Source organism: Agelaius tricolor, unplaced genomic scaffold (assembly GCF_023055355.1).
Source record: "Agelaius tricolor isolate 1412-34295 unplaced genomic scaffold, bAgeTri1.0.p SCAF_9, whole genome shotgun sequence".
Lineage (NCBI taxonomy): Eukaryota > Metazoa > Chordata > Aves > Passeriformes > Icteridae > Agelaius > Agelaius tricolor.
Genome location: NW_027269269.1, coordinates 24,381,204 through 24,507,821, shown reverse-complemented (window position 1 = coordinate 24,507,821; position 126,618 = coordinate 24,381,204). Strand labels below are relative to the sequence as shown.

Below are 126,618 nucleotides of genomic sequence, written 5' to 3'. Positions count from 1 at the left end.
GACACGAACTGTGCTTCTGCGGCTCTGTGGTATTCAGCACTTCTTTACATTGAAAATTAACTGGGGCTCCGCAGGAGTTCTTAGTGATAAGAACTTAAAATGCCTGCTTCGAAAACCTACTTGTTCAGGAATGGGAATGTTGTTCCCCTTCCTTAAGTGAAATCACAACGGGGCTTTTGGTGTCGAGCACTAAGAGTGCAGAAAACCCCTTCAAGTTTGGTGCCCACATGCAGATGGCTGAAGGTGCTGTTGCTGGGAAGTTAATATTTGAAAAAAGCCTAAAAAATCAAAGGTGTTTTTACCTGCAGTACATATTAGATTACTTTACGGATTAACCAAAGTTCATATTGCTGTAACTTAGCATCGCTTGTTTAATCATGCAAACCTTTTCAACCTAACCGCCCCTACCGGCCAAAAAGGCCAATTATTTTAAATTATATGAGCAAACAATAAAGCAGTTTCACTGACCATAGTGAGGAAAGCAAAATGGGAGCAGTGTGGATGACCATGGTGCTGCCCTGCTCTAGAGGCTTGCTGCTTGCTGCTCTACAGGCCTGCATATGTGCCTGCCAGGAGCTGGAATATCCCACCCACACCGCATACAGATGCACCCACGGGGCATCTGCTCTGAAGTACGACAAAAGTCCTTCAAGAATAGAGGAAAATTCATTTCCTTTTGTGGAGAAAAATTACTTCTGTTGAAAGAACCAGAGAGTAGAAAGTTTCTGCTTAAAAGTGTAGGAAATCAAAAAAAGGCAAAACAATAAAATTTTCAAAAATTAGATGTGAGGGAGAATGAAGGATAGTATTACATTCCTTCTGTTTGTAAATAGGAAAGAATGTTGATAATCTAAAATTAAAAGGGTTGTGAGTAGTTGTCCAGTAATAGCTGTATGAGTGACCCCTTTCCTAGTGGCATCAGTCACACCTATTGATAGTTTTAGTCAAGTTTAATGATGTTATGTAATTGTCAGATCCAGATGCTACTTCCTGATTGTAAACAAATCTACCAGGGTGAATTGTTCTCAAATATAGTATGTTTCTGTTAGTGCTGTGTAAGTCAGAACTGTAGGTACAGAAGACACTCTGCTGAGAGAGTGACCCATAGTGTTAGTCATTATTTGACCCATCAAGAGTGCACTGGCATTATCACTTTGTCAGTCCACCCTCATACCACAGATTTAACCAGTGTGTATCTTAAATCAAGTGCATACAGCAAATCACTCATCCTACAGACCAACAAAGAGAAGGAAGCAAATAATGAGACCTGAAATTACGGTGGTGGTGGTCTCATAGGATAGGGAAGGGAGAGATAAAATACAAACGTATGTGTGAAGATGCTAGAAACAAACTTAGTTATGCAGAGGATCTGAAAGCGTTGTGTGGACTTGCAGCCATCAGGAATACTGTGCTGCAGGGGTCTAAAGGATGTATGTAAAGGGAAATTTGGCCTATGGCAGTGATCACAGGGAATGTGGGAAACATTCTGAGAACAGCAAATAACTCTGTTTATGGCCCATTGAACACTGCATTTTTATAAAAGTCTTTCTTTGTGTTTTCCTCCACAAACATTCTTATCATGCAAATTTAACATTTGTCTAACTTTGTTTAACCAGCTTTTTTTTTCTCTGGAATAAATGTTCTGCTTGTTCCAAAAAATAAAACCTTGTGGATCTCATGGGAACAGTCTTGAGAAAGACCCTGAATCTGGGGTCCCCTTCAGTGATCTATCTTTATTCTTTCATTAAGCAAATCTTACCTTTTCCCCTACCTCAAATATTCAGGTTGTCTCAGGTGTGCTCTTTCGCTGCTGATTTTAATCTCACTTGTAGAATATGACAAGGACTGAACTTAACCCAGCCAGAATATCAACCATTGCTGAGCTCCACACCATATGCAAATGTAGTAAAAGATGGGTTTTCCCCAAATTTCCCCATGGCCCAAGGTTTTCAAGGTGTAAAATGAGTTTTTTTAAATGTTTGAAAAGGAACAAAGGTCATTAGTTGTGGAAATAATGCCATCCAATAAATAATTATCTGTAAATTTAGCAGTAGGGATTTCAGTGGAATGCTACATCTCCAACTGGGAGAAGGTCACACAGTACATGGCATGCTGAGCAATATTATTACATTGAGGTGATGAAAAGAATTTTTTTTCCAGTCCGGAAGCAGCAATGATATTAACAGCAAACCTGATACCTCATCAACTTGCCTAGCACAACATAAAAGGTTTCCCTAAGAAATCAAATCCCTCTCAGCAGGTTGTTAATGCTACTAGTTTATCTCAATACTGTGCCATAGAAATGGCTGAATTTCTGAGCAAACAGAATCAGATCATGGGTCATTTGGGTCTGATTATGTTAATGCTGCTATTTGTTGAGCTGCAGTAGATTTTGAAGCCCTGCAGGTTAGTTTCCAACTCACATAGACATCAGTGACTTTAAATAAATTTGTTTATAACTCATACTTTTAGAAGATGCTTAGAAGACCTGTTTCCTTGGACATGAAGTCCACATTGGGTGCTCCCAGGGTAAATTTAAAGGATTGTTCCTGTTCAGGATCACCTGTTTATGTCCCCGAGTTTGTGGAACAATAGCCCTGGAGTGAAAGGATAGAGGAGGTGTTTGATAAAATGAAAAATTGATGAGCCAGTCAGACAGGAAAAGTATTTGAAACAGGAAGGAGAGTGAGCAGTAAAAGGGGTCTATGTTTTCTCAGAGACAGCAGAAAACAGACATGAAACACAGCAGAAGCGAGAAGTAGGTGAAAAGGGCATTAACCTAAATAACAGAAAGGAAATGAGAGTTGGAAGGAACAGATAGGAAAACCAAATAGGCTTACAGTGTAAAAAGTTTTATATTGTTAGTGTTTGCTGGGGGCAAACTGGTGTTGCATAACTCAGTAGGAGTGTTTTATCTAAGATCCTGCAGCAGTTCCACATTTAATCAAAGAAGGGTCTGGGCCTGTGTACTTTGATGGTCTTCTCACACACATATCCCAAAGATTTATGGTAAAGTCGCAAGAAGGATAAGTTAGAAGACTGATAACTAAGGGTGATTTCACAAAACCTAGCAAGGAAGGTCTCACCTTTCCCATTCTGCCTGACCTGATCCTTATTCCTCAGTACTAGTTTCCTTGGCTCAATCTGGATTACAGTTTCCTTGCAAGTATGAGGAAAGCAAGGTCTCAAACATTCATGCAGCTCTCTGATTAATTCAGTGATAAAAATACAACATGCCATGGATTGCTCACAAGGACCCTGGCAGACAAATCCAAGTTATTTCTGAAATATTATATCAAGGGTAGATGGGTATAAATTGTCACACCATGATAGCTCTGGCCACATTAATATTGCCATGTGAAAATGAGAAAGGAAAAGATGAGACACCTAAATCTCCATACCATTTTATTGAATTCTGTAGACTTAACAATTAATACATAATATGCTAGGGAGGAGGGTATGTAAACCTTTAAAGCATCCAACCAAAGCTGTACTCAAGTCATAAGCCTAACTTTTATAAATAGCACAAAGTTACTTCTAGTCAAAATGCACAGCAGCTGTAAAGTTCATCTGCATGTATCTGGGCTTGAACTGCTGTTCAGATTTGTGACTGAGAAGGAATTTCACCCCTGTTGAATTAGCACAGATCTGTCTCCTACTGTACTGTGGTTTGTTGCACAGTTCCATCAGCTAAGATCTCCTGGGCATATTTCACACAAAGATCAGGTTTCTCTTGGAGCAGGCATCTCAGGCCTCAGAGATACCTGGACTGAGGATAAGAACAATTTGTCTTCTTAAATATTTCACTGTTTTGTTTGGATATTTTTTGCAGCTGATCTGGAGCAATGAAATGCTTTGGCAGATTTCCTAGTACAAGGTGTGCATTACAGAGGTTCAGACACAAAACTACAGACAGTCTGTTGGTACAGCTGGGGTGTCACTGGTCATTTCTGTGGCTAAAGGGGAAGGATCAGCAAAGTTGAGGTGTGAGGGCAGTGAGGCAGACACAATCAGTCTGTTCACTGAGCAGCATCTGTGATCCAGTTTGTAGACATGGAAATTATGTGAGGATTCTGCTGAGGCAGAAGCAAGGAAAGTGAATGAATGCATGAGGCATAGACCCTGATCTGCTGGCAGGGAATGAAGAGGGAGAATTCTCTGTCAGAAACAAGCCCAATCACATTGATAAGCCAAAAAGACTTTACCAGAGCCCCTTCCAGACATTTGTTTTAAAAGTAAAACAGAACAGCTGTCCTGGTTTTGGCTGGGATAGAGTCAATTTTCTTCCTAGTAGCTGGTACGGTGCTGTGTTTTGAATTCAGTATGAGAATAATGTTGATTATACAATGATGTTGTCGTTGTTGCTAAGTACTGCTTACCCTAAGTGAAGAATTTTTCAGCTTCCCATGCTCTGCAGGGAGCAGGTGAGCAAGAAATTGGGAGGGAGCATGGCCAGGACAGCTGTCCCAGGCAGGCCAACAGGGTATTCCAAACCATATAATGTCATGCTCAGGATACAAACTGGAAGAAGCTGGCCAGGAGTCACTGCTGGCTTCTAGGGGATAGGCTGGGCATCAATCAGCGGGTGGTGAGCAACTGTATTGTGCATGACTGTTGGCTTGTTGACTTCTCTTATATTGACTTTTATTTCTCTCTCTCTCTCCTTCCGTTATCTCTGTTTTCATTACAATTATTACTAGTTGCATTAGAATTTTACTTTATGTCAGTTATTAAGTTGCTCTTATCCCAACCCACAGATTTGATCTTTTTCCAGTTCTCCTCCCCATCCCTCTGTGGGGTGGGTGGGGCAGTGAGTCCGGGTGGTACTTAGTTGCCAGCTGGTGTTACACTGAGTCAATATCCTTTTTGGCACCCAACATGAAACACTGAGGGTTGAGATAAGGACAGATCTGACCAGAGCATGTTAAAACAAATTTGTTATAAGCATTCACTGCATTGGTTTAACGATCACTGGTCACAACATTGATTTACTTGCTCTCAGAGTCATTGCACTTGTTCTCAGGGCTATATTATCCAGCACTTTGCTTGCAGCACGTGTTCCCTCTCTTGGCTTTATCGCCTTTGAGGTCTGGGCTAAGGTTATCATTTTATTGTACTTTGTAATGCTGGCTTGTGATATGATAGAATTACTGGTTGCAAGACTAATCTGGTGTGTGTATTCAGCATTGCTCACCTCTGTTCTTCGAGAGCCATCTGTTGGGAACTACCAATAATCACACCTTTTTTCTTTCCTCCTCCAAGAGACAACCTATGGAGAAGATATCCTTCCACACTTTCCCCTTTCCTGCCAGGCTAATTACAGTAGTGTTCGAGGATTTTGAAAATTGTGAATGTCCTTGTGATGTTGAAACCAGCACGGTCCTATTTCCAGGAATGTTGAATGTGTTCCAGGTCTTGTTTACGGTTAAAGAACTATTTAAGAATAAGACCAAGAGAATTCCCTGAGTTTGGATAGTTAAAAGTAGCAGGATGTGTGGGATAGCATGTTGCAAGTACCTAGGACAGTGGGCACCTCCAGTGTCTTGAAGCCTCCTCCCTGAACAAGTGCAGAATAAATATTTGGGAAAAGAATTCTGTTACCCTGTCAATTCCAGACAGGCACAAGTCATGGAGATGTGCTGGGGCCTGGCCCACACCTACTGATCCCTGTTCAACACTCTTCAGTACCTCAAGGGGGCGAGATGGTCTGGATCTGATGGCAAAGCATTAGGCACTGCAACTACTCCAACCCCAGTGACAGGGACTGCAGCTGAACCAGAGACCCAACCCATGCCAGTGACAGTCACCCCTATAGACAAGAAGAAATGGACACGAAAGTCTGCTCATTTAGTAAGGGGGACAAAGCAGGGCCACCTCAAGAAAAGGAGGAAGAAGCAGAACAAAAGGTAACCACCACGTGATCCCTATCACTGAGTTATGCATTATGGGAAAAGATTTCATCTATCGTCCAGGTGAACACATTATCACTTGGCTGCTAAAATGCTGGGATAATGGGACTAGCAGCCTGGAATAAGAAAGTAGGGAAGCCAAGCATTTGGGGTTACTCTTGTCATGGTTTGACACTGGCACAATGCCAGTGCCTCCATGAGAATACTCTCTTCCTGGTTTCTGCTGTGAGATGTGACCAGGAATAAGCAAAGCAGGCTCCCACTAAGAAAAAAAAAATATTAACTAAACTACAAGGAAAAAAAACCCACACACACAAGGAAAATGAAAACTTCACAAATACATCTCCTCCTCCTCCCCACCAAATTCCCAATACAATACATCCCCCAAATCATCAACTCTCAGTCCAGCACCACCCTTCAGAATACTCAATCCTCAGTTCATCAAGAGGAGAAGGAGTCCTTCTTGTGCCAATGGTGACCTCTTCCTTTCATGTCCAGCGCTCTCACCACTGAACATGGACCAGAGCTGCTTCTAGGGTCAACTTTTAAGGATGCTTTGTCCCACTCCAAAAAGGCACAGTCTCAACTTTGGGACATCTGTCCCCCCCCATATTTTTCACCCCCTGGGGCCGAGGGGTACCCACACTGAACCTCTTGGTCCTGAGGCATTGCCTCCCCCTAGAATGCAGTCCCTGTATCACAAGGAAACATGGCTCTGTCCATGGCTACACAAAAAGAGTCCAGCATAAGCTACTCCATCATCTCTTCCACCTGAGTTCTTCTCTATTTCTCTCGTGGCCCATTTCCTCTTATCTCATCTCTATCTCTCTTCTCATTCAGCTCCAGGAGGATTAGCATTTGCAAGGTTTCCATCATCCAAGGAAAGGGTTAAAAATCTGAGGCTCTGTCTGTCCAGAACTCCCACGGCTGCCCAGCAGGGCACCTTCTTGCCGCACCCCCCCTTCTCCTTCTCGGCCGGCCACTATTAAATTTCAAGGTGGCACAAGCACAGGCACCAGTTCTGTCTCTCCTGGGGGTGGGGGTGGCTGCCCGATGTCTCTCAGTGCTCCTCCACCCTTCCATCCTGCAGGGGCCTTCACCTCCCTTCTGTCCAGGGCCCCAGCCTACCTCACATGGCTTCCCCTCCCCTGCCCAGCCCGCAGCCAGGCAGGGGAGCTCTGAACCTTTCACTGACCGGAACCCAAGAGAGCCTCCCAGGGGAGAGCCCTGCTTTAACCCTGTGCTCTCAGAGGCGGATCCAATGTCCCAATGGCCACATTAGGTGCCAATATTAAAATCTGAGCACCCATTGGCCTAACCACAGCATCCCAGAAAACATATTTCCTGTCAAACCACCACACTCTCTAGGGAAAGGGGCACTGATAAGCTTATTAGGAAAGGGATACAAGTCCTCAGCCTTTGAAGCTCACTTCTGTCAAAGCATCCCTTCAAGGAAGATGTAATATGTCATCCAGACAAGATGGACATCATTAGATCCCAGTAGGTGTGATCAGCAAAACGACAGCCACATGTCCAGCATCTAGCAAGAAAGAAAGACAAGATTTCTTAGGTGTTATGGGTTTTTGGAGAATGAACATTCCAAATTACAGTCCTCTCTATCAAGTGACCCAGCAGAAGAGTGGTACCAAATGGGACCTGGAGCAGCAAGAAGTCTTTGAACAAATTAAACAGGAGATAGTTCATGCAATAGCCCTTGTGCCAGTCTGGGCAGGGCAAGATGTTAGAAATGCTCTGCTGCAGCCAGGGCAGGGTGAGATGTTAGAAACGAGCTCTCTGCTGCAGCCAGGGAGATTGACCTGACATGGAACCTTTGGCAGAAAGCACCATGGGAGACTCGAGGTCAACCCCATGGCTTTTGGAGACAGAGATACAGAGGATCTAAGGCTTGCTACATTCCAGCTGAAAAAGAGACAATTGCACCTTATGAAGGGGTTTGAGTTGCTTTGGAAGTGACTGGTACTGAAGCAGAGCTGCTCCTGGCACCCTGGTTACCTCTGCTGGACTGGATGCTCAAAGGGAAAGTCTCCTCTGCACTTCAGACAACTGAGGCTACATGGAATAAGTGGGAGACCACTGACCACACAATGAGCTCAAACAGGAAAACCCAGGCACCCAGGAATCTTGAAAGTGATCATGAAGTGGCCAGAAGGTAAAGATTTCAGAATATGGTCATAGGAGAAGGTGACATGTGCCAAAGAGGCTGCACCGTATGACAAATTATCAGAAATTGAGAAGCAATACACCCTGTTTATTGATGGGTCCCGATGTGTTGTAGGAAAGCATTGGAGGTGGAAGGCAGCTGTATGGGGTGCCCTATGACAAGTTGCAGAAACTGCTGAAGGAGAAGGTAAGTCTAGTCAGTTTGCAGAGGTGAAAGCCATGCAGCTGGCTTTAGACATTGTTGAATGGGGAAAATGGCCAATACTTTACCACTCTACTGACTCAGGGATGATGGCAATTGCCCTGTGGAGAGGGTTGCAGTGATGGAAGCAGAGGAACTGGCAGTGCAGAGGTAAACCCACCTGGGCCACTGCACTGTTATTGCTGGATATCCTGGATATTGCAGCACAGGATATTGCTGCCTGCGTGGAGAACCTTGTTGGGAAGGAGCATCACGTAAATGCTCGTGCGCTCGAGTCAGGCCACTGCAGAACATCAAAACAACCAATAGGTGGCTCAGGCGGATCTGGATTGGCAACATAAAGGTGAATAATTTATAGCTCAGTGGGCCCATGACACCTCAGGCCATCAAGAACACGATACAACTATAGACAGATTAGAGAGTGATTGAGGGGTAGATTTGACCATGGACACTGTCACCCAGGCTATCCATGAATGTGCAGCATGCAGCAATTAAGCAAGTCAAGTGGTTAAAGACTCTCTAGTATGAAGAACAGGGGCTGAAATATAAATACAAGGGGGGCTGGCAGAGTGAATGAATTACATTCCCACAGATCATCCATGGGCTTACTGGAGGGCTGGAAACATATTCTGGGCCCCATATCACCACCCAGAAAACTATCCTGGGCCTTGAAAAACAAGTTTTGTGGGGATCTGGTAGGCTATAAACAACTGTCTTACACAATGAGACTCTTCCAAAACAACCTTGTAGACAACTGGGCCAAAAACATAGCATTGAGTGGATATTACACATCCTATTGCACACCAGCCTCCGGGAAAAGTTAAGCAGTGCAATGAACTATTAAAGACTGCACTGAGAGCAATGGGTGGTGGAATCTTCAAACATTTAGCAAAAGCCACCTGGTTAGTCAGCACTAGGGAATCTGTCGGTCAGACTGGCACTGCTCAGTCAAAACTTTTACATACTGGACAATGGGGTAAATATCCAGTAGTGCACATGAAAAATATGCTGGGGGAAAAAGTCTGGGTTATTCCTGCCTCAGGCAAAGCCAAAGCAATCCATGGGATTGCTTTTGTTCAAGGACTTGGGTACTTGATGGGTAATTCAGAAGGATGGGGAAGTCCGGTGTGTGCTGTGTGTGTCAGGAGTATTTGATTATGGGTGGGAATTACAATTTATTAAACTGTTTGATGTAATTGCTATGTAAGACTGTGTGCTATCACATATATGGTAGTGGTACACTCATCAGTGCATTGGGCACTTTACAGCACCTGACTCCACTAACTCTGGATTTGGGGATTTGAACCCAACTCCCTTTTGATTACCACATAATTAGAGAATGAACTTTGATAAATATGGATAAGTGCAATGGTGATGTAATCAGAACTGGCTTCACCATGCAACAGTCCAACAACACACACCGTCTTCTCTGCCCTGGAAGTCTGTAATGGCAAATGGAGCTCAAGGTCATGGACAAAATGAACTCAATTCACATTTTATAGAGACAGGGAATGGTATCTATGTGCATACACCAAAGGACAGGAAGAGTGATGGGATATTTGAAAGCATGGGAGCTGGCATGATGTAAATGATGTAGAATAATGGGTGGATACTGTGCTGGTTTCAAATGGGAACACGAGCCTTCTCCGCCTTGGCTGAGGGTGGCAATGGCAGAAGGGTTTTTCAGCTGCTGATGTTCAGCCATGGGATAAATAGATGTGCTGCCTGTAATGAAGCAGTTAATTATGATGTTATGATTTTGTTTTAAATGGCATCTCATGATGCAAAACATGGCAACACCTTGAGTCCTGTGTCCAGTTCTGGGCCCCCCACTACAAGAAAGGCATTGAGATGCTGGAGTGAGTCCAGAGAAGGGCAATGGAGCTGGTGAAGGGTCTGGAGCACAAGTCCTCTGAGGAGCAGCTGAGGGAGTTGGGGTTTAGCCTGGAGAAGAGAAAGCTTGGGGGGGACCTTATATCACTCTCTTGGTCTCCTCCCAGGCAACAAGCAACAGGATAAAAGGACACAGTCTTAAACTGTGCCAGAGGAGGTTTGGATTGGACTTTAGGAGGAATTTCTTCGACTAAAAGGATGATTAGACATTGGAAGGGGCTGTCGAGGGAGGTGGTGGAGTCACGGATCCTGGAGGTGTTTAAGGGAAAGACTGGATGTGGCTCTCAGTGCCATGGTCTGGTTGTCAAGATGGTGATCAGCCATAGGTTGGTCTCCACGATCTCAGAGGTCTTTTCCGACCTGATTGATTTCGTGGTTCGGTGTGGCTCTGCGGAGCCCCAGCAGCGAGGCCTGGCCGGCGGCAGCACCTGAGCCCTGCCTGCCACCACCAAGATGGCGGCGCGGCGCGGCCGCGGCCCCGCCCTCCCCGCGGCTCCTGCCCTCCCTGGGCCGGCCGCTGCCGCCGCGGGCCGCCGCCGCTGTCGCCGCGTGATGAGAGCATCAGCCCTCACTGCCACGTCTCCCGGGTAGCCGGCGCTGTGCAGGGCCGCGCCGGGGCGCCGAGGCCGGACCCGCCCGCCTGCCTCCTCTTCTCCTCCTATCCCTTCCCCTGCTCCTGCCCCGCCGCGGGGCAGCGGCGAGGTGGGTCTGCCCGGCGGGAGGAGGGACGCTCCGCGGGGCTCCCACCGCCGCCGCCGCAGCCTCGTTCCCCCCGGGCGGGCCGGGGGTTGCCGGGGCCGGGTCTCGCCGCCGGGCCGCTGCCGCCGGAGGGGACCCCGCTGCCGGCTGATGTCCGAGCCGCGCCGCCGCCCGCGCTTGGATGTGTGAGTACGGCCCCGCCGCTCCTGTGGGCAGCGCCGGGAGAGCCACGGCTACCCCGGCGGGCGGCGGGCTGCGACCGCCGGAGCTCCCCTCCGAAACCTGGGGTGTGTGTCTGTGTGTGTGGGAGTGAGTGGTGGGGAGGGTTCCGCCGGGTTTGTTCCGTCCTGCTGGTAAGTTACGGCTTTTGGTCCCGGGCTTCTCCTTCGAGACATTTCCTGCTGTGTTTGGGTTAAAGCAGGAGGTCCGCGCACGCTGCTGGGAGCCGGGTGCTCTGTGGGAGGAGGGTTGAGGATTAAACACGAGGAAGTTGGGCTGGGGTCACGGCAGTGTGCGCTTTGGGCTTTTAAAGCGCTGTCCCTATGTAACCAGTCCTGCAAGGGGACTGTCCTGTGGAAGATGAGGAGTTGAGGCAGTCTTCTCTAAGTCCAGGTAAATCCAACCCGCCATAAGGTACCGTTTCCAGAATGGATGTGGGTGCACATTTCTGTCGCTGTTCTTTTTTGTACCGCAGTGAAAACAGTGTATCAATCATTCTCTCTTATATAGGCTAGCAGTTGGGCACATGATTTTCCCTATTACATGAGACAGCTCCTTCCCTACTCCAGCATCATTTTAACATGTGAACGTACAGCAGAAACAGAGGCAGCTTTGTTTGCAATCTCTGATTGCTCTCATGCATGCTTTCCATTGTGAGTAAGGGGCCCCTCATGTCCCTGTCGTCTGTTATGACTGGAAGTGGAGAAATGAGATGTCTGTGTTACAAAGGGGTGAGTTACAAAATTTTTGGAGACAAGGCATCCCTTCTCTAACCATCCCTTCGTCTGTTAACTCACTGTAACCAGAAGAGATTTCTGGGAGAGGGATACACTAATACAGGGGTGGGACTGGAATGGCTCAGCTCCAGTTTTACAGGATGCTGAAGGCAGAGAACATCAGCCCTTTTTAACCCACATTCTGCTCCATGGCTCACCTCCTGGCACTCCTGCTGTTGGAGTGTTTCTGACGCTCATTCCTCCTTCCAGCTGCAGCTCTTGGAGTGCAGACTCCTTCAGCCAAGGTGCTTGGATTATACTCTGCTGGTAAAATCTGGGCTCACTGGTGTGCTCATTGTGCCAGGCAATGCTGACCCCTCTGGGGTTTGGGCTGAAACTTCATGTGCTCCTTGTTGTCCCTTATCTGACACCCTTATCTTTAGGTGTAGATGCAGCTACTCCTTGTTCCTGTTCTTGAGCTTCTTTGCCTGGGGTTTTGCTGTACAAACCAGCACAGCAGGTGGTAATGTTTTCCAGGTTTGATTTATTTGGAACAACAAGAAGCTCAAGTGATATCAGTGACACAGTGACCCGTGCTCAGTGTGTACTCCCGATCTCAAGACCATAGAACACCTGCGTGCCTCCTGTACAGCTCATTCCTGGCTGTCTCTTGGCAGCATTTGAGACCTGACTTTCAGAAGCTCTGGGTGTCCATGTTCCTGCTAATGGAGGTGTCTATACTGCCTCAACCAGAGCATTCAAAATCATTAATAATTTTGAAAATGCAGGGCTTTTATTTCTTACTCTTCTATTTTGTCTTTCTGATTGTAAAATGGGGATAAAACATTTTGCTTCCTACTTTGCAGTGCATGTTTCTATTCTGCTTGTAAGATGATGAATTCTTATAAAAATTTTTGCATTATGCAGATAAGCACCTTGCTGAAATTACTTGTTTTTCAGAGACACTAATGGCATTTACCACAGTAGATTCAGTGGAAGCTAAGGAAATAAAGCAATTCTCATCTTACTGGCCTGCCTGTGTTAGCAACATTTGTGCTGATGTAACATTGCCAATGTAGATGTACTGTTACTAGAACTCAAAAGCAGACAGGCATAATTACTTTTTTGTCTATTCTTCAGACATTCCTCTTAGTTCTGAAATTTTAGATTAAAAAATTTACTTCTGTATGCAGTGTTTGAAGGGGAAGCCCCACACCTTTCTGCTGGTTTTGAAACTGAGTAGCAGTGGACACAAATCTTTCTCTGAAAGGATATGTAATGCAGATTGACTCAAACCTGGTTTTCATAAAACTTAACAGTTTCTTTCTTTCTATAGGCACACAATCTGGATGTCTGAGAATACAGCCAAGAGCAAATGTGCTAGAAATGTTTGTTAAGGTGGCTTCCAGTTTCCCTGAGCATTCAGGTCAGAAACCAGTTGGGCTACTCAGTACTCCTCAGTAGAGGTACAGTTGCTAAAGATGGATGTGGTGGAAAGCAACAAGATAGTAGCAATTCTGAGACCATTCTGCTCCTTAGTCTCAGTGTTTTCCCTGTGCCACAGGATCATGAAATCCTGGAAGAAGTTTTCTTCTGGCAGTTAAAATTGGAACTTTAGTCCATTTGTTTCTAACCCTACCACAGTTAGGTAAGCTGCAGTTAGATAGGCATAGCTGTTAGCAGGTGGATTTTTAATATCAGAGGTAAATCTGTAGTAGCTGTCTGATTTGGGAAAGTAGCTCATAAGCTTTCACAAACTGTCCTGGAAGATTTCATGCTGTTCTTTGGGGGCTGTTGTCATTGGTGAGTTATTTCCAATGTTTTCTTGATTTTTTTGGGTATTGCAAGCAAAAATGAGACTTCTGGTGAGAAGTGGGTATAATGCAACCTGGTCAGGAGAGCTGTCCTGGGAGACAGGGTGCAGTGGCATCCTTTGGGAGGTTTGGAATTGTTGGTTTAAAGCAAAATTATCAGTAGACATCTGCAGCCCAGAAATACATATAGGGGAGCATGGATGCAGATTCAGACAGCTGGATTAGTCTCAGTATAATTAATTATACAAGGGATTAATGTATCCTATTGCATTTTCTCAATCTGCTGGATTAGTTGCTCTGTAAACAGTCATACAAAGTTCTGAGTCCTGCCTACCAAAGTCATGGAGGTTGAATTGAAGACTTACTGTTTTGTGGGGAATATTTATGTCACCTGAACCTGTTGTTTAAGAGGCAAGTAGAGGAGAATCAGTGCATCCTCATATGTGGTTTATATTTTAATGCAAATTTATGATTTATACAAATTACAATGTGTTTAAAATTCCCTGCAATGTTGTTGCTTTTCTGCAGCGTCAGGGATGTGCAAAGCATTGTCTCACTGATACTTTCTGCTGTGAATCCCAGTGCGATGACTTGGTGAAAGGCTCAAGGAAGTGGTTTTTAACTTGTGTTCTTCTTCATGCGCTCAAGCTCATTGCTACAGATGGCAGATGCCTGCCTTATTTTTAGCTATTTGAGGACAAAATAGAAAAATCCTAGTGACTCCCCATGATTTGTCATCATGGCTGATCTCCATTAAATTAAACATAGGGATTGGCAGAGGAACAATACCAGCAGGAAAGCTGCTTCTGTTTGTTTTAAAAAAAGCTTGTCTAAAGCGCTAAAATAATGCTGTAAAAAATATCCACTACTACATACAGAGACCCTTGGGAGGAGAAGTACTTTAGAAGAGTTTATCATGTTTTGGATAAGGAAACTGAGGTCTGTATTGGTAAAACAAGTTCCCTGGAAGTCAGTTGAAGAGGAAAGATTAAAAAGCAGAAGATATCCTGGCCTGTGCTCAGGCCATTAGACTGTGGGTTTGTGTTCAAGGTTGGGAGGAGAATGCCTATTTTGGTGGCTTGCTTGATGGAAAATTTTAAGATGGGCTCTTAAAGCATGAGCATCTTCTATTTTTTTCCCCTTCTTTTTTCCCTGTCAGTAGTGATCTGTTTTGTTGTGCATTTGGCTTGATATCTTGGAAAAAAAAAAATTCAGTGGCCATACCTAAAATTCCCTGACTTTCCCAGTTACTGCACATGGCATGGTATAATATAGAGTGATCTGTAGCTGTGTTTTAGCAGAGCTGTGGCTGTGCGTAATGCTTACTGAAGAGCTCTGGTGCAAGATATACTTAGGAGTGAGCGCGTGTTGATAAATTGTATTATCAGCCAGCTTTGATAGCTTTGCCTGTGTTGTGGCTGCTGAAACACTGCCCTTGTGTTTCACTTCCCAACCAGTGTCCCCTTCTAAACAGAACTTCAGTTTCTATCAGTAATGTGGAGTTGGAGTTAAAACTTCTGTGTTGTTACACGCTCAGAGAACTGTCTGGCTCAGTAATTCCCTCCAGCTCTTTAGTTTGGGCTTCTCACTCTGGATGAGGCTGGGCTTGATGTCCCTTTTCCCAGACAATTCAGAAGCATGGGAACTCGAGGACCAAAATAGACTGTGACCCAACTGGTCAGGCCTGCATTTCCCTCTGCTGCTGGAAAAGCTCAGCTTTGCAATTCTGTCTTGTTGTCACACAAGAACAAGCCAATGCTTTCTTTATTCCTGGATCCACTATGTGGCTGGGAGTGTTGCTGTATACATCAGAAGAAGCCAAAGAAAATGTTAATGTCTTGCTGCTAGCTGTGTAATTGTTGTTGGCTTGGTGAGGAGTGTTATTGGCCACTTGGAGCTGCTGAGCGTTGAGGGTCTTGCATTGTGGCTTTGGTTTTTTTTTTTTGTTTTTTTTTACTTCCTTTTGGAATATAAATTCTCTTGTCTTCATTCATAAAATTACTACAGTCATTCATTGAAGTTTTCCTAAGCTGTTTGTTTTGACCTGCTGCAGCAGTTAGTTGCACAAGGTAATTATATGGCAATATAAGGTAATACTGTTTTATTACACCAGGAATTGTGGCTTTGTTCTTGTAGTCTCCAGAGGTTTGTTTAGAGTGCTTAGTGTGTGTCTCAACTTTCCTTCGATTCACAAAACCTGAACTCGCCTGTCTTCTGAAGGGGACACTATTGCCTGCATACCTCTGGAGACTTCTTCCTTGCACCCCCTAAAGTAAGGTCTTTGAGGGGATTTTTAGGGAATTTATAGGATTTCTCTGTGTTTAAAAATGGCTTTTTTAGTATCTTAGATAATTTTGTTTATCTGGAGTATTAAGAACTTAAATCTATGTCTTATACTTTAACATGTCTGCAAAATGAGCTGACTGAGCTTACTGCACTTTAACTTTGAGAGGCTTTTCCTGAAAAACTTTTCTTTCCCATTCCCATTTTTGTATGTGGGTATTTGAAATACTGTGGCAGCTGCAAATGGCAGGCACTGCCTTCCCCTTGTCTTAAGCTAAAACTTCTATTTTTCCCACTTACCCTGCTGCTTAGCTCTACTCTTCCTTGCTGAAAACACTAGAAATAAGTCATACAGTACATATGCTGTTTGTCATCGCTTGCCATAATCTTGCTACTTCGACCCTTTGGTTTTGGCATCTGTGTAGAGGACTGATAGATGCAACCTCTTCAGCCAGAGTTGTGCTGTATCAGAAAAGCCTACACTGACGTGGTCTTGATGGGTTGGTTTTGTTTTTACAGAGGAGGTTATTAGTCACCGAGCAAAAATTAGTCTTGCTGGTGCACCACCTGACAGTGGTGATTCCCCACCCAGCTCTCCTGTTTGATGGTGCTTGGGCTGCACTTCAGGGGGGTTTCTGTCTCTCTCTGTGCCAAATCCCCATCTTAATCCATCTCTCTGTATGGCATGAGGGCTTAGAAAATGTGCTGACATGGAGACCTCCCTCCTAACCGGTTTTGCCTCCCAGCTCTGGGCCAGGTGGCGGGTGTGTGCCTTTGGATCCAGCCGGAGTTGAAAGGTTGTGTTGACTTAGCACCGGGGCAGCTCTGTGCAAGCCAAATATTTAGCTTTCCATCTGATAACCTGTTGGTTGTTTCCTCCCTTGCAACAACTAAATGCTTATTTTATTCCCAGACCAGTTGGGGCTTTCACAGAAATTTTGTGTCTTTGTGGCTTCCGTTGTGGCAGATGTGAGGGTGCTGACAAGGTGGCCTTGTGACCAAGGCTTGGGTGAAGCCATCTCTGTTCCTTGGCTCTCTGGTGATTCTTTTTCTTTTTGGTGTTATATTGGGTGAGTCAATTATTAGCTTTGTGTCTGTTTTTCCAGCTGTCAGAATGGGGGTTTGGTTTTGTTTTGGTTGTTTTTTATTTTAATTTAAATAAATAAATAAGATGTTCACACTAAAAGGAAGTAAAAATAACCTATAGTAACTAGGACTCTCAGAAGTTCAAAGTTCAAAGGAAAACTTGTGTGATAATTTGCAAAGATATTAGGATTGCTGGACAACTGCAAGTTTAGGATTAGGCTGACCAGCTGCAGTGAGTTGAGTTAAGGACATTAGCAACCAAGAGAGCATTTTCAGTTTCAGAAACTAATTGTGCTTTGTGTCAGTGCTCTGCAGCCATGTCGTGGGGGTGGCTGGCTGCGCTTCCCTGCTAGGGAGCTCTGCACACGGGGCAGGTGTGTTTCCACAAAGCACAGACACCCTGAATGGAAAGTCTTGCCAGGAGTGTCTGTGTTGCTGTGGGGGCAGAGAGAGTCCCTCACCACAGAGACCATGTGTTGCTTCACCCCCAGCTGTCACATGCTTCCTCAGCAGGAAGAAGGTTGCTTTAATTGAGATGGTGAGTTGCAGTGAGAGACCTGTGGTCTTCTTGAGCCACATTGCACCAAGTGAGGATGGCCATGTTTCTCTTTCTGCTCTTGTGAGTAACTGGTGCTAGGACTTGTGGAGCCAAGGAAAGCCACCTGAATGTCTTCCAGACTCTGGGAGTTCTCATGTCTCAGTGCAGCAAGCTTCCCAACAAGACTGGAGAGGCTTGGAGTTTTCTCCAATTAAAAAATGGTAACACCATCAAAATAACTGACTGAGCTTTGTAGCGTTTCCAGCAAAGAGATGGGAAACAGGCACACTTGCCATTCTGATGAGTCACTGACTCTCTCCTGATTGCCTCTTGAAAGAGCTGTTTGGGCAGCTGCTGATGCAGAAACATGATTCTGAGTGATGGGCCTTGGTGAGCAGGACAGGGCTGCACACTGTTTCACCTCTGAATTGGTGAGTAATTCATCTGCCTAGCTTTTTATCAGTAAACTCGTGCACACAGCTGTGGTTCTTGCCTGCCACGATCCTGCCACGATCCTGCCTCGTCAGGATAGCTGGGGAGCTGATGGGCAGGAAGGGTATTGTGGCACAGAAAAAAAAAATTACCAAGTGCTTTCTGTGGTCCTAAAAGCAGGAACTGGAAATCAGAGCATCTGATGCCTTCTGTTTCTGGATTTTCTTGTAACTGTGTCACAAATGAAAGTGTTGTCTCTGTCCTGAAGCATGGTCTGCCCTTGAACCCAAGAGCTGTCCGTACCCACATCCATTCCCTGTGCATGGGCAGGACCACTGTCTGCTCTTCTGTAGCTGCTCTCCACATTCTGCCTGTGTGTTTTTATGATGCCCACATTTGCCTCAGAGAGGATATCTTGGAGGCTAGGTAATACTGGTTCTGAGGATTTGAGGATGAAGGGACTACAAGCATGTCGCTTATTTTTTGAGGGAAATTGTAAGTGAACTGGAAAAACAGTGTGGAATCACGTTAATGGACTGAAGAGTCTTGTCAGGAAAAGCTTTTATCTTTCATTACTCACTTTTTCTGCATGACTATAAAATATAATCACTGATGGGGTGGGGAATGCAAACAGAGAAGGGAGCAGGGTAGACTCTTCATTAATACTTAATATGACTTGGAATATTATCTCTTGGAGTAAGGAGTTTATGGACACCTTTTTTTCTCGTTTTCAAAGTAGAATCGTGCCTTTCTTTATTAATTGAAAGCTATAAAAATGCTTTTCCCCATGTCTTTCTCCTCAAAAAGGAGGGCTGTTGATTGGTTCAAGGCCAAAAAAAAGCAGACTTAGAGACAATCTGATGTGTAATCTCACTGCTTTGTTTAGCTTTATCTCTGGAGCTTCAGTTTTGTGTGGCTAGTTTTACAAAATAAAAGCAAACAAAAAAAGGGATGGTTCTTAGGCAGATTTTGCTCCAACAAAATGCCTACCTAATTTGATCTGACTCCAGTATTTAAAGTTATTTAAAGCTTGGCTTGAGGAACTGCCCAGTCTATATGTTCATGAATCACTGTGAAAGGGCTTATTCAAGTGCATTTAAAATATATGCACTGACGTTAAGGATGGCTTCTTTCCATGGGCAGTTGTTTTTACTGGTAGAAACCTGCATTTTACTGGTTTGTAAAGCCAGGGGATGGAATTGCGATTACTCTGTGTCCAAGTGTCTGTATTGGCGAGCGTGTGAGGCATACTAATGGGGTGATACTAATGAGACCTGTTAAATTATTTACATGAATTATTGAATGTGCTATAAACTACCTTCCACTGTTAATAGCACTAATTAGACCACCAACATATTGCATCCATTATCATAAATATCCTGTAGGTCGAATCAGACCAATTGTTTCAGCTACCACAGGCCCTGTGGTAGCTAAATTTGGCTTAGAACAAACTTGAAAGCCATTTTTTTGGGGGGTTTTTCCTCATTTTTTTGCTTCACTTTAGCTGTTTATCGAAAGTGTCTGAATGCCCTAAGTGAATTCTGCATTGTTTGTTGCTGCCCCTACTCATCTTACACATGCAGGAGAATTTTCTTGTTTATATTTAATTCCTGAAATAGAAATATTTCCAAGTAAAACTCTAGAACATCGTAGGGAAAATTCTTGCTTGACAAGAAAGGTAAGGAAGGCTTCAATCTCTGTTGTGTTGCTATTGGAGATATAAGAGTATTAAAGTCTGCCAAAACACACTATTTACTCAAAACCAAAATTCTCCAATGTTTGCTTGCCTTTCATGCATTTTCATATCTCCTGTTTATTTTTTTTTCTCTCTCCCTCCTGGATCTCTGGTTTTTGATGTGTTTTTTTGGATTTGGTTTGGTTTGATTTTTCCAACTGACTTTTGTGTGGGTATACAGGAAGCATTCGTCCTTTGAAACATCTTGATTTTTGTTGAAAGTTTGAGAATTGGTATCCTGGTTTCAATAATGACAATTGTTTATTGGAGTAGAGATGAAGGATAGGAAATTTTAATACAAAGGGCAATTCTTTGAGGGAATTTTTTAGAGAAGTACTCCTGCACGCTATGTTCATGGTGACAGTCCTGTGACTCACTGACAAAACTTCTGGCATTTCTGCCAGCTGTGATTTCTTGGGATTTTAAAGGAGGTGATGACTGAATTATAAATAGACCATAGGTTCCATCTGTACATTTCAAAGCTACATCTGGAGTTTCCCAGAAGGTGGATGTGCTTTTTTGGCCCCTGGGTTGGTTCTGGCTATGAGATTTTTCCAAAAGGGCAGCTGATTTGGACTCCAGGCACACAGACACACCAAAGTCCTTGTAGTGAGATGCTCACTTGGTGTCTTGTTCCTGTACAGCACAGGTGCACTCCAGTTCAATCCTTCACTCCCTTATGTCTGCTGTGTTTCCACTGGAAACTTTCCTGACTGCCAAAATCCTTGCAGTGTCATGTGGGAGACCAGTGAAATAGAAGAAAAATATGCCATAAATGACACTATTGTTCTGATATTCTGAGTTGCCCAGCCTCTTTCATAGCAGTTTATTTTAAGGAATTGATAGATTTAAGTGTGTCATTAAAAATAAATAGGTAAATAAATATGTACAAGTTTACTTCTGAATTATTTTTCTTTTCAGGGCTGGGTTATGGGATTGCCCATATGTGCATTTGAAGTACATGCATACATGTGTGTTTTGCTGCACTTTTCTGCTAGCTAAACCCACTTTTAAATGGATGTATTACCTTGGTGTCATTTGGGCATTAGCACAGAAGGGAGCTGGACCATGCAGTTTCCTTCAAGGACACGAGTCTTTCTGTTCAGAGGTCTGCCAGAGGGTGTCTGAATTACCTACCAGCATCAGAGCCTGGCAAGTAATGTGCTGAGTGCCTATAAAGAGCTGTGAAGCTCTAGTAGCTCAACCACAACATGGAGAAGGCTCTTCCCAGGTTTGCTTTTGAAATAAAGCACACATTTGTGTCATCTCCAGCTCTGGAGGTGCTCAGTGGTACTTTCCAGCCAGCAGTAAGTGCTGTCATTTGTTGATGGCTAATGTAAGCAGCCCCTTTTTAGAGACACAGTGTCAGTGGTGTTCCTTCTGGGTGTGCAAGCAGACACTGACCTGCTGCCATTGAAGTGGCACAGTGGTTTAGAGTGCTGGTGGCTGTCCCACAGGGCTCTGAGTGTATGGAGTGACTCCCTTCTGCATGAATTTGCCTGGCTGGAGCGTGAACTGGGTGAGTGTGACCAGAGTTTAAAGCTTAAGTGATGTTTCTGCCTCCTTTGCAGATTTGGGAAGGCTTTTGGATCGTTGTCTGTGTGTCAGGGCACAGCCTGCTGGAGGCACTGGGAGTGGACTGGTTCCTGGTCATGCCCGGTGGAAGGAGGGGACCCAGCCGGCAGCAGCTAAGCCGTTCCGCTTTGCCTTCTCTCCAGACTCTGGTTGGCGGGAGCTGTGGAAACGGTACTGGTCTGAGAAACAGGTGAGGACAGAGGCAGGGCTCTTGAGACATCCGTGGCTGGGACAGCACTGAAAGCAAGGAGCCTTGATCCACCCTGAACCCTGTGTGGGAGCATGGCTTTGTGGTGAAAGTGAGGGGTTGGGAGAGGGGAACCTTGAGCCCTCCACTGTGGTATTATGAGACAACTCATCCAAGAGGGAACAAGTCCTGCATGACAAACCTCTTCCAGCTTCCCTTCTCAGCTCTGCTGTGGTACATGCTTCCCTCTGCAGCCCCTCTTTTGACTTCATGCATTAAAATCAGCCCCATGGAGGGGATTGTGGCAGTGGTCTCAACCCCCCTTCACCACTCTCTTGTGGTCACAACAGTCACAGTAGAAATCACACAGGGGTGGAAATCACACAATGCTTCATTTGCCTTTCCTGCAGCAGTTTCCAGAGCAGTGAGTCCTAGCAAATGATGAGTCCTTGTCTCACTCACCTACCTTCACTGCCCTGGGGAATTAATGTGACACATCAGAGTACAGCTGTGACTCCTCCTCCTACATAATAGAAACACAAGGCAGGAGGATGCCCATATTCTGTTTTATACCTGCAGGTTGATGAAACTAATTCTCATAGTTGGTAGAGATGACCTGCAATTTCTGGGGAAGTTGGGGGCTGAAACAGGAACAGACATGCAGTGACATTGAGATTACCACATTTGGTATAAAAACTGAAAGGGCCCAGCATTACTTCTTTCCATAAAAAGTTGGCAGACCAGAGAAGCTATTTGCTGCATGCTGGGGCCCTGGTATAGGTTCATTCTTACAGAGTAGAGCAATCCAAGCCATTTAGCTTTGGCCTTTACAGACTTCTCTGTCAGGGACAGAGGGACAGATAGCACAGTTTAAAGTTCTTTGGAAGCAAGAAGCAAGTGATGTCGAGACTGTGGTGTCAGGGCCCCAGGGTCCTGGGAGAGCGTTGCTTATCTGGTTTCAGTCAGACATAGCATAGTTCCTCTACCAGTTCAGTATGCCAGAGCTTTGTCCTATGCTCCTCTGAAAGCTAGAAAAGAAGGAAGTATGAGAACACTTGAGAGGTTAGCCTTTAGGAAGTGGCTGAACTACTCCATTCCATTTTTAGTTACTCATCTTTTTAAAAGAGGAACTATGAACAGAAAGACAATGGGCACTTTGCTGTGCTGGAGAAGGAGGCTGGGTGCTACTGTAGTGTCCTGGTGATGGATGGAAAGCCAATATTAACTGTTGGGTGTAGCACAGAGTCCTTAATGATTTTAGCTCTGTGTGTCTGCTCCTCAGTCTGCAAGTTTACTGAAATATTGCTGGGCATGTCACAGCACTTCTGACAGATCAAGCTGTCATTCAGAGAAAATTCTGGATAAGGGTTTTGTCTGAGCTAAGATGATGGAGGTCACCACCAGCCTCATGTCTCATGTCATAAATAGGAATGCAAAACTGCTGTCACCTCTCCCCTGGTAATACCTAGTCTCATATTTACAACCTCAAGCACTCTATCCTGGGAAATGTCAGAGATGATGGAGAATATTTACCAAGTAAGTGATGTCCATCTGCTTCAGGAATGGTAATGCCATCAGCCTGTCAGCACCTCCGATCACAGCACTGATTACTCCAGAGCCTGTGCGTCACTGCCGGATCCCTGACCTGCCATTGGATGGGAGCCTTCTCTTTGAATTCCTGTTCTTCATCTACCTTTTGGTAGCCCTCTTCATTCAGTACATCAACATCTACAAGACTGTCTGGTGGTACCCATACAATCACCCTGCTTCCTGCACCTCACTGGTGAGTTCCCCAGCAAGTGCCATCACTCAGGCTTTTTCATTACACAGCTCCTTTCATGCTTCTTCAATCCAGGAATCACCAAGCATTTGACATTAAGGGAGTAAATGAGAGTTCACATGCACCCCCATCAGTCAGGGCCATGTCATCCCCCATTTTACAGGGGAGAAAATCATGGCAGGAGAGAGAGAGAAGTCAGCAGGACTCCTTCAGGGGATACTTCTTGCACATGTTTGCATGGTCTAGCTAGTCCCTAGGGTTTGACACAGAGTTGAGACTCCAGGAGCTGTCTCCTGCTGTGAGTGCCCCTTGCCGGTTGAAACAACAGAGCCTGAGAGAAGGAAGATGTGCAGATTTTTGTTAGGATCTCAGAGCAAGTGAGCAGCACAGTGGAGGACGGGGTCAGATCCTCAGCTTATGTAAAGCTCTCGACCTCCTCGGTTTCAGTGTTCTTGCTGCCCCAATAAGCTGCCTGTGAGCCAGCAGGCCTCAAGTGAGCAAAGTCGGCCTGTGCAGCTGGAACCGTGTCCTAAAGGCTGCTTGGAAGCACGAGGTGGTCCCTCAGTTACCTGTACCGACAGGTGGTGCTGGTGTTCCAGTCACCAGCCTCCTGCTCAGCCCTGCCGTGCTGGACACAGCTGGCTTAGAAGTAAAAGCACTCTGTCTGGGGCTCCCTACCCACCAGGACTTAACGGTCGTTTGTTTATTCCCATCACAACTCAAGCATTCTTTTTTACCCAAAATGTCCCTGAAGTACCAAAAGCAGCAGTATTCAGAGTCTACTAACTCTTCTGGCCAGAATATATTGGATGGCTTCACTGAAAAGCTGTAAGAGCAGCTAGAGAACTTCTTCATGGCCAATGAAGATGAGGTTTCTCAGATCAGCTTGGTTTCATCAGGAAGCACTGGTTGCTACAGACCATTTTTGAGACCAAAAGGGAAAGTGAGCTGGTGTGCTCACTCTAGACTCCAGTTTGGCTGCCCTTTGTCTGATTGTTCAGGGGCTTTTCTGTTGAGAACCTGCAACCTGTTCTCCATGGTAGGATTCTGGTTCTAGATGTCCCTTTGACCCCAAAAATACCTGCCTGAAGGATTGGTTTGTTTTGTTTTCTGTGGAAACCTCTCCATGGGAAGGAATCTCCCTGTGGAGGAGATCTTGCTTCTGGAGACGTTCCTATATTACTAATGTTTATTGATTTCCCTTCATCCCTAATAGAGAGATCTGGGGAATGCTTATGTGAGGTGCTAATGTACTCTCCACCAGCCAGTTTTCTAGTCCCACCCCATCTGGGTGGTTTCAGAGTCCCTTTTCCTGGTGAAGATCTTTTTTCTTTCCTCCTTCAGAATTTTCACCTCATTGACTACCACCTGGCGGCGTTCATCACAGTGATGCTGGCACGGAGGCTGGTGTGGGCCATTATCTCTGAGGTAACATTCCCACTGTTCCCTCTCCTGCCTGTAGAACTTGCTGCAGAACATGGTCATCCATGGCCTAGGAAAATTCTGCAGGTTGGAAGGTTTCTTCCCTCAGAAGATTCTGGGTGTGAAGGACTAAGATTTTGAGGATGCTTTTCTGCCTTGGAGTTTTCTCCTTGAGACCAGTCATGTCCTGTAGTATTGGGTAGCTTTGTTGGCTCTTCATCTTGGAGGAGATTAAATGGTCCCACTTGCTTATTTATCTCTGCAGGTACAATACTGTACCCCACTATCTCGTGCTAGAGAAGTGGCTGAGAGAATTGCAAGTCAAGTAGCAAAAAGGCAAATAGGGAGGTTGGCCAAGACAAGAAGAATGAACAGGAGCTCAGAGGGGGAAGAGTCAGGTGGAGAATGTCTGACTACACTGAAGTGACATAGGAATACTGGTAGAACTGCTTTTCCAGTCCTGGTTAGTCAGTAACTCAGACTCTGGTCATGTCACCACACATTTTGAGACCTCTGTGTTTGTGGGAGCAGAACCAGGCCAAATTAAGTCTCTGTAAAAGGTCATTTTCAGGAAAATAGAAGTTTTGTCCACTGAAATAACTAATACAACTCTAGGCTAAGCAACTAAGCAGTGTTTAAAAATAAGTAAATTAAATAAAGGAACAGTTATGTCCTGTTGAATAGATAAGTGGACAAGGTGGGAACTCTGAAGGTCTCTTTTCAACTGATTCCTTCCATTTTCATGTAAGTTCACATCCTCTGTAAGACTTGCCATAGGCTGAAATTTCTGCATTGAAATCTTCCACGCAGGTTCTTGTGCATCCCATGTATTGGCTCTAACTCTTAAGAATCTTTTCATAGCTCAGTTCCCTTCTCTCCTCTGGAGATTGGATCAGGCTTTCTTGCTGTGGTGCCTTCTCACTACACTGCAGCCTGCACATCCAATAGAGCTAAATTATGGAAATCTGGGTTTGGAATTGAGAAGGTGCACATCTTCTTTTCCCTCAGCTGCAAATTTTCACAATGCTGAGACCTGATCCTTCTAAAGAAAAGAGAGAGAGGAAATGGGTTTCAGGCTATCCTGGGCTATCATCGGAGCAATAAGGGACTTGAGCAAAAATATTTTTCTGCTTTGCAGCTCTGAATTTTTCTTCAAAGGCCCTATTTTAGTCATACCCCACAACTCATGATTATTTGAATCTTTTGGATCCTGTCAATCATTAATAAAATTGAAGGCATTTATGTTTGTAAGAGAATCAGTTTCCTGCTTCTGAGAGGAAGAGGGCACCTATCCCTCTTCTAGTACCTCCTGGCACCCTCTCCCTGCTCATCCTCCACAGGCATCCCTTGTGCTTATCTTCTAGCACTGGTTGTTATAGGACTGCTGAGTGTTTCCTCTCCATTTGCAGGCCTCTCAGGTGGGTGCAACATCGCTGATGTGCTACATGGTGCGCCTGGTGCTGCTCACCCTCTGTGGATGGGTGCTCTGCTGGACTCTGGTCAACCTCTTCCGCAGCCATTCTGTTCTCAACCTTCTCTTCCTGGGCTACCCGTGAGTGACACCACTTTGAACCTTCTGGGTAGGGTGTTTGGGGGTGCACAGCTGCTTGGGGGTGCCATGAGCCACTGTGGGAAGCAGAGTGTTGGCTGTAATGTCTCCTTGATTTAGGATTAAAAAGGAAGCAGGAGTGGCTGGGGGAAGGTGTGAGGAGGTGGCACAGAGTTGATGAAGTGAATTGCCTCAGCTGCTGTTTGTGTGAGCTGTGTTTGTTTACTGCCACTTGAAAACTGAGCTTTTGGGACTGTTGGTGGTTCTGCAAATGGGATTTAAAAAAACTTCTCTGCACAGGTGTTGAAGCTGCAGCCTCTGGCCTTTTAGTGGGGAGAAGAGTTGGCTGCTAGCTTCTGGAATGGGGGGTTCCTATGTGCTGTCACTCTTGTCAGGGCCAGTACCTGTTGGGGAGGTGCCCCCTATTGGGATGGCTGTTATTTCAGCCATTTTTTTCTTTCCTTCACGGCAGGTTTGGTGTCTACGTCCCTCTGTGCTGCTTCCACCAGGACAGCAGAGCACAGCCTCTACCTGCAGACTGTGGTTACTTGGTACAGGACCAGGTGGCGGATGATGGGGCTTCAGCTGTCAGCAGCCTGGTCAAAGACTTCTTCTCGCTCCTGTGGGAATCCCTGAGAGAACAGTTCAATAATCCTACATCTATCCCCACCCACAGCTGCCCCCTTTCCCCAGATCTCATCCGCAATGAGGTGGAGTGTCTAAAAGCAGACTTCAACCGCAGGATCAAGGAAGTTCTCTTCAACTCTCTCTTCAGTGCCTACTATGTGGCATTCCTGCCACTGTGCTTTGTGAAGGTAGCTGTTGTCCGTCTCTCTCTGTGCCCCTGCCCACTGTCTCCTTCTGAATGTTGTGTGAACTGCTGCCAGGCCAGATTCCTGGTTAATTCCCCTTTTCTCTGTCTCCCCTTTGGCAGCCCGGATAGCGGAGCATGGCTGCATCCGGAGTGCACTAGTACTGCTCCTGGTTGGCAGATAGGTATTGCCATAAATGTGATGCACCTCTAGTCCCATCACCCCACTTACTAACTCCCCTTCTCCCACCCCCTGTCCTAGGCAGATGGATAGCTGTGTTCTTCCTAGAAAAGAGAACCTGTTGTTACCCGTCTCAGATCCAACATCGTGGCTTTTGAGTGCTTGGATCAGAGGCTTTGGTGGTCAGCCTTTTAGAGCCAACTAGGATGCTTGGCAAACTAAATCCAAGAACCTCTTGTCAGTGTGGGGGTTATATTTTTTCATCTGTCATTTCTCTAATTTGAATAAGTTCCAGTTTGTGCAGAGAAATGGGCAGGGCTCCACAATCCATGTAGCAGTCTTGGTGCAATTGGTGCTCCTGGGGCAGTTCTGTGGCAAGCAAGCTGCCTTGTTACCTGCTGCTGGAGGAGGAGATGCACCAGCTGCAGCATCATCCCCTGCCCTTTCTCCTGCAGCTCAAGGAGAAGGGAGCCTTGAGCGCCTCCTAAGCCGTAACCCTCCGAAATCACCGGTCCAAAAGCGCATGCCTGTAACGTGTGGTGTGGGTCTGCTGGATGCACATGCAGTATGTCCCTTGTCATCCTCCTTCTGCTTTGTGACAGTGGTGCCAAGTTCTTGTCTGGTCTCTTTGCAGAGCACCCAGTACTATGACATGCGCTGGTCCTGCGAGCACCTCATCATGGTGTGGATCAATGCCTTTGTCATGCTCACCACGCAGCTGCTGCCTCCCAAGTACTGTGACCTGCTCCACAGGTCTGCCGCCCACCTCGGCAAGTGGCAGAAACTAGAACACGGCTCCTACAGCAATGCTCCACAGCACATGTGAGTGTGGGGATGGGAGGGCTTGGTATGCCTAGCAAGGGGCTGAGACGTTCTAGTGGATGAGCAAATACCAGCAGTGTTTATCTACTGAGGATGTGTTTGCACTCCCCATGCAACTCTACTGGCCTCGTTCACTGAAAACAGATATGGCTGCTCTAGAGAGCTGTCCGAGCTCCTCCAGTCACTGCTGGTTCCCTCACAGAAAGGAATGCTGAGATTCTTCTTGGCCACTGGAGAGCATCTTGAGCAGAGGCAGGGGGTGGCTCCCTCCACTGCAGTGGACAAGGTTCTAGCACTGGGAACCATTTGTTCATACTACTTCAGAGTCCATTGAATGGGCTTGTGATCAACCCTCTGTGCTTTTCCAGTAAGACATGTCCTTGTGGCAGAGGCTTTGGTATTTTTCAAGATGCAGTCCATTCCTGTGAACCCTCGTTCAGGGGGTTGGGAGCACAGATGTTGACACTCTGGCATTGTTTCCCCACAGCTGGTCAGAAAACACAATATGGCCACAGGGAGTTCTGGTGCGACGGAGCCGGTGCCTGTATAAAGCAGTTGGGCCTTACAACGTAGCAGTGCCTTCAGACGTGTCCCATGCCCGCTTTTATGCAAGTATCTCTTCTGTTGCTTGGTGCCTTACCACTGTGGGAGGGAGGAGAGGCTCAAACCCAGCTGCAGCAGAAGAGAGTTCAGTGTTCCATGACAGCCTGGGGCTGTTGATCAAAATACATGTTGGCAGCAGTGGGGCTTACCCATTCTGTCTAACAGTGACCTCTGGGCAAGATGGGAGCCATGGCTGCCTTGTCAGTGCTTTCTCATTGAGGTGACACAGCTCTATCAGGCAGTGGCATTCCCCTGAGAGGGTTCTAGTTAACAACTTTCAGGGAAATGGGAAAGTGTGTCAGCAGGCCAATAGGTTTATTTCACCTACTTCCCCTTCTCAAGCAAAATGCCAGTTCTACATGCCTTGTTTCTTACTCTTTTCCCTAAGTAGCAGCTAGTGGTGGCTGGAGCACAAGCACTGCTTCTGCTCTGCAGTGGTCCCTGACAGCATTATGTCCATAGTCCTCCTCACTTCAACCCAGCAACAAATGACAGAAATCTCTCCTTCTTTACTCTTTCCCTGCAGTTCCTCTTTCACCGTCCCTTACGGCTGCTCAACCTGCTGATCCTCATCGAAGGCAGCGTGGTCTGCTACCAGCTCTACTCCCTGCTGCGCTCAGAGAAGTGGAACCACACGCTCTCCATGGCCCTCATCCTTTTCTGCAATTATTATGTCTTATTTAAGCTCCTCCGGGACCGGATAGTATTAGGCAGGGCATACTCGTACCCACTTAACAACTATGGACTCAAGGCACACTAGGCCGGCCAGATGTGTACCCCTTCTCTTCCTCATCCCACAGGGCAGGAGGGAACCTCAGAAAAAAAAATATTTTCATACAGTTCTATTTTTTTCTTGCAACGTTTATAAATATTTAAAATATTTTATATTTTGTATACTATTGTTTTTGTGGGGCGGGAAGGGAACCAGTGGCAATTAAATGTCGCTTTATAAACAAGGTGTTATTTTATATATATATATATTAAAAAAAAATCCATGTGTATATACAGTATATCTATACCCATACATATATCTATGTGAAGCAACAGGATTGTGTGTGTGGTCACTGTGTCTGCTTTGCTCACACAACTGCTGGTAACTAGGAACTGGTCTGCTGTAGAGTTTGGATAAACAGGCAGGGGAAAAAAGGAAACACAGGGGCCTTTCACCAGGATGAGTAAAGTTTATTTTAGTGACCTCAGTACTAGGAAATTCTTGCACTGGAAATGTGCATTGATGAAATATGTTTAGGCCAAGGGAGGAAGCAGTGTTACTGTCAGCCAGTAAAAACTCAGTTCTTTCTTCTTCCCACTGTTAGGAGGATGCAGGTATTTTTAAAAACTAACTCTTTACTTCAGCCTCTCTCCTCCTCGCAACCTGAGCTCCCTCACCATGCCCACAGAATGAACTAAATATTGAAATTAGAATTTTAGGGTAGTGTGGCATTTAGGAAGGGATTTGAAATAAATAGGTTTATCTAGCAGGATCATAATATTTTAGACACTCATCTCTTAATTCTTGAGTAATACCATTGTATTAGGAAATATTCAGTTATTTCCTTCAAGCAGAAACGTTCCTAGCTGAAACTTATTCTTGTGAAACTCTTACCAACTCCCTTATTGCTAAGTAGTACATTTCAGCAGTGTCATTGTAATTTATGTTGGTAGTGTTAATAACTTATCATTAATAATATAGGAAATACCTTGCTCTGAGACTGTTCTTCCTAAAGCTGAGCTATACTAGACTGCAGTAAAAAACCAGTTGTGGCAGTAACCCATTCAAGATAAAAAGTATTATCAGCCACACAATTAACTGTGCATGCTGGTGATAGCTGATGGTGGGAGTTGATCTTTTAACTCAGGTAATTAAGCAGGGGACAGCAATGCAATGTTCTTGGATTCAGATGCCATCTGACAACTTCAGCCATTAGTAAAGTGCTAGCTCTGGTTAAGGAATATGTAGGTATGGGAAAAAGAAATCCCAAAACAGTACTGAGCTTGGGAGAAACTGCAACTACTTTCTGTTTCTTCTTTCCTTCCAAGCTACATAACAATACAGTGATCTCTGCTGTTAGTAGGACAGCTGCTCCAGCAGCCTGATCACAATCCCAGGATGCCTGATAAAGTAGACAACAGGAGATGCTTCTGAGCATTCACCCCAAAATGAACAAATGCTTAGGTTTAGTTAGTCTCCTAAGCCTCTCTTTTCACATGGCCCTAATGTTGCTGGCAGGACAAAGGTACTAGGAAATTTACAGTTTGGAGCCTTTCAATAAAACAACATGGTGGTTTACAGCCATGTCATACTGTATGTAGTAATCCATGTCTACCTTGATTACTTTAGGAAGTAATTTAAAGATAAGAGAAGATTGGCTTCTTATCTAGAGCAGGCTCTTTGCTGCATATGCTCTTTTGCTCTTTGTGCAACACCTTTCTTGCATCCAGCTTCAATTTTGCAGTAGCTCAGTACTCAGTAGCATTTCCTAGAAATTCCACCGGTTTCTAATAGCTGGCTCAGCACCCCCTGAACAGTATTTCATAGCATTATCCAGTGGTTTCTTCCATTTGATAGTAGGCTTATATATAAGCAACCAGCAGGAGAAAAGAGGCTCTTCAAGGCTTAGCTTGGGAAATGGAGATGTGAAAAAAAAAAGCCAAAACACTGCACCAGGGCTTTGGGATGGAGTCAGGGAGGGTTCATGGTGTGGCTTTTCCTTCCCTTGCATGCCAGGCTTCAAGAGAGGCAGGACTCTGGGGCAGTGAGCACACCCAGACACTGTGCAGCCGTTGGGCTGACCTTGCACTGTTGGCAGCACCTCCTTACCTACAGGCTTTATGGTTTGCTGGGTTTTTGTACCCAGTGCCTGAGTACAGGGCCAAAACAAACACTGCCTAAGTGCAGGTGGGTTAAGATCCTCCTCATTCCAAGGCGCCAGGCAGTGTTTGCTGCCTTTCCCCTTCAGAAACAGTACCTTTGTTCTGTACTGGAAGAGGAGGAGTACCATGAGAAGGTTAAGGTTCTACCTTGCCACGTACAGTAGTATGAACTGCCTGCATGCAGTCCTGCAGATGCAACTGCCTTCCACCCATACACAGGACTCCTGCATGGGAAGAAATTGTAGAAGATAGTTGCAGCCTCCCCTGTTGGCAAAACCCCAACTAGCTAGCACAGTTAGTCTCCCTAGTATAATCTGGACCATCCACCAAGCAGGGAGCAGAAATTATGTCTGCTCAGCCTCAGTGCCTGATTAGATCAGTGGTTTGTCCCCATTCCTCAGATGGGCCTGCTACTATGTCTTATTCTGATGATCACTGAAAACAAGTTCACTCTAATACTTGGTCAGGTCAGACTAGGAAAAAACCAGACTTGCTCCCCATCTTGGTTGCTTCATCACGCCAGGATGTCATAATAAATGGATGGTTTTTTGGTCTGGTCACGGAACTGCTCTAGCTTTAGGCCAATCCTCAGAAGAACAGCTTCATCCCACCATTTTGCCATGACCTGGGAGAAGATGAGAGGCAGAAGGAGAAGGATAAATGAAAAAAAGTAGCATCATACAGATGCTCTTGAAAGCCTTGGAAACAATTTCCCCGCACCTCAACATCCTCAAAAGATGTTTTCTCCTTTTACCCCAGTAAGTATGGCATCACTGTATTTGGGATAAAGGCAGCTGTGTGACTTTCAATTGCAAGACACAGATCTTTCCTTTACATGAGACCTGTTTCAAGGGGAAAGGATTTAAAAGAAGTTACAGAAATGAGACCTAAGAGAGGAAAGGGTAGCGATGAATACTGGGTATTGATGCAAGTAGACAGGGAGACAGAGAAATCTTTCTCAAAGATATCCAGAGACCTCTGCCATTTAGGAGTGAGGCAAATCACCCTCAAATTAAAGCTTTTACTTCCAGTAACTGCTAGCTCCTCAAGTGAGCTGTGTGGAACAGCAGAGACCTGGCTGTGATGCTTCAGGACAAAGCCAGCTGGGAATTTTGTGCCCCATCATTCACAAAGAGCAAATACTCACCTGGAGGCTAATCGGGAGCCCAGCAGTAGAATATCCAATGGGGACCACAAGGCCTGGAATCCCAGTGAAGTTACCAAGCTGCATGAACCTAGAGGGAAAAAGCTGTCATCAATATTCCTGGGGACAGCAGCAAATTCATCCTTTTTTGGTAGAGGCAGCTATGATTAATCTCTCCCACCTTACAGTCTGAGGTTCTTTGCCAGCTGTTCCCAAACATTTGTTTCTGTAGTGCAAGTAGCATTCTCCTTACCTCATGCACCGGACTGTAGAGGTCATATCGCTGCTCCCAGTCAAGAGGTCAGATTCATAAATTCTTGGAGCAGTGCAAGGAACAGCTGTGAAGGAATCACAAAAAGACTGAACTTGAAAGGGACTTCAGGAAGTCATCTTGTCTAACCTTCTGGCTCAGGAATGGTCAGCAAGTGCAGGGTGCCCATGACCATGTCCAAATAGCTTTTGAATATTCCCAGGGATGAAGATCCTGCATGCTCTCTGGGCAACCTGATGCAGTGCCATGGATATAACCACTAAGTCTAGAAATACACAGTGGTCTCTCTAATCAGGCTGCATTATCCTCTAAGGATGCAAGTCACAGCAAAGTGCACAAGTCATACTCTCAAAATTGAGGAGGGGAAGTTAATGAAGTGACTGCTCTTAAAAGGCACCACACAGCTGTTGAGGACTGTCTCTGTAGCCAAGAGTGCCAATACCTGGTGTAAGGATACAGTTCACAGTGCTGAAGATCTCTTGCAAAAATCTCATGCTCCGAGTTCTCTGTCGATTTGCCTGCAAGCAGAGAGAATACTGTCTGATGGGCCCTCTTGGCTCACAAAATTCATGTTTGATGCTAGCAGACTCTGCCCATCAGCATCTCTGCCTTTGCAAAAGAAGACACCATTCCCACAATTTGGAATCAGGGTACAGGACAGGTGGCATTTCCTCTGTGGTGCCCTACTATCCAGCATGCTCTCACAGCAGAGGACAGATAAAGCTGGGTGACATCTTCCCATGCATGTGGGGAGGCTAAGAGAAGCCCCTACCCCACCTTTACAGTTTCACTAAGTGCCTCCCTTCAGCCTTCACCTCAGTATGTTCCTTACCTTAATATAATCCAGAGCTGTGAACTGGCAAGCCAAGGCCAGGCTAGCCCGAGTTTCCAAATTCTGAAATAGAAAAAAAACTGATCAAGGCTCTGCTTGCAGGAAACTGAACTGTGACAGCCCAGGAGTTCTCTTCCCAGTCTGCTCTTCTATACCAGTAGCCATCCAACAGATAGTTTGTCATAGAAGAAGCAGGAGCACATCAGGTTTCTCACTGACATGATATTTGATCTGTATCAGTCAGAACAACTACTGCTCCAAGCTGCTGCTACTTACCATTTCATGGAAATGTTTATTGAAGTCAGGTTGCAGGAAGTCCCTCATCTCACTGAGAATGCAGATCACATGTGCCACTCGGGCTTCCTCCATCTCTGGAAGAGAGACTTCAACCACACTGGCTCCCAAACTCTGCAGGTGCTTCACCGCTGTGTACAGGACGGGAAAAGCACAGACAGCATCCCTGAGTTCTCCAGACTTCACAGAAAGGATGCAAATCCCCAACCCCTGCAGAGTGAGAGACCCCATATGCCATTGCAGGGCAAGCATTTTCAGTGCACTGTGTGGCATGCATAGCTGCAGCTGCTTCCCCCAGGGAAATGCTTTCAACCTAAGTACATCTCAGTATTCCAACAGGGCAGGGGCTGCAGACAGGTTCCTAACTTACCTGCTCTATTTCAGGCAAATTCACCTCACCCCTCTAGCCTCCCAGTTAAGCCAAAGAGTAGAAGGACTGACAATGTTTCCCTGAGCACTTCACATGACCAGTGTTTTATCAGCATGAAGTGATTATTTAGCATTACGAGATCCCATTCAAAGCCTCTTCTGAACCATAATGGTAAAGGAATCAGGGAATACTCAGGAGACCAGGCAAACAATACAGAGCCACTAAATCTCGATGCACTTTAACAAGGCTGAACACCAAGACTTTGGGAAAAGTGAATCTTTTGCAGTCTGAAAAGAATCCTCTCCTTTCTGTGACCCCAGCTTCTTCATAAATACCCAAGCTTGCTTATGGATCCATCTCTCCTAAGAAAACTCTATAAATGTAGGACTGTGTTTGTGGAAATAAGGAGGGTGAAGAAAATCCAGACAAAGCCTGAATACTCAGCTCCAATGCAACTACTATACCAGGCATTGTAGAGGCTTTCTCCTCCACCTCCAAGTACTCACCAGGGTCAATTTTGCTTAGTCTAAACTCTGACAAAGGCACCCTAGAGGCACCACTTGGCAGATTTCAAGGAAATACCAGAGGACTGGATATATCACAAAGACCCAGTACTCTATTACTACTGAGCATTATGTTGTGAAACAAGTCCTTCCCTTAAAAGTCTTTTACCATTAAAGCTGGCAGAGTAAGTATTACCAAGCACAGATCTGTCTTTATACACACAGAGGCTGAGCACACTGGACTGCATTCTTCTATTGTAATCTGACAAGCCTACAACTGCTGAGCTTTTTAACCCTCAGCAGTCAGGGGGGCTTCCCCAATACACAGTTACTGCTGTTCATCCAGCAGACTCCTTTAAGCAACTGCCTTTAAGGACTTCAGGCAAGAGCTATTTAGTGCATACACAAGAGGAGCACAAAGTGACACCATAGGATCTGGCACAATAAAAGACTTACAGACTTTCCCTCTTTACCTTTCTCACAGGCAGACAGGACTTCAGCATCACATGCCTAAAGAATAAGAGGAAAGAACTTTAATAACTGCTCATCTTGGTGAGCACACTCACCAGGACTTCAGTCCTCATGGTGCTTTCCTTGTTCCTGTCCCCAACAGCAGTGAAACACAGTCCTACAGGACTTAGGTCACATGCTGCAAGAGAACAGCTTGCAGGTCACACCCCTAATAAAAAGGAAAGGTCACTTTTTCCAGAGCAGAGAATATTCCTTGTCTGCACTGTGCCAGAGCCAGTAAGAGTCTTTTTTTACCTTCAGGAAGAAATCCTGAGTACATTTGTGGGGCTGTATTACAATTTTCAAGCAGCACTAGCTTGCAAGCCCCATTTCTACATTGGAATAATGAAATAACATTCAGCAGCTATAGCACTGTCACCGAGTGGATACACTCCTTTTCCTCATTTGATTTTAAACTAACTGCCTTTTGTTATCAGTTCAGAAGCATTGCTTCCAATAGAATAAGCAGCAGTCATGACCTTTCCTCATGCCTCCAACAGACTCTTACTCAAAACTCTGCCTTAGGAAAAAATATCTCCATGTTGATGTTTTCACACAGGCTGTATTATCTTCCAGTTACAGGACTAAATATGAGAAGCTTTAATTATGACAGGAAAGAGAACAATGAATGCACTGGGCTCGTTTAAAATCTTATTTTGCAAAGCAGCAGAAAGATAAGAGATAAACCAGGCACCTTAAAAAATGTCCAGTCCACTCCCAGTTTTAAGCCTTTCAGGTCAGGAGCACACATATCAGATAGGGTTGCTTTGGGCTGTTTTAGTCCTGCAGAGAACAAAGAAGAGTTCCTCCTTTTATTCTAAGATGCCTCTAGGAAGAGAGAGCATCTGGGCTCAGGGAGGGAGAGGGCTCACCTACCATATGGATAGAGCAGATCTGGCTCAGCAAGGATACTGTAAACAATGGCTGCATCTGCCACTGATGTACAGATAGGGCCTGTAAAAGAGACCAGTTATAAATTAAAAAAGTGACAAGAGGTAAATAGTACCGTCCTCCCCAAGCCTTTTCTAGGCAGAGATTGCCTCCCCTGTGAGAGAGAGCAGCACACAACAAGGTCCCTGAAGTGGTGCACAAGTTCTCTTACCTACGCTGACTGTGGAGTAGGAGAGTGGCAAGCTGCCATGACAACTGATGCGCCCAAATGTACCTGGAGAACAAGAAATGGGACTTAGCTGGGTATCAGCAGTCACTGGGAAGAGCCACCTACATGGCTCTGGTGCACCCAGAATAAACAGCAAACCCCTGCCAGTCACTTTTATGTCTGCTGTTTCAGAGCCCAGTCTCTCATCCTTCAGTACCCTGTTCTGCTGACCCCAATCTGTCTCATCAGTGAAACATGTGAGTAGTGAAACTGGTTTTCCCCCATAGAAATTATTTAGTTGAGGGGAAATATGTGCAGGGACATTTTGGAATAGTTGTATTTAAATATGCAGAAGCAGCATTTCTGGTGTGGAGGATGGGGAGGCAGGAGCAGGATTATCAACAGCAGAAGACAGCACCCCATGGGAGGTCTCATCCACTTCACTGGTGAGACTTCATGCCTAACACCAGCTGTATTCTGCAAGTACTCATATCACCTTTCTGACCACTTGCATTTTGTTATAATCATCATCTTCCTCAGATGAATCAAGATTCGTCAAGCTGGCCACATGTGAAGGACAGAAAGAGAGTAATGGCTGAGTATCTGGTCTCAGATTAAAGGCAGAAAGAAAAGGGTAGAAAAAGGAAGAGCAGCATGCATATTTTCTTTAGTATTTGATGTAAGTAAGTTAGGTTTTTTGAACACGTGTCCAACAGAGAGTAGAGAATACTTCCATGCTGCCATGCTAACCCTCATGACTCTCAGGGTGTTATATTTCAGAGTTTCTCTGGTCAAATTTTACTCCACAGGAATTAATAAGTGTCTGACTTGTTTGTGGCATTCTATCTGGAACAGAAAACAAGACAAACACACACCCCTCCATGATTAAAGGGCTCTACCTTTCAGCCCCACCACACCACAGAACGAAGCAGGAATCCTCACAGAGCCTCCTCCATCTGTGCCAATAGCCACGGGGCAGAGACCTACAAAAAACCCACATATTGGCCTGTGATCAGAGACACAACATGTTGCCCTGTCCATTCTACCAGCAGCTGTATCCAAGACAGCACACAGAGCTCTCTGTTTAGCTACAAGTTCCCTCCAGCTGCTAAACCCAAACCCCCCATAAAAACTAAATGCCTGAGGTACTCTGGCTCAGGACCTTCCTCCCACCAACTCCACTTAGGACCACCTACCTGCTGCTACAGCTGCTGCTGACCCACTGGAGCTCCCACCTGTGAAGTGGTTAGGATTGTAGGGATTCCTAGGGATCTTGTGGTACCTGAAGCAGACAAAGATTGTTTAACCTTTTCTTAGGAGGACTGTGTGCACTATACGGCAGGAAAAGATCCAGAAACACAGCTCAGGGATTCTGATCTCTCGGTAAAGAGACGCCATTTTATATCAGAAAGTGCCTGTCTCTAGAAAACAGGATGCATAAAAGACTTCTGCCTCAGAGTCCAATCTCCTGTGAGCATAAGCAGCCCACCCAAAAGAGGTCCAAAGCAAGAAAAAAGATGCTACTTCAGCTCTTCTCTTGGCAATGGCACCATGCCATTACTGCCTGCCACAGTGCATGATGCAATTCCAAAAGGTGGAGCAGTTGGTGGTCAGCAACCCTTACAGACAAACAAGTCAGCTCTGCCCTTTATCACCGAGCAGCAGCTCCCCGTGTCTCCAGCCTGACCACAGCCCCAGCCAGCAGAGCCCTGCCAAGCCACTGGGTATCCAGCCGCCCTCCCACGGTGAAGAAATGCTGGAAATGCTGGCACGCTGCTGCAGCCGAGGGGGAGCTCTTGTTCCACCCAGCTGCACATGCACCAAGTGTGCCTCTACACAAGGCTCATCAAGGCTGTGAGCACCACTGCTCTGGAGCTGAGCTCTCAGCTTGGCTATAGCTGGAGAATTCACCACAGTAAAGCAAATTCAGTGAACCCACTTTAGCTAGGAAGTAAAGCCACTATGTTCTCCTGAGATGACTGTACCTTTCTCTCAAAGTTCTAGGCCTTCAGCCATCACTGAGGCTGAGCATTACATGACTATTTATTTGTTTTCTGTCACAGCTTTTGTGTACCACTCATACTATAAACATTCACACCTCCAGGCCTGTAAGGCCTGACAAGTTCCTCACTCAGCAGACAACACTTGGAGCTTCTCCTTCCTTTGGTTTCAGGAGCCTTCAGGCTTCCACAGCTACTCTAACCCTCAAATGTACAGTACTGGGTTTTCATACCCTCAGGGTTCGGTCATGCTTCCCCTTATTTTTGTAGCCTTCCCTGTGAGTTCTGGACAGTCATAGGTATTTCTAGACTGGGAGAAGAGAGAAGATAGGGATTTTTACCTATTAGGGTTGCATCCAGTTGTTCCAGTTCCTAGTTCATGCATGTTTGAGACCCCAATAATGACAGCCCCAGCCTCTCGCAGCTTCTTGGCCACAGTAGCATCTTCTGTTTCTGGCTGTGTCCCAAGATACACTGTTCCCACTCGGTGATGGTAAGGTACCTTAGCAAGAAGACACCTAATTATTCATTCTAAAACCCTGGCAAAGGAGCACATGCACACTTCAACATCACAACAGATCCCAGACATTAGGACAAGGAGGTAAGCAAGGGCTAGGGAGCACTACTCTTCAACTTGTCCCGTGTTGGTGTCTGTCAGGACTTGACCCTTCAATGTTTGGTCTTTCTCCTATGCAGAGGAGTCCTTTTCACACCATGATACATAAGAGCAGAAACAGATGATCAAAGCCTGCCTCCCTGTAGTAATGTAATTGCCATGTCCAGAAGCTGAAGATCACCTTGGCCTCATGGCACACAGCTCTGTGTTCCATCTGTCTATGGACAGAGCTACAACATTTCAGATCTGCACGCTCTGAAGCCTGGCATCAAGATTAGCTGAATTCCAAAATAACAGATGGGCTATTTTCAGGATATGCTAAGTACTCTACTTTGAGGAAGCAACAGAAGAATCTGCACATAAACAGGACTCCCACCACAGGGGTAGGTCTCTGCAGAGCCTACAACAGCCTGATGGCACTGCCACAAGCATTTACTGTTAGCTGTTAGGCCACAGGTAAAAATCTTCATCAGTAGGAATTTTCAAAGGAACTTGTGTATTTCTGGCACATGTATTTTAAGGTGAGAGGGATGTTTTGCCAGTGGAGCAGAATCAGTGCCTGAGAAATACAGACAGTTACACCCACTGTACAGATGCTTTTATACATTCTCATTTCATCATAAGACTGTTTCCCACACCCACCCTCTACTCCCTGTGGATTAAAGAGATCAGTACAAGATATGGAGCACGTCTGCTGTATGCAAGATCTCTCTTCACCTTGCAAAACTTGTTAATCCTACTCACTACAAACCCACATACAACCCCACATTACAAACATATTCTCAGGCTTCTGCTGAGAAGTTGGTCTCAAAACCTTGTCACAGTGAGTTGTCCAGGTTAACCACCTGCAGCAGGAACTGGCAGCTAGACAAGGAAACTCACCACTTTGAACTCTTCTTTCAGGCACACTGGGATGCCATCCAGACAAGACAGGGTACACTTATTCCTGTAACGAGTAGTGGAGGCCTCAGCCATCTGCACAGAGAAAAAGAAAAAGCATAAAGCATATGCTATATATATATTTAGCTGAGCTGAAGGTCATCACCAGTATTGGAATGGATATAAAAAATGGCATTCTTGGCCAGTCTATCAAAGTTTCCTTCTTCCACCATATGCTGGTGAGAAACTACAACTTGGAACCATCTACACTAATGGATGCCACATAAGCACAGAAGTCCTATTATAAACAGTCATCCTGCAGGAAACAGATTGCTTTGATGCTACCTCTCTTCACAGGAAGGAAAACAAACTTGTTTGTAGTCCTCTACACAGAGAGTAAGGAAAAATGTACTTATTTTTCTGTGCATATTGGCCCTTCTAATGGATGTTTGGGGTGGCAGAGGCCCCTTTCCTACCAGAGGCAGTCATTACCAGCATTATTTGCTCCTGGTCCCATTGCACTATGGCTCTGAGCGGTGGCGTGGATTTGTCACAGTCCTCCAACATGGCAATGATGTTCTTGGCTACCTGGGTTGGTGTCAGCTTCCCACTCCTACAGGACAGGAGAATTTGGAAGTTTGTTACAAGACCTCCCCTCATAGGGTTTCTCTCCCATGCAGCAAGATGGCAGCTGTGACAGCTTTAAGCAAGAATCAGGTAAGAATCTCTGTGTGGTGATCATCTGAACGCTGCTGACACAATCAAGACAGGAAATTCTTTTCCTTAAGGGGAGAATTTGCCTACACAGAATGCTCCTTAGAGGAGAAGCAAAAGCTAGGAGAGTTACCCAAATGTTCCTGAACCACCAGACAGATAAACAGAGAAAAACAGCTGAGAGCTATACTGAGAGTTCTCAAGCTCCTGAAAGCTTGGAAGCTATGAAACCCCCAGTATACTGAGCTAAGACCAAGAGGTCATACCCCTTCATGCAGGCCTGTCATTACAGAGAAGGGGCTGCCAGCAGTACTGTCATAATCCACCTTTAATAAACCTTCCCTCCCCTCCTGGCAAGGGAGTTTCACCACAAACACACCATCTCTGGCTCACACAAAAGCCTTGTGGCCAAGATGCACCTGTAACACCAGACTGCAGTGTCAGTCCTTGCTCCAATGACACAGCCTACAAGCAGAGATGGCCCTTGAGGAACCAGTTCTAGGGGTGAAAGAATATTTTTCCAAGGGCTCCACTTCTGGCACATGACCCAGAGGCAACTAGGATTACCAGGCAGCCAACAGCTCATGGAACCCCAGAGTCAGGGGGGCGTTTTCAGCTCTTTCCAAGCTGGACACGTTTACTGGGTGGAAGCAGGTGTCATGCTTAGAGAAGCACAAGGAGCTGGGGAACCAAGGGATTCATCGGAGACCCACAGTATGCACAACTTGCATAATCCAGATCAACTTTCATCTACTTCTCACTCATGTTTGAGAAAACAAGATATGTAGAAATCTCTCTCAGGCAAGACTGACAATAAGCCAAAGAAAATGGCATTTAAATATCCTTGCAGGGCTTGTAAAGTTGTGCCAGCTCTCCCAGCTGACTTTCCTTTGTTATTCTACTAAAGGGAAAGAACATCAGGAAGTGATGATAAACAATGGCACCTCAAGGACAATGCTAACAAAGAGATGCCTGAGAGCCTGTGGAACAGTGGCAGCCCACAGCAGAGGAACATGTGGGACAGGTTGTTTCCAGACCATAATTTCACCTACCGGTAGCATTCCAGATAGTCTTTGATCCCTTTGAAGCTAAACCCATTCCTAGCAGAATCAGACCTGCAAAAGAAAGGATTAAAAGGTGCAACTGTGAGCTACTACAGCCAGATTTGTTCAGACCTGTAGACTTCAGCATCACTGTCCAATGCAGATTTGGGCATCACTCACAGGAAACCATGTGGATTGCCAGGCCCTGCACTGCAGCTCACGCTCTGTCAGACTCCTGGCACACAAGCCAGGCAACAGGCACACTAGGGATGCCACAGAAATAAGGGACCAGTTTTGCCTGGTGAATGTGTAGCTGCAGCTCTCTTATAGAGAGCAAGCAGGCACAACTTCCCAAGGATATTTCCTGGGAATCACAGTGAGGAACCTCAGAGAAAGAAAAAACAATTCTTATCTCTGCTTGCTGTGCCTGGTATTTTGCACATGTGGAATGTGTTGGGAAGGTTGTTTACCTGAAGGAATTTGGTAATTGGATTCTGGTGGAATTGTTTATGTTAATTAGCCTATCAGGTCCAAGCTGTGTGGACTGTTGGTCTGGAGACAGTTATGAGTTTTTCAGTAGTAGTTAGAAATAAATATGATATAGTATAGTATGTGTCTCTTTAATATAGATGTCATGTAATATAATATAGTTTTAATAAAGCGAGTGTTCAGCATTCCGAAGCCTTGGAGTCAGATGCCAATCATTTCCCAGACATTGGGGCTGCTTGCAAATACTATAAGTATGTTCTAGTTTCTTCATATTCCTACTGAATACAGTAGTCATTAAACTGCTCAAAATGTATTCCAGAGTTACATTTGCTACTCACCACTACAACTTTATAGCCTAGCTGGAATATACTTGTGAATCTACTCCCAGGACCTCCGCCAAAAGTTCAATCCAGAGACAGCCAACAGGACATCTGGGTGTGTAGGGCAGGAGTGGGAAAAGGCACCTTGCAGCTCACACAAAATTACACACAAGTGAACTGCTTCAACACCAAATCAATGGCTCTAGCACATAAGCAGCAGGCCATTTCTCATCACTAACAAAGCTAATTTCTTGTGCATCGTTTTCTTTAGAACGTGTGTTCCTCCCCTCCTCCAAGCAAACCTGGTGTTCTCTTTGAGATTCTCTGCAGGCTAGAAACAGCACTCCTGTAAAGTCACTTAAAGGAATCTATTTTTACTGACTAGCCAAACACTAAGTGTACCTGCTCTGATAGTGCAACCAGAGCCCTGGTAAGGGCAGAATTTGGTCTCTCCCCAAAAGGCAGACTTTTCCCTTTCACATTGCTTGTAATTACTGGTGATTTGTAAATTACAAAAGGCAAGATGACTGACAGCACTATTTGCTTTGTCAAGTAGCTGGGCATGGAAACAAGAATTCAATCTAAATTGCTGACAATGACAGCTTCCCACTAACATAACAGTGCCAGCACGTCTATTCTTCCACTTCTCTCTTGCACATCACATACTGACCTTGCATCTGTCAGCTGCCTGATAACATCTGAAGGGCTTTCAGCTTCAGACTTGTCTTCTGTAACCTCCGCAGCAACCTCCGGGATAAACGTGGGATCTTCGTGAATGTCAAGGGAACGCATAAGCGAGAAGTTGTTCATTCTGAATAAGAGAGAGTCGCTGCTGGAGTTTTCAACCTCAACTATGACTAATTTTTCAGACTGTTCAGAAGGAACCTTTACCCAGGAACATTTTGTCTTAGCAGTCTGCTTTCACAGCAGGGAGTTGCAACAGTTACAAGCTAATCTCTCTCACATATTTCCTAAAGGCAGCATCAAATGTATTCTGCCTGTTTAACAAAGCCTCCTACCTCTTGATATAAAGCCAGCCTCTGTAAACTCGAGCTGGGAAAGAAATGGTGGAAGTTCTTGATTCACTTAATTAGACCTCTCATTCACAGACCAAACAAGACAGGAGTGGAGAGGAAAATAAAAGAAGAATGTAGTGTAAGCTGTACATTCAACCACTAATCCTGTTAAAACAAGCACCTCTTCAGACTTTTCCATGACCTACTTGAACATAGTTTGTTTGCAATCAAATACAATGGAGATTGCAGCATAAATCCATAGCTTGGACCACACAAAGCAAGGAGATCAAAACCCTGTCACAGATATCCAGGAATGATCTGCAGTTTAACAGCAGTGACACTTGCCTGAGTTTGATTTGTTCAAAAAGCCCACATCCCAAGTCAAATTCAGGGGGGACACAGTTCTCAGTGTCCTGGGATCTGCACAGATGACCCTTTAAATGATGGGCAAACTACATGAAAAAAGCACTAAGAGGTTCCTGAACCTCTTACCCATGTGCCCTCTTACTCCTCGTGCAATGTATACTTGAAATCAGTTTCTGAACAAAAACACATGTGAGAGAAAGAAGAAAGGCTGACCTAAAATAGAGAACATCATTAAAAAGAACTTACCAAACTCTCTGAACTTTATGTCTGGCCTCCCTTCCCCACTACTACTATTCTTTTAACCCTATCAGTGATAAGAACAGCATATTTGCACAGCCACCAGCTTTGAAAAAAAGATTGTCTTTTAACAAAAGAGCAAAGACAAAGAGACATAAAGGCAAACAAAAGGCAAAAAGAAAAGCTGGTGAATACAATTTCTATGCACCTGCACGAGTGTGAAAAATTATTAATTTCTTCTCGGAGAGACCCACTCAAATGACAGTAGTTAAAAAAATAATCAAGCAAACATCTGTGAAGTAATCTTATTCTCCAATCAAATTATGCAGCTTTCTCTTTATAAATACAATTACAGATAACCTACAAGCAGTGTGCAATGCAAGTACCTTAAACCTAAAACAAGAAATAAAAGAAACCCAGAGCAGGAGAAAAGTCCCCATGCTTACCTCATTAAGAACGGCAGTAAGCAGATCTGCCCAAAAGCCTAGGAAAAAAGCAAGCAAAAATGTTGGTTTGCAGCAACTTTGACCTGAACACCTTCTTTCACTGGACAAGGAATGCTGAATATGCTCACGATTGCTGCAGGCTCGGTGCACCCTAGAGAGCATACAATGCTATACAGTAAAGAAACAGCACAAACACTTGTATTTTACACTACAGAAATGGCCTGAAATGCTTTCCCCCCACGTTTCATATTTATATAATTATAAAAAGAGTATTCTTCTGATTCTTCTGCCTTTGTCTTTCCCCAACTCACACAGAAAGCCTGCATCTGCAGCTACAACACTTTTAAGAAGCTTCTATATAGCTCCCATCCATTATTTCCTTCATGTTCCACAGATTATGCAAACACTGGATAAGGCAGGAGCTTATTATTTTATATACTATTAGGACCTTGCCCATCTCTCAACCAGCTCCCGCAGTAACATGAGTCAACTTGGAAAAGTGTGAGAAATTTAGAGACTCTGTGGTAGCAGACAGCAGAAAATAGTCTTTCAATACCCTGGCTCCCAGAGTAGCAGCATCAACAGCCCCAAAGAGACCAGCCTTGTTCTGTCCTGTCTTAATACCTTAACAATGGACTTCAGAAACACGTTGTGGGATGTACAAATACAGTACAAGTCTGAGGCAAGGCTCACACTGCCAGCCCCACAAAGCAGCATGTTACCTCACACATTGCATAAGAATTACAGCACCTTTTTGAAAACACACGGCTCCTAATCTACATCTAACACAGCACAATCCTGTAGGAGATTGAGAATCTCACATCCCCCTTCCAAGGGAGGTATCGGAAAGGAAAGAAGCCCTTCGCCATGCACCAGAAGCCGCCACAAAGCAAAAGATAACAAAGTACTCTGGTTGTTACATCTTGACAGAAAGCCACTCCTAAGGTATTCTCACAAATAAACACAGCCTATCAAGCTGTTTCACTCCAGGCCCAGCCGGACACCAAGCTTTGTAACAGGCGACACGGCTGAAAAAAAACTTTTGTGCGCTCAAAAGGAAAGGCCAGGCAACAGCAGCAATAAGGCCCAGCTGCTTCCAGCAGAAGCAGGTGCGAGGTGGGCAGTGCAGGGGATGCAGGCTTTTGTCCCCTCTGCACCCCGACACCAAGGGGTCCCAGTCCCGCAGGCTCCCGAACACGCCAGAGCCCAGCCGAGGGGAGCCCCGGCGGCACAGCTGCCTTAGCACCCAGCTGGAACCCCCCTCACAAGGCTGCCGAGCCCTTTAACGTCCAAGGAAAGCTGCTGGCAGCTCTCTTTCGAGTTTGATGTCAGCTCCAAAGGTCTCCACACTCGAAGACACACAGGACCCCCTCAGCCAGAGGCCGGCGCTCTCAGTGCCCGCGGCATCACACCTGTGGGGCCGGGAGAACCCGAGAGCTCGCAGAGAGCCACACCCTCCCCGCCGAGCCCCGCTCCCTCCGGACCCCCCGCCCGGTTTTCCCCGCGCAGCCCCGGGTTTCACTGCCCCGTCTGCCGGCCCGCACTCACCGTGTTAGCCACATGGACGAAGAGGCGCAGCCCGGCGCCGCACAGCCTCGGAGCCCACTGCGGAGAGAAGGCGAGAAGTGAGGTGATCGCCCGCCCCGCCGCCCCGCGCCCCCCGCCCGGCCCTGCCCGGCGCTCACGATGTCCCGGGGCGGGCCCGTTGGCCCGGCCTGGCGCGGCCCCCGGCGGTGCAGCACGGCGGCCGCGCTGCCCGTGTACCGCCGCCCGCAGCACAGGTAGGCAGCGGCGGCCGCGGACAGCAGCGGCAGGAGGAGCAGCAGCAGCAGCGGCGCCATCGCGGTGCTCCCTCCCGGCGAGCCCTCCCGCTGCCGGGGCGGTGCTGGGGCTGGCCCCGCCCGCAGCCGGCCTCTGGCGGCGGGAACCGAGCAGCGACGGGGGTGACTGACGTCCCGCCATGTCCCGCTTCTTCCAAGCGCTCCGCCGCGCCGGCGGCGCCCGAGCCGGGGGTCCGGGCGTGCAGGAGGCGGACGTGCAGCGGTGGGGGCTGTCAGGTCAGCGGGGAGCCCGGGGAAAGGGTCGGCAGGGAGCCTCAGGGCTGTGGGTGCTGTCGGAGATGGCGGGAGGCGGCGGAGGGGCCCCGCGCTGCCTGGCTCTGCCCAGCTCATAGAATGGCTTGCGATGGAAGGGGACCTGAAGATTATCCAGTTCCAACCCCCCTGGCATGGGCAGGCACGCCTCCCTCTAGACCAGCTTGCCCAAAGCCCCATCCGACTTGGCCTTGAACACCTCGAGAGATGGGACATCCACAACTTCCCTGGGCAGCCCGTTCCAGTGGCTCACCATCCTCACAGTAAAGATTTTTTTCCTAATATCTAATCTAAATGTACTCTCTTTTAATTTGAACACATTCCCTCTTGTCCTGTTGCTGCAGGCTCCTTTAAATAGTCTTGCCCCATCTTTCCTGAAAGTTTCCTTCGGGTACTGAAAGGCCTCAGTTAGGTCACCCGGATGCCTTCACTTTTCCAGCCTGGACAACCCGAGTTCTCTCAGCTGTAGTTGTCTGAGCTCTGTACCAACAGGCCTTAGGCCAGAAATAAATAAAAGTGCAAATAAAGTGAAAGTCAAAGTGAGCTGCAGCTGCTGCAGGGATGGTGTTGCTGCGTGCTCTCCACTGTGTGCGAGCCTTCCCTGGATGCCGCAGTCCCCGTCCTTGGCTTTGTGGGTAGGTTTGGGCCAGGGCTGAGCTCGGCTTTAACCCCCCTAGTGCCTCCGCACAGCCTCAGGCAGCTCTGTGCTTCGGGACAACACGAACGAGGGTTGGCCTGTTCAGTGGCCTCGAAATGGGCCTGTGTTAAAGTGCTTTCCGCTGCCTGGAGGGTGATGTTAAAGGGGAATGCCAGGGCAATCCATCCTGCCCGCACGTTTTCCTTAGCTTGCTGGAAATCCTCACCTCAGTCCGTGGGCTGGTTTGGGTTTGTGTATCCTGCGGGCTGGTGAGTTACTTCATGCACCCAGTGTGCACATTTTCCCAGAGAGTAGAGGGCAGCAATGCCACAATACACAGCACTTGAGTCCAAGCACAAGGAAAGGTCTTGCCAACTCCTATGTGACTTGTATTGATTTTGACATATTGTGCCCCATAATAAGGAGTGCAATGGTGGTAGTAGTCACAGTGGCCTATAGTGGAGGCCTGCCTTAGCTTTAAGTACAGAAAATCTAGGAAACATCTTGTTGAGAAATTATTATTATACAATAATTGATTGTAACAAACATTTCTGGTAGCCTAAAGCATGTCCCTGGCTCTAGTACTTACATATTTAAAAAAGTGATTCAGGCTGAAAATCAAGCTATCTTTTAGGAATTCAAAGTACCAGCCTAATTATTAGATCAGGTTCCTTGTACAGTCTGTTGCAATGGCTCGGGGCATTTTTGTGTAAGTTTCTGAATATGCTTTAATTTAATTGCTATAACACTGGGGTCTTTGCTGTCTGGGAGGGTAAACCAGCTTCTGCTGTAGGCTGCTGTGCTTTTCCTGTAAGGCAGATGTTTGGGAAGGCCTGTTCTGGGCAGGACCTGTTTCTAGTGTGTGTATGGAGTGCATTAGGTGACTGTAAGTGTAACAAATAATTTTTATTCCCAGGCATTAAACTTCGTCCCTATCAAATGGAAGGTGTAAACTGGCTCGTGCAATGCTATGAAGTCCAGCATGGCTGTATCCTGGGTGATGAGATGGGCCTTGGGAAGACTTGTCAGGTGTGTCTTCTTCTTCTGGAAAATGATCTTTGCTTAAATTTTTGGGTTTTCAGCCTAGTGTTTCTGCAGAATGAAAAAGTACCCTAATTATTCTCCCCCGCCCCTTCAGAATTCCTTAGTCAAGTGAGAGCTCATTGTCTTTTTTGTCACTCAAGTCCTGAGTTAAGTCCTCTGTAACTCTAAATAGGTTTCAGGATTTTGTAAAAAGATGAGTGGCCATTTTATCCAAACACCTTAATGCATAATTCATAGTGTGCTGAGTTGAAGGCACAATAGACAGCCAGTACAGGGAAAATAACGTCCTTTTGATGCCCTTGCACCCAGGGATTTTTGTGTTTATCCACACATGGATTAAAATTTATACATCTAATTTTTTCAGAGGTTTGTTGGATTTTTTTTTCAAGTATTTCAGTGGGTTTAAGTTTTGATGGAAAATGACTGTTTGTGCTTTGGATCAGCTGATTTTATTCAATAGGTCTTAAATTACAAATAGTTTTAGAAAGTGATGCATGGTAGACCTAGTTTGTGACTGTGCAAGAAAGGGGCTTCATATATTGAGGTCATGTTTTAGGATATAAGCCTTTTTGTCTGTATCCCACTTGATCTTCTGTTAACTCTGATTTGTGATAACCTATGGAAGCTAGCTGCAAAGCTCAACAAGGAGACAGCTTATGTAGGAGCAGGCTATCGGGTTGAACCCTTCCCTTGTTATAAACAAGTATTTTTCTTGCCTTTTAGACCATTTCTCTACTTCTTTATTTGACAAAAAAGTTATCCAACAAAGAGAGATTTCTGATACTTTGTCCTCTGTCAGTTCTGAGCAACTGGAAGGAAGAGCTGGAGAGGTAAGTTTCAACAGTTGTCCGGCTTACTACATTATTGCTCAGACTTGCAGTTGCAAAGTTTGCAAGTTGCAAGATTGCAGAGATTGTTTTCAAATGTGCTCACTCCAACACTTTCTTTTTATCCTTTCAAAGGGATAGAAAGTAAAAAGGGAAGCTGCTACTAAACCAACAAATCAATGCAGACTATGCAGTTAATGCATAGTCTTTACATGCTGTGGTATACACGAATCCATCCATCCTATATTATTGGCTGACTTTCAGTCGAAATGCCTCCACTAGCTCCTTGCTTTTTATTGATTTGTAACCCTCCCCACTCAGCCTCTCTTAGGCAAAATCTGCTGAAGACAGCCAGGAATCTTCATAGTAAAAGGTAAGACCCAAGCTGGAGGCCGTGCTCACATATGCACATAAAATACATCACACCTGTGCATGCAGCCCATCCTCACTGGGGTGACAGTGCTGATGTGTATCAGGGTGACAGGCTGCTGTGCCTGAAATATGTACATCTGTGGTCTCTAGCCCACAGACTCCTTTTAAGAGGAAAGGCTAGAAGTTGAAGGTTAGAACAGAAGTCTGTCTGTGTGGCCGTTGGCTGATGCTGTCTCTCAGCATCTGAAGTCCTTCAGGCTGCATTCTGAAGTGAGCTGGCCTGATTTGGATAGATTTTGGGTTGGAATAGTTGGGGGAAAGTGCGTTCTTTCAGACATCAACAGTGCAGCTTTCCAGAAGGAATATTAGGTAAATAACAGTGGTGGGATTAAATGAGGAGGAATTTTATGGTCCCAACAATTGGAGCTGGTTTTATCTGCTTTTTGACTGAGAGAATATATTTTTGATACCCTGACTTTAACCTCTTTGCTGCAACCTCTTTATTTTAGTATGATTCAGGCCAATTCTTTGGCCTCATCTGGGCCAACTGTATTCATTCACCTGCTTCTTATGAACTTTTTTCAGTTCAGAATAGCAGTTAGGTCATGAGACTGGTTTTCAGTCATCTGCCTTGGACTCTTACATCTAAAGGAATGCTGGTTTATTTAGGACTTGTACAAACCAGAGCCAACAGCTGAGGTGCCAGCCTGATGTGAAAATTATGAAGGAGTGAGATTCAAAAGCTGAGAGCCAGGCACATCTCACAGGAGTGTAGGATGTTTGGATAGGAATTCTCATCATCTGTGCAGTGGCTGTGTTTGGTAATGAGGTCCAGGGTCATAAACACATGAGAAGACTTAGACTGGCTCACTGTTTCTGCTCTTTCTCTTAACAACAGATTTGCTCCAGGTCTTTCTTTCATAACATATGTAGGCAGCAAGGAAGAGCGACCCAAACTGCAGGAGAATCTGAAAGGAGACTCACACTTCCATGCACTCCTGACAACATATGAGGTATGTGATGTCTTTGTCACTTGAAAGGGGGGCACAAGTTTTCCTTGCCTTTTTGATTCCTCTGTACCTCCCAGTTCATGCCTTGTCAGCCCACAAGTGTTCTCACTTTTATCCTTCTAGTTCTCTTCCCCCCTCTCCCTGGGTGGAGTGTGAGTGAGAGCGTGTGTGATGTTAAACCATGACATGCTGAAGGTGTCATGTAGCTGTCATTTTTTTTCCTCAGGTAGCAAGTGCCTTCATTCCACTCTGCTCCATTTCACCATAGTTTGCAAGCAGACAGAAAACTGCTCTGTTTCTTAATTGATGTATTTACTTAAATCATAAATCACAGTTCATTTTCTTTCATTGCAGATTTGCCTGAAAGATGCAGCATTTCTAAAGTCGTGAGTCTGGTTTTAATGTCTTCAAATTTAAGTCTGGATATCTGTCAATGATTTCTTACATAGATATTTGGATGTGCAAGATTCTGTGTTGTTTCACAAGAGACAGGGATGTTCTTGGCTTGTGATTAGAACTTTGCCTTTTCCAACTTTCAGTCTTTAATATCAGCTAAAATATATGTGAACTTCCCCCAAGGACAGTTTTCAAGCCAGTTAACTCAAAGCAATATGACACATAGTGACTTAGAGCAGTACATTAAATATCAGTCCAGCAGAGGACATCCTCAAGAGCTTCAGGTTATAAAGGTATTAGTTGCAAAATTCACTGAAACTGACCTGCATTATATAACAGTGATAGGGTGCTATCATATCCTGAAGTTTATTACCTCCAGTCACAGCTGTGGAGGGCTTATGAAATGTTATGCCTTCTACAAAGACTGATTATTCTGCTCAGATTCAGCCTGTAGGAGGTACTGTCACAGTCATGCAGAATTCCACAGGCATCTGCATTTGAAATGGGGAGGAATTTTCCTTTTTTCTTAGCAGTAGTGCCAGTGCCTTGCAGTGGTTTCATGACAAATGCTGGGGGCAGCTATACATAATGAATGGCTCAGTATCTTTGTAGAAGCACAAATCCAGTGGCCCGTGCTGGCACAGTTTTGTGTCAGCTAGGCCCACAAGGGGCACCCTCCCATCTTTCAGCAAAACAGCTGTCCTTGGCACTGCTGGAAGTAGCAGACTGTGCTGCACATCATGGTAGAAACCAGATCTAATGAAAGGTAGCCATGACTGTATTGTCCTTACAGTTTCATATCATGTTCTGCGTTGCTGCATATTATTCCATTGATTTTGAAGTGTACCCCAGGTATGTAGCACCCAAGGAGATCAAGTAGCCAGCCTTAGTATCACAGAAATGTCAGCTCCAGACTAATTTCCTACTTCTAAAGCTAACAAATAACCTCAAAGCCATGTCACTCAAATTTAGGGTTTTGCCCTTTAGTCTTCCTTCTGAAAAAAAAAAGTGGTTGCTAATCATTTGTACCTTGCTCTGTGTGGGAGCATTTGGAGCACTTTGTAAGGGAGGGTCAGAGTTATCAGATGTCTCCGCACCACTACTCCTTACAAGCAGTGTAACAGCACAAATGAGTTGAGCAAGAGCCATGCTGTAATGAAATAGATGAGGAATCAGGCTGTTCTGCACATGGGCTTCTGCAGTGCTGCACAGTGCAGGGTCCTTTGGCAATTCAGCTCCTGAGCTCATTGAATAAGGTAATGACACTTGATTGTTCTTGCAATGGAGAACCTCTCTGATATGGCAGAGAGGGAAATCAAGGCAAATGAAAAGGCTATTTAGGAAGAATGTAGGTTACTGTGATTTCAAATGTTGTATTCCACTGGGAAGAGAAGTGTGGGGGTGAGAAAAGATGGAGGTTCATGCTTTCCCTCCCCTGGAAATGACTCTGATGTGGAAATTGTTACCCTAGTAATAAGGAGGCACAAACACCGAGGGTTCAGAAGATGTGGAGTTTCAATTAAGCCTAGTGGATCTACTGGATCACCAGTGATTCTGCAGCCTGCTAGAGGACACTCTGCATAGAGCTATATGAACACAGAATAAGTTGAAGCTCCTCTCTTGGGTGATTTGCAAAAGCCTTGGGATCACTCTTACATCACTGCCTCATGATCGTTGCTGGATTTTTGCACAGGTGCTAGGGCTTAGTTTCATGTCTCTTTTTCCAAATCAGAGACCTCCTTGTATGTTCAACAAACTTGTGTTTATGTCATTTTCCTGATAGTAACAGGGGTGGAGAGAGAATCAAGAAATTCAAGTGGATTTTGTTTGTCTTGATTTCAAAAAAAAACTCACCCAGACTTTGGTAAAAACCTCTGTCAGCTCTTCAAAAACACTACCTGTGAATTCCACCCCACTTTTGGTGTTTGCTTGTTGTTCGTGGGGTGGGACCCCACCTCAAGTTGAGCCAAGCAGAGCCACCACTTACTTCAGTCATTTTGTACTTACAAGAATGAATTGTCAGCCCCTAACTGAAGATGCTGTTTTTTGCTTGTTCAGCTTTAACTGGGCTGCCTTGGTTGTAGATGAAGCTCACAGACTGAAAAATCAAAATTCTCTGCTTTACAAGACACTTTCCGAGGTAAAGTAACTCATCTTTCTTCTAGTGTCTTAAGACTTTTCCCTTTTCAGATTCTCTGTGAATCAACGTGAATCATCACTTGTTTCCATCAGAGCTGGTGAAAGGATTCCCATATTTAGTGGCAGAGAGATAAAGGCCTTGTTGGCTTTGCATGGCAGTGGGCAGTATTTGGAGCTTCCCTCTCATTCTGCTTCATGTTTGGGCTTGCCATGTTGGAGCAGTTTGAAAGACTTGGAAAAGTAAAGCAGCCAGACATGGTGCTGAACCACATCTGTGCTGTTGCAGAAGTAGATGTCTGGCTAACCTAAGCAACAAGAGGCCATTTCCAGCTCTGGCAGGGTGAAGGAGCCCTTGCCTAGCTCATGAAACCTCAAGTCTTGAACTACTGACTTCCACTGTCACATTTAATGGAGCCACCCTTGTTTACAGAAATTCAGAGAATTGCTCCAGCTTCCAAAGCACCTGGCCAGAGCAGCCCAAATGCCTGAGTGAAGGCTGCACTTCTTGTCATGGCAGTGAATCATCAGCCTTTGGTGTGTGCTGGGATCAGCAACAGTGTACTACAATACACCTTGGAAAATAGGGGATTTTATTGAATTCCTGAAAGTCTTACATATTCTGAACATATTGTCCATGATGTCTATAATTCAGGAGCTTTGGTTATAATCACAAAAAAATAGATGTGATTCACCTCGTCTCTCCTCCTAACCTATTTTCTATTACCAAACTGGAGAGAAATTTGTATCTTTCCAAAAGTAAACATATTTCTCAAGTCTCTTCATGGGGATTACTGTGAGCAGCATGGACCTGATAATGTTCCTGTGTTTGTCAGAGTTACTCAGCAAACAGAAATTGAACATAGTCTGACGCAGTTTCATTTCACTGTCCTATTCCAACTGCTTTTTCCAGTTATCCCTCCTTATCTAACATCTAGTGTGTGTTATTAGACTGCAGACTGCATGGACCTGAGCATTTTAATGGAATCAGTTTTGTACTTTGTTCTTATTTTGCTTACACTGAATTCCTTGCACTGGTCAGTTTGGAATTCCTTGCCCAGTCAGTTTGGAGCTGTTTGACTGTCACACCATACCTTGTGTTTGGATGGTTTTGGCAAATCTGCAGCATTCTGCGAGCAGTTCTGTGCTGCCACTCATCTTCTAAGTTAAGCCTAGGAGTGGTGTAGGTGGACTTGTATATTAACTAACTTTTCATTACAGATACTTTTTTCTAGTAACTTTGTATTATTGCTGGTTTTTTTCAGTTCTCAGTAGGCTTCAGCCTGCTACTCACAGGCACTCCAATCCAGAACAGCCTCCAGGAACTGTACTCCTTACTCAGCCTTATTGAACCTGACATCTTTCCCCAGGAAAAAGTGAAGGAGTTTGTTGAGTATTACCAAGTTATTGAAAAGGAGAATGAGCCAGGTCAGTAATAAGCAACATTGTGTTTCAGTCAGAACCAGCTTTTATCTTGACTAGGAAACAACCATGTTGTGTCCTCTTTATTTGCTTTCTTTTAATGGTGATAAGCTTTAAAACAAGGCCACAAAAACTAATGACTACTTTTAAGGCAAGAGCTTTCTTAATGTAGCTCCCAAGTGTTACAGGTATGCAGCTATGTTTCGTTTCTCTGTTTGTAAAATGTGGCTTGAATGGTTTCACCAATAGATGTGAGATTCCTTTTATTTTGAAAGTGTACTTCGGAAGGTATTGTATAAACTCCTTACCTTTTAACACAGTATTCTCCTCTGGTTTTGTTGGTTTTGGATGGGGTTTTTTTTGTGGTTTTTTTGATAGTTTTTTGTTTGTTTGTTTTAATTTTTCTCTGCCTCTGCATAGCCAAAGAATTGCACAGTCTTCTGCAGCCATTTCTACTTCGGAGAGTCAAATCTGAGGTGGCTGCAGAGCTGCCAAAGAAGGTGGAAGTGGTTCTGTACCATGGAATGTCAGCTCTGCAGAAGAAGTACTACAAGGCCATTTTGACAAAAGATCTAGGTAACTGGGCATTTTGAAGTCTATTAATTATTTTTAAAAGCAAAACTAATTCCTGTTGTACATGCAAACAAATTCCTATTGTACATGCATGCTCTGTTGTAAACAAGCAGAAGTTACTTTGGTCTGCAGAGTATGTACAGAATAAATATGCCAAATTCGGGTTGCTTAATTTTTGATTTTAGCTTGTGGCAAAATAAGAGACATATGTGTTGATCTATTGCTCAGGTATTGTGAGCTAGGAAGTGTTAGCTTGAGGATCTGCTTTGGGCAGTCTCAAAGTAATTAAAGTAATTAAAGATACTTATCACAAGGTAAGCCTGCTCCTATTTCATGTTTTTGTATTCAAACAAAAGGGTGGTACAAGAAATTTTGGATCTGTGGTTCTCTACAAATTTTCTAATAGTAGCACAGATGCCATAAAGCAAATTTCAACCTACTGGATGCAGATAGGAGTTTTATGGGAAACTGCAGGATTATGTAGATAATGCAACCACTACCATCATGTGGCTTGCGAGTGCTTATTTGTTCTAGGGAAATTAAAACTGGGGAGTTGCAGATGCTTTGTTATTCTAAGGCTTTCTAGCACTTTGCATGAACGTCACCTGGAAATCTGAAACTTCCATCTTCTACTCTAGTCAGCATATGTGCATGCATTTTTTTTTTTTTTTTTTGTTCCTCACAAAAATGGAACAAGGAAATCTCATTGCCCAGGAGATCTTGACTGTGCTGTATATTTTTTTTTCTGAAAATGCAAATGAACTGCACCAAATTTCTTTTGCTTATTTTGTTGATTTTACTCAGAAAAATTACAGTGACCTTTTCCAGGGAGTCCAGAATTTCAGTGAGTCTGACAAGGCAAAGTAGTGCTTACCAGGGTCTTATTTCTAAAAGCTTGTCCAAAAAGTGAGGGAAATATTTTTTGACCTTTGAAAACAGATGTATTAGTCTTGAGATGGGAAATACAAATCCAGATGTGATTCACAGAGAGAAATACTTCAGTGCTGAAGCACTTCGGAGCAGTGCTTAGTACCAAGACATTCCCAGTCACAGCCATTAATGGAGCATGGGCTTCCCTGCTCTGTTTTTTTCTCTGCTCTGTATTCCAGATGCATTTGAAAATGAAACGGGAAGGAAGGTTACACTCCAGAATGTCTTAGTTCAGCTTCGGAAGTGTGTTGCCCATCCATACCTCTTCAATGGTAGGAAAGCACTGTTCTCTTTTGGAACAGAAAAAATCACTTTCTTGATTTATACAGTGGTTTTCTATTATTAGTGTAATGCTTAGAAGAAGCAAGTAATAAACACTCTTGTACTTGAATCAGTAGCAGCTGTGAGTTTGTGACCAGTTCCAACACATGACAGTTCATCAATAATGACAAATAAAGTAGGAGACTGTGTGAAGTCTGAGTTTCTGACTGCAGCTTTCTATTTCTATGTCTTCTGTCATCTAAGCAAAGAAATCACAATGCTTTGTGAACTACTGAGGGTGTCATTTGGAGGTAGAGAAGGACCATCACTTCTCAAGCAAGCATTGTGTGGCTCCGCTCAGCAAAAGTGACAGTGCAGACACACTGAGGCTTACCACAGAGTTGTTATTTCTGTGGTATTAACTGTGCTTTTGAAACTCCTTTCTGTTCCAGGTGTTGAGCCAGAACCCTTTGAGATTGGAGACCATATTGTTGAAGCCAGTGGCAAGATGTGTTTGTTGGATAAACTCCTTTCATTCTTGTATGCTGGGTACGTCATGTTGGGATGGGGTTGACATGGGGAGAAAAAGTTACCTGGGAAAGCAAACAACATTATTTAGCCATAGACTGAGCAGTTATTCTTCACCACACAAGCACTGACTTATTTATTCCACGTTACTCACTACCTGAAAGAAGTAAAGCAAGCTGTATTGGAGATGGTAGAGGAACCTTGAGGATTACTGCACACTGCTATGTCTGGCCAAAGCATCTTGTATTCAGCTGGGAGCAGGTGTGCTCACAGCATTGCTATTGTTGTTATATTATGGACACAGATTTTCAGGTGCATTTTCACTATCATTTCTCAAAGCACTTGACTAATTCTCTCACATGCTCTCATATTTGCCATATTTGAGAACCTGGGACAATAACTATGTGACTTGGTATTCCGCATATCTGCTTTGATTGTGAGTTTCCTATGCCTCAGTTGAGTTCCTTTGTGCTAGCATATCTGTGTTAGCCTGGGAGGCACAATCCATGGCAAATGGGAAAAAGAAAAACCCAAGGATAAATTGAAACTTCAGAAGTTTTGGGATTGATGTTCACAACCCCTTGTGTTTTGCTCTGGTGAGTTCAGAACCTGGAATTCAAAGACCAAAGGACAGAGCTTCAACAGCCCTTGTGAAGTTTTAATGTGGCTTCGTTATCTTTATCCTGCTGTGAAGCACCTTGTGAGTGGCTACCTCTCCACTTAATGTGTTTGCTGCAGGACCAGCCCTGTGCAAATTCTGGACTTGAAAATGTCTGTATTCTGCTCTAGGGTGAGGTCTGATTTAAATAGAGCACTGTCTGAGGCCTAGGGCTGGGAGGGAAGAGAGTTGATTTCTTCACACACCTTTGTAGGTAGCGCTTGATCTTTGAAGGTTATTTGCTGGATTAGGAGATGTTCTGCTGTTACAGAGATGCTGATACTACATTTTCCCAGAATTTCAGATATGCATTGTAGTGTGTGATTTGAGAGCAGTCATGTGGTGAAGAAAACCTCATCATAGGCTGAAGCTGGGGTCCTTTTAGACAGGCTCCTCACCAGCCTGTATCCAGCCAGCAGCAGAGCTGTGCCAGAGCCCTGTTACTTCTCTGACTCCACACTGTGGACAGGGCAAATGATGATGGCAGATGAAGCTTAACTGATTGCATTTAGATGTGGAGCTGAAAATCTGTGGTAAGGCAACAGGCTGTGATTCTGGGAGGCCTTGCTTTGTAACAGGGACTGACAATGACTGGTTAAGCCATTGTGACTCCCAGCAGGCTGGGAAATGCTGTCACAGTTTGCTGAGGATCACAGGGTTTTGTGTTCTTCTTGCAGAGGCCACCGTGTGTTGCTCTTTTCTCAGATGACTCAACTCCTTGATATCCTGCAGGACTACATGGACTATAGAGGTATGTTCTGCACACTTTGGTAGGAGAGGGCTTATCCTACTGATCTCTGCCAGATATTGTTCCTGTGATTTTGGTTGATCCACCTGGGATGGGGAAAGAAATGTGATGAAGATTTATTGGTTCTTATAAGATAGGGACCATATTCCTGCAGCAGCTCTGTGAGTTGGAGGGTCTTGAGTTCAGCTCTTTGCTGTTAACAGCTTCCTGAAATGACCTGGCAGTTAAGTGTTCTTCAAAGTAGCTTTGTCTTTTGTGCCTTGATGAAATGGAGCTAACAAATGGCAGGGTAGCAATGTTTCATTATATGCCTGTGTTCAGTTGTGTACCTGTGTCCTGAAGTAATTGCAGAAAAGGCAGTAGGCTTGCTCTAGATTCACTTTGTCCAGCACAAAACACAAACCAAGCCACAGTTATACCAGGAAATTAATTTTTGATTAAAACAGTTGTTGACAGTGGGGCCCCAACATGTCTGAGGGCAGGTTGGATCAGACCATTTTTGGCAAGGTTAGCAATGTGTTCTTGGGACGTTTTCTTTTGTTTCAATCCACGTGGCTCCATGCCTACTTAGGATTTCCCATGAAAGAAGCTTTTGTTTGGTGTTTATGGTTTTGGACAGCTAATAATGTAGGATACAGCCAAATGTAGTGCCATATTCCATACTGCATGCTCGCAGCAAAGCACACTGAAGGCCTGGGAGTTTGGATAAGGAGGATCTGATGGTTCTTGGCCTGCTTTGTAGGGCCAACAGCCAGCACAGCATAGTCTGAAATGGGACTGTGTGCTAATGTTCTTTTACTTGGGCTCTGAATTTTCCTGTTGTGTTTCCAAGCAGTAAATTAAATGCTAAGAAGTCTCTGCTTCAGACTCAGCTAAATTACTCTTTACCAACAGTCAGTCTGGAAGTCAGGGTCATTACCTCAGTTTATACAAGGTTTAACTGGGAAAAAAATGAAGGAATTGAAGGCAATTAAATGAGAACCAAGCCAGGAGGATATGACACAACAAGATTCAGGACAGCAGTGAGACAATTGAGAATGAGTGTAAGAGGGTAAGAGCAAAGGCAAAGTTTCAGAAACATTCATGCTGTTTGTTTGGAAAGGCTACAGCTACGAGCGGCTGGATGGCTCTGTTAGGGGTGAGGAGAGACACCTTGCCATCAAGAACTTTGGTCAACAGCCCATATTTATCTTCCTGCTGAGCACCAGAGCAGGTAAGTAAGGAGAGACAAACAAACCATCTTGCTTCTGCACTCTTATTTTATTCCCTCTGGCAAGGTTTCAGGGAATTCTGAATCCTGCAGAGCCTGCTCGTGTGGGGGATTTTTGAGGGAGACAGGACACATCCTGAACTTGGGTCTCTCATCTAGGACATCTGGTTTCTGTGCTTTCCTTTTGGCAGCTGATGCCAAGATCCTTTTCATATTGCAGCCTCTTGAGTTTATTTTATTCCAAGTTCCGTAATGCCTGTCTCTGTGCCAGTTTGAGCTTAAGGAATCTCACTACCATTTTATTTCTGCAAGCATCAGTCTTTAGGCAGGAACAGACTTCCTTTAAGTAAGCTGGTGGAATTGCTTCTCAAGTTTGCTGAACATGGACATGCTCTTTAGCTGGCAGACAGACTGAAACGAGAGTCTTTTACTGTCCCAAGGCTGCAGGGAGCTCCATGGGACTGCCATCTGTGCTGCTTCCTCTCTGCTCCCTGGGCAGATCTGTGTCTTCTACAGTTTCAAACCTCCCTGTCTCTCTCTTCAAACAAGCACAAAGCCAGGCTTCTGCTTGTCTCCAGAGGAAAAATCCACACTGCTTAGTCTCAAACATCAAACTGGAATCGGGTCTTCCTTTGGGCTTCGGGTTAGACTTGTCTTGATGAGCCTGAACCAGAGTGCACAGGGGAGAGCACACAGGGTTAGTAAAGGGAAGACCCCAATGCTGGATGTGTGTCAGGAGTCTGTGTGTCTGTCACCACAGTTCCTGAGCTCTCCCTCCCATGCCAGCCACACTTAGGGTTGTTTTTTACTGCACACTACTATGTCTGGCCAAAGCATCTTGAATTCATCTGGGAGCAGGTGTGCTAACAGTATTGCCATTGTTGTTATATTATGGGCACAGATTTTCAGGTGCATGACTGTCTCCACTTGCAGGGATATTCTGATTACAGGGAAGGTGTCTTGTCATGAGCTGGGGGAAATGTAAGGCAGCAGACTGTCCCCTGTTAACTACACAATGTGGTCACAGTAGAGGTATTTTAAAATGTAAAATTAACTGGCTTTTTAAAAATCTTTTTATTTCATGATAGCCCAAGTTCTAACCTCAAAACCTTTAGGTCTCATAAACGCCTGGGCTCTGGTTATTGTATAGTTTGTCTTGGTGTTTTCCACTGTTTCAGTGGTGTATTTACAGCTAGTTCTGTGCTGCAGCCAAGTCATGACTTGGGCAGTCCATTGGGGCTTCAGGGAAGCCCATCCTTGCAGGGGTAATCTGCCTGCCAGCAGAAGAATTATGTCTATGTTCATCAGTCTTGACAATCAGTCCCTTTTGCATTTGTTCACTCACACCCTATGTTTTTTGATTACATTGCATTGTACAGCTTCTTTTTTGGACTGTTGCAGAAACCTGGAAGCTGGAAATGGAAGGCTTACCCATCTGTCTAGATCCTTATGAGACTTAGATTTGGGTTTGAGAGATGGATTGGATTAGATACAGCTGATCAGATCCGACAGAACTTTGCACAGCATAGATTCTCTAGCTTCCCCTTTATTTTCTGTTGGTGATGTATTTTATGACCTTCTTCTTCTGTTTGTAGGTGGAGTTGGCATGAATCTAACAGCAGCAGATACAGTTATTTTTACTGATAGTGATTTTAACCCACAAAATGACTTGCAAGCAATAGCAAGAGCTCACCGGATTGGGCAGCACAAGTGAGAAATGTCACTACTTGTGGTTGGTTGCTAACTCTCTTGGCCTCTCAGTATTACTTTCCCTTTCCATAGGCAGTGGAAGGTTAAAGTATGAGGATAGATTGAAGATCAAAGGGGAGCAGAGAGGATTTTGTGTCTTCATTTTCCAACTGCAGCCTCATACAGTCTTGTCCTTGTCATGTATCCAGGGTGGGAACTTTGTAAATTTGGAGTAGGAGATGGAGGGTGGATGTTTGCCTGCACTTTTGCAGTGAGCATTTCTCCTGTGTCAAGCAGAATTGTATCAGCATCACATTTCTGCTGATTATTTTTGCTCATTTTGTTCTTGCCTTCTTTACCTACCAAAGGAGTGGGTGAGGGGATAGTAGATACTTTAGTGCACCTCAAAACAAAGTAAATAATAAGAATTTTCTTGAACTTTTCAAGGCCTGTAAAAATTATCCGTTTGATTGGGCGAGATACAGTTGAAGAAATCATCTACCGAAGAGCTGCCTCGAAGCTCCGGCTGACCAATGCCATTGTTGAAGGGGGGCAGTTTGCTCTGGGAGCACCCAAGCCTCAAGGAACAGCAGAGTTACAGGTAAACCAGAGTTTTATCCTCAATTTGACTCCACTAGCCACCATAGAAATGTCCCAGAATGTTTCTGTGTTTACATTGGATTTGAACTTCTACAAAGAGTTGTGCATTGACATGACAACTTCTGTCTGTAGGAACCAAAATGACATCCCAGGTCCAGACAGCATCTGATGTTTGAAGACAGTTTTTGCAATTTTGAAGTGCATTCATTATGGAAAAAGGGTGTGTTGTCTTGGAGAAGAGGGGAAGACAGAACCTTTCTTTGTCTTACTTGCTTTTTAATTATAATCAGTGGAAATTATAAAAAGTGGAAGCTGGGCTCATTGTTTCTCGAACTGATCTGTCTCTGGTGCTTTTCTCTCACAAACAGAGCTGATAAGAAGTCAGGTGATAACCTAGTCAGCTTTTGGTAGTAGTCTGAAACTTGGTCAACCTTCTTTTGGCCTCTTGGCAAATACAGTGTCTCAGGAGTCAGGGCAGGATTTATAATTCTGACCTGAAAGCTGAGGTTTGTGTTGAGAACTTGGCTTCAAAACATCAAGCAAAGTGACATTTAAGGGAACATATCCTGTAGCAGACCCTATGGAGCTTACAAGAGCTCTATAGAAGATTGAGACTTAACAGTAAGAACTGTTGAGTCATGATGAGACAGCAAAATAAGCTCTTGTCTTTTACTCTTCACTTCATAGCTTATTTCTGTAACTTCATAAGTCACTTTTCCCTGACCCTTACTATTAGACATCCCCCTATATCCTATTAAAAAGGCTGGTTTAGCCCATTCGATAGAAAAAGAGCTGTTGCTGGAACCCTTCACAGACTCCCCAATAAACCATTGCTATAGAATCACCAGAACCTCTCCTTCTCCTCTCTCGCGTCTGCTTCTGCCTCAGCCAAAAGCGCCCTAGCAAGCCAGCTCGAGCTGAGATCCTAAGAAAGCTGATAATCACAAAAAAGCTGACAATCACTGAGCTTTTTAAAAGTAGCCTGCAGCAATGAGCTAAGTAAGTATTCAAGCACTCTGTCTCCCAGAGAGACTAAGTATCCAGACTATCCTGCATCACTCAGTGATAAAGCCAATATTGAAGTCTTATCAATATCCCCTGCATGCAGCTAAAACTCTGAGAGGTTTGGATTTAGTGTATCCTTTCCCCCTCTGCCTGCCCTTCCTGCCCCATTTGTGTGTATCTCAGCAATTAAAGTTTCTGTGGGAGAAGTGGAACTGAGCCCATAGGAAATTCCATGCTGTTATTTTCCTCCCCTTGGATTTTGATGGTATTTAGGCTTTTGTTTTGAACTAGTTGAGGGCAAAAGCAAGCCTGGCCTTTCTAGCTATGAAGAAAGCTGCTTGAATGCAGTCAGTACAGTGCTATTTTGTCATTTAGCCCTGAAGAAAAACGACTGTTCAAGTCTGGATGAGTTATGACTATGGGAGATATGTTGTTGGGGCTTGTCCTGTCAGGTGCTGGGAGAATGGGGCATATTAAAAAATAAGTATTTTGACAGGCAGGCTTAAAGCTTAGGTTCCACCACTCATACATCCTTTGCTTTTAAGCCTGAGAAGCTCGAGACACTGGGATTGACATGGAATTAGAGGATAATAATGCTGAACTTCCCCTTTTCTTTGTTAAAGCTGAGTGAAATCTTGAAATTTGGCCTGGATAAATTGCTCTCCTCTGAGGGAAGTACTGTACAGGATGTGGAACTGGAAAACATCCTTGGAGAGACAAAAGGAGGGCACTGGATAATGGACACTGTGCTGCCACAAAAGGAAGAGAATGAAGAGGAAAATACAGAGAGTAAGTTAAGAATCGAAATAGCTGTGTCACTTGAGTGCTGGTAAAGAAGGCTTCCCAGGCAGGGGTGGCATTTTTCAGGCAATAAGTAGAAAAGCAGAATTGTAATGAAGTTACTTGGATTTTGTTTGTGGCCTATCCACAAACTTCTGAGTCTTTATGGGTATTTTTGTTCTTTTTTTCTGTTCTTATTTGCCTATTTGTAAGATAATGTTAACAATACTTGCTCAGTTTTGGTGGCTGAGAGTTGAATTCCTTTTCATATTTTAATACCTCAGATGGAAATTCCTGAGAAATAGGGAAATATTAATATTGTAGCTACTGCTTTTCCCACAAAGAACCATTAAGATAGATCTACAGTTTTGGAGATGTTATAGTAAGTTAAGGAAAGGCTGTGTAGCAGGTGTTTAATTTTTTATCTCCAAATAAAGGATTATTTGCTATGAAAATCCAAAAGGTGAGATAAGAAACACAGAGTCATGGTGTCTGTAGAACTGAAACAAACCTACTCTGTCTTTAAAACTCTACTTTCCAGCCCAAATGTCACCCAGTTGTGGTTAATTTTTCATTAAGTAGCCCTGTACTACCTGAAAATAAATTCTAAGGATACTTCCCTCTTCCAGTGCCTTCTTTCCCCAAGAAAGACTGAATTTTTGTCTGAATTTTTGTCTATATTTAAGTGCTACAGAGTAGCACTTAAATATAAATTTGTGACTGAAGCTGAAATGTGGCTCTGCAGGAGAGTTATTGTCCATCCAGCAGCAGTTGCCAGCAATGAGTAATTATTTGCTGAGAGTTATCAAAGAGTGGTATTTTCTGGTAGTGACTTAAAAGAGGGGCAGTGGTACCACACTGTGTAATAAGTATAGGGAAAATAACTCACGTGGTGAGCAGCAACCCCAGGCTGCCAGAGTTCTGTGCTTTCATTTCATTTGGGAAGTCAAAAGCAAAAATTTGCTTTCCCTTTTCAAGAGCTGCCTGTAACTACATAGCAGAGCTGAATGAATTCTCTACTGGCAGAGATGGAATGACCAAAGAGAACAGCAATAGAACCACAATTTAAAATAATTAATTAAATGAAATAGAAAGAAAGCTTCCTTGCCAGTCTAAACATGTTAAATTATCTTAAATTAAAAGCTTTTGTCAGAGGAAGCAAATCTTGATTCTCCTGTTTCTACATGATACTGACTCTGGTCCTACCAAAAAGTTGTGAGAGTGAAGATCTTTCTCTGCTGAGGATAGAACAATGTCACAGAAGAGCCAGATTTTTTTTTTGATCTCACAGTTCATTTTGGGTGTTAGTAGGTTTCAGTTCCTTTTCACACTTTTTAATTATTTTTTAAAGATCACATGTACGTGTATGAAGGCAAAGATTATTCAAAAGAGCTCAGCAAAGAAGACAAAAAAGCATTTGATCAGCTTTTGGATCTTCAGAAAGCATTGATTGAAGAGACCAGTAAGGAAGGGAGAGCTCTCCGGAACAAAGCAAACGTAAGGCAGATGTGACAAGGAACATGATGCTCTTTCATTTGCTCGTGGAAAATGAAACTTGGCAGTTTTCTGTCTTTACCTACAGCTTGCAGAAGGCATGTTAAAAGATTTGGATGTCAGTGTACTAAAGCTGGCTCTGGAATCAGAGCTTGAGCAGTTCTGCTAACAGATCTGAGATATGCTGTCGAGGGCACAAAACCACATATTATGTGACAATTGAGTTCTGATGATTAAGACTTGTGGACAAGTAAACAAATGGGAAAGGAATGTAGGTTAAGGAGGGCATCAGGCATGGCTTTAAGATGAGCACTGTGTTTCTGTGATACCTCTTTCTTTCTCCAGGCCCTTCTCACAGGCCTTCGGGAACAGTCGGCCAGGAGGAAGCACTTGCTGAGCGAAGAGGAGCTGGAGGCTCGGAGGAAGAAGCGCCAAGAAGCAGCAGCAAAGAGAGCAAGGCTCATGGAGGAAAAGAAGGCAGCAAAAGCAAAGGCAGAGCACAAGAAAAAGTATGGTTTGTATTGCATCTAACACTTGATGTCTGTTGCACTGTACTCTTGGAATGTGTCTGATTGATGGAAGTAATATGCTCAAACTGCATAACATGGGGATGTGAAGGTGGAAAAATGGCTTGAGTCCCTAGCAAGGGTTCTTTCCTCCTGAATACCCAGCCTGACTTGACTTTAATTCATAGAGGATGTCCTGAATAAGAGCCCCATGATTAATGAACGTTTGGGAGAAGCTTTCTGAAGTGCCACAATTGCCCCCTATAAATTGCTCTAACATCTGTGACTCTCTGGGACATCTTAACTTTCTCCTTCTTATTTCCCAGGTGTTCTTCCTTTTCACCACTCCAAGTAGCTCCTTGCCCTTTGCTATGTGCACACTTTTTCCATGCCAGCAATTGGCTTATCACATTGGCATGTGGTTCCTAATATTATAAAGAAGAACTTTGGTAACCATTGTTCTGGCCTAAAATGGGGAGGGAGCAGAGGGAATGCAGGTCTAGGTCTCCTGTGTTTCACTGCAATGATTTAAACCAAGCTGTGTGCCCCCACCTTTGATTTCCATTGAACATCCTCTTCTCTTGGTTTCAGGATGGCCTGGTGGGAGGCCAATCATTACACATCTACCTGCCTTCCTTCAGAGGAAAGTGGCTCCGAGGAGGAGTTTGTGGAGGATGAGTTGGGGCAGAATGTGGATTTAGATTACAAAGATGGAGACCAGAACTATATTAAATACGTCATGGGAGATGTAACCCACCCCCAAGCAGGAGAGGAAGATGCCATCATTGTCCATTGCCTAGGTGGGACTTGTGAACCACAAGGAGTACTGTTGGGTGGGGTGTCCCTAATGGTTCCATAGTTTCTAATTCTGAAATAATTTGGATTTGAGTCTGACTTAATCTCAAGTGGTGCAGAGGCAATACAGCCTTTATTCCAGCATGTGTAATCCCCATAAGTACTAGCAAGTTGTGCAAGGGTCTTTGCCTGCTTGCTCTGGATTTATAGGTAAACCTCTTCAAAGGGGCCTGTAGGGCTTGAAATTTTATATCTGTGGCTAAATGATGACAGTTCCTGAGAGCAGGGCCTTTTGTTTATCCTGTGGAAGCTGTAGGAATCAAACTGAGATGATGAAATTCATTTTCTTTTTCCGGTCAGCAGAGAGAGACAGACACGTCCAGAGGCTTGGTGGTTGTCTCTAAACACTGACAGTACAGAGGCTCTAGGCTAGTCTCCCAAGTTAAGACCCTCTATAAAAGCATTAAAGACATGAAAAGGAGTTCCTCCTGAAGCAGTGTTGGAGCTGCTCTATGTCCAGGGCTGCAGCAAAACATCAACATCTGCTTTGGCTTATGTTACACTGTGCATGAAAGCTCATGTTTGAAGTGCAAATGCTAGGTAGAAGTGAAAGACTGCAAATGTCAAACACCTGGTGTGGGAAGCCCAAGGCACCAATGTGGGGACATACTACATGCATGCTCTGTGTACCTATATGTATGTATGTGAGGATACTGTCAGGGTATATGCTCAGTGCTATGGTTAGTGCTTGTTTCAGCATTTTCAGTGAACAGTAAGGAATTTTTCTGTAGAGTATTTCAAGGAACTGTGAGAACTTCGTTTTTCTCCAGGGCTGAGGTTTATCCTTTAGGATAGTCCCTTGAATGGTGGTTGTCTTAAGTTTGTATGTAGTTCCCATATCTGGTTTTGATAATCATTCATTGCCTGTGTACAAAGCAGGTGCCTTTCCTGCAGGGGTGGTCTCAACCTCACTTCTGAAAGGAGTCTAACTTGTTATTTCATTCTAGATGACTCTGGCCGCTGGGGAAGGGGTGGTTTATTCACTGCTCTAGAGGCTCGTTCTGATCAGCCAAGGAAAATATATGAGATGGCGGGAAAGATGAAAGGTAAGAGATTAAAATATGACCTGAGGCCAAGACACTTGAAAGAGGTAAAACCCCAGTGACACTGCAGGAGTGAAGTGCCTGGATACCTCAATGCTCATGTGTTTTACTCTTTCTCTGGATATGTGCATCCCTAGCTCTGAAAGTAGTACTTCACCGGGTGCTATGACTTGGCTTGTTTGGAGTGTGAGAACTCTGTGTAGGGGTTGGTCATTCCAATCCATCCTGCAAGTCATAAAAAAGGGGAAAAACTTATACATTATTCACAGAGTGTTTTTCACTAAATAAGACAGAGCACTGCATCTTCTGTCAAAGTGCTTTCAAGAAGGATGAAGGCCACCTCAGGCACCATTCAGCTGAGCCTTTGCTTCCCTCCAAGCACTAATCTTTTCCTGAGCATATATTAACAGTTTTGAGATACCTGCAGCTGGTTAGGAATTAACACTTGCTATAAGATGGAGCTGTTGATCTTTCTAATTTCCTGCAAGATGCTTTCTTCCCATTTCAGTGTCTCTCTTTCCATTTTTTGTCTTTAATTGGGATGTGTGTGTGATTGTGTGGCTCGGGGGAGAATGTTTGTCTGCTGAAACCATCATGAGGAGATACAGTCTCAGAGAATATTACAGAATGTGACAGTGAAATCACTGCTTCATTGACTGCTTGTTTACTCTTCAGAACTGATTTTTTATTGTTGTCCTGTTCTTTTCTCTGAACAGACCTGGAGTTAGGAGGAACCCTGCTATTTCCTATTGATGATAAAAAATCCAGGAATAAAGGACAAGATTTGGTGAGAATGAGAAGCTTTTTCCTGTTTTGCTCTATCCATATGTTTTTGAAGCTGTGTGAAATGAACCTTATGTCTTTCTCGCAATAATGGCACTGATTACTGAATATGGCTAAGTTGCAGTTAAATATTAGACATAATGAGTTCTTTTCTTCATTTATTAAAGGTAAAAGTTAGTAATGCAGTTTTCCAGCACTGTCACTGTGTATCTTAGTACTGTATATAGATTGTATTTCAAGTTAGTATGTTTTCTCCTTAGCTGGCCTTGATTGTAGCTCAGCACCGAGATCGGTCCAACAACTTGTCTGGCATTAAGCTGTCAGCTTTGGAAAAGGGCCTGAAGAAGATTTTTTTAGCAGCCAAAAAAAGGAATGGTAAGTGTCTGTGCAGTAGAACAGCAAATCTGTACATGTGTAGTTGCACCTAAAGATGATGACCAATTTCCACCTTTCTACTGTTTTTTTCTGAAGTGAAGTGAGATCTCCATTGCAGATAGGCTGCTCAGAAGTATTTTTTCTGTTCTTTATTGTTTCTGTTCCCTCCTCAGCAACAGTTCATCTTCCACGGATCGGGTATGCAACAAAAGGCTTCAACTGGTACGGCACCGAGCGGCTCATCCGAAAGCACCTGGCAGCTCGGGGTGTGCCCACTCTTATGTATCCTTTTGGAGTGTGTCTCGTTCTGTTCACCACCTAGTACTGAAATGATCCTGTAAATATCTTGGTAAATGCAAAGCAAGGAAGTAAGGCGAGGCACAGATGCCACAGTCCAGCTAAAAAAACTGGTTTCTCTCACTTTGCTGTCAGTATCCAGTATTTCTGACAGCATCCAGGTACTCAAAGACTTAGCATTTTGGGTGATAATGACAGATGAGTGTGATTCAGCATGCCTGTCAGGATTTGTTAGAGCCAGGTGCTAGTCTTCTGTTGACAGCATGGACTTACCTGTATATGCCACATCTGTGGGGGGACATGACTGGAATTTCAGATTAATAGAAGTGACTCAGAAAGCAGCAAAAGTGAGAACATAAAAAAACATTACAATGTTTTTTATATCACCAAACAGGTGATAGCCTGCTTCCTTGGCTGAACGTGATGAAAATTGGTGTGTTAGGACAGGCTTAGGAAGGCTTTCACCTTCCAGGAAAGGAAGCAGGTTTACAAGGAGGCTCTGTTTTGTCACTTCTTTTGGAAGACATGCATTTGCTATACAGACACTGTCAGCAATTCCATGAAACCAAAAACCTGAAACAAAGACAAAAGTATTCAGAGTATTCTGGCTCTCTTCCTTGGTAAATCTGTTAGTGGACACATTGTCTGATACTTGTTGACACTTGACAGCATTTCCTTGACATTCTATTAGATACTACTTCTCTAGGAATAAAGGTTCTTCCTCTGCTTCACAGCCATATTCATCTTCAACAACAGTCTCAAAGCCATGAAGATGGAGTAATTTCACCAAGAACATGGACAAAAAGTGACCATCACTCAGGCAGTCCATGTGCATTCATGTCAGAAACATGGGTTGCACAGCCATTATTCACATCTGTACCTCTCTGCTGTGACTGGCCCCAACATTTGCATGTTGTCAGTGGCTCTGGAGTGGAATGAGACTCTCTCTGGCTTCAGAGTCCAAAGAGGAAGGATCTTGGCTCAATCCCAGACCTCTTTCAGAGATGGAAAATTAAACTTTTAACTGATGGTCCATTGTTATCCCTTACATTAAGTTACTGTTAGGGCTTGGAATACAGTATTGTTCAGCTGTATTTCCCTGCCCCCTCACTCCCTCTCAAATTTCATACCTTATCTCACTATACCTCTTTTCAATCAGCTTTTTAGTGCTTACCTGGCATTCAGTCTACACGTCCACACAGAGCTCAGCAGAAAGGAACCTGTCAACTGTATGATAACCACACAGGATAAATTGTTTATACTCTTCTCATTTCTCAGAAATCCATTTGACTTGCATTTGTTCAAATATAAAATTTAGCTACCTAATCATGTGGTTATAGTCTAGCAAAATGCTGACCAGTATCCTCAGTGAAGGTGTGCAAGGCTGCCAAAATTTGAGACTGGGTATAAATGATACCTTTCCTTCTCCCACAACTCTTATTTCATTACATAGCTTTTTGTGGCAGCTGTAGGGCAAAACCGGTTCCTTGCTGCTGTCTAAAAAGCTGTGTGAAAGGTTCCATGGCCCTTTGATTCACTTTTTAGGGTAAAGTTTTTGATGTTGGCTTTGCTGTACTGCAGGAGAACTTTCCTGTTTTTCACACTGTTGACACTATTATTAGTGTCAACAGTGTGAAACATATTTTTAGGGTGTTTTTGTACAACCAGGCAATTAGTAGCTCTCCTAATAAGTGCTGTGACCAGGGAGACATTGAAGTGCCAAACTTAATTGAATTTGAAGCTCATCTTCCAATAGGAAATCACCTCACAAGCAGTGGAAAGTATGTCCTTAAATATCTCATGGCCAACATACATCTAACTGGCTGCATTTACACTGCCCTCTGGCACCATCTGCTTATTTAATAATTCCAGCCCTGCCATGGCTAATCGTGCTGACTGGTGTGCTCCACATGAGGAGAAGCCCTCCTGAGCTGGATACTCTGTCCTTCACTCTTGGCTGTACCAAACAAGCCCATGGGATTTGTTACCTCCTTTGACCTTGCTGGAGCTGAGGGCAGCCAGTGCTGCACAGCACCTCTGTGGGCAGGACCTTTCTTGCAGCTGTTCCCACGAACAGCCCCCTCTGCACTTGGCAAAGTGCCTGCAGGATCAGAGTCCAACTGTGAGGGCTTGGAGGGGTGGGAGGTGGTGGGTGGATGTACCTTGTTTTCCCCAGTCTCTCAAACTGGCCCTCTTCCAGCAGGCCGGCTGGTGGCACTGTTAATCAGCTGCAGCAGCTCACAGTGCTTCTCCAGCCTGGAAAAAACGCTCCCTCTTTCCCAGAATTAAAACACCAATTATGCTTTTTTCGTTGGCAGCTTGACTGAACACATCGTTTCAGTCTGCAGACTCAAGGCTCTGTTCCTCCACCTCTTCTTTTTCTTGCATGTTTATTGCCCTTTGTTAAAAGCTTTAGTTCACAAGTATTCCAGTGTGTGCAGTCTTGTTCTTAGCTTCAAGCTCACCTACGGGTTCTCTGGCCACCAGTTGCACATGAACAGAGGATTTGGCCTGTGGCTGGGTCCCCCACAACAGACTGAAGTAGTTGTCTGCCCCCACTATGGCCAGCCATTCCTTTTTGAGGCCTCATGCCTTCCTTTGTTTCAGCCTGTGTCCTGTGCCTACCACCCTGCTATGACTGACTAGAGAGAGGAGGGCTGACTGTAAATGTCCCTTACCCCTTAAGGCCTACAGGGAGCTGAGAGGTACCTGTAACACACAGGAAAAGGCATGGTATGTAACAGATTCCAGCCTTCTAACTTAGGGGCAAGTAAATAAATCAGGTTCTTGTCCTCTCTTGTCCTTTTCAGCTGTACCGATGAAATCTACCTTATTTTGTTCCCTTTAAATATACTTAGGAAATGCTTCTGGAGTGTGGGGACTTTGTTGTGGGTTTTTTGCTTTTTTTTTTTTTAACAATGTTCTTTAGTATTCTTTAAATCTGCTGAACCCAAAGAAAAGATCTACCTGTCTGCTTTGAAATGAAAGTGAGATTTCAACTGAATCCTGAATTGGGTTTTGCGGAATCTCAGCAAAGGGAAGTTTTTCTAGTGTTGCTACCCACCACCATTTCTCTTTATTTGGGCAGAAATCATGTATTTCAGATAATTAATTCCATAAAGGGCTTAGCAACTTTTATACAAGTTGCTATACAAAATAAATGTGTCATGCTGCTTCTTCAGCTGTGCAGTACTATGCTTTTTCCCTTTCTAAATAGCAACCACTCCAAAAGGGAAGGAAGGAGTTCTTTTGTAGTCATGTCCCTCTGGCCTCTCTCTCTCTCTTCTTCCAAACAAGATTTTTTGCTGCAGAAGAGCTGAAAAGTGGCACCTTGTGCATTTCTGCCATTGCACGATTACTTAAACTTTGGATGCAAGCTGCTGGAGTGAGGTAAGCAGCTGAGAGCATGATCATGCACAGCTCAGATTGGCTGTACGAGCAGTTTCATCAGATAGGACCTCTGAAGTGACATCCACTCTCAGGAAAAAATTTGCACCCTGTGCTGGAGACTCCAGCTGATGCTATATACAAGCAGGCTGTAATTCAGAGTGACATTTATACTTGTGCTGGCTCAGCTCACACTTGTGTTTCTTGACAAAGCATTGCCTCTGATTCTCAGGACATTATGCACACAAATTTTCTCTTTAGTGGCCTGTAACTTGAGAATGATCTTTCCCATCTATTCAGGAAGTAGTAAAAGCAATACCAAGCACAGAAATCAATCAGGTTTTATGGACAAATGTAGACACGTGATTTTGTCACTGAATTTTGTCAGAGACAAAAATTATCTGGATATGTCACTGTGTGTTGGGGAAGATGGAGTCTGGATTTTGAGGAAAGAAGAAGACTGGTTTCCAAGGTGATGGAAAAAATCTACACTGAATCCAACCTCAGTATCTTAACAAAAATAGTGTTTGTGTGTATCTCCAAACAGAGCAGAATCTGACCCACAAAAATGATCAATAGAAAAATATAAGGATAAGGAAATTGATTAATTTAAATATAAGTGAAACCAAGGTCCTGGAGGAAAAAGAAAAGCAAACTTTTGAGCTGAGAGATGACTTTAAAGTGTAACGTGCATGTCAAGTTGTGTGAAAACTCCCATCACTTTACAGTATATGATCCTGGAAGAGAGAATGTACACACCTTTATTCAGATGATTTCAGTGAATAGCAGGTTGCTGATGCACTGTGATCAGCAAATCAAAATATAAGACAGAATGATTCAAAACCCTAAAGGATTTGCCATAAGAATGGATAATGTCCCCATTTCAGAAAGTGCCTTATGTTTTTCTGGTTTTCTGGTTTTCTATCTTCTCTAGAATGCAGATGTCTATATCATTTTGAATTTCCTGCAAGTGTGTGTATTTCATGTTGGACTACACCATCCACCCATCTTGGCCCTGGTCAGATGGTACTGGCCCCTGTCAGATGGTGGGAAGGCATGTAGACCCTTCAAAAATGTGATGAAGACAGGAACTGTCTGGATCCTCACGTTTCAGGCAGGAAGAGAATGTTCCTGCTTGCACTTGTAACATTTTCCTGTGTGTTTCTTCAAAGCTAAGGATAGAAACAACCCCCTCAAGGAGTGTATGAAATGAGAATGCTAATCATGTTGCTGTTGAAAAAGCAAATCAACAGAGAGTTAAGGAAAGAGAGAAGTTGCATTTTGTAAAATCTGAAAAAGGCTTTGGTTTTGGCAGCTTAAGCAGAAAATAATTATTTGATTAACTTGCTGAAATAAGTGCAGGGCATCTACTATTCTTTCTCTGCTGCTTCCAGTGAATTTGAGGTTGCAGCATTGACATTCACATTATAAAGAATGCCTTTTTTTCCATAGAAGAGAGACAAATTTGGAGCAAATCAAAGGTATTTATGATCTCATAAAATGATCTCAAGTCTGCTTTGGAAAGGGAAACAGGGATGAATCTGAAATCATCTCCCTTTCTTGTGTGCCACTTCATGAGACAATTTAGGCCTGGCTTCATATGTGTGCCCTAGCTCCTCATCTATCTGTGTGTGCATCTGAGATCATGCCATAAAGCAGGGCCAAACTATACACTTGACCACTTACAAATCCTTCCTAAAATATCTCCTGGCCACTGTTCCAGCAGGAACAGGAAAAGATCAAAGCAGAGGAGAACAGAAGAGTGTAAGTGTTTTGCATTACAAGCACGCTCTGGACCAGAGACCAACTTTGTTTGTCATGGACATACTGGAGTCCACTAACATGATTCAGGGATTGGCACATCTGACACACCAGGAGCTGGGATTTTTTAGCTTTGAGAAGAGGTTTCAGAGTGGAGGTGATGTGTGTAAATGTGTATTACTATGTATAAATATCAGTTGGAAGGGAATAAAAAAGTGGAGCCAGACTATTCACTGTGGGACCTCGTGAAAGGAAAGGAGGGAACAGGTGCCAACTGAGATGCATGAAATACATTTAAATGTGAGAAAAACCCAATTTTTACTATTCATGTGTTAAACATTGGAACAGGTTGCCCAGGGAGCTTGTGGACTCTTTGTCTTTGGAGATGTTCAAAATCCTGCCTAGCACAGCCCCAAGCAACCTGCTTTAGTTGACCTTGTTCTGACTGGAAAGACTGGATCTCCAGAGGTCCACTGCAATTGAAACAATTCTCCTGTGATTCTATAAGACCCATTCAGGTACCTTAAAGAAAACCCTAATCAACTCTAAATTTACCTATTCAGTAGTGTACAGGAGCAGAGCACTTCACAAATTTCTGAACTATGACCCTTCTACACAGGTAGCTTGACTCAGACGAAACATTTCCTCATGTCTCAGAGGTTTAAACAGATGATGAGAGATAAACATGTAACAATATCTCAGAATCTGCCCCTGAGCCCATCTTCAGTGTATTCCTCCTTTGCCAGTCTTCTGTGTAACACCTTGACCTAGTTAGGAGTGAGGGGCTTCACTGCTGGGTCCAAGAGGTATCTGCACCAGGTCTGGGCAGGGCATGGGTGCTGATTCTCACTGAGGTTTGTGTACATCCCTAGAAGTCTCCTTTCCGTGGGGTACTGCAACAGGTCCTGCTGCTCTAAACCATGAAACAAGCATTGAGAAATCCTCTAAATCTTCTTGAGCAGCTGCTGGGGCAACATGGTAGGAAAAGAAATAGATTTAGCACAGTTTCTTTGTTGCTTTCAAAGATGTCTAGTTAAAGACCTTTGGTAAAGGTCTCTTTCCCTTGCTGATGTTTTCCCCTGAGTTTCCATAGCTTTTCAGGCAGGGCAGTATCTCCCCCACATGGCACAGGTAAAACCTTGCTCCTTGGCTCGAGTCTCTCCCCTGCCCCAGATGGGTGTCCTGCTTAAGCTCGAGCTGTTGTCTTTTGTCACGTTTCACCCACCTCTGAGCAGGGTGAAATGTGACAAAATGAGCAAGCCCATTAGCCGTGGAGAGCCCTCAGCAGGCAGTGAGACTGTGGCAGGCTTTCAGCAGGGTGTCAGATGCTTTTCACAGGGGAGAGACAGTCCCTGGAATGCAGCAGAGTACTCAGGCCTTGGGCAAGTTTAGACACATGTTGATGCATAATACAAGATGGAGCCTATCAGTTGATATCAGACTCTTCCAGTCACAGGGTTGTGTAGGCAGGTATGCCATGCAAAATAGGAGGTAATGTAACTACCAAATCAGAGGGATATGGAAAGGTTTCTTGTCATTCCTGGCTGACTGTTTCATTGTGAAGTCATTCTGTGGGCTATGGGTGTTTGAGTAGGGGGCAAGCACCACAAATAAAACTGTGACATTATTTTGGGAAAACAGAGGGAAGGCAAAGTGGAGGGAAAAAATAAAAGATGCCATCTACAGAAGCCACAATAAGGCAAAACATACATTCTCTAATAAGAATAACTTCAGTTTCTTCTGCATTTGTTCCATTTGTTGCCTGGGTCATACCTGAGCAGTTCAAAGTGTAGGACTGGAATCTAGGAGGTCTAGATTTTCTTCATACATTTCCAGTTGCTAGCTCATTGTATGTCCTGAAAATGTAAATATTTTTAAAGGGTAAAAAAACCCAAAGGTAAAATGAAATAGGAGCAACATTTACATGTAGAAAAAATTACTTGTGCTAACACAGGACTCTCCGGTTTCCTTCCCACCTGCCCGGAGCAAGTGGTGCCAGGAATTTGGTGCCCTAGGCAGGCTTCAGGCAAAGCAGGCCCTTCTCCCTGGGCGGCAGGAGGTCCTTCCTCATGGCAGTCCTCTTGTGACCAGGGGCAAAGGGCGCTGCAGCTGCAGGCTTTGGGTGGAGGAACAGACCAAGCCATCCCCAAAGCGAGGCATTAGAGTGCCTGGGAATACACTTAGCCTTAGAGGAAACCCAAGGACACCGTAGTCTGGGATGGGATAGCTCCAAGGGACCGATCTTCCTCTTGGAGGAGAAGGTGACAGCATAGGACAGGCGAGGAGCTTGGCTGTGTGGAGGAGAGCTGCAGAGCCTTGGAAGAGCTGCGGGGCTCATGGGCTGGGCACGGGGAGCAAGGAGGGCGGCGATGGGGAAAGCAGCGGCAGGAGATGTGAAGAAGCGTGTGTACGCCCGAGGTGCGGAGGAGGCTGAACTACGGGGAGAGGTTCAAGCGTCAAATCGGGCCTCGGGGGCTGAGCAGCGGGTCCGGCCGCACAGCCCCACTCGGTGCGGCTGCAACAGGGCCCGGCTCCGCGCGATTTGGGTGCCGGAGTCTCAGGTACCGTGAGGGCGGCCGCTGCCAGGGCAGGCGAGCCTCGCCCGGGGGCGGTGGCTCCGGCGGGGGAGGGACGGGCTGCGGGGCGGTGCCGGGCACAGGAAGCGGAAAGCGGCAGCAGCGACGGCGGCCGCCGCCGGGGAAGGTGGCGGGGAGCGGCGCGGCGGCGGAGGGTTGGGTCGGTGCCGGCAGCAGCATGGGACGGCCGCGGCAGGGAGGTGAGTCCGTCCATCCGCCCGTCTGTCTGTGCGGGGCCGGCCGCGGTGCGGGGGGGGCGATGCCGCTGCCCCCCACCACGCCCTCCCGCCGCCGGGACCCCGGTGCTGGGGCGGCGGGAGCGGCGGTGTGGCAGCCTCCGGCTCCCGCGCCTGGCCGCAGGCTCCGTGCCCGGCCGGGCGGTGCTGCTGAGGGCCCCGGCGGTGCCCGCTGCGGGGCCAGCCCGCCGCGTCCCGTTGCCCTGCCCGGCGCTTTCCGCGCTGCGCGCTGGTTCCCGTGCCTGGGCGATGGTGGAAGGCGGCCGGGGGCCTCCCTCCTGCCGGCCGGGGCTCAGCCTGCCCGCCGTGAGGCTGCGGGGGCGGCAGGTCCGCGGTCTCGGCATCCCGGGAGAAGGCGCTCGGTGCCGGCGAGGGCCGTGGGCGCAGGAGCGCTCTGGCTGCCGAGCCTCGCCCTGCAAGGAGCCCGTGCGCTGCTGGTACGAGAGGCTCCGCGCTGGTGTGAATGCTCTGCCGGTGGTGCCTTGCCTGCCCACGGCGTGTGAAACAAACTGCTCTGTGTTTGGGCTCATCCCGCTGGGCAGCACGGGAGGGGGAGCAGGAGTGACGGGAAGGAGAGCTGCTGCGAAATAACATAGGGGGTTTGGTTTTTTATTCAGAAGGTTGTCAAGGTGGTGAACTGATTCTCTTATGCCGAGGGTTGAACTCTTTGAATTGCAGAGCCGGTGAAAGCATAAGTGACTTGATGGCAGGGTTTTCGATCTGAGGAGGCAGCTGGGCGATTCTGTGGCTGTTTGAGCAGTGGGATTTTTTTGACCCTGAGTTTGTCAGTAATGAACTGCCCACTAGATCTATAAAGAGTTAAGAAATGGAGTCACGCTGGCTGGAAGTGCAAATTAGGATGTTATGAAGTATGTTCTCTGATACCATTGCCTGTGAGCCTGACTTCAAGGAGGAGAGTTGTGGAGAAGGGAGCTTCAGCAGTGCTTTGCCACCTTTGAAAAGCTTCGTTTTGACCATGCTTGGCTCTTTTCCCCCACTGGGGTTTGGCTATTTAGCTGGCCACAGCTACGAGGCCAGTGTTGGCTCAGTGATCACTACAGTTGTTAATTTTGAAAAATAAATGTGAATGGAGTCTTGTAGAAAACCTCCTTTAAAAATGTTCCCTATAGCTGAAATTTTGGAATAATCCCAGGCTGTACTGGAACCAGCCAGGCAAATATCTAACTGTTCCCAGCCACTGACCAGTAGCTCCAAGTAGTTGCTTCTGGCCTTTTGGTTTTGGTTAGCAGTGGCAGTTGTTCCTGGTGGCTGTTGTCTTATGGATATGTGCACCTGGAGAGGGCTTCCTGTCATTGTGAGACTGGGATACAGTACTAGGACAACACTACCAAATGATTGCAGTTGTACTAGCAGAACTGTGTGTTGTGTTGTTGTAGCCTGCCTTCCTTACACCCCCACCTCTTGCAACCAAAGCAAAGGATGGTGTCAGAAATGTGACTTTGCTGCTGCAGGGCTTGTGCTGCTTTGTGGGGAGCTGAGAGGCAGACCTGAGTGGAGAGCTGCGATGTCCAGTTCTGCTGGTGGGAAATAGTGAGCTCCTGTTTCTCGATGTCTGGTACTGTTGCTTGGAAGAAGAAAATGAACCCGTGTAAAAACAATCTTAATACTTCTTTTAATTCCTCATTAGCCTGTATGTCAGAATTTTCTGACTTGGGTCAAATTAAAAAACAATGGTTATTTCCTCTGGGGTCAACACCTTTGCCCTCTCTCCTTGCAAGGGCAGAATGGCATTGGACTTCTACAGAATTGAGCATGAGGGAGATGTAGAGAGACTCCATTCTGTGGAGTCCCAGAATGTGCTGTGTCCTGGGGATTTTCTCAGGGTCTGTAGACTTCTTTTTTGTTCTAAATTTAAATAGAAAATGCTGGCAGATATGAAGTGTCTTAAAGGAGGGAGTGCTCTTTCAGTAGATAAACCTTTTGCAGTTCATACCTTTTAATGCTAACTCAGTATCTGAGTGCTATGGCTAAAAGCAAGTACTGAAAATGAGGTACAGGTACTGCCTGTTGGGATAGGCAGAGTCAGTGTTGTCTTGTGAGACTCTTTTCCCCGTTTGTTTTATTTTAAATGTCAATGTGGAAAACTGTATTCCTGTGCACAGTCCCAGGTGCTCTGGTGTCCTGAGGTTGAGGCCACACTACCTTGTGCCCCGCTGCATGGCTCTGGGGTTAAGAGGAGCACTGGAAGATCTGGCAGCATGGAACAGACCCATGAATGAGGAAGCACAAGCTTTCACCAGTCTCACAGGATGGCACTGAGGTGTAGTTTGCATGATTGAGTCTCAAATGCTCATTCTGCTTCAGAAACCTGGTCAGCACAGATGTGGCTCTTGGAGTGGGCAAAGGACATCCTCCAGGGAAGTGCTTCATAGATGGGCCCTATGTAGAGAGCTTCCAGCTGTGTAATGGGGGGACAAGAGGCTGGGGGTCACTGCTTGGAAACTCCACTCACTTGAGTGGTGGTTTTGCCTGGGTATTTCTCTTGTCAGTTGCTGTGTTTTCGGACCTGCATGCTGCATGTTCTGATTAAACAGTGGATTGCTTCAGTGAACCAAGTGGCTTTTCCTTGTGAAATACCCATGTCATGGACTAATGATTTTCAGCTTTGGGGGTGGAAATTCCAGGGGATCTGTGAAATCTTTCTGAGGAGCCTCTGAGAAGCAAAAGAAAAGAGAACCTATTGCTAAAGGGCTTGAATTTGCTGACTACTAAATGGGGTTTTTTAGAATGAGGGGCTTGCAAATCAAGAGCCTCCACCACAGAGTAAAAGCCATGGTTTAGTTTCATATATATATATATATATATATATATATATATAATATATATATATGGCCAAAATTGACCTTATTTAATGACACGTAAAAATAAATACAAATATTTTAGAAAAACCTTGTTTCCCGAAGCTCATTGCCTGTTAAAACTTGGAAGTCTTGGCTCTGCAAGTAGATGAGCATGGATGAACTTATGTGCTTCCGGATCAAGTTGCTGGACTGGGGCCTGCTCAGGAAATTCAAAAGCAAGAGGTTCCTGTGGCATTGCTCATAGGTCTTACTATGTCTGCAGTTGAAGTTACGCAACTTCTCGTTTTCCTGAAGTGAATAATGGGAATGTGCTGCAGCAGTACTGTGCAGCCAGGCCAATGCCAGATTTGGAAAAGCTTCCTCACTGCTTAGCCCTCTTAATTGTTTTTACTTTTGAACCCTCAGCGCTTGAGGTTCGGTGTGTTTGATTTGCAAAGCTCTTCATTTCACTAAATGAAGGGAAAAGAAGATTTCTCAGTGCAATAGCTTGTGGGCATCCATTACCCTGTAGACAGCTGGTGCTGTTTAACAAGTGAGGCTGACGGTGTTTGGAGCTGAATTCTGCGCACATCCTCACGGACACTTGTGGCTGCTTTGCGCTCCAGATGGCACTTCCAAATACACACAACTTCATGAACTGACTGGTAAACCAACTCTAATTGATTGCAAGTTTTAAACAGAGCAAGATTCAAACTGTGCAAAGATTTCAAAGATGAGCTGCTCTGGAGTTATTTGCCTCAACTTCACAGGGGAAAATCCATTGGGAAAGCATGGGATGTAAAGGGAGCTGTTGTTTGCGTTTGCCCTCTTTGATTTAAAGATGCAACTTGCTCTTTTAAATTTCTCTTGGGCTGGGAGCCAAACTGCTCTCCCTTGAAGACGATCACAAAGCAAGCTTCATTGGAAATAGGATTGGGCTTCCAGTGTGGAAAATAGCAATTCAAAAGAACTCTTTTTGAGATTTATGAGCATATGAAAAGACGGAGTTACAATGAGTTGTGTAGCTGCGTAGAAACTGTAATTACAGTGATCTCTGCAGTATTCAGGGGTAGCTACATTTCTTCACTGTCATGCAGGGTGCGGCAGTCCTTGCCAGCACAGGGTCCCAAAATTTATTTCGGGGTGCCCTTACCATTGTTTTCCATCTAGTACTTGGCTTCTTTCTGTCATCAGTGAATAGGGGAAAGGCAAAGTGAGAGTGCTGGCCCTACTGGGAGCAAAGTTCTGGGTGTACAGTTTATACAACTGTCGTGGTGGAGCAGAGCACGCATTCCCATCTCCCCTCTAGCTGTTCCCTTGTGCTGCTATTCACCCTGATGCTGGTTTTGATGTTTGGAGCTGTGCTGTGAACTAGGTCACGGAAAGGATCCAAGACAAAAGCGTGGCAGGGGGGCGAAAAGGGATTTTTTGTTTTGTTTTCCAGCAGTGCTGTTTGCTTGCTGAGAATTGTGTTGACACAACCGAGAGTGGTGAACCGTGGTGCGGAGGTGGAAGCGACTACACCAGCCTTCTTGTCAACGCTGAAATACAGTGCAACTGTACCCTCAGGCCAGCAGAGCTTTGTTTCATGCAGGGCCAGAAGCTCTGCAAACAGACCATGCCTTCAGCAGAGTCCTGCAAGATGTAATGATCATTCGTGAAGCCATTTCAATTGGCTATGTTGTATTCTGAATTCAGGCTCCTTTGTGAAGGGATGAGGCCCCACATGATGGGGCTGCTGCTTTAAGCAGAACACTTGTTCTTACCCAGAGGGGTAGGGTAGTAATCATCATTAGCAGTGATTTAGTAGTGGAGGTGTGTGAAGACTGTGCTCAGTTTGGATATGGTTGAGTTATGAAGGACATGAGGACAGCTTGTCTTCTCTATGTCTCCTCAGGCTCCAGTAGTGGCCACTCTTGGGCTGATGGCTAATCCAGTGTTGACTTCTGTCTATGCCATTGGAAGAACTCCAAACCAGAGGTGTAGTTTAGCTTGTTAATTGTATTTTGGTCCCTTCCTTACCTCCTTCACAGTAGTTTCAGAAGCTTTTGTGGTGTAAGGCTGCCCTGCCTTCCTGCTGTGAAATAGAGCAGGAGGTGGGTAACTGCATTGGCATGGCTATGGGGAGTGTGTGTTTAGACTGTGCTCCTCCCTTCTTGACTGGGAGTGGTGTCTGTCTAGCAATCCAGCCTAGCCTCTGTTGGACAAATCTAGGAAGCCTTCTTGACAATCATTCTCAGTTGGGCACCAGGCAAAGCCAGTGGTCTTCTGCTTTTTGCAGCTGAGGTTGGGCAGATGTATTTTGTTCTTGGCTGGCCTGTGAGTGCCTTGACAGGAAGATTATTTAGCCACTGGTGTACCCTGCAGTTGGGGCAAAGAGGAGGTGCAGAGTCCCTGAGTTCATCCTAGAATCCTTTAGGTTGGGAAATACTTCTGAGATTACTGCTTTTGACGGTGATCCAGGAGACTTGATGGTTTTTGGGGGCTGCCTTGTTGACTTTTCACAGAGCTGTGTCAAAACCGTTGCTCTTGCTTACACAGAAAGGGAAAGTTGGCATGATCCAGCCTGCCCTGATGTTCCTGTGTTGGTCTTTTCTGCCTGGTGCCCAAGCACTGCCTTACTTCACTCACCATCAGATGGGCACTGCTTGTTCATGGTACCTGCCCAGGCAGCCTGTGCATTTCCACAGCAGCCTCTGCCTGCAGAAATGTTCCTAGAGGCCTCCAGAGAAGTATGGTCCTGTGCTGATGGGGTGAGAGGGGTCAAAAGAGGAGCTCTATTCCCAGTCCCTGCCTCAGCTCTGGTTCTTATACCTGGGATATGGGGGAAAATTCTTTTATGTGGTTAGAGGAAAAGGGTGAGAGTTTTTACTTTCCTAGAGGGCTAGAAAAATACATAAGCTTTACTGATATATGCCAGCAGCTCCCCTGCTTTTCCTTTTCCTTTTCCTATAATGCAGTGATATGTATCTGTAAAGGTAATGGCTGTTCTCAAAGGGACTCCAGTAACATCACAAACAGTGGTTTAAGACTACAATAACTTGTCACCTTTTGTTCAACTGAGGGTGTTTCTGGTCTGTGGTGCCTAATGACTGTAAAGTCCTGTGTAGCCATCTCCTCATCATGCTTTTTGAATGCAGGGGGGTCGTGGCCTCATCTCCATTTATCAGAGGAAGACAGAGAGAGAGAAAGAATTTTTCTGTGTTGCCTAGCAGGACAGTAGAGGTAAAAATCAGCTTTAATGAGCCTATTGCTGGAGCAGTAAGGTACAGGCTGTGTGCAAATCCAGGGAGTTAATGAGTGTTAACATCACATCCTAGGCTGGGGGATTTTTATTCTTGTTATAGTAATGATGCCATTTTCCAAACTGTGCTGTGCCTTGGCTTTGTTTAACTGTATTTAAATCCATCCTCATTCCTTTCCTCCTGAAACTGGGCCTTATGGTCCCATCCTTATTTGTCCTTTTTGTATTCTCTGAGTTACAATGTGCTCTTAGAGCTTGGGAATCCTGTACACAGAAGTCCCCATGCCTTTCTGCTTTCCAGGAGCCCTGGAAAGCCAGTGTTGTGCCAATACCTGCTGCTCTGGATGCAATGGGGGTGCTGCTTTACTTTGTTGCACCTCCAGCCAAGGAACCCTGTGGGGAAGAGGCTTGGTTCTTTGGCAGTGCTTGCATGTGGCAGAGCTCTCTGCTCTGCTGCGAGCCTCTGTGGAGGTGTTAGTGGAGGAATCTTATGGCTCGCAAGAATAGTTAGCCAAACCAGGATTTCTGTTGTTGTCCCTCTGTCTTTGGGGAAGGAGAGAGATGAAAGCAGTGGTTGCCTTTTTTTATTGCTAACACCTTCAAAAACTGCTATGAGCAGAAAATTACAGAGGAGTCTAATTTAAAGTGCTCTTTTGCCCACTCTGAAAGCATGGCATGGCTTTAGTGCTCTGTTGGTTGGAGGCAGCAGTTGCTTGGGCAGAAGGCATGTGAGAGGGCTCCTGTGTGCCACAGGAGTGCTGGGCTGTGCCAAGGTACCTCTGTCCATAGCTGCAACCCTTCCCTCTTCCCTAATTGCATGTGTTCCCCCAAACCGGTGATCAACTCCTTAATGCCCCTCCTTTCCATGTCTCTTCTCACCTACCGAAGGATGTGGATTTGGAAAGTGGGATGATGTCTATCTACCCTTCCTTCCCACAGGGCTCGGGGGTTTTGACATGTTACTGTTGGAAATTGTTCTAATGTTGCCCTGCTCCTGCTCCAAAAAGCATGACCCTCTTCTGCCCTTTACAGATGTGACTTCAGCTGCTTTTCCAAGTGGAAGTACCTTGTAGGAAGTGTTGGCCCATATAAGCTAGATGTGATCTCTAATCGACTCTCCCCAGTGTTATTAGTATGTGTATATTTAGAGATGATTTTTAATAAAATTGAATTCTTCAAGGCCCGAATTAGCTTCTGGAGACAAAGGTTACAGAGAGGGAGGTGTTCACAGTGCCATTGATTGTACAGTAACTAATGCCTGTATAATGGGTACACCTTGCAGTTAAGAAAACGAAGCAGGTTCAGACATGGTGGGCTGATTCTCTCCAGAATTTCTCCTAGAGAAGTTGCCCTCACCCCCACCCCTTCCCCCTGTAAATAGGCTGCAATGCTGCTGTTCTGAAAGGGGGGGTTATTTGGGCTGTGTGTCACGCAGGACAAGAGATGTGGTGTCGAAGCCAAGCCTGGCCATTTTTCTGTGGGTGAATTTTGGTTTCTAAGGCTGCTGTGCCTTCTCCGAGTCACTGTCCCTACCAGGTGACCTAGACTGTCTCTTCCAGCTTTTTAGATGAATGAGCTAAACTCTGCAAAACAGATGCACTGAATTAATTTAAAGCTCTTCAAATGCATATATTTCACTAGATCAGAAAGAGAGGCTGAGCAGGACAGGCTTGAGGAGTGTGATATGTGGCCAGACTGAGGGAATTCCTGCAGCAGGGATGATGTCTTGCTTTGCTTAGAGTGCACTTCCATGCCTGTTTCTCGTTTCTTAGGTCAATCGTGAGAAGCCAAGCACCCTCCCTCCCCTCCCCTCTGATCAGATTCCTTTTAAGTGAAGCTCACTCAGTCTCTGAGGACCAGATCTCACCGATGACTGGGAAGCAAAGAGTACCCAGGAAAGCACTTTTACCACGGACTCCACCTCAGGAGCACCAGGAATTCATCTTTTAAATAAAATCTGTGCCCCTTCCGTGCACACCCGATGTCTGCTGCAATGGATACAGAATCAACATATTCGGGATACTCCCACTACTCAGGTCACTCCAAAAAAGCTCACAGACAAGGGTAAGGAAATGTTTGTTTTTAATTACTTACTGCTCTAAGTTAGGATATGTCCTATGGGAAAAAAAACCTGTAAGCCAGGATAAAATCGGTGGACCTAGATGTCTGGAGAAGATAGATGTGGAAAGTCCTCGTGGGGAACACAGTGAGGAGACTTGAAGCTGCTAATTCATTGATATTCAACCTGTTGGATGCATGCTGGGGTTATGTGTGGCCAAAAAGATAGGGATAGTGCCAGCAGAAAGAAAAGATTACCTAACTCCCCTCTTAAAGGATGAGGGATGAGTACAGCATCTAGGGAGAAGACATGTTAGACTTCCTAAATTGATAATTGCTACTTGTCCTCTGATACCATTTCTTTATTCTCTAATAATAAGGCTTCCTGCCTCTCTCCCCCCTCCTCCAGCCTACTCTGTTAATGGTGTGTTGAGGTTTTTTTAAATAGAATTTGAGTGGTACTTGAGTCGGCAACAAGTCCTTTATCAGCGTTGATTGGATTAGAAGTCAGGCTTTTCTGAACTTGAATAGCAAGTCCTTTCTGTTGTGGTAGTTCAACAGCCTGAAAACCCATCTGCTCTGAAACTTTTGGAAACGTTTTATTTTCTTTTTTTTCCTACACGATACTTAATTTTACATCTAAAATATGTGCCACTTACTGTTTGCAACTTATTACTGAGCTGGTCCAAAATAATTTTGCAATTTGAAAGCAATTACCCTGTGTGGTTGGAAAAAGAATTCTTCCATGAAGTCTCTTTGCTCACAGCCCAGTTATCGAGTAGAACATGTCTTGTTTGCCTTTTTTCCCTTCTTTAGCATCCAACCCCCAATACAGATTGCCCTTTTAAACTTAGAATGCTATGTGGAAAGATGCCTTCAGAGTTCCAAAAACAACATAAAAATCCTAGAGCCCATAAACTGGAAAAAGTGTCATCCCCTGAAACCTTTGGGCTTTGGTAATTCCAAGAGAGAGGCAGAGCTGGGATACTCATGAGGGTTAAGCCAGTCCCTGAGCACAGTGAGGATTTCCAGTGTAAAGGCTGCTTTCCTGTCTGTGTGGGAACGGGGAGGAAAGCATTGGTGAGCAGATTGATGGGGCTTAATTCATCTTGAGACTTCCTCAGATGAGAAGCTGTGAGGTCTGCAAGGGTGCTCTGGAAATAAAGACTGGCCTTATACCCTTGATGTTCTTGCTTTCTTTGTGAGAGGTTAACTTGAGGTTATTAACCAGTGGAAATAAACTTCACCAATTGTCCTACAGTGTTAAGGTCAGAGATGACAAGACTCTGCTTTGCAGGAACTAAAGCTGTATTGATTAATTCCTTGTGTTAAATGGGCATGTCCCTGCAAGACACTTTCTTGTAGGTGGAGAACTGTGTAGACCAGTAAATTCCAAATGGAATTGCCAGTTGTTTGGAGCATGCAGGCTTTCCTTTTAAGCAGAGCACTGATGGAAGGTGTTTTAAGAGAAGGTGAGGTGGTGGGCATGGATCCCTATCCTCCCCTCTGCTGTCACTGAGGTGGTGGTCTGTCCCAGCCTCCAGGCCTGTCAGCTTCTCCGGGCAAGGTCCCTTTCTACCTCCTCCAGAGCTTGTTTTGTAGCAGCCTGAGTCTATGTTGATCAACAGAAGGACAAACTTGTCCGATCTAGTGCTTGGGGCACCTGTTGCAGGTAGAGGTGCAGCACCTTTCAGGCCCTACTCCGTGGAGTAACTGGTAACATTGTTCTCCTCCTCCTCTGTTTGAAAAAGGAGCCGGGACAGACACAAATCTCCCCGAAGCAAAGACGGCAGTCGGTCGGAGAAGTCAGTCACTATCCAGACGCCTCCTGCAGAGCCGCTGCTCGGGAATGACGCCTCCCGGGCAGAGGAGGGCCAGGTAAGGAGGGCTGGGAACAAACCTGCAGGGTGTGTTGTGGGACAGAGCAAGGGGCTCGCTGGCTCATGAGAAGAAAGAATTGCTTGCATGCTGTTTAGTAAAGAATCGTGGCTTATGGGTGCCCTTTGCTCATGCATTCAGCCAAGATCTCAGTCACTCTGTCTTGTTCTGAGGGTGCTGTTTCTGACAGCACCAGTGCTGATGTGACAACTCCTTGAGCGCTACTTTGACTCTCTCTCCAGAGTATCATCTGTCAAGCTCTATATAAACTTCTGTTTCCATCGTCTCACTGTGCATTATTCAGGTCAGCCCTTTCAGCTATATATGTATTTCAGTTTTTATCCAGGATTTGCTCCAGGTAATCTTGTAAAGTGCATTAGAACCAGGATTCCAATAGGGAAGGGAATCAAGAGATGTGAAACTAGTGTGAAATAGCTGTGAAGGAGGGGTGGACTCAGAAAAGCCAGTACATTAACAATGGGTTTGGTAAAAACTAGACTAATGCTGCATTTGGACTGTACCTAGGATGGATCCAGTGCTCTGCTCTAGCAGGTGATGTAAAGGTGCATATTCATTTTCAAAGAATGCCTGGTGCTGCAAGGCCTAGAATGCAGGATGCTTCAGTACCTCCTGGGCTGGATTTGGGGTTTGTTAATCCTTGGCTGTGGGGTTCCACTTCTGTCTTTACCAAAAAAAAAAAAAGAAATCAGTGTGCAGTTTCCAGCCAAACTGTGTAACAGTATTCATGTACCTAGGGGTGTGATCATTTCGTGTCCTGTAATTTGGTGTTTTGTAATCAGTTGCTTCTTTTCATGAGTCCCAGCTGTTACTTCAAATAGTTCTAAAGGCGCTGGTGAATTCCTAAGTCCTTGTTTTCATGCAGCCCTCCTCAATTAAAGCCAAAGCTAAATAAGTTGATGTGTGAGCCAGACTTTTCTCCTAGGGGGGAGAGTGTCCTCAGTTAGGTCCAACAACTGTGTACCACTAGAGATATAACCTCATATTTCCTCTCCTGTGAGGAGAGGCTGAGACAGGTGGGGTTGTTCAGCCTGGAGAAGAGAAGGCTCAGAGGTGACCTTATTTTGTGGCCTTTCAGTATCTGAAAGGAGCCCACAAGAGAGCCAGAGAGGGACTTTTTACAAGGGCATGCAGTGATAGGACAAGGGGGAATGGCTTTAAACTGAAAGGGGGTAGGTGTAGATTGGATATTAGGAAGAAATTATTTGCTGTGAGGGTGGGGAGGCACTGGAACAGATTGCACAGAGAGGTTGTGGCTGCCCCATCCCTGGAAATGTTCCAAGGCTGGGTTAGATGGGGCTTTGAGCAACCTGGTCTAGTGGAAGATGACCCTGCCCATGGCGGGAGGGTTGGAACCTAGTGATCTTTAAAATCCCCTTCAACCCAAAGCATTCTCTGAGTCTCTGGTTCCATATAAATGTGCATTTTTTTGCATTAGGCTGTAGTTCACTTTTTCAAGTGGCAGGAGTTGTAAGGGCTAAACTGTGACTAGGGTTGCCTGTTGTCTTCTGAGATGTAGCCTTAAGCTGCCCTGGTGTTCCTGTCCCTTCTCTTTTGTGCACAATTTTGCAGCTCATCAAATGGAGGAAACTATGCAGAGCTACTTAATGCATAAACATAAAATAGTTGAAATGCTTGAATTGCAGAGGTGCTGTTAAAGAGTACAATGTGGCAGGAATATGCTGCTTTTCAGGACATGCTACAATGCAGATCTCTTCCGGGGCCTCTGCTTTGGTGAGAAGTGACTCAAAAACTCCTCATATTAATTCAAGATGCTGACTATTTGTGGTTGGTCTGTCTCAAAACCCTACTGCTCTAGGCATGGGAGGTATTCATGTCTTGGAGTGCTTTAGAAGTTAAATCCATGGAGCTGGGAGTTGTTCCAAGTAGTTGTGCTGCTTCAGTCTAGTCCTTTACCAAAGACTCTTTCCTCTAGCACTTTAAAAGAAGTGAATAAAGGTTTAAAATTATGCCTGTCTTTTTCAAATAAGTTGTTTTGGTCAGCATGTGCAGTTGGAGAAGTCTGAGGGAAATTTTAAATCCTATTAATGACACAGGGCTGCAGGAAGATCTTCTTAGGAAGAAAAGCAAAAATGTGGTTCTGAATGAGCATTGTGGCTACAAAGGTGCCAGGTGCCAAGCAGCAGAGCCACATGCATTGCCACTCTTTGGCATGCATTTGTGGGAAGCATCAGGAGCCTCCATGTGCATGAGTCACTCCAGCAGCAGCTGTGAGTCAAATCCATACATGTCAGTGTAGCTCTTTGGCTGTGCCAGCAGCCAGAAGGAGCAATTGGAGGCATTGTAGCATGGGAAAACCAATGCAGACATTGTCTGATGTTAGCTAGGGAAGAAATGAGACTTTCAGAGCACGTAATGTAATCTGAAACTTGCCGGCATGGTGACTGTATTTCAGGTAAGCCTCTTTGTGAATAAATGGCTTCTGACAATGGCCTGGATTGTAATACCAGAGCTACTTGGCAGTCCAGGATCCTCTAAACTTAGAAGCCCCATACCTGAAAATATCCTCTGTGATCACCTGTAATGTGTTGGTTTAACTAAACTTCTATTAGATTGTCAGCTACTGAGGGCAGTGCTACTGTAGAGGAGAATAAAAGACAGTGAAGTGGAGGAACTTGCTGGAGGTGTGGTTGCTTCTATTATGGATGGAAAAATAATGTGTGAACATGTTTTTGATTGTGTAACAACAACAACTGGCTTGAAATGCTGAAATGAAAATTTCCCTTCCAGGTGCTTTGGTGGTGCAGTTGCACTGCAGAATTTGTAGGCTGGAAGAATACTAGTCCTTGCCCTGGACATGGGAACTGGTGATTACTACAGTTTCCAAGACTTATGTCATGTAACTCGTTAAATGTGCTGGAAGAAGAACCTCTAGGGATACAGTGAGTGGCACAGCAAGCAGAGCTACCTGCTCTGCAGTTATGGGCTTTTAGCACCTAATGTTTATAGTCACTGGTTTGGACAAGTTGCTGTTGTTTCCAAACCTTTACTAATTGTCAGGGTTGATTATTCACTATGTTAAAGGTGTTGCTTTTGCTGTATATTTTTTCTGGAACTTAAGACTGTCACAGCAATCTTTCCAGGCAAGAAAAATAGAACATCTGGAAGAATTAACCTGATTGTTTCAATGTTATTTCTATTTATCTCTCCCTCCTTCAGGATGACAACTGGGGTGAGACCACAACAGCAATCACAGGCACCTCTGAGCACAGTATTTCCCAGGAGGACATTGCCCGGATCAGTAAGGATCTGGAAGACAGCGTTGGGTTGGACTGCAAACGTTACCTGGGCTTAACAGTGGCAGCTGTTCTCGGACTCCTAGTCTTCCTTACCCCCATTGCCTTCATTCTGTTACCCCAGATCCTGTGGCGAGACGATCTGGAGCCATGTGGTACTGTGTGTGAGGGACTGTTCATCTCTGTGGCGTTTAAACTCCTCATTCTCCTGATCGGGACCTGGGCTCTTTTCTTCCGCCAACCCAAGGCAGACCTACCCAGGGTGTTTGTGTTTCGGGCCCTTCTGCTGGTCCTCATCTTCCTCTTTGTGTTCTCCTACTGGCTCTTCTATGGCGTTCGCATCTTGGACTCGAAGGACACCAACTACCAAGGGATAGTGCAGTACGCCGTGTCCCTGGTGGATGCCCTGCTCTTCATCCACTACCTGGCCATCGTGCTGCTGGAGCTGCGGCAGCTGCAGCCCATGTTCACCGTCAAGGTGGTGCGCTCCACGGACGGAGAGTCGCGATACTACAGCTTGGGACACCTCAGGTAGGTGCAAGCCCTGGGGGTCTGCTGGTGTAGGTAAGTGTGGCTCTGCTGTGGTATGAAGCATCAGCTGCTGCATTTGAGTCTGTGTTGTTGCTGGTTCGTGAATCTTCCCCCAGAAGAATTCCAGAGTCCCTCCGAAGTTACCAAACTGAATCTCTCTGCCCCCCTCTCTGAGTGTGGGAGAGGCTGTATCTGCCTCAAGGAGTCCTGTGCATTTCAGTAAATCAAAAAAGCTGATGTCATTATTTTGGGATGGTCAATAGCCTGATGAGGTCTTTAAGATCCTTGTCTGGGCTTCTTTCCTTGTCTCCTTACTGGAGGAAAGTGGAGAGCTCTCCTTGTGCAGTTGGGGCTGCCTTGTGCATTTTGATTGTAGGGGCCAGGCACTGCTTTGGGAGCTGCCCTTGATGCTGTGCAGAGCATTACTGCTCAGAGACTCCTGACAGCAGGCCAGGCAGGAGCTGAAGGTTTTATGGCATGATGCTCTTTTTGCCATTAGGTATGGATCAGTTTGCTGAGTTGGATGTATCTGGGGGTATTTGGGAGCCATAGGTATGACACAAGCATGCTGCTTCCACCCTCCTGCTGGCATTAGTGCTTCCCTCAGCAATGGTACAAAAAAGGACAGGTGTCTGAATTGCCTTAGTTCCTGTGTCCTTCAAAGCTCTCCAGAAATCCCTTAGTTCCTGTGTCCTGTGAAGCTGGCAGCTGAGCTCTGGAGATGATTCCCCAGGCTGAATGTGCACTTAAACATCTGTTCAGCTTATCCTGTCCAGACCCCAGTGGCATGTGTATCTGTGGCAGATGAAGAGATTAGCATCTGCTGGTTTAAGTGGATGTAGGAGCAGTCTCCTGCAGCCATTAGCTTAGCAGTGGAATTGCTTTGAAGCAGATTTAGTGGCTGAAGCTGAAGTCTGTGAGTTTTCTCCTGGGTAAAGAAGAACTCAGGGCCTGTTGGGTGAAGTAGATCTGGACTCTGCTTTGTTTTCCTTCTCTGTAAAATACGAAGGGGAGAGCCCTTGGAAGTGCACCAATTGACTTAATTAAATGTCTCTCAGGATTTCAAAAATCTGTTGGTTTTCTTGTGAAATCATTTTGTTTGAGCTTAATTGCTCTGTGGTCAGTGATCCAGCATAACCTATATGATGAGAGGGAAAGATGACTACCAGAGTTTCCCTGTGCTACAATACTGTGCCTTGACGTGTGATGAGGCAGTTCAATCATAAGTGAATTCAGCAGAGAAAGTTTGGTATGTGTCTGTATTTACCCATATGTGCACACACAGCAGATTTGGTATGAGAGAGTTTGCTTGGTGGTAGATTGTGGGTTTGTGCTCAGAGGAATGGAGATCCTACACCTGCCAAAGTCTGTATGTCTAACTTGCCATTGGAGGCAAAGAATTTGCTTGAGAATCAAGGCCTGAATATTTAATAGTGCATGTGTTAGAAGCAATGTTTTCTCCCAACTCTTTCTTTGCAGCAGAGTTTTGAAATGTATTGGGTGATGCTAAGGCAGTAAAGAGTTGTAAAACTTAGGATAAAATCTGAGATGTATGAAAACTTGTGACTTCTCGTTTGTTGGCAAGCTGATTTCAGTTTTGTTTGGTACATTGAATGCAAGCCATGCAGCACATGCACGCTCCAGTGTCTTGTGTTACAGAAGAGACTCATCAAGCATGTCTGATAATGCTAAACTAGTCTTGCTTTTTCCTTTGTTTGACAGATGAGCATAATGTGTATTGACATGTGTTTTGAAACCCGTGTGTCTTTCCATATTTACTGCTACAAAGGTAAAGCTGTAGGTTTGATCAGGGGCCAGGTGTCTCCCAGCTAAGGAAGAGTTTGTCCTCTCTGTGTGTTACTTGTGTGTAAGAGCTTCTGATCTTCATAAAGAGTGTGGCGCCAATGTGACAAACTGTAAAAAGTGAATGTAGTAATATCTCCTTCAGCTTCTAAGGGCCCAGGATTGTGAGATGTTTGTGAAAAATGAAAAAAAAAAGAGAACTTGATCATCTTCATGGCATAATTTTGCAGAGTTTTTATTAAGGTCTTGTCATGTCTGTTGAGGAAATGTAGGTCAGGTTCACAAGGTGCTGCCTTCTGCCCCTGATTCTCTGGCTGAGTTGTGAGGCTAGAGTGGGAGGTCAGTTGATGGCAGAATGTGAAGACATGCAAGGACAATCTGGATTTTGGGAAGGCTGGAGAAGCAGCCTTGTGGGTGTGCTGGAGAGGTGGTTCTAACTATGTTGGAGTAGGCATGTACCACTGGCTGCTGCCTTTGGACTCCTTTTGCCACCATGCATGCTTGCCTCATCCTAACACTTTTAAAGGGGGCTTGGAGAGGTTTTGAGCTGCCACCTGGAAGGAAGCAACTTGCTTTTACAGGTATAGCAATCTGACTGTCTCCTGAAATCAAAACCTTTTGTCTCTTTATGCTCTCAGATATTTTAAAAGTTTTGATGACAAACAATCCATGGAGTCTTATCTTCCTCAGCAGTCTAGTGTGCTCTGGAGAAACTGGTGGTGAGAAGGGACTTGAGATATCTTAGATTGCTCAGTGTTGCTTTTTGGAGTCGTTCTGGATTTTTTTATTCACTGCAAAATTGTTGATATTACCCTTTTTAATCCAAGATGGAAGTTTTCCAATTCTAGGTCTTTTCTGGTGAGGCAGAGGGAGCTGCTATGTATGAGAGCAACTTGTTTTCTGGGGGAAAAGGGAAGAAAACAATAGCTCAGCCGCCCTTCTGGCAAACCATGTTTTTGCGAGGCAGGGTACAGACAGGATTTTCCACCCTCCTTGGCTGCAGATGCAGTAAAGAAGCTGAAAGTGCTGAGTTAGGTATTCCACTCCACCCCTGAGAGCCCTAGGTCCAGGAGGGTAAGCATATTTGGGACTAGTTCCCCAAATTCATATTATAATCAGCCTATTAATAGGCTGTCTTGGTCCCACCCCCAGCACTTTGGCTTTAACTTTTCTTCTGGGAGACTTGACTGCCAAAATGAACGTTCCCTTTGGCGTTGATTCAGGAGCTTGGAGGGGGGAGGTAAAAATTAAATAGGAGTCTTGATGAGTGTGGTGCCAAGTCTCAGCTCACTGACTGCTCTGCTGCTCCTGGTAGGAAGGGTTGCCACACAGGGCAAATGCTTTCTGGTAGTATGTGTGGATAAAGAGCAGGGAGTAGCAGAGATGCAGGAAAGGTCAAGCCTAGGAAAATGCAGGAGGTTGGGTGGGAATGGTGGTGAGACTCTGAAAGCAACAACAAAGGGAAACAAAGGTGGGGGAGCACAACAGTAGATAACTTCTCAGTTGAAAGGCCCATACTTTCGCAAGTGGAAGCCTGGATTTGCCTATAAATAGGGATGCTGATGACACTTGTCATCCAGAGTTCGGTACTGTCTTCATGGCTCAGAAACTGGGTAGGAAGGATCTTGCTGGAGAAACCCTTCCTTTCCTGTAGTTAGGGTGCTAACCATATTGCCTTCCTATCCAGTGAATGCTCTTTCCCACCCTAGAGCTTTGCTAGTCTAGACAGCTCAAGAAAATGAATGTCTTGTAATACATGTGGTAATTACTGATCTTTCACATAGACTGAATGTTGGGCTGCAATATAGCTAGTCTTGGTTTTCTGAGGTTAGAAATGTTTGAGAGTGGGTCCTTCTCCTCCCTTTTGCTCATCCTTGCAGCAGGTATGTGAGCAGCATGGCTGTGATAGTTCATCTTGTGTCAGGCTGTTTAAAGGACTTGGAGTTTCAGTCTTTTTTTTTGTCTGGTGGTTTACCCCAGCTGGCAGTACCACACAGTCCCTCACTCACACCTCACTCTGTAGGATGGGGGTGAGAATCAGCAAAAAGGTAAAATCTGTGGGTTGAGATAAGAACAGTTTAATATTTTAATTAGCATATAATATAATTCTAATTATAATGACATTGATAATAGTTATTGTAATGAAGAGGGGGGAGAGAGGGAAATAAAACCCAAGGAAGGCAAGTGATGTTCAATACAGTTGCTCTCCACCCACTGACTATTGCCCAGCCTGTTCCCAGGCAGTGATTGGTGGCTCCTGGCCAGCTGTCCTCAGTTGATACACCCAGCATGATGTTCTGTGGTATGGAATATCCCCTTGGCCAGTTTGGGCCAGCTGTCCTGGCTGTGCTCCCTCCCAGCTTCTTGTGCAACTCGTCACTGAATGGCAGAGCATGGGAAAATGAAAAGTCCTTGACTTAGAGTAAGCAGTGCTTAGCAACAACCCAAACATCAGTTTACTAGGAAGAAAAGTAATGCAATCCTGGAGAAAACCAGGACACTGTCCTTTCTGGTGTGGGCTTGCCTTTATGAACCAGGTGGCTAGGAAGCTGATGGGGAAGCCCTGTGACATCAGGGTTCAGGTTTTGCAGATGGCTGTGAGCTGGTCAGTGTTCTCTTGTCAGTCTAATCAAAAGAAGCTTGGTACTCAGAAGTAGCAGTTCTGCATGGTAAAAGTGTGCTTGAACATTCCCTGTACCCTTGTTACCTATCTCCATTTGCATGGGTGTTTGCTGAACTGTGGTTTAAAAATTAAATTAAACTGTGGTTTAAAAATAAAGGGAACAGCTGTTTCCTCAAAACAAGTACCTGTCTCTGAAAACCCAGTACCTTCCCTGCAGGAATTATCAATACCTTACTGAGGGACCTGGTGGCTTGCACACACTCACAAAAGAAAGGAGCTGCAGACATGTTCTGTGGAAGGGGATCACATTCAGTCTCGCAGCTGCAGGTGTTTGTTGGACCTGTTGCTTATGAAGCTGATCTCTAGGTTGTCAGTATTTACTGATTAATCTGATGAGTCCTCTCTTGTCAGGCATTCCTTGGTGCCGCTGGTACTTTGTTCACTACTGAGGGAGTGTGTGGAAGGCTAAGGAGTGGGAATAGGCCTCTCCATATTCCAGCTTGCATTTGTAAGCCTTGACATCTGATCTTGTTGCTCAAATATACCTATATCAAGGGTGCTAATGAAGAGCATGGGGTCAGCATTAGAACTGTACAGTGTCCTCTTGTCTGGAGTTGTGTCAACTCTTATGCTGTTTTAAAATCTTTTTACTCCTCAAAAGGAAAGCTTCTATGGAATATAGACACCTGGGTTTCTGTTTCTAGCATGGTTGTAACCATAGGATTAGGCAGTTGGATCTCTTCCCTGAGCAAGAGCTGCTGAAATATTCCTGGTTTCTGGTGAAGGACTGAGCCCACACATACACTTCTGGGATATTCCTGTTTCCAGCAGGGCAGTCAGAAGGGACTGCAGGACAAGCATTGGTGCAGCACACTGCAGTGCTCTACCTGCCGAGCTAAATCCTGCTGGAGACACACCTGTCTTTTCCTTCTCCCCTGTGTGCAGTTTGTTTGCTCTGTGTTCCCAGGGACCTGAGGAATTACACTGACCCTCCTTTCTCCTTGGGGTTTCTACAACCTCACCATCTTCTGTAGTGATGCATGCTGATGAAACAGATTCAGCTGATGAGTTTTTACCTTGTTCTTCAGCAAAACATATTATTAACTGTTCTGCTGCTTTGATTGCAGGAACTTGCTGGAACAGCATGTTACACAGACTTTGCAGACCAGCTCTGTTGCCAGAGCCTCCAGCCTGTGTGAAATTAGCCTTGTTCTTGAATTAGTTTTCCTTGTCCTGAAATCTGTACAAGGTGTCCTGGTATCCATTTGTGTGATTTTCTCCTGCCCATCACCAAACGGCATGAGCACAAGCATTGATCAGTCTCCCCTCCCAAGAAGTTCTCGGATAGCCGGCTAAATGGGTGTTAATTGCATCTGCAAGTGTGAAGCTCCTGGGGAAACTGAGGGGTCTCTTCCAGAGCAGCTTCTTTAGCACTGAGAGGTGTCAGACTTGTGACCCCCCCAACCCAGTGTCTCTCCAGCAGCACTTCACAAAACTGCTTTTACGACCACCTTTTTGCAACTCATCATCTCTGCAACTTCTTGCAGCTCATCTGGGCTGCTTTTCCATGCTCCCAGTCCTGAAAGTGCTGAACTTTGTTCACAGTGGGCAGTTGAGCATTAGCACCTTTCAAACACCCCATGCCATGAAGTAGTCGTGGAGTAGGGAAGAAAGCTCTGACTTGTGGATGAACTGTTAATGACCTATGTAGGAAGAGATTTTCAGCCGCATTCTTAACCATTTTTAGTCACAGGCCATACTTTCCCCCTCTGCCTGTGTCTGCTGCCTCACCTCTGGAGGATGGTGCTGCAGAGATATGATTGCTCTAGCCGGGAGGGTACCCTTGGAATTGCAGAAGGAAATTTTCCAGTAGCCTCTGGGAAAAAAAAAAAAAAAAGTGCTGTTCCCTGCTGAGTAGGGAGCAGTCTCCTTTGATGTTCCAGATGAGTTATGGGAATGGTGCCTTGTTCTGTTTTACAAGGGTCTGTTTGGTGGTGTGTTGCCAGCAATGTTCAGCTAGGACTTAGGACATGGGTCATAGCAACACCTCATTAAGAGGCTGCTTGTTTGTGACAGAAGTAAACAGCAAGCTCCAGGTACTCCTCATTAGAGATGAGGGGAAGTCTAGGATGGACTGTAAGTATTGACAACTGCACAACTTGTCTGGGAGTTTCTGATGTGGTCAAGTCTGTCTCTGAAGCCGTGGAGTGTGTGCTTTTCTGAAAGGAGCATGTTTTCCTAGCCTCTTACCTCTCTGCATACAGTTGCCAGATTTTACATATGGCTTTTCATATGGAACTGCTTCTCATTTTGATAAAGGGGAGAGAGCTGGGGGAACTGAAGTGCCCACATCTTTCCAGCCTTCTCTCCTCCCTTCCTTGATCTTGATCCCTGATCACCCCCAGCACCCTCTGTGCACACACCATTGAGTGTGAGCTGGCTGCCCCAGACATCAGGCCAGGTACCAGTCTTATCTGTGTTTCTGCAGATGTTACCAGCAGCAAGGGTAAGTGGTGCAGGCTGATTGTTATACCCTGGAGCACTCATGCATTTTTGGAATACTTAATACTTTAAAAGTTTACGAGCCCACTTGCAGGTGAAGTGCCCGCTGTCAATTATTAACCCACATGGCCAGTACAGTGTTACTTGCTCCCTGGTGAGGAGCTGCTCATCTTTCTCAAAGAGATGGTGTGGAGGAAATGCCATTGGGTTCATCTGCAGGGATTTCCTTTCTTGTTGGCTTGTCTTTCAAAACCAACACTGCCCAGAAGTCCAAGAACGGTATGCACTCCAGCCTACCCTGTACTTAGGGGGTTTGTTGTGGAATTTCTGTCCCACCGCTGTCCGTGCCCTCTGAAGTGCCTGTGTGTACCACCCACAGAGACAGATGGCCTCCCTAAGCTGTTGAACAAATTTTGTGGCCATGAAGGTACTTTTATCTTCAAATGCTGCAAAAAAAGATCCACCCCCTCAACCCTTGATGGTCTGTTTCTTGTGGTGAATGATGAAATACAAATATTCTGCAAAGAAGTGAGCTGTGTGCCCTTTGGGGGAAAAGAGGAGGTTCACGTTTTGCTAAGAGGACAAGGAATTTACAGTTTTCATATAGCACAAGTAAAGTCCGATAAATATGGAAGCTAATTCCTGACTCTACCCTGAAGAAGTAAGGAAAAGTTAACAGGGAGCTCTGTGGTAGTAATAGCATTTAATTTTTTTTTTAATATATTAGTGGCTATAAAATTTGAGCGCACTATTTTCACTTATAACTTGATTGCTCCTCCAGTACATGCTTAAATGAACTTCAGTGCTTAAATTTCTTTTGTTCAGTGTAGGTCAAGTGGGGACATCAGCTGACAATGTGGGGAGAGCTGTTCTCTGGCTGACAGGAAAACAGATTCCTGGCACAGCAGTAAGGACCTTGGCTGTGGTTTGGAGCTTCAGGCTGCTGACTCTGGCTTGTGTTCCTCTAGTCCTGGTAGAAGGTTATCTGCATCCTTGCTGGGGCTGGATTTTTTCTCTCAGCTTGGAGCTGCAGGTCATGTCCCTGTGGCCCCAGTGTTGTTTGTATGGTTGCTGAGTGCTGGTTATAAAATCAGGTGGCCCTTGCTTGTGCAAAACTTGCTGGGGTGGAGCTTTGTGATGGATGCTGTATGGTGGAAGGATGCTGTGCAGGGCAGACTAGGCTGTGGTCTGAGAGCTGATAGCTCTCTGTGTGCAAAGGTCTGCTAGTGCCTCTAACATGGATGCTGCCTCTTCAGGCCTGTCTGTGTGGTTTGCAGGAGAACAATATTCCCAGGTGTTTTTAGAGGAGCCCTAGAACAAGTTAAAGCTGCTCTATTGACTCAAAAGACAACCTCATTCAAGGTCCTGCCATATTATTCCCATCCCCACCTGGGAATCAAAGAAGAGATGGTCCTCTTTCCTGAGAGAGCATCTGACCAGGCAGCTGTAGGATCGAGAGCTGAAGGCTGATGTTTCATGGCTGCAGCATCTAAATGTAAAATCCTATTACAGCACTGGAGTTTCACTGCCAGTAGAAGCTTTGAACACTTTGTTATTTCCTTGGAATTGAAGCTGTACTTCTTAGCTTTGACTTAAAAGAAACACCCTAGATCAGCAACTAACCCCTTCTCCCACCCTCAAAAAAGCTACTAACAAAAAGCCCCACCCTTAGTTACTTCATCACTATTCATGTAGCTTGCAGAAGTCCTTGGCTAAAGACTGGCCTTATTTGAAGCATGAGCAGGCTTTAAATTATCTTGTTTAAATGCAGACTCTTACAAACTTCTTGCCATACCTGCCAGTTTCTGCATGTACTTTTTTTCATTTGAAGCTCAGACTAACCAGAGGCATACATGTGTGTATGCTGGGAAGAGGAAATGCATTACTGTCATAGATTGTGCTGCTCCCAGGAACTGGAAATGGTAACCCAGGTCCCATATGTTCCCAACTTCTGCAGGGTTCCTGGGTGCTTGAGCAGGACACAGGCTTGAGCTGGAAGCTGATGGGTGCCCTGTAGCTCAGTGCTTGGGGGTGTCTGGTATTTCATCCCTTGTGTCTGCACTAAGTGCCTGTCTCAGCCCACCCTTGCATGCAGGGTGATCTCATGATCTTGCTCCTAACTCCTGTGTTCAGAAGGTAAAGCACACCTTGGTACTGTTCTGTCCCCCTGACTTGTTTGAAACTCCCTTAATCCTAAATACAATGTCAAGTGTGTAGAAACTTTTGAAAGAGGTTACACCTCCCTCAGAAATACTCAGTACATCCCTCAATTACATAAATGTTTGATCATAGTTCTGCATCACTTCTTAAGCTAATGCTGCTGCACAAAAAAATCCTTTCAACAGCCTGATCCTTCCTCACCCCTCCCAAAGAAATATTGTCTAGTTGCACAGCAATGCACTGGTGGAATTGGGGAACTGGTAATTGATATCTCTATTATCCATGTAGCTTTGCAGTTTGTGTGTGTATTTTTCTGCTTGGATTATTTTCTCAGCTTAATTTCTGCAGTCTTTTTAACTACCCTTGTGGTGTTTAATGGTTGCAAAGGCTTGTGGTGGCAGAGGAAAGGTTTAGTGGAGCTGAGGGAAAGATGCAGGATAGAATTCTCTCATGGCTGCAGACTGACATTCAACTTGTCATTGACCAGGACCCCCAGGTCCCTTTCTGTGGCACTGCTGTCCAGCACCTCATTCCCCAGTCTGTCTGTACATCCAGAATTGCCCCATCCCATGTGCAGAATCTGTCACTTTCCCTTGTGGAACTTCACATGGTTGGTAATTGCCCAGCCCTGTAATTTGCCCAGGTCTCTCTGCAGGGCCTGCCTGCCTTCAAGGGCATCGGTTTCTCCCAGTTTTGTATCATCTGCAGAATTGCTTAGTATCCCTTCCAAAAATGTCCAAGGCATTTATGAAGATGTTGAAGAGCACGGGGCTCAGGATGGAACCCTGTGGAACCCCACTAGTGACAGGTCTCCAGTCTGGTGTGACCCCATTGACTGTAACCCTTTGTGCCTGACCCAGTTGCTTACCCATCCCATGATGTGTTTATCCAGCTGAATGCTGGACATTCCAGTAGGATCCTGTGAGAGACAATATCAAAAGCTTTACTGAAATCCAAAAAGATGACACCAACTGGCTTCCCTTGATCAACTAGCTGGGCTACCTTGTCATGAAAGGAAATGAAGTTTGATAAGCAGGACTCTCCTCTCATGAAGCTGTGCTGGCTGTGAGTGGTGACTGTGTTGTCATCACACTTTCAGGTTTTTTTCAATACCTCCTGAAATAGTCTTCTCCATCACTTTACCGGGCACTGAAGTGACACTGACAGGCCTGTAGTATCCGGGATCTTCCTTCCTGCCTTTTTTGAAAATCAGGACAGTGACTGCTCAAAAATCCTCAAGAGAGGTTTTGGAATGACATCAGCCAGCTCTTTGAAGAGTATTGCATGAATCCCATCAGGCCCCATAGATTCCTGCAGTCTGTGGGAGCCCTCCTTGGTGGGGCATGGCTCTGTCTGCAAAAGTTTGCTCCTCTGCTGAGCTTTGGGGAAGGGAGAGCCTCCAAGTCCTTGCTTCTCCTCCCCAGTCCATCTGATCTACAGGAGACCAGCCTTGGGCCAAGCACGAGGGATTGGTCTGGAGCACCTCAGGTCATGTCCCTGAAGATTCAGAGCTGGACATGGTGCACAAATGGATGGCAGCTTACTTCTGTGGATTTGGTTTATAGTCATATCTCCAGCTGTGAGACTGGACTTTGTAAATTATTATCTTGGGTCATGCAGGTCTCCTTCCACAGGGCTCATTGGCCTCAATAATCTGCTCAGCTGTGCAAATGTTAGCTGTAAGATTGGCTTCAGCAGTGTCCTGACTCTCTCAAATTGGTCATGGGTCTGTGTCGAATTGGGTGTGGACAAGTGGATCCCTTTGGACTCCTGGCAGCTGGATGCAACACCCACAGTGCCTGGGGAAGCCAACTTGTCCATTTTTTGTCAACACCCATGTATTTCTGTAATGCCTGTGTCTACCATGCTGTGCAGGTTTGTGGGGAAAGCTCAGCAGCAGTTTCTTCCCATCACCTTTTCACTTAAGTTGTCCCCTTTGTGTTCTTGTCTCACTGCTTTCCTTCCCAAGCTGCCCATTTGCTCAATAGACGAAGAAAACCTTTCACAGTTTTGGCTTTACTTTAGTGTGAGCAGACAATAGCTGGTGGTTTGCTTGTGGATTTTTTCTCACGAATAAGCAAGATAGTACTGTCATTAGCTCCATGGAGGACACCCCCAGCACCTGGCAAAACCATATCATGGAGACAAATGTTTGCTAGCAGCACCCTTGGAAAACCTCTTTCTGAGCTCTAGCTCCTGGATCCAGTAGCTGCTGCTCTCCAGGTCCAGTTAAACTACTACTGGCTCCTGAGGGTGCTGGGTGGGGCTTGAGGTGTGGATGTCTGGCCAGGTGTTGTTTTGGTTCGCTGCAGGTGTCTGGGACATAGCAGATACATGGCAGGGCACAGGCAGCTCCTTTGCCTCTCATGTTTCTTGTCTGTGTTGCAGCAGACCCTGGAGCAATGAGATGCTGGTGGCAAGTGTTCTCTTTCTGTTTGATGAGAAGGTGGTGCCTATTTGAAGGTGTTGCATGGCATCAAAGGGAAGTGGGTGTCTAGTTTGAGAGCTGTTGGGGCATCTGCATGTGGTTATTGGTGTCTGAGGAGCTGGCTGATATGTGGCCCAAGCTGTGAGTGCCTGCAAGCTGCTGCTGTGCCCTGGCTAATCCATGAGCTATATATTTGGATTTAGTGGTTCTGCTAGGTGTCTGCATGGTGATTAAGTGCTTGACAACACCTCCCCACACACGCTGCCCCCCTTGGTGAGGTGGTCTTGGCATAAGAGAATGTGGGCAGTTTGCTTTGGAGCCTGCTCTCCTGGCATCTGGGTTCCTCAGCTTTCTGAGGGAGAAGTTTGTTGCACCACATGTTCAGGCTTTCACAAGCTGCTCTTTCAGATGCAGCTCCTGAAGCTGCTCTTGTTGTACACTCACCCATCCCCAATGGATGGGCTGAGGCAACTGGGGCCACATGAATTTGCCACATATTAAACTCCATTTGCCATTCTGTGGGGGACTGGAAGGCAAACTTTCCAGTTACCTAGGCTGACCTGCTGCAATAAAGCCTCCTAGAATTGTATACAGGGAACCTGGCAAGAAGCTTCTCAGCAAGGGATTAAATCTTGTTTTTTTCCAAAGAGAGTCCTCTGCCTTGCTTAGGAAGCTCTTCTGGTGCTCCAGAACCTCCATTGTTTCTGAAACTCAGGTTAGGCTTTTACAGCTTGTTTAATTTTCTATCTGTTGAATATGGTGGTAACAAGTGTCCTTATGATCTTTGTGTCCTTTGGCACTGCATACTGTGAAACGAGATGTTCACAGTGTTACTGAGGAAGAGAAGTATAGTGCTGTCACAGCATCTGACCTCAACACAGGGATTGTTCAGATTGTTCTTTCCTGGCAAATCATACTATTGGACCTTTTGGACCACTCCTTAAGCGAGACAACTGTGCTTTTTCTCCTCTTCCTCCTACTCACTACATATTACCAGTTGTGTTCTGGGTTTTTTTCCTAGGCTATTATACTAGCTGCCACCTTCAGCTGTTGGAAGGAAGGGCAGTGCAGCTGTTGGGAAAGCATTCATCAAGTTTTGAGGTTCTACCAATAAAGGTGACTGGGGAAAACATTCAGGCTGTGTGCTGGTACCCTAAAGACCATTTAACTTCCTGAGGTAAAAGGCTTGGAAGTTTCTCAGAAGGAGAACTACAGTGGGAGCATGCCATTGGGTTTACTGGGGTTTTATAGCTGCTGGCTAAAACTTCATGCTCTGTACTTCTGTAGCAGCATCTTTTTAGTGCTGGCCTGGGAGTGCCTTTATAGGATTCCTCAGGAAGGCTTAAGTAAGTAGCTTGTTTGGTTTGTATGAGGTAAAGGAGTTATTTCCCTCCAGCCCCCAAGTTTGATCCTACCCTCCTGTAAAATCCTGGTTTTTAAAAATACTCACAGTTTCCCTTCAAAATAAAAACATTCAAATGTAACAGCAGAGTTAGTAGTAGACTTGCAGAGATCCTTTTCTTTTTCACCTGTACTGGAGGGTTTTGACTAGGCTGCTTTTGAGGTTTGGGGAAAACAAACTGAAAACCCAACCTGAAAATGAATTCTACTCCTCTCTCTCTCTCTCACATTCAGAAAATTTTGATGTTGAAATACCTTCTACATCAGCAGTGAACTATTGTATTGCTCAGCTGGTGTGTTGATTCTGATTTTTGTCTTGCAAAAGATGAATCTTAAAATATCTGTTGGAGAGCAATGTGTCTTGGACTGCACTGGGCAGAAAAGGGGAGATCTGTGGTTAGAAACTCAGCTGGTGCTTTCCTTAAATTTACAGCAGCCATGTGTCGTTCAGATGGATTGGATCAGCCATGTGTTGGATATAGATGGGGACACACTTTAAATTCCTGTCCTTTTCCTTCCATGCAGTTAAAAAAGGCTGTGAGGGGAGGGAAAAGATGGAGATGGGTCACTGCAAAACTGGGGCAAACCTTGTGTGTGTTTGGGTTCCATATAAATGATGCCATTAAGGGATGGATGTTCACTTCTTGGGGGCAGCAGCTGTGCTGCCATCAGGCTGACAACCTGCCACTATGATGAGGTTTTCTTCCCTTCCCTGATAAAGGTTTGACCTTGCAAATTCTTTTCCCTGCCTCACCAAATGCCAGAAGTTGGGTATCTAAAACAAACCTGCTGTGTCCTGGTTGCCTGGCGCCTGTTCCAGGGAGGGCAAGGATTGTGCTTGCCTGCCTTGGCCAAGTGGAGATCTCAGTTGTGGTTGTCTGACAAGAAAATGTGGTTTTCCTTTTCCTGGGAGCTGCAGTCCTGTTCTCTTGACTGTACCGAACTGAAATGCTCTTGTAGTTATGACGATCAAAAGGCATTTTTCTGCTCTGATTGTTTGGCCACAGTTCCTTGTCTTGGCACCTTTGCTGAGATCTGACTTGGGCTCTGTTTACTGGAGGGGACAAAACTGTAGCCAAGGCATTTGTGCTTCTGCCAGCACTGCAAAGTGCTTCTGCATGACCTTAGTCTTCTTGGGATCCCTGCTCCAAGGTGTTGCTTGGGAAGGACAGAGAGTACCAAATCCCTTGCATCTTGCCAGCTCCTGGCCCCTGGTGTGGCAGTGCTGCCCAGGGTCACCTATCAGAGCAGGGAGGCAAGTCTGCATTGAGGATGGTGGCAATCCCTTCTGTAATCATCTTCAGCAGGGATGTTGGTGTGGGAAGCATTTTGACTTCAATTGTCTATTTCCAGTTTTATTTCTCACTCAGTTGACTTTTCTCTGGGAAAACAGTCCAAGAGAGTGAAGGGTCAGGAACTTGAGCCCTAGCTTTGTGCTCTGGAAAAAGTGTATGAGCAAGGAAAAAAAGGGAGTTTTCTGGAAGGGAGATGTGGTTGTACTGCAAGGGAAGGCGGAGGAGTGCTCTGAGCCTGTTGGGTATGAGCTGACAGCACTGCTAGAGAGTACAAAGTGCTGTGCATGGGCAGCTTGGTACAAAGTGCTGTGGATGGGCAGTGCCCCAGGAGAGCTCAGTATCTCTTGCAGTCACATGCTCATTGCTGTTGTAGACTGGAGACATCTGGTAAGGCAAAGCTGGCTCTCCTTGGAAGGCTATGTTGTGGAATCTTTTCTCAGCTTTTCTTTGCAGTACTAAACTTCCCAATTGGCTGTGGCAAGTGTTTAATGTGCCCAGAGACCTTGGCTTATTTTGATACTGTGCCTGTTTTGAGGAATGTTAAAAAAAAAAGTTGTTTGGAGGAGAGGAGTCTATACTGGGAACCATTTGATTAAATAACCCCAGGCTTCCTCAGCCCTCAGTTAGCACAGCAGTCATCAAACCTCTGACTATCCCTGTGTATTTTAGGTGTGTGTGGCTCACTCTAAACCCTGATGCTGCAAGATCTGCATCCATGGCAAGAATGCTCTGGTAGAACAGCTCAGCTCTTTCTGGATGTGTACACAGATCTATTGCAAAAGTGTGGGACACTCCTCTGCCCTCAATGATTCTCACTGTCTCCTGATGTTTGGTATAGTACCATGAAAGGCTACGTTTCTAGCTTAGCAGGAAAGCACAAAACTGCTAAAACCATGTGAGTGACAGATGCATAGAGGTGTGGATTCAATTTTTAATCTTTTTTCCTCTCCTTATTTTTTATTGTCACCGACTCTCTCCCACCACTTCATAAAACTCAAACCCATTTTCCTAGAAACCACCAGTGTCCAAAGCCAGCATTTTGATGATATAAACAGGCTTCTTTCCTTGTGCTTTGCTTCAGTATAATATTGGACTGTTTTCCTAGAAATCCACTAAGAAAAGCCAATTTCAGTGTTGGTGTAGTTGTGTCACAGAAGGCAAACAGTAAGTGGCCTCTGAGGCGCACTGTATGGCAAAACTGCAAATATTCAATCTTTTGTAGCAGCAAGTACTCAGGCAAAACGGCTTTGAGAGAAAAAAATAGTTGCTACCTTTGTGTCGCATAGTCCCCTCCTCCACTTCCTTGGATGCCCTGTAAAAGTTAATTCATTACTGTTAGTAAAGGGCTCTGCATTTCTCTGCTGCCAAACGCCGCTGGGGTACCGTGTGCCTGTGCTGGGCCTGCTTGTTTGCTTTCCCTCCTGGCAGCATGCTGTGACACGGCCTTCTCCAGGGCACTGAAACTAATCATGAGAAACAAGCAGCCCTCCAACTGCACAAAGCGCACCAAAGCCCAGAGCCTCACTGACACTGCCTGCCAGGAAAACTCTGTTTCCAGTCGGCTGCTGGGTCGTGCAAGAGGTTTTCCTCTTGTGCCATAAGTTTTGAAACTGAACTGTTCCATGGAAATGCTTTTTGTGTCCTGATTTTTGTACTCTGCCCATGGCGGGGGTGGAGGGGGGTAGGGTTAGAACGAGATGATCTTGAAGATCCCTTCCTATGATGATTTTTATGTTTCTGTGATGTGCTTTTCCTGTGTTCTGGTAGTTTGCTACAATGCCTGAAATGTGCTGGGCTGCCAGACCCTCTCGATGGGACGTGAGAACAGTCCTCACTCTGACCTCTTTCATACGGGCGATTAAATATCGAAACTTTCTGTTTGTTCTCTTCCTGCCCCTCCCCATTCTTTCCAAGCCCTGAACAAAAGGGAAGCCCCGCCGCGGCTGGCTGTAACGTGGGGTGAATGAATGCAGTGACCGACATGGTGCTGAACTCTTCCCGAGGCAGCCTGCAAGGAAGCCGCCTCTCCAGACGAGGCCTCCAGGGTGGCTGCCAGCTCCCATTCCCGCTGGAGCTGCCGAGTGGATGGAGAGGTGGCTTCCTGCGGCCGCTCCACCTTGCTCGCAGGGCAGCGGAGGGTCTGCCCTGCTTGAGGAGACCTAAGAGCCTGGATTGCTCTCTTGGGAGGCAGCAGGTTTCCTTGCAGGGCGCTTGCTTTGCTGCTGCTGGCTGCTCTGGGTGCTGCCATGCCCGTGGTTGCCCTCCTGCTGGTGTGGTGCTTCTCCAGAGCCCTGCCATGCCAGGGTGGGCACAGGTGTCAGAATTCAGGGCATCCCTCTGGCTGTCCTGGACTGCCAAGACCCCTGCCAGGGGGCTCAGAGACCCTGGCACAGAGCCCAAGATGCCTGTGGTTTTGATTATGACCCGTGGAGCAAGTTACCAACCTTAGATGAAGATCTGCAAGCCATGACGGTTTAAGTAGAATTGATAGTGAATTTATCATGGGGTGAAAAATAGATTTTCGGGGTTTTTAGAATAGGGGTTCAGGGGGCAAGATGGAGGAATCTGGGAGTGTCCTGCCTTTCTCCTTCTTCTTCTTCTTGGCCTCCATCTTCTGCTGTGATATTAGCAATTTTAGATTGGTTTAGAGTAGAAGCTCACTGTCTAACATAGGTGATAGGTATTGGAAAGTAATTGTAAACATTGTATATGTAGTTTTTAGTATAAAGAGATAACGCTGCCCCAGGGGCAGGCAGAGTGCCTCTGACTGTCTTGCTGAGCAGACCTTGGCAGGTCAGGAGAAAGCAAACAACTTTTGAGACTGAGAACTGAAGAGCTCTGACTCCTTCGACTGCCGGGCTAGGAAAGAGACTTTCTAACATATCTCAGGGTCACTCTGACCAGCTAGAGACCCCGAGACACAGGTTCTTGTGGCTTTGCAGCACCGTGTGGGGCAGGGCTGGCTGTCCTGCGCCAGTCAGGGTGAGGCTTCCCCTTGATGTGGGTGAAGAGGTTGAGCAACACAGCCCAGGAGGCTCTGATTCAGCCTTTTCCTTGCTCTTGCAAATCATTGTGGGCCTTTTAATTTACTTGTCTGCAGCTTCTAATTTTATTTTTTTTTCCTGTAACAGAGAATTGGAAGAGTTGTAGTTGTAGCTGTCTTCCTAACCTGCCACGCTTAGGATGGACTACGTGGTAGACAGAAATGGGCTGGTAGAAATTCAGGAAACTGATGTTTATTACATTTCTCTTCCAGAAAACAGTCTCCTCTGTGTGACTGGGGTATCTCATGTGTAGGATTGAGCCTCTACTGGATTTGCATCAGCAACAAATACCTGGGCTTTAATGTTCAGAATAATCGTTGCATGCTGCAATGTAAAAGCTTTGTTATGTTTGGATTTTGAGTGCATGTGCCAATGAATTGGTGGGGAAGATTATTTAATGAGGGAATGGAAGGTATGTTGGGTGGGGAAAGCTGGCATCCTGATGATAATGCTGTCAGTGGGGTCTAGGGAGAATGTGTATGTATAAAAATGAATTATTCTCTGCTGTGATGCACTGTGTTTTGTCCTAATAGAGCAAGTTGGTCAGTGGAGCTCCCAAACATTTCCCACTGGTGGGATGGAAGTTCCAGTGCTGTTTGAAATGAATACAGTGTATTAACAGAGAACAACTCTGTTCATTTTTGTCTTCCTGTTTTGATTTGGTGTTTTGTGATGAAACTCTGTGGAGTTTTATCTTCCTGGGAAGCAGAGATGGAAAAACTTGATCATGTTTGAATGCAGTCAGAAGGGGGAATATGTGCTTCTGCCACATTATTACTTTTATGAAATTTTGTTTATAGGCTGCAGCAAATTCACAGTAGAAATCAGAAATGTTACAGGGAGAAATAAAGTGGCTTTCACCTGTTCTGTGTCAGCATCTACGTGCGTCTGGCAGTGGGTCAGCCTGTACTTCTCTATCAAAGGAAGATTGTTTTCTTAGTTAACTAGTGGCTCTTTATCACAAATCAGTAGCTGATTGCATTAGTGGAGTTGCTTTTACCAAATGTAAGCTGAGGAAATATGAAGGAGTGGCACCTGAAAGGTAAAGTTTCTTTAATACATTCTAGCTGGATTCCTCCAAATAATCCTAAGGATGGAATTTGCTTCAAAAGCTAAAGTCATCATCTCTAAGGTACGCAGCAAGTGAATGGTGATGTACCATAATACTGACTGATGTAGTTTCTCAGTGAACAAGTCTGGGTTTGTTCTTCTTTCTCACAATCTCTTGAATGGGCTGGCATATGTGCTTAATTCACTGATCTGTGGGAGTGTGGCAGCTGTGGTGAGGATGGTGGGATGAGTGTGTGTGTTTAAATTACTTGGGTGTGATGCAGAAGTTTAATATTAGCACAAAGCACAGGAAAATGTAAATTGCTTCTCCGGGAACGCGCGTGGAATATGTGGCAGCGCTGAGCACTGAATTTAGGGCTTAATTTGTTAATGTCTTGTTTTCCCACGTTACTGTCCTTGTAATTATTTCTTCCTGTGTTGTAGCATGTGTGAGAATACTTTCTTTGCTTTCCTTCAGAGAGGCTTTGTTGGTGAGTGTGACCTTTCCAATTAACTGGCAACAAATGTGTTGGCAGTTACACTTCAGTTTTAAACGCACAAAAATTACTTTTAGTGTGGTCCTTGGCAAACTCCCTTTGGCTGAATGGGTGATCTTGGTGATTTGCTGTGAGTGCCGGTGCCACGCTGAGGCACAGAGACAGAGCAGCATGGAGAGAGCTTGTCCTGTTCCCGCATCCTTAAACACCAGAGCCCGGGCTTGTTTTGAAGTGCTGCCCTGTTTGTTGGTAACAGCGCCTACAGACATCTCTATCCGATGTCAAAATGATCGCAAAGGAAGATACCTCTGGGTTGAGCCTTTCCTGCTGCTGGCGCGTGTGTTTGTTTTGCTCCCATGTGTCGTCATTTTATGTAGAGGCATCCCTTCAAAGGGATGGAAGGAGTGTCACTGCTCCTCATTCTGTCCCTAGCCAGGGATTTAACAAGCAATACTGAGTAATCCCGTCTCTGGCAGCCGTGCTCCTCGGGCAGCGATCTTATCTTGCTGTGAAAGCTCGAGAGATCACACTCTTGTCGGTGCTGGGATGGAGGAGGTCCGGGGAGCTGCGAGGTGCGGCTGGAAGTGACTCAGAGGGAAAAGCATCCATCCGGAGCTGGTGCCTCCATCCAGGCTGGCCAGCTGCAGCAAAACCCGTGTGGTGTTGTGTCTTCAGCCTCAGCAAGGTCTCTGCAGCCCAGGGGCTGTACTGAGCTCTTGTTCTGTCATTTCCCGTGCTGCAGGCAGCCTAGTGCTTCACTTTATGTGCTGCCCTTGTTTAGGGATTTCCTGACATCCTCCTATTGAGCTGAGGGCAGAGATACTTATCTTGCATCTCAAATGAAATTTCAGGTCCTAGAGAGAGTAATTAATATTCTGTGTATTGCACGGTCCTGTAGGTGTGACAGCTCTGTTCCGCGTAATATCACTATTCTTCCTTCCCTTCCTTTTTTTTTTTTTTTTTTAATATATTTTAAGGAAACAAGAGAGCTTATTTCGATCTGAGGGATTTTATCTTATTTTGTTTTTACTCTTTTCCCCAGCATCCAACGAGCTGCACTGGTGGTTCTGGAAAATTACTACCGAGATTTCACAGTCTACAACCCAGCCTTGTTAACAGCCTCCAAATCCCGAGCAGCCAAGCACATGGCTGGCCTGAAAGTCTACAATGTTGATGGTAGGTGAGGTAAAATGTGATCTCTGAGACTGAGTGGGATGGGGAAGGGCTGGATTTGCTTTATGCTTTGTTATGCACGCATTCTCACCTTTTTGCTTTGCCAAGTCCTAGTCTCTTGCTGGAAATCTTCCTAGCAGTGCTGTGTTTGCCAGTTCCAGATGACTTTACAGATGTGTTTAGCCCACAATAAGGCTTTTGTCTTTGCCAGGTGAAATGGCCAGGTTTTGGGTCGGGTTTAATTGTCATGTGGCTTGACACTTTTCAGCACCGCTGCTTGTTTCAAGCAGCCTCTGCTTTTTGTCACCCTTGGGTCATCTCTTTAGTTGTGAGAGTACAATAAACACAACTTTTAACTTAAATGAGTTCCCCCGTCGTTTATTGTGCTGCTTTCACATGCAGCCTTCAGGAAGGTGAAGGAGCCGCGGTATAAGCAGCAGTTGGTGATGAAAGTGATGCTCATCAGCCGGCAGCCTCAGCACTAAATGAGCCTGGCTCACCCGTGGCCATGGAAATTCAAACACAGATAACGATCCCCATTGAGCTTTGCCTGTCCTACAAACCGTTTTCAAGCTTTGGGGCTTTAGAAAAGGGGATGGATGGGTGGATATGTGGATGCTCAAAGCAGTGAAAACTGGACTTAATCATTTGACACTCTTAAACCCTATCGCTGAAAGCCATGCTTTTTAAGCAGGGTGTGCCCAGCAGCCTTTATAGAGGTGCGCATTCCTTGGAGGAGTCAGAGTTGAGTAGCAAAGCTTTTATGGTGAAGGATGGCTGAAGTCGTGTGACAAAATGTGGCAAAGGCATGTCCTGCCCTTGAATTTGTTAGCATTGAAAGGCTTTGAGAGCTGGGAAGAGGAGACTGAAGGGACTTAGCTGGGCAAGGTGGCTCTGTGTGCGTGGTGTGGAGATTGAAATACAAAGAATATCTGTCAAATTGAAAAACATGAGACATTATTATTTTGCTTTCAACAAAGTTTCAGTGCCTTATGGGTGTGGAAAATTTTGTTTTCATTTTCCTTTTTGGTTTGTTTGGATTTTTTTTTATTTTTAGTGAGTTTCAAAGACCTTATCCTAAAGGCTTCTCCAACCTCATGTAGCACTCCTGGGTCCATAATAGTAATTGGAGGTTTAGATCCTTGCAGTGAGATTTTCCCATCCTGGCAGAGGAAGGGGGAAGGACAGGTTGCCCATCATGTGTCCTTTGCTGCCTGGAGTGCTACCCTTGGTTGAGTTGTGTTGGAGAGGGGAAGGAATCAGACGTGCAAACAGAAATGCTCTGTGTTTTTCTAGGGGTGCAATCATTCATTCCAGCTGCTTGCTCTCAGTGAGGCCAGGTGTAGGGAAGGTGAGGGCCTCCTGATGCCCCAGGTGTCTGCACACTATTGAGACCCCACAGCCAGGCTGGCTGCAGGGTGTGCCATTCTGATTGCTGGCTGCTCATCTCCTGCACTGCAGCATCTCTTCAGGAGTTGGTGTGCTCTCTTTTCCTGCAGCACCTGCTGGGACAGTGGGACTTCCAGGCCCAGAGAAAGACTGTCAGTCTGGTAGAGTGAGTGGCTCAGAAGCTGCTAGCTGATGAGGCTTTGTTAGAAGAGAAGGAACCAGAAGCAAGCTGATGTGACTGGCAGCCTTTCCAAGTGTCAAGCTTGTGAGCCTGCCAGGGCTGGAAACTCCTGCCTTCCCTTCTGGGGCAGTACTGGTTGCCTGGGCTGTTCTGTTTGCAATGCTGCTGCCTTTGTGGACATGAAAATCTCAGGCTTAGAAGCATGTCCTTAAGAAGATTCCGTCCATCTTACAAAGCAGAGTGTAGTCCTGGCTGCAGCTGACAGTCTCTTATACTCTTCTTGTGAAGAGACAGTAATGCTATTAAGGCAGCCTAATTTGTTGACAGCTTTTGTATTTGATACTGCAGCAGCCAGGAAAGAAAAACATATTGCTGTAATCTCTTAGGCAGAGTGGGAAGGTTCACCTTCAAAACCAGGATTTTCATTGCCAGGTGTAGTCAATGAGGCAAATTACAGATGTAACCCAAATTTGGGAGCTAGTGTCTCCCTTGAGTCATATCCTCCATTTCAGGGCTGTCAAACAAAGTCTGAAATGTTTAGACTCTTAAGAAGCTATTTGTGCTTGTTCTTCCCACTGCTGAGTTTCAGGCTTCTGTCTTGGAATCTGGTTTGGGCTTTTTAGGAAAAAAATTAAAAAGAGTTGCCCTTGCTTGAGCAGAATAATTTTGAGCGTGTCTGTGCAATTGATTTGCCTTAACCACTGCCAGCTGAGGGTGTGGGCCAGAGCAGGTTGGCACAAATCAGCTCTTGGTGGCTTGGAGTTAGTCCTAGACTACCACTTCTCTCTGGGTAGACCCACCTCTGCCCTCTATCTGGAAAGAAGAGTTTGTAAACTCTTCTGGGGCAACCTTTTTCCTCTCCCTACCTGAAAAGCCAGAGCTGAGGGCTTCATGGGAGAGTTGAAAGACGTGGTACTGTATTTTAAGGTCACTAGTTAAGGTCTTGGAATAGACAGCTCTGTGGACACTGGGTGTTACAGAGCAGATTGCAGCTTCTTGTGGCTGTGGAGGATCTGCTAACAGCAGCAGAAGCTCTAAGAGCAGGTGCTGCTCAGAATGCCATGAGAAGCTACTACACATAGAGACCCCACATCTCACCCTATTCTGGGACTGCTGCTCTGCCAGCATCTGCCCTTCTGGGAAACTCTATGCTTTGTCTGAAGGTGACCCTGCTGTCCCTTGCATCCTGTTTCCCCTTCCTGTGAATAACTGTCTGGAGTTTGGCTTTCATTTATTCATCTCCATGTCTCATTATGTTCTTGTGTTTGTCTCTCTCCTCTTTCCAACTTCTCACTTTTTGTGCTCTCACACTGTCTTGATGCTGAAATGTGATATGCTCCAGCTGCCCTTGCCTTCAAACTGAAAGCATATATAATGGGGAGTAAGTTGCATCCTTGGCATGTTCACCTCACTCTGCCTTTGTGTATATTGTGTGAAACCCTCCATCCCAACTAACTTCCCTTGTCCACGTGCCAGAACGCCCTCGCTAAGCCTGTGCTGCCTTGCAGGGATTCTGCCGGAGCTCCTGAGGACCGGGGAAGGGTTTATAGCCTTGGCTGCAAAGGCTGCAGCCCCAGAGCACAGTGGCAGCTGCCCTGGGGTGCTGGTGCGTCCCAGCCCTGTGGCACTGATACTGCCTTTGTCTCCTCTGTGCCCGTCCTTGTCCCCACAGGCCCGGGTAACAACGCGTCGGGGCAGTCGCGGGCCATGATCGCGGCGGCCGCGCGGCGCAGGGACTCCAGCCACAACGAGCTCTACTACGAGGAGGCCGACCACGAGCGCCGCGTCAGGAAACGCCGGGCCAGGTAAGGCACCCTGCCCCGCCTGCTGCTATGGGGCTGGGCCACGTGGGTGCCCCCAGCCCAGCATGGAGCGCTGGCTGTAAATCTGTCACAGGGAGGGAGCTTGTGAAACACAGAGGGGCGGTGGCACCTTGCCACTGGAATAATCGGAAGGACATGCATGCGGCTGAGCTCAGGTATACGAGGCAGATAAGCTAATGCAGTGTCGTGGGTTAGGGAGCAGCCCAGTGCTTGACAAGTCTGTAGTTACTTCCTGTAGGAAATCCCATTATTTTTACTTATGCCCAAGTTTGTCAGCTGAAGTAATGCAGGGACAGGATCAGTAGAATGCTTGGTGTTGCTTATTCATAGGTGAGGAGAATATTTGTGTTTTGAGGCAGAAAGACTTGACCACAAGCAGTTACATTTTATTTTGAAACATAGCTATATCTTCTGCCAGTCATGCTTAGGCCGCAGAGTTGATGCTTTGTTGAGGTGACCTGAGACAGTGCCCCTGTTTGCTCAGAAGCCTAATTGCAGTCTGTAGTTAGCATGCCTGACAGTTTGAGGCAAGTTGCTTACGGGCAGGCTTGCAACTGAGCTGTGTTTGGAAGGAATGTGTCATAACTGGAAGGAGCTGACTTGAGTTTTCTTTTGGCAGTTTGTTTCACTGGGAAAGTGCTGGCACTACGTCCCCTCCTTGCCTGCTTCAGTCTGACCTGTGCTCTATAGCCTCTGTCTCTTAGGCCTTCTTCCAGCCTCAGAGCAATAGGACGTTTTAAACCTGCCCTTCTGTGAAGTGTAGCATCCTAACTTGGGCACATCTCCTGTGCCTGCTGAGTTTGGTTAAAGCAACTGCTTATTTAGAGGGGAAACCATCAGTCACTAAATAAGGCAGATGTTTCAGGCCAGGAGTTTAAAACTGATTTCCACCCCCACCTCCCCCATGTCAAATTAAACAAAACAGGCAAAGGTCAGGACTTCTTGTGCTGTTCCTCATGTACAGCCTGAATGAGGTATGCTATACCTCTGCTTGTGGTGAGGCAGCTGCCCCTGGCTTTCTGATGCACTGGATATTGAGATCATTGTGGACAGTCATTGGTGATTTGAGAGGAAATTAAGTATAAAACAAGTCCTGTCTGAAGAGGCTGAAGAGTTCTGTTGGGTGGCTCTTCCATTATTGGTTTTTTCCTCACTAGCTGCAGTGTAGCCTCTCACTTGCAAGTTAGCCCAAAGGAATGAGTGTCATAAGACACCTGTTCCCCTTTTATGGTGTGGGCTTCGTGTTTGCTCACCTGTGCCAACACAGGAGTGGTTTACAGAGGGTGCCTTAAGCTACAGTGTTAGGAGTGAAGATGGAGAAGTGTTTTCACCCTTCTCCACCCTTCAGTGGAGGGGTGCAGGGCAGTCCAGCTGTGCCCAGCGGGTGGAAATGGGAGCAGACTGCACTTGTGAGCACAGAGTGTCTCGGAGCAGGCTGTGTCCTGGGTGACACTGGGGTGTGGGCAGCCTCCCCCTGGGTGCCTGCCTGTCCTGTGTGCTGGGACCACTGTACTCAGACCCCTGTTAAAGGCCAGGGCAGCTGTATCTTGTTTGAGTCACGTCGCTGATGTTCATGCTGTGCTAGCAGAACCAAGTGCAGTGCTCAGGGCTTTACAACCTTAATCCTGGTTTATGCCCTCAGTTGCTGGATGGTTTGGGCAAGGAAGGAAAAGCTGCTGTCCACCCCTCAGACTGTCAGTAGAGAAGATTTTGTGTAAATTGGTGGCAGGCAGTGACTTGATGGTAGGTGGGAATAGGAGCCTTGTAAATCCTGACTCCCAGGCTCTGCCTTAACCACAGACCCATCCTACTTCTTGTTATGACTCTTGCTGCCCTGATTTTTTTGCTGCAGGCTCGTGGTTGCAGTAGAAGAGGCTTTCACTCACATCAAACGCCTCCAGGCGGAGGAACAGCAGAAAGCTCCAGGAGAGATGATGGACCCCCGAGAAGCAGCCCAGGCCATCTTCCCCTCCATGGCGAGGGCTCTGCAGAAGTACCTTCGCACCACCCGCCAGCAGCAGTACCACAGCATGGAGAGCATCCTGCAACACTTGTCCTTCTGCATCACCAACAACATGACACCAAAGGTAGTGAATGTTTTCTCTAACACTGCTGCAGGAGGGAGGGAGAAGGGGGTGGCACATCTGTGTGTGCAGGCAGAACAGAAAGTTGTCAAGGGAGGTGAGTGAAGGCTTTCATAGTTGCTCCCTGTGAATTGACCAGTGTGGTGTAGGTTGCACCAGGTCTTGAGGGGAAATAATATTTCCTCTGCAGCGTCTTCTGTCTCCTTTTTTCTGAAAGTGCCTATGAGATATTTGTTCTTGAATCCAATTCAGCAAAAGGAATGCTTAATAAATGTTTGAAAGGGTGGCTTTGAGTCACAAAAGCTGGCTTCTGGTAGCAGGATGATGCGGGTGGCAACCTGCAAAGGATCTTGTTGGTTTTCTGCCCCCTCTGCCTTGCTTAGCATTTTGGATTGCTAATGATTGCCTAAATCTCTGTCTCTCTGACAGTGTTTCTAATTCATGAGCTGCTTGATCAAACATAGTTTGCTGCTTCATGCCTAGGCTGTGACTGTTGACTTGACAGGGAAGGACTGAATGATAAGGGAAAAGGGTTACACAGTTCCCTTCCCACGCTCTACCTTCCTTTCTAAGAACACCCCACAGTCCTAGGGAAGGGTTTATTCCTGGACATTCACCCAGGACTTACTGCAGTAAGAGCAGAAATGCTGTCAAGAGATGGGGCTTAGCACCCTCTCACTGTGAGCCACCTGGGACCTTGCCCAAGTATGCAAGGGGATTTCTGCTGCCATTAGGATTGCAGAGGGACTTCAAAATACAAGCAAGGTCAATTGGTGTTTTGCATTCTGTTTTCAGTTTTGCACCCTCAGCCTGAAAACATGGAGACATCTGTTTGCCACCTTAGCTTGGCCTGAAGGAGAGACCCACTATCCTGTCTGGGACTGCAGTTTTGGGATCGGCTATGGGGCTGGTAGGGGAGAATTGACCTCTGCTCTACTGAACTGCTGCCAGATGGCTGTGCTGGTGGCAGAAGTCAGGACTATAACTTTGCAAACTTGCTGGGATGAACGGAAAGAGGGTCTCCTGATGTTTGTGTCTCCTCCTGGGCCTGAAAAGCTGAGAGGGGCTGGGGAGAAGATGTCTTCTGAAGTGTCAAAGCTGAAACAATTTGCAGCATGGCAAGCCTGTGCTCGCGGTGCTGTATTTGGGGCTGGGAAGAGAGCAGGGTGAGTTGTGGGGCTGGTGCTAACGTGTGTCCCACTCTTGGCAGGCATTCCTGGAGCGTTACCTCAACCCAGGCCCAACCCTCCAGTATGACAGGGATCGCTGGTTCTCCAAGCAGTGGACGCTGGTCAGTGAGGAAGCGGTCACAAGCGGCTTGCAAGACGGCATCGTGTTTGTCCTCAAGTGCTTGGACTTCAGCCTTGTTGTTAATGTGAAAAAAATCCCCTTCATCAAACTCTCAGAAGAGTTCATAGACCCTAAATCTCATAAATTTGTCCTCCGCTTACAGTCTGAGACTTCAGTCTAAGGGATTTTGAGGGTGGGTTGTTGGGAGATTTTTATTTTTGTTTTTTTCAATATCATGCTTTTGGGTTTAATTTCCCCAATGCTGACTGAAACTGGCAGATGATGGACCAGTAATATTTGACCATCTGCACTTTATTTGGAAAGGGGAGGGGGGAGTTGGGATATCTTATCTAGGAAGAAGTATCTTAAGAGGCAACAGGGCAACTTGGCTCAGTTAGCTCAGCCTTGGAGACAGAACAGATTTTTTTTCTTTGCCCCTCTTTCCAGGCATCCTGCAAATCTCACCCTCTCTTTCTCTGCACGGCTGCAGTGTCAGAGTTGTTGCTGGAGCGCTGCCTTACACCGTGCACGCCTGCACCCTTGTGTGTCTGCTTTTGCCACCTGTGGCTGCTCCTGAGGGCTCATTGCTCGCCTGTCCCTCACAGAAATCTCCTGGCACAGGGTGCCACAGTCCCTGTTCACCTGGGGAGGAGGGGATATCAAAGGGTGGGGGTGTGAGGGGACTTTTATTCTTTATTCTGCTTCTCCTCCTTGCCATGTGCCTCTTCTGTCAGTGTCAGACCTGTATGGGCATAATGGGATGGTTTCACCCTCTGTGAAATTGCTTGTCTTGAACTGGATCAGCCCATTTGCAGCTCTTCAATTTATTTTTTTTTTACTTAATCAGTGCTTGCTAGTGAAGTTGTTCTTCATGTCATGGCTCCCTGCTACCTCTCCCCTGTTTCTCTCTGTCCTACTTGTCAGCATCTTTCTCAGGCAGGCCCAAGGCTTCCTTTTTCTGTCTCCTCTGTCTGGCTTTCTGAATGTTTCTCCAGGCACTGCTGCTTCCTTTTGCACCTGCAAAGGCTGTGTATTTGCACTGGGACAGGGTCAGTAAGTATCTGGCTCCTCCTTAGATAAATCACAGACCCTCCCTACGTCTGACAGCCTCTCTGAGGGGAAGGGGGTGCAGGCAGGAATGTGCCCCTCCCTCTCAAGCCAGCTTCAAGTATGTCTGGAGAAAAGAGGGGCAAAAACACTTCCTTCAGGAGAAAAGCCAGGGAAAGGCTGACATCTGCCCCATTCACTTGCTTTGGAGAACTGTTGTGCTCTGAAAACACTGAAGTGAGTCCTTCCCCACCGTACGCCTTCAGCTGTAGCTAAGAAATACCAAACAATGCCTGAATGTTGAAAATCTGCCTGCCTTTCTTGGCCTTGCTGTACTGTGGGAGTTTCTGCTCAGTGCTGGGATCTGCTTCTGAGAGATGCAGTTTTGTCTGTGAGGCTGCCTTTGCCCACCAGTGCAGCTTTCATGTGTGACTCTAGTCACACCTGAGTTTGGAAGGTTTGTTTTTAATGGCAAGCCCAAATCAGTGTCTGAAGTGTGATTGCCAGCACAGAGCATGGAGTGACTGGAGCCAGCTGCAAGGCTGGCAGTGACCTGAAGGTCTCTTGAGATCCATGTGAATGTAAATGATCAATTTACTCTGCTCAGTCTTTTGCCATGCAAATATTCCTTATCGGGCAGGATCTAGCCTGCCCTCCATATGGATGTCTTAAACAAGAAGGCCCTAATTCCAGCAGTGTGTCAGTGCCTTTCATTGCCAGCCTGCCCAGTCTTCTGAGGAGGGCTGTGACAGCCCCTCCTGTCCCTTTTGGCCTTTCCCAGCCCTTCCCATGGCAGGCATGGGCTGGCTGGTGTCCATGGGGAGCAGCCACCTTAAACAGGGATGCTGGGAACAGGGCAGGAGGGTCCATCCTCTTCCAGCTTCAGCAGCAGTGGAGAGGCATGTGCAACAGTTCTCTTGGGATCAAGGGAGCACCTGGGTGAGTGAGGGTCCAAAGTGATGATTCCTCATCCAAGTGACACCTGCAGTTTCCTGCACCTTTCTTATAAGCACGTGGTAGTCTCCTGGGTCCTTTTTAGTCCGTGTATTGTGCCAGATGTGGTTGTAAAGAAGCTGGATGGCACGGTCCATGATGGGATTATGCCCTTTGCCCTTAAAGGATGGGAAGTAGGTAGTGTTTTCCCCTCTTTAAGCTCAGTGTTTGGATTTTTTAGCAGATCAGACTTTCTGGTAGTCTGTATGAGGACTCCTTTTTATTGACTGTGGCCTTCACAGTGTTTTACTTTGAAAAAATAGGTTGGTTTATTACTTTGAAAGAAAAAAAAGGAAGGTGAGCATACAGTATCTTACACTTGGCTCTCCTGAAGATGCCTACACCTGGCTTTTATGATGTACATAACCAGCAGGGTGGGAGAGACTGGGAGTAGCTTGGGAGACTGTGGAACGCTTAATACCTGTGTGGAGGCTACTGCCTGTGGCTGAGTTGGCTCATTTCTGTGAAGCCAGAACAAGAACCACCTTGCCAAGGGCTTGGGTGTGCCCTGTATGTGAGAGCACCTTGTCACAGGCACATCTGCAAAACTTTTTTACTTTCCCAGGATTTCCTTCCCCTTTCCTTTTCCCTGCCCTGTGAGGAGGGGTTGTCTGACAGTATCTGCTCAGGAAACGCATGTCTTAATTTTGTTAAATCCTTTAACACATGGAGAGCCAGACAGAAGCAGAGTGTGCTCAGTCTGGGCCTGCTTCTTCATCTTTGTGCTGTGGTTCAACACTGCCTTTTCTGCCTGCTGCCAAAAAGGACACTGTCGACAGGGGCCAACTCCTACATTAAATGCTCTTCCTTATATCAGCAGCATGAATGCTTTGCCTGATGAAATCTGAAGGAGAGGACTCTCTCCGATGGTCTGTTTATAGGTGCAGCCTGCTTAGAGGTGAGGACAGACTGAAAGGGGAATCATGATTCCTGCATAGTCCCTGTTCTGGTATTTTTAGTGACATTTTTTGGGGTCTCTCTTGCTTCCCTTCTCCATGCAAAATCAGGGGACCACTGTCATACCTACCTCACTGGAGTGTTGTGAGGCTAAACTCAACTTGCTTTCAAGTGCTTTGAGATGCACGGTTGGATCTGTGGCATCTGTAGGAATTCAAACTATAAGAAATACTGAGCGGTGAGTGTGGACTGGTTTGTTTAATTCTGTTTATAGCCAGCTAATGAGTAAGAATGGAGTCATAGGGAATGAAGCTCTGATCCAATTCCTGCAGCCCTTACTTCTGCCGAGCTTGCCAAGAGCTGAGCGTAAATACAACTTGGAGGGTTTGCCAGCCAAGTGCAGGCTGTTCCTCCGAATGCCTCTCCTATCCTGCACTGTCTCCTTGCACATATTTTCCTTCCTCTCTCCCAGTCTGGATGTTTGTGCCTGGTTGGGAATTGTGGGGGGGTTTATTAGAATTCAAATGGTTTTTTAACTTTTTTAACATCGTCCTGTTGGTGATGGAGTGGTCAGTGTTCCCCTTGGAGATGATCCTTGCACTGGATGTCCTTCACTGGAAGCTGAACCATTTGATAGGGTGCTGTGCTGCCCAGCCAGGAGTGGTGGTGCCCCACTCCTCTCTTCCATGTTGGCACGTTTCCTGTAACTCAAGTATGCTGTAACTTAAGTGCTACTTTAAAGGCTTTGGGTTTTTTTCCTCTCAGATTTATTACAGCCTAACAAAGCCATGCTGAGATCTTGCAAAACCAGATGCAGCTGAGACTTGCAAGTGTTCTAGAGCAGATGGAAATGGCTGTGGGTTTCCATGAAGGCTGGCTTTCTCTTTTCTGGCTATAAATTGAAATATTTGAATTTCTTGCAGCTTCCAGGAGCGTAGGGGCAGATACTACTCTTAGTACTTTGCCAGTCCTGTAACTGGGCATGGGCATGTGGTGTTGTCACATCTGTTGGCCTCTCACTGCCATGTGACTTAGCTGTGGATGGGTGCAGACTCTGTGAGGCTGCCCTGGTTCTCAGTGTCCTTTCCCATACCTGGAAGCTGAGCAGGCAGCACTCTTGGAAGTGTAAGCATTGTAGCACTCCCCTCCACAGCATATCTGCAGGGTTGGGAGGTGATGAGTCTGCATTGGAAGCTTGGAGGCAGTGCACAGGAAGGCTCAAGTTTGGAGATCTGAACAAATCCCAACCCTTATGAAGCCTCCAGATCTTTTCCTTTGGGATGGGGCTCTCTGTGCAATCAATGCCTTGGGAATCTGCTGTTGCTGAGTTCAGCCAAAAGCTGTAGGGAAAGAGTATCTGGAGCCGGTCCTGCCCCACATAAGAAACTTTGAAAGGTCTTGTTTGAGATGTGCTCACTTCCAACACTTGCTGCTGAAGAAACTGAAAAGATCCATAACTTGCTAAACATGGAAACCTGTTCAAGCCAATTTCATCTTGCTCACCCAAACTTGTAATTCTACCCTTTTCAAAGGGTAAACAAAAGTCTTGCGATCTTCTGCAACAGTGCTGTAGTCTGGTCCCAAGCTGGCTCCTCACATGGGCTCAGTGCTGCCCAGCTGCTCATGAGGTGTGTGTGCAGGTGTTTTCTCATTCAGCTTGTGTGTCTCTGTGTGCTTTTCCCCTCTGGTGTGCACATTATATGTGTTTAAAGCCTCAAGCCAGACTTGGTGGCTCAGTGTTTTAGCTGTCCTTAAGAAGGAAGTGCTCTTGGAATTGAGCTGGTTTTAGAAAACAAACAAAAAAAAGAAAAAGGAAACTCCCCAAATTTCTGTTCTGAAAGAGATGGCTTTGGGCCATGATGTCTCCTGCAGGAGTGTGCATCCTCCTGCCTTCAGGCTGCTGCCTCCCATCAATGATGACCAAAAGTTGCCGTTTCCAACAGCTGTGAGCGGTGCGGATCGCTCTGGGCCCATCCCCAGCGGGGTCCCCACCGTGCCAGTGGTGCAGCTGGCATTGCCCACCCCTCTGCTGGCACTACCTGCCCCTCTGCCTCCCTCCAGCATTGTTTTATCCCTGCTGCACACAGAGCCCTGTGGGCAGCAGGCAGCTGGCCCTGCCCTGGGTGTGCTCTGCCCAGGGAGGGAGAGAGGGAGGGGATCCTTCCTTCCTTCCTTCCCTCTGGCTGCTTCCTGGGCACCTCTCTCACCAGCACTGACAATGCTTGGGGGTATCTCCTGTGGGCACAGTGGGGAGATGCTGTGGCCACTATACCTGAACAGGCATAACTGTGAAGGAATCTTACACTCTCCTGTGCCTGTTTCTTCAATTCAGCATTTTTGTGTCTTGGGGAAGGGGGTGGGAGCAAAATGCCCTTCCCTCACCCTCCTTTATCACTGTGTAATACTTTTTCTACACACACTGTGTATAGTAAGAAGGGTTTTGCCAAGGTTTTCTAATTAATAGACACTAACCAGCATTTCTTTCTCTTTTCTCTTCTTTGCACATGTGACTTTAACTGCAGTGGTACATGGTCTTTCTGTTCTTTTCTAATCGTGAACTTAAGTAAGCAAATTCCTGGTGTCTGTGACATTAATGCACTGTGGGTTTAGCCTTGTAAATTGTTCTGTTCCAAGCTGGGTTCTCTTAAGTTATAGCTGGATGGGGTTTTGTTGTTTTTTAAACTGAAACATAAAACCGTTTTACACTTTGCATATTTTGTACAGTAAAATTCTGGAAATAAACTGAAACCAGATTTGATTGTCCCACTCCTTTCTCTTACCCTTTCAGATGAAAAAGCTCTTCTGGTCTTCAAGCATTCCCTAGCTGTGGGCAGGAGGGGCCCTCCAAACATGTGGCTTAGCTTTTTTGAAGCTGTCTTTTTGTCACCCTCATTTCTAGGCATTTCTGGTCTGCCCTGCCACAGTAAAATGCAAACTCATTTATCACTCCTGAAGGAAGACTGCTAAGTGACTGCTTTGAACACCTGAAATCTCAAATGATGGGGAGCAAATGCAGCTGGGGAAGTGGGGGGGGGGGCATGACTGGAGTGGGAACAGGTTTTTCTGCCTCCTGTGTTCTCATAGTTTGCACACAAATTATGAAGTACAGGATTCACTGCCGAATTCCTTATTTGGCTCTGGTGGGGAGGAGGAGTGGTGAGAGGCAGAAAAGCCAGTGCTCCTTGTTTGTGTGGATGCAAGCCTGTGCTCTGCTAAAAGTGCAGGGAATCTCACCTCAACAGCATCTCTGCGTGTGGCTTTCCCCACCATCAGTTTCCATCTCTAGCACACCAAGACCTCAGAAAGATCAAGCAGCTGTGCCCGAGGAAATGTGGGAGCAGCTTTTTTGTCTAAATGTTCTTTGGTGCCCCCTCTTCAGGCCAGACCAGCAGATCTCCTTGGTGGCTTCAGCTGCTGGAGAAATCCGCAGGATGCTGCTCTTCAGTGAAAAAGAGTGCAGCAGTTGTGTAGATAAGCATAAATGCCTGTGGAGAGAAACAGCCACATGGGTAAATCTGTGCTGGTGTTTGGGCTAGAGAGAGCTGAACTAAGGCCTGGGAGGAAGCAGGAAGGGTGGGATGGGGGTGTGCTCTGCTCTGCCTCCTGCCCTCCCTTGATCTTTGCTTTTGATCTGTCCCTCTCATCCCACTGGTGCTTGGGCAGTGCCCAGCCCTGCAGTGTTTGCAGGTCAGCTCCCAGAGATGGCCAGGAAAGGGAAGAGCACTGCTGCTGCCCTGCAGAGGCTGAGATGGAGCTGCAGCCCTTGCTGGTGCCCTCCTGCTCACCAGAGGAAGAGCTGACTTGTTGGACCTGAGCCATGGAGGAAAGGCTCTTTGGGAGTCAGCTGCAGGTGTGTCATGGGAAGGTGAAAGCAGCAGGAATTTGGCATAAACAAGACACTGGGCTTGTCAGCTTCGTTCCAGGCTCTAAGCCTTGAGAGCTGTGTCTTTACATGTGAGTTCAGCATGCTCTGTTTCATTTCTGGGGTAGTGCTGATACCAAATCAACACCTGACTGCTGCCAGCTGTGGCGCTTTGTGTCCTGCTGTGGAAGCTGATGGAAGGAACAGGCTTTGCCAGAGGGACCAGTTCCCTTGGCCTTCTCCCAGAGCTCACATACCTGAATCATAAAGGGCTGTGGTATGTAGCTCAGCAGAAATTAGAGCTGAGGGAGCTGATCTGGTTTGGTCAAGTCTTTTCACTGAAGTTGCTCAGACCTTTGAGGTGTGGTGGAGCCCCAGGTGCAATGTTGGGTTATGTATTACAGACCCAAACCTCTGACAGAAGGGGGATGGAGGTTTTTACTGGGAAAAAACCAACCACTTGGAGGGACCTGGCATCCTGAACCAGAGGTAGGCACCTTTTGCTGAGGAACATACTGGACTTGAGGAGATGCCTCTCCTGCAGTGCCCTTCTTGGCCATATGGGCATAGGACACTGGCTGTCCTGGGACAGCACAGCACCAACCACTGCTGTGGGCATTTGGTGGTTGAGCTGTGGCTTAATTCAGATGAAGATTGATTGGCTCTGGTAGCTGATGGGACCAGGCCTCACAGCTGTGGACACCAAGAAAACATCAGCTGTGGGGAATTAAGTAGGAATCTGTGGGGCAAAGGGGCCACATCCAGTCAGGACATAACAAATGGGGTAAGAAAAGGATTTGTCACCTGCAGCAATTGGCTCCAGAGCCTTGCTTGAAGCACTAGCAGCACCTATCACCATGTGATAGCTGAATTAATAGTTCAGTGAGACACCTGGCTGTGGAGGTTGGAAGAGCTTCAGACCCCTAAACACCTCCTGGTGCAATGAACTGGCTCTGCTGTCTCAGCCCCAGGTCTCAGCTCCTGGGAAGTACAGGAGGGGTTGAACTCAAGGGTTTCCAAGGGGTCCTGGAGCTTGGAACAGGTGGGGTAGGTGCAAGGGAAGGGGATCTCTCAGCAGGACATGGTGTCTCACAACAGCGTCCAGGAAGGGAAGGCATACTGGGAGTTGGCTAAACAGAGTGCTTTGATATGGCTTTCAACAGCACTCCTGAGTTTATGTTGGACTGGGAAGGGGATGGGTTTAGGTTACAGTCCTTTCCAGTACTGACAGATAATCCACTGGGGCAAGGACATCCATTCCCTTTCCATGTGTGCATTCATGGACTGCTGGGTCAGGAGGTGCTGAGAGAAAAGAGAGCACTGAGCACAACATGTCTGCAGAAGCGGGGATGCTGTAGTGGGGAGATGGCATATGCATAAATCATTAGCTGTGAAGTGGGTTACCCGAGTTGCTTTGAAAAGCTGTAACAAGTTTTGCAGCCCTGCTTGAGCTGGGGTGCTAGTTTATGCTGACTTGGTGCTAGGAAAGTGGGGAGTACCTTAAACGGGAAGAAAGCTGTTTTCCTGTTTGTCCCCATCTCCCTGTCCCTCTCCATAATGAACTTGTAAAACGTTGTGGGGTGTTTGGGTTTTTTCCCCCGCACCCACTGCTCACATCCTAGTCTGTGTTCAGGTTGGGGCGTGCTGCAAAGCTGCCAGCCTGCTCCAAAGCCCTGAGCTGATCCTCCCTTCCTCCAGAACCTGGGGACCGGAATGAAGACACTGGACAGGACCTGGAGCTTGCTCTCTTTCCAGCTCAGTTAATGAGAGCAGCCTGGGGCCCCCAGGAGCCCTCCATGGTGCCACTGCTGCTTGGTGGCCTCCCAAAGTCCAAGGGTGCTGCCTCTAGGAGAAGGAGAACCAGTGCTTGCTGCAGAGACCTCAGCCAGGGCAGAGGGAACAATCATTCTTTGGGCTCTGTGTGGGCAGCACTAAATACAGCTTAAGCAGGAAAGAGGAAGAAAATGTTTACCTTGTGGATGTGCATTTGAGGTAGGTCAATGCATCCACCTTGCTTATATATCAAAACACAGAGCAAGAAGCAAAGCCTCCAGAGAGACAGTAACACAAGGCAGTGTCAAGTCAGTGGAAGAGACTTTAGAGATTAGGGTGTGGGTTTTCCCTCCAGCATCCTTAGGAACATGAAGGCACAAAGATTTAAAAAAAACTGAGACACCACAAATTGCTCTAGGCATGAAGCTACTCTGTAAATTGAAACATTTAAAGTCTCTTCCAAAGGCAAGAATCAGGTTTACAAATGCTTAAACATCTAGTCTTGCTTGTCTTTTTTTCCTTTCTTTTTTTTTCCTTATTATTTAAAAAGGTAGCACAAATGAAAAGTGGATGCATGGAGAGAAGGGAGATGTGTTTGACAAAATGCATTTGATTGAGCCTCTT

General features: G+C 45.8%; 4 protein-coding genes across 11 annotated transcripts; 3 read left to right on the top strand and 1 right to left on the bottom strand.

The window, feature by feature from the left end:
- Window positions 1–10,716: 10,716 nt before the first annotated feature.
- TMEM39A (transmembrane protein 39A) lies at window positions 10,717–29,686 on the top strand. Of its 4 annotated transcripts, none has more exons than XM_071433303.1 (9): window positions 10,717–11,069; window positions 21,279–21,472; window positions 23,030–23,252; window positions 24,594–24,677; window positions 26,081–26,223; window positions 26,693–27,035; window positions 27,847–28,034; window positions 28,522–28,642; window positions 29,164–29,686. In XM_071433303.1, the coding sequence occupies exons 2-9, from the start codon at window positions 21,360–21,362 to the stop codon at window positions 29,395–29,397; spliced, it is 1,449 nt and encodes a 482-aa protein (XP_071289404.1). In that variant the 5' UTR covers window positions 10,717–11,069; window positions 21,279–21,359; the 3' UTR covers window positions 29,398–29,686. The 4 variants fall into 4 exon arrangements, with proteins under 4 accessions (XP_071289404.1, XP_071289403.1, XP_071289406.1 ...); XM_071433302.1 differs by lacking the exon at window positions 10,717–11,069 and adding an exon at window positions 11,078–13,245; XM_071433301.1 differs by lacking the exon at window positions 10,717–11,069 and having other exon boundaries at window positions 13,382–21,472.
- Window positions 29,687–29,798: 112 nt separating this feature from the next.
- LOC139592910 (uncharacterized) lies at window positions 29,799–46,551 on the bottom strand. The gene is made up of 20 exons (XM_071433300.1): window positions 46,346–46,551; window positions 46,209–46,265; window positions 44,661–44,698; window positions 43,266–43,406; window positions 41,796–41,858; window positions 40,522–40,642; window positions 40,033–40,125; window positions 38,876–39,036; window positions 37,731–37,816; window positions 37,434–37,517; window positions 36,538–36,600; window positions 36,312–36,389; window positions 36,130–36,218; window positions 35,399–35,435; window positions 34,035–34,183; window positions 33,759–33,821; window positions 33,369–33,444; window positions 32,909–32,993; window positions 32,659–32,746; window positions 29,799–32,136 (listed from the first exon to the last, which is right to left on the bottom strand). The coding sequence occupies exons 1-20, from the start codon at window positions 46,499–46,501 to the stop codon at window positions 32,026–32,028; spliced, it is 1,839 nt and encodes a 612-aa protein (XP_071289401.1). The 5' UTR covers window positions 46,502–46,551; the 3' UTR covers window positions 29,799–32,025.
- A 2-nt stretch (window positions 46,552–46,553) lies between these two features.
- On the top strand, window positions 46,554–69,961 carry CHD1L (chromodomain helicase DNA binding protein 1 like). 4 transcript variants are annotated; one of them, XM_071433297.1, is made up of 23 exons: window positions 46,554–46,717; window positions 48,307–48,419; window positions 49,158–49,264; window positions 50,532–50,646; window positions 50,998–51,029; window positions 53,098–53,179; window positions 54,441–54,603; window positions 55,018–55,173; window positions 56,280–56,372; window positions 56,814–56,910; window positions 58,225–58,298; window positions 59,398–59,508; window positions 61,101–61,215; window positions 61,642–61,795; window positions 63,423–63,588; window positions 64,931–65,076; window positions 65,419–65,582; window positions 66,171–66,379; window positions 67,382–67,480; window positions 68,194–68,264; window positions 68,521–68,635; window positions 68,809–68,917; window positions 69,624–69,961. In XM_071433297.1, exons 1-23 carry the CDS (start codon window positions 46,621–46,623, stop codon window positions 69,700–69,702), a joined length of 2,667 nt encoding a protein of 888 aa, XP_071289398.1. In that variant the 5' UTR covers window positions 46,554–46,620; the 3' UTR covers window positions 69,703–69,961. The 4 variants fall into 4 exon arrangements, with proteins under 4 accessions (XP_071289398.1, XP_071289397.1, XP_071289399.1 ...); XM_071433296.1 differs by lacking the exon at window positions 46,554–46,717 and adding an exon at window positions 46,857–47,016; XM_071433298.1 differs by lacking the exon at window positions 46,554–46,717 and adding an exon at window positions 47,218–47,388.
- Window positions 69,962–76,564: 6,603 nt separating this feature from the next.
- Window positions 76,565–123,112, top strand: VANGL1 (VANGL planar cell polarity protein 1). Of its 2 annotated transcripts, none has more exons than XM_071433294.1 (8): window positions 76,565–76,641; window positions 84,710–85,001; window positions 86,747–86,873; window positions 90,072–90,679; window positions 110,525–110,658; window positions 113,898–114,030; window positions 115,901–116,135; window positions 117,343–123,112. In XM_071433294.1, exons 2-8 carry the CDS (start codon window positions 84,919–84,921, stop codon window positions 117,601–117,603), a joined length of 1,581 nt encoding a protein of 526 aa, XP_071289395.1. In that variant the 5' UTR covers window positions 76,565–76,641; window positions 84,710–84,918; the 3' UTR covers window positions 117,604–123,112. The 2 variants fall into 2 exon arrangements, with proteins under 2 accessions (XP_071289395.1, XP_071289394.1); XM_071433293.1 differs by lacking the exon at window positions 76,565–76,641 and adding an exon at window positions 76,721–76,856.
- The last annotated feature ends 3,506 nt before the right edge of the window (window positions 123,113–126,618 follow it).

Coding starts and splice junctions, on each gene's coding strand:
- TMEM39A (XM_071433301.1), top strand. CDS start 21,258: ATGTTTCTGCCTCCTTTGCAGATTTGGGAAGGCTTTTGGATCGTTGTC. Junction 21,473..23,029: donor GGTACTGGTCTGAGAAACAG/GTGAGGACAGAG, acceptor CATCTGCTTCAG/GAATGGTAATGCCATCAGCC. Junction 26,224..26,692: donor CTTCTCTTCCTGGGCTACCC/GTGAGTGACACC, acceptor CCTTCACGGCAG/GTTTGGTGTCTACGTCCCTC.
- LOC139592910 (XM_071433300.1), bottom strand. CDS start 46,501: ATGGCGCCGCTGCTGCTGCTGCTCCTCCTGCCGCTGCTGTCCGCGGCC. Junction 40,126..40,521: donor ACCAGGAGCAAATAATGCTG/GTAATGACTGCC, acceptor TTCTCTGTGCAG/ATGGCTGAGGCCTCCACTAC. Junction 36,390..36,537: donor CTACTCCACAGTCAGCGTAG/GTAAGAGAACTT, acceptor TCTCTTTTACAG/GCCCTATCTGTACATCAGTG.
- CHD1L (XM_071433297.1), top strand. CDS start 46,621: ATGTCCCGCTTCTTCCAAGCGCTCCGCCGCGCCGGCGGCGCCCGAGCC. Junction 66,380..67,381: donor CATCATTGTCCATTGCCTAG/GTGGGACTTGTG, acceptor ATTTCATTCTAG/ATGACTCTGGCCGCTGGGGA. Junction 68,265..68,520: donor GGAATAAAGGACAAGATTTG/GTGAGAATGAGA, acceptor TTTTCTCCTTAG/CTGGCCTTGATTGTAGCTCA.
- VANGL1 (XM_071433294.1), top strand. CDS start 84,919: ATGTCTGCTGCAATGGATACAGAATCAACATATTCGGGATACTCCCAC. Junction 86,874..90,071: donor CCCGGGCAGAGGAGGGCCAG/GTAAGGAGGGCT, acceptor TCCCTCCTTCAG/GATGACAACTGGGGTGAGAC. Junction 114,031..115,900: donor GTCAGGAAACGCCGGGCCAG/GTAAGGCACCCT, acceptor TTTTTGCTGCAG/GCTCGTGGTTGCAGTAGAAG.